The sequence below is a fragment of the Macrosteles quadrilineatus genome, unplaced genomic scaffold (genome assembly GCF_028750875.1).
Source record: "Macrosteles quadrilineatus isolate MER2022 unplaced genomic scaffold, UCM_ALF_1.0 Scaffold_5__1_contigs__length_97177068, whole genome shotgun sequence".
NCBI lineage: Eukaryota > Metazoa > Arthropoda > Insecta > Hemiptera > Cicadellidae > Macrosteles > Macrosteles quadrilineatus.
The window spans coordinates 17943972-18053189 of NW_026542598.1; the positions used below are offsets into that span (position 1 = coordinate 17943972).

The 109218-nt window shown below is 34.0% G+C and overlaps 1 protein-coding gene and 1 non-coding gene across 4 annotated transcripts; one reads left to right on the forward strand and one right to left on the reverse strand.

The window, feature by feature from the left end:
- Positions 1 to 22145: 22145 nt before the first annotated feature.
- Trnai-aau (transfer RNA isoleucine (anticodon AAU)) lies at positions 22146 to 22219 on the reverse strand. Its single transcript has one exon. It is a non-coding gene; the product is annotated as a tRNA-Ile (tRNA).
- Positions 22220 to 27905: 5686 nt separating this feature from the next.
- Positions 27906 to 88676, forward strand: LOC128994258 (proton-coupled amino acid transporter-like protein pathetic). 3 transcript variants are annotated; one of them, XM_054418669.1, is made up of 10 exons: positions 27906 to 28075; positions 71588 to 71673; positions 79594 to 79731; positions 80621 to 80771; positions 81754 to 81875; positions 82247 to 82331; positions 83102 to 83377; positions 84297 to 84472; positions 85397 to 85563; positions 86060 to 88676. In XM_054418669.1, exons 1-10 carry the CDS (start codon positions 27959 to 27961, stop codon positions 86314 to 86316), a joined length of 1575 nt encoding a protein of 524 aa, XP_054274644.1. In that variant the 5' UTR covers positions 27906 to 27958; the 3' UTR covers positions 86317 to 88676. The 3 variants fall into 3 exon arrangements, with proteins under 3 accessions (XP_054274644.1, XP_054274645.1, XP_054274646.1); XM_054418670.1 differs by lacking the exon at positions 27906 to 28075 and adding an exon at positions 34916 to 35022; XM_054418671.1 differs by lacking the exon at positions 27906 to 28075 and adding an exon at positions 69606 to 69642.
- Positions 88677 to 109218: the final 20542 nt, after the last annotated feature.

Consider the following 109218-nt stretch of genomic DNA (forward strand, 5'->3'; position numbering starts at 1 on the left):
AGACCCTTGTATAAATTAAAAGATTTTTTTTCAATTTCCTGAAATTTGATTTATTCATAATAACAATATTATCTGTATAGGGTTTGATATAGTTTTTTTGGTCATAACAATAACTGACACCATTCTGTACACAATCTGCAGTTATATTGATTGATTGACCAACCAAGAGGAGAATTCTCCCTTGAATTCTAAATTCTAAAATACAAAATATTGTATTCTATACATTGATAAATAAATTCTATCACCCTGACACACTAACGGAGTTGTTTGATCAACATTGATTATTCTTATGTAAACAAGAACAACCTGGACAATGAATATAGAATGTGCCAATAAATCACCAACCAAATAAAGTACGTTATCGTTGTAAGTTGCCTCGAATCACGCGATCCGACCAGTCAACCAGTAGTTTGGCCTAGTGCCACCTTCATTGGTATTCCTACAGCATAAATTGATTAACAAAATGGCTAAACTAATGAAATTAAAGTGATCTAGTTGTTCTTTGAATAATGAATGTTATCTATTGTCAATCGCTAAGTACAGTGTTTTTAGCATAACGCGTTGTTTTCAAATTTGTACTACATTGTCTTCATTTATCGATTATAAGACCAAGATGATACAAACTTGAGCCTATCTAGAATAAACTGCATTCGAACATCTCTAAGTAAAAAATTGTAAATCTCGGAAAGAACATTTCCCAAAAGAATATTTCCCAAAGTAACTCAACTATTTTTCGTTCACAAAATTCCCAAATAAAGTTATACATCTAACCTTTTTATCTCACCGCCTTTTTCTTAAAGCGTTTTTTTGTAATGTAATTTTATCAAATTTCTTATGGTATTTGGTATTTTGTATTGTTTATGGTAAGTTACATGCAGTTATTTTACAAGCAATAGGATTAGATGCATGCAATATTTTGATTTTCTTTAGTCTTCCCTTACGCAGACCTGCGAAGGGCCCAGGATCGATGGACTCTTTCAGGACCCTATCTCCGTGTTGATGCATCGGAAACAGTGTATTGCGTTAGCAAAAATATCTAAAAAATAACTCCTCGAGCTGACGCTGTGGAGGACCCGTGGAAAGTTAGGCTGGAGCATGTAGCCATGTAGCTTGTTCAGTGGTCGCTGGTCGGTGTTGGCGTTTGTTGTGTCGTAACTACGACGGTGTCCGAGCAGGTTCTAGTGACGTCACATAGTTGCGTCACCTCAGAGTGCAACCGACTCTGTCTCGCCGTCTGTGGATTATCTGTTTGGATACAGCGACCATTTGACAATGGGCTGTTGAAATTCCAAGAGTTTAGAATGTGTTGACAGTCAAATTTAAAATTATAGCTGCCCTCAAAAGATGAGCGAATCTTCTCGCCTGGACTTTGGAATAAAGAGGGGCATTACTAGAAACGACAGATTTTTTGAAAAAATTTTGTCATTACAGTACAATTTTGTAAGGGAAAAAATATAACTGATCTTGAAATCAAACTTTTGAGTTGTTTTTCATTTTTAAGTTATGAATAATTTTCAAAGCTTTTTGCTTTAACAATGAATGACTTTTTGCTTTAACAAAACTATTGTGGATAATACAAAACACAAAATTACTTACAAGGCCTTATTGCACTTATCTAGTCTTTCAAATATCCTAATGAAAACTGTTCATCATACGATCGTTTCTTATAATATTCTTTTATTTTAACAAATATTACTTTGACGTATTTCATCTATCACTGCTTCCATAATGTTATCAAATTGGCTTTCGCTTTTAAGACCTGATTTAGCGTGTATATAAACAAACGTCTTTTTCTATGGGAAGATATTATGACAAGTTTAGTTTAGACTTCACACTCAGCTGTTGTAATAAATCACTGAAAATCTTCCAGCTAAACACCATCAAGCCTCTCAAGTTTTGCCATGTGACTAATTGATTGATGCTCCCTCATTATTATTATTGAGACACGACAAATCAAAACAAGCAATACTACCCAATCAAATTATCACATTTCAGAACTATCTTTACTTGCACATCAACTATTAAAGAATCATTTGCATTTCCAAGGCACAGCGGCTTTCTTCATGCTACGCCTCCGCAGCAACCTGTAGCGGAGACCAGAAGCATAGATGAACCCTGACATTGGCCCTCGGACACGTGATGACCAGAGGCAGTCCTTGGCCCGGGCCTGGAGGTTGGGCAACTCCACTCCGTCCTCGTGGTTTGTAGGCCACGACCAGGCCCTGTAAACAACCGACGTGTCTATCTCTATGTCGCATTAGAGGCTGGGGGCTGGACCGCGTGTCTACATGGTGTTGTAGCCGCCTGCCTTCTGCTGTCAACACTCGACAACTCGCCAGCTACATGGTGAACTACCACGGCCAGCTGATAACACTTGGTCAAGTAATTAAGGGACATAGTTGCTTATCTTGGACTTTGGACTTGAAGGTTTAAAATTTAAAAGATAGAGGATGCTGGGTTCTAATAGTCAATGGTTCTACCGAGGCCTTTGGCTTGTCCCCTAAAAGTGCATTAAAAAATAGCACTAAAATAGTAATAGTACTAAATAGTAGCACTAAAATGCATCAAAAGTGACATAGTGACGAAACAAATTGGTGAGCCTGGAGGTGATTTTAGTACAGCAAGGAACCTTGTGCAAGTACAAGAAGCAATATGCTGTTAACATAGATGCTCGTAACCTAGTATTTACTGGTCTCTTTCTGTTCTCATCGTACAATCTCACAGATATGGAGGATGCATAAGTAATTATTGTAAACTTAAACATGGACAGACGTCAATGACGAAGAGGAAAGACTTAAACTATGTGGAGCACTTGGTCAATAGACTGGGACGGGTGGCGTCGTACTGTAATCCAGCTACTTGGAGGTCACGGATTGTGGATATTTATAGGTATGCGCTGTGGATGGGATACTCCCTGGTGTGGATTAACGTCCGCACTAGTGAGTACTACGACTATCCGTAGTGCTATCCTGATAATTAGACCAATTCGTATATACCAAGGAAAAAATGTGGTTCGGATTCCACTATAAACTGTAGGTCCCTTAGTTGCCATTAGCTGTTTGGGCTATTAATTAACAGCTGTGTCTAAGGAATGTCGGCCTTAGTCACTAACAAGACTACAAGATCGCGCCACTCATCCTACACTCATCTCCATTCATACTTGGCTTAAAATACCTACATTGTATGGTCGTCATTTCATAAGAAAGTATAAAGTATAAATACATGCAGTCTTTACTGTTTTTACTCCCTAGGGCCTACAGTATAAAATTGGGGATTCTTAAAAACACAAATAGTGTAGAAGGTTTTCAATGGTTGACCACCATGTATTTAACACTAAAGGCTAAAATAAAAACATTTATTTGTTTACATCGATATACCCCTACATACCAGTTTATGTTACTCTTTTCAATCATACAGCTATTCTCAGCTGTCACCCTGAAGTCTACTTTTAGTATTCATCCTTATATAATACGTGAAGGCGATTTCTACGGAACATTACTCCTCCATTATAATGGACGGATTTTTACAAACGTGGTAGCAAAATTAAGTATTTGTTGTGTAGACGCCCCCTTTCACAAATTCCTGTAATATATTTAGTCCTCGGAAAATCCCAATGTATTTCTTATGAAGAAAAGATTTTGTTTACTTAATCAGACGTTAATTTTTATTAATTACAGCTGTTCATAGTAAACATAGATACACACAAGAGCGTTCGTTTTCAGAGTGAGTTCGTATTCAGTTTAGATAACTGGAGTGGAGTGAGTGTTTGTTTTCAGAGTGAGTTCGTTGCCAGTTTCGATAACTGGAGTGGAGTGATTGATTACATTATCTTTGAGTTGACTCTTTTAAGTAATCGGAAATTTTAATTGTTATCCGTTTTGAAATAACGCCTTTAATACTTTGCAATTGCTCGAATTCGAGCAAGAGGTGCACTAGCTTCTGTAAATAAGGGAAATAGGATCCATACAGTACGTAATTTAAGCTTCGATGCTAAACAAACTGTGACTAAAGCCACATCCAATACAAATTTTACCCTCTCTAAACGTAGTTTAATGTATGTAGGTATAGTTACTATTTTTTCGAACTTTTCTAAAATCCATGGTATGGAAAGACACGTAACAAGGATAAGCGATTCTCAGGATATTTTGACGTCGGTGAAGTACTTTCACCTGATCTGCGCTTGTGAACATCCGGATACAGATCCTGAGATGAAGTATCCACTATGAACAGTTCCGCTACCGGGTTGTGAAATAGAACCTGATCTCAATAACAGCTCTTTGTCTCTGATTAGTTCATAATGGTCTTATGATTTAGTTGAAAATGTTTTATGTTAGTTTATGATTTACTATAGTGTAAATTGTGAAGTAGGACCTGATCCTAATCATAGCTTTTTGTCTCTGACTTTATTATAGCAATTGTCAATGCTAACCAAACTTAGCGTTACTCTTGTTTTGATGAAAAAAAAGGACCCAGCTCAATATACACATTTGAAATAGACGGTCCTTATAATAGTCCTTTGTAGTCTCGAAGCTTTAACACATCTGAATGGGAACTAGATCACAAACCCAAAGCTCATGATAACTTTAAATGGGTACTGATAAATGTTGTTAGTCCTACTAATATTATAAATGAGAAAGTTTGGATGTATGGATGTATGTTTGTGACAAGTGAACGCATTAACCACTGGACGGATTTTGCTGAAATTTGGCATGATGATAGCTCACATTCCCGATTAACATATAGGCATATTCTTATCTCAAAAATCCTTTCGGGCTCCGCCCCAGTGGCTCTATAGTTCCCCATGTTAACCTTATGAGAATGCATATTAAAAGGGAATTAAATAATTTAGTCAGCTGTTTCAACTAAAAAGTTGATTCTATGATATGCAAAAGCATTAAAAACTTACAAGGATTACCAACAGGATGCAGCACTATTATTTTTTTTGTATCTATGACAGCTAATTTGCAACCAAAAGGTGAGTGAGCGTAGCGAACGAACTTCATCCTGGAGGCGAGTTAGCGTAGCGAACGAGCTAACCTGAAGGCAAGTGAGCGCAGCGAACGAGCTCCATTCTAAAGGTGAGTGAGCGTAGCGTACGAACTTCAACCAGGACGTGATTGAGCCATGCGAACGAGCTCACTTATGAAGTAAAACGGGGCAAAGCCCGCGGGTACAGCTAGTAAAGAATAAAATCATTCGTCGAAATACGTAAATCTTTCTAGGGTTTTAGAAATTCAATGATTGTAATTTAAAAATTGCACTAATCTATGTCCCATTTTATCTAACATACTTAAAACATCATAATTTTGTTGTGGGATAGATCTCCTAAGCTGAGCCAGTTCTTGCCTTATATGACTGTATTTTTTTTAGATTTACCTAAAGGTTATACAGTAGTAGTATGTGAATCCGGGCTCTAGGATAGAATCTAGATCAAACATGATCCTTTATAGAATGTTTGCAACATAACATTAGTCAAGCATAGTTTCTATCCAATGTCACGTAGACCCTTGTTAAATTACTTTTTTTCATACAAATTGTAAGTTTACGTGATAATTGAAAATGCCATATCATTAACTTTGAAGTATTTTTTTGTAATTCGAGGATGCATCCACTCAAACATATTGTTGTATTGTTTGCACGCTCGGTATTTACATGATGTCTTCTACTTAGTACAGGTAAAATAGGGGTTTATAAACAACAAAATTTGTACATTCATGAAATTTCACCTGTGAGTTACTAATAATATGAGAAATGAAGATCCGATGAGTCCCCAAAATTTTGGGTGTCCTAAGGCCCTTTTTGGGGCCCTTTTTGTTCCAAAGGGCCCTTGTTCCTGAATAATTTTGTTATTGCGTTTAAGGTCGAGTGAGGTGTGGTTTTCGATGGTTTTAGTTATTTTAAATCGATTGGGAGTATTTTTAAGTGTATTAAACCACACCATACAGGGTGTTTCGAAATATTATTACTTTTTACGATATTTAAACATTTATTCATAAAGTAATAAAATGAGTTGCCTCCATGCTCTATATAAAAGGGGATTATTGAAAATAATTGTAATTCTTTACTACGTAAGGGGAAAGGGTCACAAGGAGTAAGAGAAAATATTAAATAACCCCGTTACAGCAAACCTGCAGACCTAGCAAATTTCCGTTTTACTTACTTGATTTTCAATTAAATCTAAATTAGCATTGCGTTTAACGATTACCTAGGTTTGCTGCTGCAAGGAGGCTAATAAAGTGTGTTTATGGTAAAATATTAATAGCCCAGTATAAAACAAATAAATTTGACAAGTTTGATTAAAATATATCTATTAACAAACAAACAAAATCATTTTACACTATTCTACATAAGAATAACATGGGAATTTTAAATTTACAATTTTAGTATTTTTATCCGTAACTAATAACCATAAAAAAACACGTTAATATACTAAATTATTTGTTTTTAAGCTATTTAAATGTTCTAGAGAAAAGTTGGTAAACTTTGTGTTTTGAGGGTAAAGTAAATAAGAAAACACAATTTTTACCCCATAAACCTCGTTCCCATTGTTCAGGACAAAAATGCTTGTACCGACAATGCTGCTCTGATATCTTAGGCTATCCTGGTCGTCATAACCACGAAAGATAACCGTACTTGTATTGATTGAAAATAAGTTTGAGGAACTTAAGATAAAAGTTGCAAACCTCAGTATGTATGAAAGGTGTTTTTGCACCACATTGTTCGTGCTTTAAGATTGGTGTTGCCTGTTCTGCAATATGCAAGGTTTTAGGTTTGTAAAGGGGATTCCTGCTTGAACACCAACTTGGACAAAATCAGTAAAGATGGACAAGTTTCTAAGAATAATAAAATTGTTAATGGGTCGTCTGACTCTGAGAACAATTATTGTGATGATGAAATTGGAAAGAGAGATATTACGGAAATTGTAGAAAAATAGCTTTAGTTTAAGTACTTCATTTTAATATGTAATGTAAGGTTTTATACAAATACAATTGTTTTAATTTTTAATAAATGTAAAAAAATAACTTAAATAACTACTTAAGAAATATACATATCAATTTGAAATTGGTCTTAATAGATTTGCATAAAAACACGTTAAAAGATTATTCATACCACCTTAAAATTTGAAATTTTTGCTTAGTAACCTATGTTATTATGTTATAGTGTAAAACTTAATCCATCCCCTTTTAGCGAACATCCCATATAGGAGATAAGCTATTACCGAAGGTCTTATGGTAAAACATAGACCCGAAACCGATTTACGTTTTCATTTCGATGCCCCCAGAAGCCTAAAGCACCATCCACTCAAAATATTATATATGTATGTATATACATATATATATATATAATATAATATATCCATGTTATATACATGTCCGTAAATATGATAGCTCGAGTAATTTTGGTTCAATTTTAACGAAACCGGCATAATCGGTCCATGGAACAGGGTTTTATGTGGTAAAAATTTGTAATCTTTGACCCTCAAAAGACAAAGTTTCCCAATTTTTCTCTAGAGCATTTTAAAGAGCTTAAATAAAACAAATAATTTAGTATATTAACGTGTTTTTTAAGCGTATTAGTTAAAAATAAAATGCAAAAATTGTAAATTTAAAATTCCATGTAATTTTTAAGGAGAATAGTGTAAAATGATTTTGTTTGTTTGTTTATAGATATGTCTTAATAAAACTTGTCAAATTTATTTGTTTCATACTAGGCTATTAATATTTTACTATAAACACACTTTATTAGTCTCCTTGTAGCAGCAAACCTAAGTATTCATTAAACTCAATGCAATTTTAGATTTAGTTGAAAATCGGGCAAATGAAAATTCGCTTAGTCTGCAGGTTTGCTGTGACAGGGGTATTTAATATTTTCTCTTACTCCTTGTGATCCTTCCCTCTTATATAGTAAAGAATTACAGTTATTTTCAATAATCCCCTTTTGTATAGAGCATGGAGGTAACTAATTTTATCACTTTATGAATAAATATTTAAATATTGTAAAAAGTAATAATATTTCGAAACACCCTGTATCGAGTGGTTTAATACACTTAAAACTAGTCCCAATCGATTTAAAATAACTAAAACCATCGAAAACCACACCTCACTCGACCTTAAACGTAAAAACAAAATTATTCAGGAACAAGGGCCATTTGGAACAAAAAGGGCCCCAAAAAGGGCCTTAGGACACCCAAAATTTTGGGGACTCATCGGATCTTCATTTCTCATATTATTAGTAACTCACAGGTGAAATTTCATGAATGTACAAATTTTGTTGTTTATATGGAGTGTTTTTGTATTATTTTACCTGTACTATACTAAACAATTATATGTTATGATAACAAATTAACGATATCTTTAAAACCGAAACTGAAAGATATTTTCTACAGTATTTAATGTTTAAGTTTAGTTTATCTAATGGGAATGAATATAAAAAATTTGTTGTTTAATTTTCAGGAAGCACTCTATTACATATTCGTAGGGGTATAAAAATTGTTTATTTTTAGTAATGGTATACGATAATATGTGAATTATTCTGCAAAACTTCAAATATTCAGTTAACACTTTCAAATATGGCCTTTATAACCAATCACCCCCAATGCTAACATCCTTAAGGAAAACATTTTAACCAAAACCCCTTCACTATTTAACATATTCAGATACCAGCCTAACAATAAATAAAAACCAAGGTTTTTGAACCTCCTTTCTATCCCTGTATTAATATTCATTTGCACAACATAGTGTTAATCTATGATGGGGAAAGACTCAAACTTTATCTATTCGTCGAATGAAACATGGGTTTAACAGTCATAATATTTAATGTTTATGGCTTCTAGTGGCTTGATGGTTAATTTATTCTTTATTTTAGAAGGATTGATAGAGAACCTATCATCAGTTGAGAGAATGTTCACAGATCCAAGGCTAGCAAGCATCTCGCAACAGTGAATAATGGGAACAACAGAACTGTTTATAGGTTATGTATAAAAAACTTGCAACTCAAATGTCAATGTTACTGCCCTCTTGATAAAGTGTGATTTATATATGCTTTTAGTTTAGGAGGACGAATGGGAAAAATCGCGATAAGTGCAAATTTTGCAATATCATGAGGATGTGTGAAAGTGTTTTATGTTGTTTCGTGTGTGCTGTTAGGCTACTTGAAGTTTTGAAAATATTTCATTGTCAATGGATTGTTTCTGGTACAATAAAAAGGTTAAAGGATATTTTCTTGGTTCAAATGCAATGTTAAGCCAAACACAAGAACGTACACATTTTTAGTACGAGTAAATTGGCAGGGGTGTGGACCGTTCCCTTACAAAATAAAGGATATGCTCTTGGCGTTGATAAAAGCAAATAAAGACCCCCGCGGCAGCAAAGGTAAAGGCTCGGTTGATTTTATTTTTCTGATTACATTTTTACTAACTTACAATATTTTCTTAAACATGTCAGATTCATTCCCTATTCGAACAGCATTAGTTTTATTAAGTACTTAAGTTTGCTGCTACATGGAAGAAAAGGGGCTTTAAGGTAATTAGTATAGTATGAAGTAGATACATTTGCCAAATACCATCAAAATTCAACCAAAAACAAGTTAAGTCTAACATTTATTTTATGTCTCCAAATATAAAAAATATAATAAAATAATAAAATAAAATAAATAATAAAATATAATGAAATTGTTTATATAATATAAAAAAATATTTTTTAAGCTGTATTCAATTAACCCCCGCAACAGCAAACCTTCAGACCATGCGAATTTCAATTTGCATGATTATATTTTCACTCAAATATCTCCTTAAAAATGTCAGGTTTATTCCATATTCAGATAACATTAGTTAAGCAAATACTTAGGTTTGCTGCTGCAGGGAAGGTATAATAGAGTCGAGTAAAATTGATCCAACTGTGTCGAAAGAGTTCGCGAAACATCATGATCGGACTATGGGAACGTTTGAGGGGGCCATCAACCCATTTGTTACAATCAAACCTTCCCTGTAGCAGCAAACATAGTTACTTATCAAACCTAATTTCATTTAAAGAGAATTAATCTGACAATTTCAAGGAAATATGTAAGTGTAAAAATAAATCAGGAAAACAGAAATTGGCGTATACTGCAGGTTTGCTGCGGCGGGGGTTTTTATATAGTTGGGATTTCAGAGGTTTGGAAAGAGGGATTTTAAGCGTTAGTACAATGCTTGATCCTATAAAACTTCAGGAGACTAGGACTAGAGGTACAGAAAAATAACAGTATTGTCTGAACTGGAGAGACACCAGACATACAAAGACAATACAACTAGCTCCTTCAGTTTGGGCTGGGCAACATTGGTACATTATAGTGTTGACAGTGCCTATTACACCTTATGAAGGATAGACGATTGTGAATTAAAAAGAGAAGTAGTAAATCAAAAACGCAGGACTCTTACTCATATTTAAAAAATACATTCCATCAACACCCCGAACAAAAGGCCAACACAATGATATTTAGTCCCACTGAAAATATCCTTTATAAACGGTTGGTGGAGTTGTAAAGTCGAAAGTCGTCAATAAACTACAAAAAACATAACCACAATACATGTGTTATTTTAAAACTTAAATGCCTGAACTTAAGTTAGATTTGTAAAAGGCAATTAAAAACCCCTTGAAGTCTACTATTTTTACATTCGGTGTTGAAGAATTTAAGACTTTTTCCCTTGATCTATCTCAATCATGTGTGTGTGTATTTGTCATGTGTTATTTTTTCTTTCTGTTAACTTTTTTATTACATGTTTTTCTTGTTCATTTCCCAATCCAACAGTCGGTAAACAGCTTACGTTTTAATCCACTTGCTAGGGGGGTTCCCGTGTGCATTTTATGTATAGAAAAACACCCTAAGGGATCATGTAGGTACTATGTGGGTTATCATTTTTCACGTGGGTGCCAGCTTGGCAGAGTGGGCATAACCTCATAATCCGCCATTTTAAAAATGGCGGCGGCATTTATTAAATGAAACTCATTAGGAGCTTATATCTCGAAAACGGTAATATATAGAGAGTTACTTTAAAAACAATAAATGTTGCTTACACAATAAGGAACAACTTTTGTATTTACAAAAATGCCCTAAATATAACTATTTAGGAGTAGTTTAGCAATTTATGTTAATTAAACCTATACATTTTTACTTTGTTTGACAAAAATTCTAATATCTTAAAAAAAAAATAAAAAACTGTTTTTTTTTTAATTTGGCACATAGCACTAATAGCTCTTTACATCTAAGGTCTAAATACCACCGTCGCAGCAAACCTGCAGAATCAGCAAACATTTTCCTGGCTGCACTTCTACTAAAATATTAAAATTGACAGATTGATTTCCTATTTAAATGACATTGATTTGTAATGAGTACTTAAGTTTGCTGCTTCAGGGAAGGTATTGAGGTGTTTTTTATATATTTGTATTGAAATGTTGAAAGCTTAGTATGAATTAAACAAAACTTTTGTAATTTGACTATAATATATACATAAACAAGCAAACTAAAACAGTTGATTTATCTATATATATAAAAGGCAAAGCCCTCACTGACTCACTCACTCACTCACTCATCACTAATTCTCCCACTTACCATTTACCTAGGAGGCTGAAATTCGGTACACCGATTCTTTGGGCATTAAATAGGACAACTAAGTAGTTTTTATTCTGATCGGGTTTTCGGGCTCCGCCCCAGTGGCCATGGAGTTTCCCATGTTTACCTTATGATGTTTCATATTTAAAAGGAATTAATGAATCTTAACAGCTGTTTCAATTAAACAAGTTGGTTCTGTTCAATGATGTTCAATAGCATTAAAGTTACAAGGATTACCAACAGGGTGCAGCATTATTTTTTTTTTTAATTTATGAGAACAGCTAATTTGCAACCAAAAGGTGAGTGAGCGTAGCGAACGAACTTCAACCTGGAGGCGAGTTAGCGTAGCAAACGAGCTAGCCTGAAGGCAAGTGAGCGCAGCGAACGAGCTCCAACCTAAAGGTGAGTGAGCGTAGCGAACGAACTTCAACCAGGACGTGATTGAGCTATGCGAACGAGCTCATCTTGAAAATTAATAAATTAAACGGGGCAAAGCCCGCGGGTACAGCTAGTTCTCCATAAGAATAACATGGGAATTTTAAATTTAAATTTTTTTTTAAATTATCTCCATAACTTTTGGGCATACAACGCTTCAATATACAAAGTTATTTATTTTTTGAGCTCTACAAAATGGTTTTGTTCATTATAAAATTTGGTGTTTTGGGGTCGAAAATCGGAAAAATCCATTTTTACCCCATAAACCCCCGTTCCCATAGTCCGATCGTGCTGGTTTAATAGTCAGAATTCATCTGAAAACGTAGGTTTACACGTTTGTGATAAATTTAATTAAAATTGGATCATTTTTGCTCGAGTTATCAAATTAAGTCGTAGCTCTTTCTTCAGATACAGATGTCGTGTTGGCTTTACACTTTATGAATGGATTCTCTTCGGAAGGTTTGCAGGAATTGTGGATGCGACTTGGTACAGCTAGAACTTCATGATATGTACTAGTTCACATTATAGCAAACTGGCTTGGAAGTAACCTTTGCTCAGTTCTCTCAGCACTCCATATTTTAACGGGCTGTGACTTTGCCAGCAAATTTGGAACAAAGCGTGCTACCCTAAAATGTAATCCAAGTACTTTGCGAATGGACTTTGGAAAAGATGGGGAGGAAGAGATAAAATAAAGTTTAAAAAACACAGTGAAGTATCTAGTTCACATTTTAAAAAAGGATACTCAGTGTGAAACTATGAATGATCTAAGACACTGGATATACGTACACTGTTACTGTACAAAGAATACTCTTAAAGAACTGCATCCTTGACTCGTGAAGAATTTCTGTCTGGTAGAGCTACTATACAGCATATCTTACGTGCTTTTTATTGTACATACATCCAAATCTATTGCATGGAAGAACACGTTTTTCAACTCGATCCTTTGAGTTTTGGTCCCAGTGATGGTGGTTACTCTTTGCCGCAATGCTCACAAGTATATTGTGAACAGTTTCATTTTTCTGATGACTATAAAAGGGAACAGATCTAATTCCTCTAAATCCAAAAGGCTCATAATTTAGATCCAATAACTGCGCTCATATTTTATGATCCACGAAACTAGTTCAATATCAATACAATCCATCCGAAGCAGCCTAGCGCCAAGGTCAATGTCGTACTGATTGTGATAACGCGACGTCAATGCTTGGCCGATACACCAACTTTGCCGCCGGTCCCGTTCCCGCTCCATCGCCGTTTTAATAATAAATGTTATGAATTATAATAATAATTTCTATTACATCCGTAGATTTATTATTATTTGTAATAATAAAAATTCAGTATATAGAAAGGTTTATATTTATTTTTATATTTGTATGCGTCATTTAATAACAAAAAATTAATTTAAAAATATTGTATATTATTTTAACAGCTTATATATCTGCCAGAAGCTCCTCGAATGCTTTTTGCAGGTTTTTTTACCTTAAATGCGAGGATAAATTTGTGCTATGTGCCAAATTACAAAATAACAGCTTTTTTATAATTATTAGATTTTTTGGCAACAGAGATAAAATGTATAGGTTAAATACTATGAATATGACAATTTTAATATTTTAGTAAAAATGCAGCCAGGTAAATGTTTGCTTAGTCTGCAGGTTTGCTTCGGTGGGGGTATTTTGACCTTAAATATAAAGAGCAATAAGTGCTATGTGCAAAATTAAAAAGGAACAGTTTTTTAAAGATATTAGAATTTTTTTTCAAACAAAGTAAAAATGTATAGGTTTAATTAACATAAATTGCTCAACTACTCCTAAATAGTTATATTTAGGGCATTTTTGTAAATACAAAAGTTGTTCCTTATTGTGTAAGCAACATTTATTGTTATTAAAGTAACTCGCTATATATTACAGTTTTCGAGATATAAGCTCCTAATGAGTTTCATGTAATGAATGCCGCCGCCATTTTTAAAATAGCGGATTATGAGGTTATGCCCACTCTGCCAAGCTGGCACCCACGTGAAAAATGATAACCCACATAGTACCTACATGATCCCTTAGGGTGTTTTTCTATACATAAAATGCACACGGGAACCCCCCTAGCAAGTGGATTATTTGCTACGCCTGGTTTGAACAATGTTCCCAGATGGCATCAACGTCGGTAAAGAAGATCACACTTCTCTCGTTCGTTGTGGTTACCGCATTAGCTGCTAGAGCGCAGCACAAGCCAGACTATTGATACAACAATTATTATTTTGCTAGCATTTTTGAAAATGGCAATAATTGGTTTCCCATTTATTATTTTCATCGCTAAATATTAAATGATTTTAGTACTCAGGGTTTTATGTTGTACGCTTAAGTGTTATGTGTGCAAAAGGGTTTATGTTGCATTTAAAAAATAATAAACATAACCGGTATATGCAATTATTTTACTGTTAAAGTGGAAACTCCATGTCATGGCGCGTAGTTCAAGTTAAAAATGTAACACAAATGAGTTCATAATGACGAAACTGCTCCATAACTAAGTAATAGTGAAAAGGTCTGATATTAGTTCTTGCGGTAGGCTACTAAACAAAATTTTATATATTAGCCTAGAATCAAAAGAGAACAAATGCTGCTACTGAGATGTAAGTGTCCACCACAAGTATCAACAAGTTGGTGATCATTGGATGGGTTATTTTTTAATCAAGCAAAGGTAGAGAAGTTAATCTCTTTCGACATCTAGTAGCATCGGTCCTCCAACCTGCTCTTCTCTCGGTCTTGTATATATGCAGTCACGCCTCCACCACTTTCCTGCGAGAACCAAATTCGAACACGTTAGTTTTGTAATATCCTTCTCCAACTAATTTGTAAGTTTTTGTTATTTTTATTTATATTTTTACTTTTTGTATCCCTTTAATGTAGTGTTAATGATTCTGTAATGTTGTAATAAAATACAGGTGAAATTCTTTCCTCGGCGTGGTTCCTCTTATAATATGGGATAAAGTATTTTACTGAGCATCATTATTTTGTTAAAAATCCTAGATTGAACTTAATTTATCATTATATCTATTCAAAATGATTGAATTGCCGTTTTATAGATTTAAGTACTACATATTGTAAGATGTTTACCATCCTTACCTTAAAAAATACCACTAAAACTATCTGGTAATAGATAGGGTGAAAATAATTAATTAATGAAGGTCGGCCAGAATACCACAGCATTTGAATCAGTTGAGCTGGAAACATTTTAACTACTAAAAATACAATAAGTCAGAAACAAGGCGTTTATTTGATCGAGGGATTAGTAAAATTGTTGCGTTTTTGTAGCGGAAATATATTGTCGGTAGGCTACTTTTTTCATACCAGTATTCTTCATAAATCTAAACCAAGTGCAAAAAAAATCAAATTGTAACAGTTTATTACAAAACAAATTTTATTTCAAAACAGAACTGTATACACCTCCTGTAAATGTAATATGGACCTTTTCCTAATCTTACTAATATTATAAATGTGAAAAGTTGTGTGTTTGTTTGTTTGTTTGTTTGAAGTTCAATCACGCATAAACCACTGGACGGTTTGGGCTGAAATTTGGCATCATGATAGCTCACATTCCCGATTAACATATAGGCATATTCTTATCTCAAACATCCTTTCGGGCTCCGCCCCAGTGGCTCTGTAGTTCCCCATGTTAACCTTATGAGTATTCATATTTAAAGGGAATTAAAGAATTTAGTCAGCTGTTTCAACTAACAAAGTTGGTTCTGTGATATTCAAAAGCGTTAAAGCTATAAGATTTACCAACAGGGTGCAGCACTATATTTTTTTGCATTTATATAATGAGAACTGTCAGAGTAGGATTGTTTACAGTTATGTTTATGTTTTTAATGTCATGAATAATTTGTGATTTTTTGAGAATTTTTAATAATTTATTTTTCTTACTTTTTAGGTGAAGTGGTAGAACATTATGGCTATAGTAGATGTGTAATACCATAGTATACCGTCAATTTAAGGAAGCAAATTTTATCAAACTTTCTCCTCCTCCATTACAAACGCATAACTGCAATAAGCATTTTAAACTTATATGCCATCCCCGTACGAAGGACGGGTACTCTGCTAGTACAGTATAAGCAACATTTTGTAGTAAGATAGCAATACAGTAGTAAATTTAGGGAGTCAGGTTATTTCAAACTTCAAAAATTGAAAATAGCAGGCATAGAACATTATAAAATATGATTGAGATAAAGTCCGCCAAAATTATTAAATATAAAATTTTATATTGAGAATGTCTTTTACTGGATGGGAAATTCAAGACAAGCGGTTAAGATTACTTTAATTTGAAAATCCAAGTTAATCAAAAGTCACACAAAAAAATATATTTGTTGGTACGAAAATAGATTAGTTTTCTTATTAGCCTGTTAGATTTTAGAGCCGATAACTGCCGCGAAACGCGTGATATTTTCGTCGTCAGCGTCGCCGTTTCACTGACCCTTAGCTACTCATGTTATTTACAAACAGTACTCGCAGCTGTAAATGCGTCTAGACTACTTGTCAGTAAATAAATCAAACCACGCTAATCGCATTCGTGAGTCAGACCGAGACGTTGACTTTATAGTGCGTGCTTGTGCTTTGCTACGGCGGGGCGATGACGTGGCAAATCAATCAAGATGTGTTTTGATTTCGATTTGATTGGATGGAAATTACGTAAGCGATGCCATGCTTAAAAATTTTCCGTTGGGTAAATCAAGATTTTTAGATACCAGGCATGTAGGCAATTCATTGTTTAAGGATTGCCGGCTTTCCCATGTGTAACTAGTGGTCATTTTAAGACGTTTTGGAAGCTAGTTTAAAGCCCCCCATACACTATCCAACATGTTGGACGGACATGTCGGGATCCAACGTCTTGTCGAACATATTGGACAGTGTGTGGGTTCCGACCCGACATGCTCGACGGATATGTCAGGTCGGATGCTCGGTCCGATAACCACCCGACTCGAGCCGTCCGCCTGACATGTTGGACCGTGTGGTGGGAAACCGTCGAACTGCTCGCCCGCCTAGCCACAGTTTCCAGTAAACTTGTATTTAACGAGTTGTGCGTTTAACCGTCCCATTTTTCCATAATTTCATTTAATAAAATAATAAACAGTTCTGGTCAGAATTTATTTAACTCTCCAGAGACCAGAAGGCGTTGTGGGCTGTTAAAAGTAAACTCTATTGCAACAAACATGCACATAGGGGCACGATATCCTGATGGAAAAGTGCAAGGAACTGTATCCAGAGTGTGATTTAAAGTTCGTTAAAAATAAAATTGAAAATTTAAGAGCCTAGTTCCATAGGCTCAAAAAATCCCTAAAATCATCGCTAAAAAATCCACCTGAAACAGCTAAAATGGTCGTCTCAAAATCCATCTCAGAATTAATATTTCACCTGACTTGTTGGGTAACATGCTCGATAGTGTGTGGGAAACACCCGACATAAGTCAGGTTGGATGATGGGTCCGTCGTCAGGTCAGGTTGTCAGGTCGGGTGGCATGTTCGATAGTGTATGGGGGGCTTAAGTTGGAAGGAATATTGAGCAAGAACATGAGACAGCGCAAAATAAACAGTTGTACAACCAACATTGGCTAATATAAGATTGATTAAATTATCAAAGGTTATGTTTGTGTTTAAAATTGTGCAGAAAAACTTCAAACGGACTGGTTAGTGGACTCGATCAAGTGGGTACATTTATTTACATGTTCGACAGTATTTTATCGAAATCTGAGGGATTTAGGAGAGATGTCATAATTATGGATATTAACAGTAAACATTGCATCCGACCTGAGATCACCGAACGAATAAAGCTCAGTTCTAAACCAGCTTCGGTTAACATTGATAACGTTGAAATTGTAAACGTTTATAATGTGAATTTCCTTTATCAAGGTTTAGAAGCAAGATGCAACAATACCCAAATTGAAATACATTTCCATAGTAACAATTTTCATTTATTTCCTCGATTACTTTCGTTCGGTAAACACATAATTTTACTTGACGGAAGTATGATAAGGAAACTGTTGGGTGTTCGCGTTGTGGAGGGTTGGTTCCTACCTGATGAGGTCGCTGTGGAAGCGCTTGACTGTTGTGAAGTCCTTGACCCCTCTAAGGAGGCGGCTCAAGACACTTCTCCGCAGCCATCACTTCCAGAGCTGGCTGGACCGGGCTCTACCCTCTCATCGCTCCAGACGGTCAAACTGAGCGCTTTCTATACTATGTTTGTGGTTATTTGCTGCTTCTTAGTGTGGATGGTGCAGCAGGTTGATTCTTCTGGACGGTGAAGGTAGAGGGGCTTCCTCCTGCCAAGTGACTTGAGCTCTTGGCCAAACGGCCCTTCTCAGGGCCACCACACCCTCTAACTCCGCTACGCCGGTCCCCAGCCCGGGACCTCTCCAACTAATGTGGTAAAATAATGACAAAAGAATGTTTTCATGATCAGAACGATTAGTTGGAGAGGGAGGAGGAGGGGAGAGTGTGCTTGCAAAAGAAATAATTCTAACTCATATTTTTTACATTTTTATAATCCCTGTAGTAGTGTGTTAAGGAAATAAATCACGCGAACTTAAGTGAAACGTTTATCTTAGTCTTACCATATGAACTGCAACTTTACTTCTGTTATTATTATATACCCTTACGATGTCTAATTATAATAGGGACCTCAGAAAGCTAAAATTACTTTTGTTTCTCAAATATTGTACAGCCACCAGAAATAAGAGATTTTTAAAGAGGAAGGGTATGCGTCGTCGTACCCTTAAAGATATTTGTTTTTTTTTCTATTCAAAAGTATTGAGATTTTATAGTTCAAACAAGAACTAAAGGATTGTCCAATCTCTCGACGGGCCAGTCTTGGAATCAAACAAGAACTAAAGGATTGTCCAATCTCTCAACGGGCCAGTCTTGGAATCAAAGTTCCAACAACTTAATTGAGTCATCTGCCCGAAACAAGAAGGAATCAAGTTATAAGGCTGTTCAACCCGAATTTCCTAAAAATAAAAACTTCAATGTCCTGACACAGCATATTTTATGTACATCTTTTCATTTTATAGCTTATACATATCCATAATAAATTCATAAAGAATAGTATGTTTATTCTATGATACAACAATGTTTGCGTTCATTGGTTTTAACTATCCAATGGCCCTGTTTCACTACTGTAGATCCAACATTTAAATTTGAGATTTTTAGCTACGTATCAAATGTGCAAGTGCTACGAGGCATGCAAGTGTTTACCTCTGTGCTCAAGGCAATATGTACGGTAACTTTCTTGAGTTAAAGTGCACAATCTCGCATAGCATCTCTCAAATTTATTCCTTTTCGAGGAACAAACATCAACGCAGACTTAAGTTTAAAAATCATCTTATAGGTTCGATTCGTTTACTGATCGAGGACAAACGATAACAGTAGTTTTCCATCCAGGTTTTACCAAGAGGACTACTTCCCTGACTTTAAAGCTACCTCCCTATATCTCGATTCGCAAAATACTATAACTATCTTGCAGTCCAAAAAAAAACTGGATCAAGGCAGGAAACGGCAAAAGTTTTCGCGACAGACAGAAAATTGGTTGGCGTCAATTGGCGGTTCTGCATTGTTGATCTTTCAACTGCGATCAATTGATCAATAAAAAGCCAATCCGTCAAGAGCGGAAAGTTCCATGACAACGGTATAAATAAACCTCAACCTCAAATCAGTTCTGAGAACGACGGGTTTTAGCTATGGAGTCCTTGTGAAGCAAAAATGCTACCGACCTATACTGCCTAACCACCCTTAGATTAGGATAGGTTAGGTTATGTTGGGTTAGGTTTTGTTAGTGGGTTGTTGTCAGTATAATACCAAAGTACATAAATGTATTTGTTTTACAAAGATGACATGGGTTATGGAAAATCTGCAGAGTTCCATAACGATTGGTAAAACGTGTTACTATAATATCAAAGGACGCTTCTAGTAAATTGGATACTACAGTAATGCAAATCTACGGTATTACATTCACAAATCAAGCGAAATGACAGTGATAAATCTGTTCGATTATAGCAACCTAATTTGGATATCTGAACTCAAATATCCAAGAGTATAAAATTTATTAAACAGAATTATGTTGGAAGCATACGCAGTAAGCTACTACTGATACACGTGGTAGGTAAGTGAAGTGTTTTGTGCAATGCCCAAGAGAACTTACACAATCCCACCCCTAGCAGATGGTAGGGTTGTAGGGTATACTCGATTGCGACATGGGTACTAGGGTACTGGAACCCTGTTGTGTAGTGTAACCGTCCGCGGTCAAAAGAACTGGTCTGCTATTGTATGTAGCCCTACCAAACCAAACCTCCACTTGCTAAACTTGCATAACATCTGGGGTGTCCTCAAGTTGAATAGCTGAGAAAATATTGTTTTAATACATTTAGGTCATTTTGATTCTTGAACTAGTTTTTAGGTTTGTAAAACGATATGCATTACTGATTATTTACTTTGAAAGAACTTATCATACAGACTGAGTAAGAATAAGAATGTTCGTATACCTGTGAATGTACTTCTAATACAGTAATAAGAAAGACAAATTTAAAGCATTTGACTATACAATATACAATAATTTGTCATATCAATTCAAGGTGTGAACAGAATATTCAAATCTGCTACTGTTCATATTTTTGTAGCAACTCCGAGACGAATTAAACATCTAAATCAACCCTGCCCGCAAGGGATAGTGTTACTTCTATCAACTTGAGAAAACCTGTATTCTTCCAATATTACCATTCAGCCTACTACTAGTAAGTCTATTGATGGCAATGTTTTTAGAAAATTACAAAGAGTAATTAGTTCAGATGCCTTACAATATATAAACATAACCATCCAATCTATAATGGTCAATTGGTACTAATACGAGTAATGATAAAAAAAATTCGTTAAAAATAAGTACAAACATTTAGTTGCAGCCACAGCGTGCATACTTTAAATGTAAACAATAATATTTGTTTCATCACTAAAACACAATTCTTCAATCACAATATAAAACACAGCCAAATATTTATCAGACTTAAGTTGAACACATATCTATTCGTCTGTGCATACATCAATGCTAACAATGGTAAAATATTACCTCATTATAATCATACTTATAGCTTCTCAGATAAGATTTTTGTATTTGTAAACTTAACTATGTCTGGTTTGGTCTCTTTCTCTGTTAAGTCTAGGTGACGTAAACCAAGAGTTTACGTATCGGATTTAAATTGGATTTTGTGTTGCAAAATTGTAATAAGTTGTGATGGTGTGTTCGGAGATTTGCCTACAGACGTTTGAGGATAAGCGGATACCTGTGAGTAATGCAATTTGATGTTAACAAATTGTATTTAGTAAAATAATGAAGATATTAGGTAATCTTACATTAGATATGCTCCGATGTAGTTTAAGTTTATACGTCAAAGCTAATTTCTATGACAGTACCAAATGAATAAGACAACGGTTATTCATTGATAGTACTAAGTATTCTAGCTAAGGTTTTATTTTTACAGTACAGCACCAATAAATACTTTAATTCATCTTAAGACAGGCGTTGGATAGAGCAGAAGGGTAGACTTCCGTATCTGTTGGCACAAACAACCGAATGAAAATATCGATTATTCGATTGTTTCATTCGATATATCGATCGATATTTTCAAGACTCAAGAAGACCGATTTTATTCTCATAATAACTGCACCAAGAGAATGTTATTTATTTTTGTGTGGGTTCCAACGTCATTCGATTTTTACGATAGGAAAGAGATTTGTAGGCCTAAACCCTCGTGTTACCATCTAGGCCTACGTCAACCTTTTCTTACGTCACATAATCATTGATAACCTAATGATTTTATAATTATCAATTGCTATTGAATATTTTGTTGTATTAATAATTTAACCCCCTGATTTCAGCAATATGTAATTGCATAGTAAATTCGACACGTAAAAAATATAACTTAATCTACAGAGTTGAGCTTTACAAAATGTTTAGTGAAAACTTGAATAACTTTGAGCTAGGGTAGGGGCCTAACGTCTTTTCGTTTTCCTATAACCCACTATAAAATGCGATTAAGGAAAAAAGTAAAAAATCGCTATCCCTAATTTAACTTACACTATACAAGTGAGAAAAAGTTAGTGGCCCATGGGGGGATCGAACCCACGACCTTCGCGTTATTAGCACGACGCTCTAACCAACTGAGCTAATGGGCCGTTGGGAGCTCCGCGGAAAATAGAGCTGTAGAGTTAAATTGTCTTTACTTTCACATAAAGGGGTTTTTTTAAGACATTATTGTGGCCCTTTGCATTGCATAAGAGTATTACTGTACTACTGTATATTCAATTTTATTTGACATCTTTGAGGACGATCGGAGTTAACAGAAGTATAGGTCTCTAATCGTTTTGTGACGCTTTCTTTAGGGTTTTATCCACGTAAAATTATGTTGACTAATAATTTGTTTCTCAGAACTGTATTATTTCATTCCTGCAATATATAAAAGGCTTTTACTAAATAGTATTGGCATACATTCGATGCTTTGAATGCATTTTATGTACTGTAAGTAGTATACATTGAAATGATCACTACTCTCATCTCATTATACTGTAATGCCTTGGATACTATCACATCAAGAGTTAACATATGTTTCCTAAAGTCACCCGACAAAGTTGGCATCCTTGCACTGATTATATTACAGAAAGCTGCTAATTGCTGCATTTACTTACTTTGTCAAACCGTTTATATTTTGGCGCACTGTTTATACTTTGGCGCACACCAGTATTTCAACCAAACACAAAACAGTGTGGTTTTATTATGCACGTAATCCGTGTACACTTGGAAATAGGTTGGCAACACTAGATACTACTATGATCAGCTGATTGACTATTGATACTACGATTAACCTGTCATTTCGTGTTTATATTCTATTTTCGTTCAACGCTTGGTTTGAAAATAACCTAAAGTGTAGTACTTTTAGAAGAATAATTGTGGGCCTAACACGTTTGCGAATAATGAACTCAGTGATTGTGAATATATGTGTACACCAGAAATATTTAGCAGAAACTGCAAAACATGTTTCGTTAAACCTGTTTTCTGAAAAATCAAGAAAGAAGTATGAACGAGCATACGAACAGTTTTCTTCTTGGTGCGTAAGTGAGAAAGTTACAAAATTACTTTTTTATTCTGTTTATACTGATTATTACTGTTTATACGTATACTCTTGAAAGTAAGTAACACTAAATGATTTGTGTACTTCATACGACTACAATCACCTGGTGCAGTGTTTCCCATTCCGTTCAACGCTTGGGTTTAACCTAAACTAAAAACGTATTGTATAGTGTTTGAAAGACTATTTATTTTATGATTTATAGTGGCTGTAGGAGAAATATAATGTGTAACACAAGCGCAAATGGCCTTTGCTGCACTCGAAAAAAACATTCCGCATTTATCCCGTGTGCAACAAAGCGTCACTTCGCCCACTAGTTACACAAATAACTATTTACCATACGGTAATAACATTGACTTTTTATCTACACTGTGTAGATATTTATGTCAATTCATTATAGCTCTTGAGCTTATTTCATAATAAAATAGGCTACGCAGGCCTACGTAGTTTAATTTCCAATGGGTTACACCAGGAAAACCCAACCCCACATACTACCACTATATAGCATAAAAGTGCACTTTTTTGTTTGTATCCGAATTTGTCCAAAAACCCAAAATGGGTTATTTTTGGGGCAGTTCAAAAATGTTAAATGTAAAGCCCCATCCAGTGAAACTTCATTTTAAAGTACATTAGTTTAAAAGAATATCGATGAAAACTAGAGGTCTATCTCAACCCATTACATAATCGCAGCCATTTATATTTTTCAGCGTCCTGAGAAACCCCATGTAAAAGTATACATTAATATCCCCTATTAACATTTTTATGTGTTGTACCAGGAAAACTAAAATTAGTATTACCGTAAAAAGAAACTAAAAATAAATTTTTGGTCGGTATAACAATTTTACCCGGGGGGGCCAAAATTGGGTATTTTGGGGGCAGCTACAAATTTTAAATATAAAGCCCAATCAAGGGGAAGGGACAGTAAATTTTGAAGTCCATTGGTTTGAAAGAATATCGGTGAAAGCTAGAGGTGTCAACCCAATACAAAATGGTGGCAGTTTTTATTTCATCAATCTCAGAGATCCCACTTAAATACATACATTAACATCCCTATTAACATTTTATCGAATTGTACCAGGAAAGATTATCACTCCATAAGAAAAACTGTGTAGGTACTTTTTGGGTGGGTATCACAATTTCCCCTGGGAACCCAAAATTAAGCATACTGGGACAGCTCAAAAATGTTAAATGTAATCCCTGATAACTAAAAACTGCCGCCATTTAGTACTGGGTTGAGATAGGGACCTCTGGTTTTCACTGATATTATTTTTAACTAATGGCCTTCAAAATTATGTGTCACTTGATGGGGCTTTGCGTTCAAAATTTTGAGCTGTCCTCAAAATAACCCATTTTGACGAAATTGGGATACTAAAGAAAGTGCACTTTTATGCGATATAGAGGTGTGCAGAGTTTGGTTTCCCATTAAAAGTTAATAGGGGGTCTCCAGTCTTTTTACTAACCCTGTATAGTTTTTATTTTTTTATTTTTTTTATTTGACGTATTGCCAAGTTGCACGCCTTGACAATGTTGCGCTTGCAACGCAACTAGTCAGTGCCTTGTTGATGGAAACTTGTTATATAGATGGAGGTAACTTTGTCAATATAACATTGTCGAATGGTGAACTCTCCCACCCCAAATTGTGAAGTCCCAAATGGTGAACTCTATTCTGTGTTTGTTTTTCATATGATTGTCAATGGGGCGGCGGATTATTATAGTAGAATAAAAAAGGTTGGTTTTTTTAGTTTGACCTTTAGTGTGTTTAGAAAATAGCGGAAATTTGCCAAAGCACTTTGTTAGGGACTAAGTTTTTATTCTAAAATTGGCTAAAAGTTAAAATAAAGGAACTGAATAATCTATCTATTCTCCGGTAGTGTAGGTGTATCTATAGTCAAATGTTTAACCAAGGGAAGTTATAAAAATGTGTGCATAACTACCATTATTGCATACACTTCAAGGTTCTGCTGAAATTCCTCTTCCAGCTGCAAAAAATCTAACCTTCCACATTATTCGTCACCTTAATATTCGGTTAGGCCTATTAGGTTTAATTGGCACGGAAAACTGGTTTGTTGTCCAAATAACTGGCGTTTGTCATAAATATTAAGTACAATACCTGTGTTGGATATTATAACTGGTCTAACAACCGTCTTTACGTACTTCAACTTCTTTGTTGAAAAGTTAATTTTTTCGATGTACTACTAAAATGGCTTAACAAAGCTGTTGAGCTTAGTCACAAATCTTACCAAAATCTAACATAACATAATTGTTCACGTATATCTGGAAGCATATTCAATTATTACAATCGACCTTACAATGTTCATTTGGGTAAGGTATTGTAATTAAATCAAACATGGCTAGTTTGTACAAAACGGCTTAATTTGTAATTAAACATCCTAAAATCGTACATAACACAAATTATGGGTTGGAAGATTATCCATTCCCAAGTACATTTAGACACGTCTTAGTTCATCCAACATCCAAACAATGCTCAAATACATCAAGAAACTCCCTATAAACATATCATCCAAAATCTTACATAACAAAATTTGTCGAGTATCACTGAAAGCCCATTCAACGCCATTTGGCCTTACAACGTGTATATTTAGACATTTCACTTGTAGCGCCGCCATTATCTGTCAGTTAGTCGCTATATTGCTGTTAGGCGCACATCAATTGCGGCCTTTAAACTCTGACCTGGCCACATGCGCTGTGCGTGTACTGGTGCGCAGTATACGTTCACGCTCATGCGCACTGCGCAGGTTCTATGAAGATCGCAAGCTTGAAATTAAAAAATAAAACGGAATTAAATAAATTTGAAATGTCTATTTAAAATAAATCAATGTCAAGGGCCAAAGGTAGTGGTAAATATTGACGCTGTAAGAATAGTGTCTCTTGTAAAATTTAAAAAAAAAACTGTGATTTGTAAAAATTTATTGGGGAAAACCGAGTCAACAGTACGAAATGAAATGTAAAATACTGTAACATTATTATTGAGTGATGCAAATATGTTTGCATTCAACCATATCTCATAATATTATTGTATTAATTCATAAATAAATACAACTAAGACATCTTCACCTTTCACGTATAATTGTGTCATTGAAATAAAACCCTGGTATTCATGGAATTCCATTCTTGTAATTTTAGTGGAAATAGAGAGAGTATTAATTATCACGTCTAAAATTGGAAAAATCACACAATCGATACTTTGTTAGTCTTTTTATTCGATTACTCCGGATTCGCGTTTCACAAGAGTTGCTATGGCCTTTTAATAAAGTTTGATATGAGACATTGCTCATAGATACTTCACTGGATTCGTCCTTCTATCGTTGTGAATTATTTGAAGACAATTATATGCTATGTTTATGTTTCTGCCAGTTGTGGTGTAGCTTTATGTATAGTGCATTTCAATGTTTACTCTTAGTTATATCACTAATCTTGAAACTGTCCTAACTGTTTCAAACAATTTATTTGCTATGTCGAACTATTAATTTTCGTTTGAAAACGTAATCGATTAGTAAAGCACACGTTGTAAAATTTACGCTCAAGTAGATAAGATTAGATTTCACAACGCTGACACACCAGTTGCGTATTTTAACCTAAACATGTGAAGGATGAGTGTAGAATAAAGGTAGAATGAAGTAAAGCTGCCTTTTGTAGCTTTTTTACTGACTAAGATCAGCTGGTTCACCCCAGGATCATTTTAAAAGTCTGATCAAGGAGTGCTGGGTCCAGTTTCAAAGCATAAGATAAAATAATCATTGGCATCCAATTCGAAGTTCCTACATCACGAAAGATTTACAAGAATTCAAAAATATTTTTCAATAGCGTGCAATTACGTACTGTGTCCAAATACAGACAATAAACAAAAAGCTTATTGTTTGTTTGAATTTTGAAAAAATATATCTTTTCTCGTTTTGTTAGTTAATTTTAAATAAAAATTGGAAAATATACCAAATAGGTTTTTATATGATGTTAAGATTTGGTATATTAGTTTTATGTTAATTTATCTCATTCCTGTTACTGAGGGGATGTCTTTGCGTATTATTCACTGTCGATTGATTACTCACTCTGCTTATTGATGTATGATATTGGAATCGCTAAATATATATTCTTTCCCTCATAATAATAGTAAATGAGTGTCGCATAATGCTTATGGTCCTTTATGAAGGAAGTCCCGTTCTTAACCACCAATAGTTAACCACTAATAGTTTTACCCTATTGTCTAAAGTAAAGCATAGCAACTTATTGCAACACACAAATAAGAAACAGACGTGATGAATATGGTTTCCATAAGCTAAACAATTTTCAAAATTTATTTAAAATACGGGATCCCAACATTCGATTACATTTTTGCAAAGTAAACACTTTTGCACCAACAACGCGTTTCTCTTCCTATCAGAAAGCTGTCTTCATTTCCCCATGAATGAGTTTCCAAAAGTTCAAGACCTTTATCAAAATTTTAAAACAAGAATACAGATCCATCCGTACTACTTTTACAGGTAAACACGATAGCATCAACGATGAATCATTTCCTCCTATCACAAATCCACTCTATTTCTCTCAAGATGGATTTAGTTTTTCCAAAACATTTAAAAGGGTCATCCAAAATAAATGCAACAATCCGTCTTTGGCAAGTAAACACGGTAGCACAGCATCAACAATAACTCTCCTCCCGACCCCCCCCCCCACCCCCCCAGCGGGGAGAAACACGCTTCTTCCAAGTTGTGGCAGTCCACGGTTGCGCGCCTAACTGAGCGGATGTACCCCAGCCCTTCCGTACTTCTCGTAGATGATAAGCTACAAGAACATCCCCACGAGGTCAGAGATGCAGAGCGACGATAGTCTGGACCTCATTGACGAGAGTAAGCTGAAGATTGTGTTTACACACACAGAACCCGACCCCACGGTGAGTAAGGAGTGTCTCAGGGGCGTGTGTTGGGACCGCTAATTTTTTCTTTTTTAGTAAATGATTTTTTATTGTTAATTGTATTATTTTGGAATCGAGCAAGGAGGGGGAATAGTTTAGCAAACATGTCACACAACCTTTCGACTGTCTAATTATTAAACTCGTCAGACTAAACTACACGCCCTAACGAAATTTTATGACAAAACAATATTCAGAGGATGAGTTTGTAAATTGTTTATTTACTCGACTCTGTACTATTGTTTGGACATCAGTTTCCCAGGAATGCGGCTATTTCTATCTTAGAATAACGAATGGAATACAATACTTAATACCTTTCGTTTTGTGTTCTTTATATCACATAACATGTGTTGTTCCTGCGCTTAAATATCCACGGTTGGTGTAAGAATGCCAACAACCATACTTAATTTGTTGCAGACGTTTTAATTAAGGATTCACAAACTATTCATACTCCGTGGAGGAAACTTTTTGTGTAGTTAACAATACGTCAAAAAGTACCTTTATCATGCATCAGATGTGTTTATAATAGTGTGAATTTAATCCTAATCAACGATTCGTTTACCAAACATTTTTTTTCCACGTCAAAACCTTACCAATCAACTTTACGCCCCATGTAGGTATCAATCAATCAAGAGCTTCTACCAATCCAAAAACCTCTCATTTAAACATTCAAACAATCAAGTAACAAACAAACCATTTAGTTTACCAATTGCCATAATTTCTGTGATTTAAATTCCAGCTAAATAAATTTATTACATGAGAATATGTACTTTGCACGACTTAAATTTTCTAAAAGGGGTAGAGAGAATTGGTTAGTCAGGTGGTACGACACAACCTACGCCAACATGTCTAGTCGACCACGTGTAGGGGATGTGCAGGGGGTGCGGGGGGTGAGGGGAGATTTGCTAACCCCCCACGTGTTCACAAAGGGATAAATCCTTGGGGAACCTATTATGCCTTCCCTTGCAAAAAGGGGAGGGTCATGGCGAAATGGGTCCAATGGTCTATTGATTGCATTCATTCACTATTCTTTGTTGATTGCGAAATTTCTAAATCGTCCTTTGTGTCACACTTGACTCAGTGTTGCTTTGTTTATATTAATTACGTATTTTACAAATAAAAAATACTGCAAAGAGTTCGTATTTTAAAATTGCATTATAAGTTGGCTGGTTGAAGAGGGATTTTTTAAATTTAGAAACAAAAATAATTAATTGTTTTAACTAAATTTGTTAAAGCATTTATCGGAGTTTTTCCCAGGAAAACAATTGAGATCTTAATTAATTCTGTAAACTAATGTTCCTACTTTTTAGACATGGCATATGCCCATTCTAATACTTCATGAAACCTACAATGCCTACTGAGTTACTCAATTTCCATTTACCAGTTGCCTAGCGGAATACCTTTACCTAAGGCATAGAATAACATGTATGTTTAATCTCTGCCTAAGGTAAACCGTCTATTTGCATATTTTACTTATTAGAGTTGCTTCACTCGTTGTCCAAAATAAAACTACTGTTCCAAAAAAAATATTTGACGTATTTTTGAGAGCCAAAGGAACGAAAACGCCAAAATATTAAAAAGATTTACAAAATCGAAAGATCGTACACTGTGTCATAAACGTCTCTTACTCAACCAGAGTAGTTCTGTAATGGACAAAATAAAATTGATTTACAGTTTTCGGAGTTTTGCCTGTTCGGAATTGCGCTCCTCTGGAGCCATTAACTTCCCAACCCTTCTATTTGCCCAGCAATTAGCACGCTCTCTGTGACGTCACTGTTATCACTAAACTGTTTGATTCTGATAACAGGCCATTAACGCGTACAAGCATCATCTTGTTTTAATTGCGCTCGTTTACACATAGACTATATTGCAGTCTGTCCACAAACTTCAAATTGAAATTAATAATTTTTGTACTTGGTTAAATTGCTTATAAAAAATCCTAGCTTTACGTTAATTTATAATGAGTGTTATTTGCATTTCAGCAATATTATTCTGTACTTCTGTAATATAAGCATATAATAGAAAACACCAAAAGGTGCCCCGTGAGTTTTATTTTTTTTATCGCCATCTAGAGCTATTTGTTGTGTTTCGTCTAAAGCGCGTTCAAAGGAATGCTGAACGTATTGACTTTATACAAAGTTTATTTAAATAAATTCATTTCCCCGAACCCTAAGTTATGAATTTTATGTTAGGTGGGTTATTTATTGTTTCTTACTAGTTCATATTCCTAACAATCGTACACTGCATGTATTCGTTAACCATAGCACACTAACCACAATGTTTCTATATGTATTTTTATAACACTTCATTTTGAACTAGATATTTGGATAAATTATTTAAAACTGATAATTATTATAGCTGATTATTCATATAAATAAGACCAAATGTACCGTGTCCATCTAACACAGTATAAAGAACAGGGATAAAAAATATGAATACAATATTCTAATGTCAATAATATTTTTCTATCCTTTATAATTGCTTAAATATATTTAGCAAAATGTTACACTGTTTTGAACTCACAAATAATTTTGTTAATACAAAGTGATCCAACTTGGTTCAAGAATTTAGGAGCATTCTTTGTCTTCTTATTCCAGTATAGCGCTCTGGCAGTCCTTGCATTTCTTATCCAGATATATAAACGTGTGTACTAGATCAACTTGTTGTATCCATTGATATTTGTATACAGTATATCGATGGTTGTATCCTAAAACACACAGTATGAGCTCATTTATAATCATTTACAATGCTCTGCATGATTATTGATTAATTCATCCAATGTGGTTAACACACGTCTGTGGTAGACAATTCCTAGAACTGCATACCTCTCTGCACCCGCTACCATCAGGTGTTTACTGTTTACAGCCTTGTATAATCGTCTTCCATTGTTTCGCTAGCGATTGTTGTGTATTTTACTACTCGGCTGTTAACGGTATATTTTAGAGCTTACATTGTTGCATTCAGACAGTTTTATACATTGTTGTATTTAGATGCGAAATTTACAAAGGAGAATCTTCATGCTTTCCCTCTCGTGGTTAACTACTTAGTTTTGCCAGCGTTGTATATTATGAAGTTCACCAGTTTCGTTTAGATTAGTTATTAAACCGCTACACTCCCTTACATAAACTCCTTATACTCGTACATCCGATAGTTGAAGTTCATTTTAAAATTGCCACATCAACGAATATTACAGTGGATAAATACACCTAATCGTTGGTTAAAAAGTCAAAGTCTAAAGTCTATATCCTTTATTTATTGGTTAAAGGGAAGGTGGGGTAAAAACTGTACATAACGGTTACTTTTTTGTCCTTGTATACCTCCAAACCAATTAAAATTGATTTTATTCTTGGTAAATTTATGTTAATCGTATTATTTTCATGTAACTGTTCAAGCAAAATGTTAGACGCTCTTCTTTGGCCAAGAAGCCACTATCTGTTTAGTGACAAATTTCCGTGGGTAATATAAAAGATGTTTTAAACGTAGACCGTGAAACAGACAATTTATTTCTTACTTTATATGCTTGGCATGTATATTTTATATATGAAACTAAATTTTAAAAGATTACGTTAAATTTAACCCACATACTCCTCTGTTCAACATTATTTCTCCAATATTTCTGAACTTACAGTGTTGCATCTACCCATGAGCAAAAGTACATAACCCCATTCTCGTTCTCCATACTAACCACTATGTGGAACAGATAGTTTCGCTCAGTTTTCCCGCGTTTTCGCGCGTCTCTGTATCAGTTTCCCTCCACCGTGTGTTTACATTGGTTATCACAGCTGTTATCAGTTGCCTAGATGCGATTGGTCTGGGTGATGCGACTCCTTCACTGGGCATATCGCGTAAGTAGAATTGACTATGAACATTGATTTTCAATACTGAAGTAGACATTCCATCTAAGGGTCAGCTGTAAATGTAGAGACATCGTGATCAAAGAGTACATGGCGAATAGGTTTCTCCTAGAGTGTGTCTTTATAAAAGAAGTTCTAGGTTACCATTTATTTCTGCATGGTTTGAATAGAAGGGATAAAACTGTTAACTGTAATACGATACATTAACATTTGTATAGCACACTCTTTTGGTAGTTCCATGAACTAATTTCCCTCTTGTTTACAAGCTGGATACAACTTGTTTCATGTGTAACATTCGGTAACACTATGAGCGTTGACTTTGGATACATCCCATCAACACGAGTCAGCTGAAGCTAGTTTTGTAATCAGAGAGTATGTAGGGAATATAGTAGGATAAGAAACCACAGAGTTTAAAACCCATTTTCCTCCTCAAGTATAGAATGATAAATGAAGTGGACATTGTACTAAATAACCTACAGTTTGCAATTATTTATCATTTTCAGCTTGGTATGATTCAGAATTTGTGTAGCAGGAAAAACAAAAGTAGTTTAAAGCAACACTATTTTCGGTGTCATTGAATTAGATTGTCTATAAAACCTTGGTGTAAGGATTGAATGTTATCGATGAATTTCTTCGCTTTGAAATTTGTAGGTAATTTCTAACTTAAAGGCTGATGGAGGAATGGTTACATGAAAATCAACCCCGTTTTGGCGTTTTGTGTTTAATCTAAAACGTTCAATTTCAGTTGAACAAATCGTTAAACCGAGGAATAGCGATCAACATAAATTTAGATAAAATGAATATCAAGCTTTCACATGTGAGTGAAATTAAATATCAGTAGTGACCACTTTCATCCTGTACATAAAATGACTAACATTGTATATACGTGCACGAAATATGTTTTACAGTGTACATACTGTACTATGGAAAATATTTCTTTGGAATATACTAATATTAGTATTGACTTGGGGATAGAATAAGATATTGTAGGCTATTTAGGGTATGTTTTGGCGTCACTCCACTACCCTTGAACTGGATCACTTTCGCCCTTTAACCGTGACGTCACAAGTACTGGTCACGTGATTGATCTATTTAAACACCGGCCTCAGCCCCACGTGCTGTCACGGTAGTTGGCAATAATTGTTGATGTTGTATACTATCTAACTACTTTACTGGTTCCGGTTACAAAACTGAATAGCCAATAATATTTTAGCAATCCAATTTTTGACCACGAAGAATAGTTCAATGAATTTAAATAAGTGAGAGTTGATCCATGCTCATTATTCTTTATTCTTTATTCTTTATTTGATCCTTTGTTCCTTGATTTCGAGCAATTGCAAAGTATTACAGGCACTATTTTAAAACGAATAACACTCATAATTTCCGATAAGTTTAAAAGAGTCAACTGAAAGATTATTTAACTTTGCGAAATGAAAATACTAAATATGCCCATATCAGTTCGATATAATCAACATTTCTTGTAGATATTTTATCATTTTTCGAAAGCTGATCTTGTTTTAGTTTTTTCTACGAATCGTTTTCCACTTATTGCCTCATTAGGTTGTCCGCAAAAGTTGTACAGATAATTTAATTTCAGAAACCGAAACAAGCAAATGTAAAGAAGTTAGTTTTTAGCGAATTTCCCTATAGGGAAGTAGCTATTACCGTAGGTCTCATGGTAAGACTTAGGCTCGGGACCGATTTACTTTTTCATTTTAATGTCCCCAGAGGCCAAAAACACCATTCGTTCAAATTTTTATATATGTATATATATATATATATATATATATAGGTATATAATAAATAATATGTAAAATAACATGAGTACCCTTTTTTTATATTCTTTTTTATTTAATAAATCACTGAATTTATTAAAATTATTAAATTAAATTTTATTTAATAAAATCTATATAGGTATATATATAGATTTATATATATATATGTGTCCGTGAACACGATAACTTGAGTAATTTTTATCCGATTTTGATGAAATTTGGTTTGAAGGTGTAAGGCGGGATAAACTTGAATGAGTTCGCGATCCAGCATGATCGGACCATGGGAACAGGGTTTTATAGGGGGTTTTATGGGGTAAAAATGGGTTTTTCTCACTTTTTACCCTCAAAACACAAAATTTCCCAATTTTTCTCTAAATCTTCTTAAAGAGCTTAAAAAAACAAACAATTCAGTATATCAATGTGTTTTTGTACGGTTATTGGTTACGGAGAAAACTAAAAAAATGGTAAATTTAAAATTCCCATGTTATTCTTATGGAGAATATTGTAAAATGTTGAAGTTTGCTTGTTTATGGATATATTTTGATCAAAGTTGGCAAATTTATTTATTTTATAGTAAGCTATAAATATTTTACTAAAAACACACTACTTTATTAGTTTCCTTGTAGCAGCAAACCTAGGTACTCGTTACACCTAATAATGTTATTTAAATAGATCAATTGAAAATCAATTCGGACAAATGGAAATTCGCTTAGACGGCAGGTTTGCTGCGGCGGGGGTATTTATTTTGCTACCATTAACCAATTAATCACTCACTCTTAATTTAGTTCATTTCCAAAAAAACTCACCTCAAAACATTGAAAGCTAGGTAACTTCAAAAGCTAATCTACTATGGTTTCGCGTAATGGAAACGTCGACTGAGATATACCTTAGTACTTTATTGTTATAATATTAGATAGACCCTAAACCAAACCTCCCACTCAATACTATATCGTTTATCAATTTATTCTAACAAAAAAATAGTTAAATTTAAACACCTCTTTATCTACAAGAACAAAACAAACGAAAACCTTGGAATCCCTAAGTTCCAATTGAGTTGCAAAAGTCGACCAATTTGATTATCCGTCACAACAAGCTGTGATGGAATGATGAGATGATGAGCTACAGCCAGTGTCTAGCAATTGTATGTCCCCCCTCCCCCTCCCCTTGTAGACAACTGTCAACAGTGTCGGTGAGGTCGGGAACTGTAGTAGTAGCGAGCGATCCACCTGTTGTACACTGTTGGCTGAAGAGGATGGCAGATCCGGGCGAAGAGGCTAAACAACCCCTACAGCCAGACACAGTAAGTCTGTGTATTTATTTGTATATTTATTGCTTTGTAGCGTAAACCATTTTTAAATTTTCGGATTATTTTGAGTCTGGAAAAGATTTGACATATTTCAGTTTTATTGATTTTTAGTTACCCATCTCACAAATACTATTTCTTACCTATCTTCACAAATGACGTGTTTATAGGTTGGTGTTTATAGTTCTTAATTTTATAAAATTATTTAAATATAAAACCAAATTGAATTTTGCGAAAAATAATTCATTGGTGCTGATGTATCTTCTAGCTGTTCGTGGATATTTAGCAAAGATAACTGCAAAAGACACTTGTATAATACGCAAATCATTTGTACCTTATTTATCGGGTTTTTAAATATTTGTATTGGTTATTCCTTAATTTAGTGGGTTGAATGGTGTGGATACTTAACTATGGTAACTGTTGAACTACCATAACCATAACCATTCACGATATTTTAAATTTTTATTGTTGATTTGGAAGCATTATCATTATGATCACATTCAGGTAATAATTGCTAGTGTCTCCACTTGCCTATTAAGTAACCACGTGGTTAGTTTGGACTATATAAAAGATAAATTGGTGATGATAATAGCTTGCCAAACGTATATTTATAAATAAAACTTTACAATGTGGTTTTTTAATAACCATATTTCTTTGAAAATCGTTTAGTATTTGTAGAAAATGTTTCAAAATCAAACTTTATTTTATTGTCAAGTAGAGTAAAAGATAACTATAATAACAAAATATTGCCTGAGGAAAATTATTTAAATACAGATTACTTATTTTAATAAATCCAAATTTATTTTTAAAAATATAATATTAAGAAAAGTTATAAACGTGTCTGGGCCTTACTCTCATATTTGACTAATTGTGTTTACTAATTAAAATGTTACAAGTATCTATACGATTAGTTGACTGCTGTTTCATTACACAAAATGTTTGAGCAATTATTAATTTTTAACAAATATATTAGTGTAATTAAACTGAATGCATACTCTTTCCTATGTAACAATTCAGATTTTTTCATCCACCATTACATAGTCAGAAACATCTGTTTAACTCATAATAATCAATAAATGATCTATTATACTCGTCGCAAGGAAATGTAGTAATAAATAATAAACTTTTCAACGTGTTATAAAAAATTGGTTAAAACGATATATAATCGACTGACATGGTGAGCTGTATATCTCTGATATTTTATTTCATCAGAATACAACGAAAATATATTCTTTTTTATAGAAAAACAATAATTGTTATGTGTGCTAATTATTAGTTAGGATAATTTATCATCTCCAAAAATAATTTATGAAATATTTATAACTGTTATCTCAGCTACATCATCGGCCGAATTTGTCAACAAAGTATCTTGTGAATCATTATCTATTAGCTATGATATATCTTTTAATAGAATATCCTATGACTAGTTTTTAACTCTTTACTGTTAGCACATGACCTAAGCACCTCAATAATGTTTAGCTTGTATAAATGAAAATTGTCCCTCTTTTATACAACAAACCTTCTATAAAGAAAACAAAACTTAAATAATTTGTTTAAACTTAATTCTTCAAATTGTGTTTTATAGTTTTTGGGAAATAATTATTTTAAAATCACTATTTACAAAGTTAATTTTTTACACTTTTTTATGAAATATACTTATTCGTAAGTACAGTATAAGCGTTTTGTAAATATGTTTTTATACATTCATAAAACTTTATTTTAAGGGTATTCAATTCAATTCAACTATTCTTTATTTATACATTTGTACAATGTTACAACAAATAGTGTTAATGTTTACAAAAAGAAATACTAATGACAATAATCATATATATAAAAACAATTATACTAATTTTGTCTAAGTAAATTAATTAATGTGTATGGAACGTAAATTCATCTTCTTATCAATTTATTTTATTTGTTACTCATCAATAATTACTCTAAACTCTGTGGTTTTCGAAAAAAATTGGTTAGAGAGTATGGGGCTACAATTTTCTATATGCTGTCAAATCATCTCCTAAGTGAACTCGTCTGCGTTCCTCGCGACTGCAGTTCGAGAGGTTGACTCGCGACTGCAGTTCGAGAGGTTGACTCGCGATTGCCAAGAAGTCATTGGCGGAACCAATTAGGTATATTTAGATGCAATTATTGCACTGACGAAACATTTGGCTCTTGCATCCATTCTCGCGTGTCAATTATATAAAACATGTGTCAACTAGCATATAACTACTCAAGCATGACTATTTATATGTGTTATCCTGTTTTAGCCTACAAGTTCCATTCCCATGATGCTGTAGACGAATTTAGAATAAAAATAAATGTATCTGAATATACTTACCAACAGAGTTTCCTGCTATCAAATAATTGCCCTAGCAAAAGATACAAAATCATCGCTCTCATACAATCCAAACTTATCGCACCAACGAAGTTTAGAGGTTATTGTAAGAAAGGACAGTCAGGTCATAAGTTCTCCTCAATAAAGAAGATTTTTTCATTTAATTTCAATGAAGAAAAAAGTTTCATTCAGATTGAACATTTTAATTCACAATGTAAGTTACTTTGTCTTTGGACCTATCTTCATAATTGCTTTATGTTGGAATGAATATCGCAGTTGTTTTATATTATTTACCTACGACCGTTTATTAAAGTAGCCGTTTCAGTACAGTTCTTAGAATTGAAAAGTATCTCATAACAGCATTGTTTACTTTCATAAAAGCATAGTTTTACTCATAAAACATGGGTAACAGACCAATGAGGTTCAAGGATTGAGAGAGGAGAAGTAAAATTGTAATGATTCGAAATTCAACTAATCAGCTGTTCAGGCCAATTTAATTGTTGATTGGTGCAAATAGTATTTGATACAATGTTTCGTTGCATCACTGTCACTGGCAATACGAGGTTATGGTTATAAATTAAAACATAACCTCTTTTAGAAGTTATGAGTAGTGATTTTTAGTAATTAAAACAATGTCGTAGGTAAAGTAGTGTACGCAACTCGCGTAAATAATGTGAACGACACTCGCAGAAGTTTTTAAAGCACTCGCCAAGGCTCGTACCTTAAATTTTCTACTCGTGTCGTTAACACTATCTTTACGCAATCGTTGCGTAAACTACTATTGCCTTTCATGCGATTTTGAACAGCCTTTCGTGAAAATTAGTCAACACATGATATCAATACTAGCTTTTTAACTAGTTTTATCAAATTAATCGAATAAACCCTAATGATAAAACCAACGAATAGTTATAAATTGGATACATAACAAGTTTAAAAACAAGGTAGGGTTTAACAAGACGCAATTCGTCGTATCATTTCACCGTCAATTAGTGTTGGACGAGAAACGCAAATTTGAACACCTGTTATGGCACTCTCATCACGTTTTGGGCGAGTGAATTCGCAGATGAAGCTGGTTCAATGGGTGTTAACAAGCTATATTGTGTGTAGTGGTACACCTGGAGACGACTTTAAACAGCTGTTTTACCTTTTATGGACACTTTACGTGCTTGGCTAAGCTGTGCGTCAAAATTCAATAGGGGTGTTTATGCAAGTTGTATGCCGGTGTACAGAAAAGAGAATGAAATTATCGAACTCAATGAATTAAATGTTTGTTGTATTTTGCAAAATTACGTTTGATTTTTTATAGTTTATTTTTTATTTTAACTTATGAAACCCGACTCTTGGTTACCGAGACAGATTCGTGTTGATCCCCATGTCATCCATAAGGATAATTGATTGATTGGTGTAGATTGTTTATTTATGGATATTAGGCAGTTGTATAGAATGAAGCAAATTGTTTAATATTATTGTAGGATTTCAATTTTCACTCGTAAATCTGTTTAAATAAAACTCAGTGCAGCAACAATAATTAGATTTTTTGGATGTTTACTGAAACAAGGAAATTTTATTTATTATGGCTTAAAATTAAAATACTTTATCATATAGCAATTTGTTAAAAAAAATGGAGCAATGGGTACGTTTGCAGATTTGCTGCGACGGCTGTGGTACACTTGCGTGGGTCCCATAATCAAATTAACAATTTGTAGGCTGCATACATTGAAATCAGCTGTTATACTAACGCATGTGTCGTTGTACATCTGACATAAGCGTCATCAACACATCATCACGTGATCAACTGTGTATGTATACATTCCTGGTGTTAACAGCTGTTTTCACCACACGTGTGTTACATGCTATTGTTGATAAACTTGTGGTTGCGAAAGATTGTGTTAGGCTTTAGAGTGCGTAGTATGTTAATGTCTCAACCTGAACACAATCGGAATTTAACATCTTCATATATGAATTTTGCTGTAAAATAATTGTATTAATTTTTTTCTTGATGTGGATTAAAAATAATTGTAAACATAAAAACTCACTTTAGGTATACCGGACATAAAGAAACTTTTGATTCTCCTTCATCTGATCAACGGGTCAACAAATATATAAACTTTGACTATGTCTTCTTCTGTATCCAATAGTCAATGATATAAGGGAGCAGGAATCGGTTGCGATACACAATCGATTGTGTTGTTGGAACTATTTTCGTGACCTCAGTACAGCGGAAGTGGAACAACCCGAACCCGCCTACGCAGTTCAGCGCAAGACCAAACATGCCGCTGTCTTGCATATTGTTGCTGAGTCTTACATTCTTCGTCAGTGGTGTGCGTAGTACGTACCTCTTCGCCTCTTTGAACGAACCGAATTAGACTCAAATAAGAAACATATCCACGATACCATCACTTCTCTAAATACTGGTAGAGCGTCGCGAATTCTGCATAGCTACCGTTAAAATAATTAACGTTTAGCTATGCCAGTTAATGAATACAGCTCAGTTCTAATGAATATACTTGTTTTAAGGCCAGCTAACCAGAATTAAACACGAAATGATTTAATGTTCGAAAACAACCAATGTATACAACCCCACTAGGTTATGTCACATAAGCTTGGTGACGAAGGTTAGGTTGTATAAATATTTTGTTTCCATTATTTCGAAAAATTGCATGTTTAATTTCACTTTGATTAAACTGTGTTTCTACCACTTATATTTAATGTGATAAATGTTATACTTAGGAAACATGTTTATTTAATAAAACTAAATAACTATTCTAATACAACGCAGCTAAAATTTACGTTTATTTGCCGTAACAAAGGTTTAGGTGGTTGATTTATAAATAAAAACGAATTCCAAGGGATCAATGCGTTATAATTTTTACAAAGGTTTGGCCATTTTTGTCGTGGCTTTACGATCTAGAAGCAATTTTTGTTTTCAAAGTGTTTTGTTTATTGCCATTTAACCAGGTTCTCTACTCCAGCCAATGATTTGATTACAAACATAGCTAATGGCTGGACTTGGTAACCTTACAACTTCAACAATGTAAGAGATCAGCTGATTCTACTACATCTCACAAAGATCAGCTGTTGTTGACAGTGAAATGCATGAAAAGTTGCTTTGAACTGCTTTAGTTTCTACACATTATTGGTTGTAAGCTGGATATTTGCTGAGGAATCATTCAACATTTTTTTTTTAATATGGACACAAAAATTTTAAACGGATAAAAACTATTATTACCCTTAAGAGCCGAATTCTGGTCTAATTATATAGGACTACTGTAGAAAACCCTTGAATGTTCAAGCCATTATAGAACCATCATATAATTTGTACATATTTTCTCATTCTTTGGTTTCTTATCAGTCTGGAACAATACCAAATTGCTTTAGCAAAATTTTAAATAATTGAGCTGGCAAAAATGATTATACAAAATAACATATTGCAATCATCATACAGTTTCTGATTAACCATTTACGTAAAATTATTTTTAAGCTTAATATGGTAAATTCTATCTAGACTCCTATATACACAGAAATGAGATTATAAAACTTCTCAAGTAAACATTTTCGTGCTTTTTGAAAGCGACCTGACACGACAAACAAATTTAATACAAATTAAATGAAAAAAATCAAACCATTTCCATCTGTATTGTGGAAAGAAAAGGGCCCTGGCAACAACATGGGGATTTTCACTTAGAAAATAAACGCTTTCGGCGGGTTTGTTTATAGATTCAATATCATTCTCAGGCAGCGAGACACACGTTAAATATTACGGAAGGTTATGTGGCGATCTTGCTCTGATTTCATCACAAGTTTCACGAATAGTCTAGTATCTCTGTGCGGCCTCTGAGTGGAATCTTCCCTTTGAAAACCACTTCCAAACGTATCTAACGTCTTTGATAATCCACCAAGGGCAGCCTTATAATAGACAGTCAAATTGAGAATTATTCTACTATCTAATGCATCTTTCTTTATTATTGTTACTTATTTTAATTTGAATTTGGAAGCGAGTTTGTCCTAGCCAGATGATAACACGTATTCTTCAAAATCCACAAGGTAGCTGTTCTTCGATTTAAATTTTATCATGCAATCTGTAAGATTGATTTAACTTGAATTTTCCAGTGATATTGGGGTGTCGGCTTCTTATTTCCCTTAAGAAATCGCTTAGGAACCCAAAACACCTCGATTTTATGCCAAACATTTATGTGTTTTTTACAAGGTCAGAAAAATCGTTTGGTTTTATGAAAATATAAAAAGCTGATATTCATTCAAACGTCTGTCAGTGCCTTTATGGGCAAATTGTAACTTTAAAAGGGACATTTAATTACCTCACACCACTTGAAGGTAGTAATCAAATACATTAAAACCTCACGATTCTCACATCTGTGGCACTATGTATACACAAAAGACTTTGAAGAGTCTGTGTAACTTTTATGGTTATCCAAAAACTTATAAATTATGCCATTTTAAAGCTATTTATCTGTTAGTGTTACAGCTAGCTTACTTCATTAAGACAATCTGCCCCTCCAGACATTAAAATGCTGACTTTGAAACTTCTAGATCGAAACTTCCCTAAATATTGTGTTTCAATAACATACATTTTCAATAGCGATTTATTGTATACTTAGGTCGTGGTTTGAACATAAAATTTTAAGCTTTAAATCAAAACGTAAGTGGTGGTTGGAGAGTGGAAATTTTGTCCTGGAGGATTTCAAAACGTGTTAAGTACCAAATTTTCTATGAGATAAGTTCCTTTGGAGGCCACTTTAAGCTGTAAAGTCCACTAATTAAAAGTCTCTAAAAAATTTCTCTCTAGAAACATCCCTCAGCTAAAGGTCGTTCGTGTCAATGCATTCAATGGCTATTTAGAAATACACTAAACGAGTCCCCACAGCTATAAATTCAAAACATAAAACACTCCTGTTGTCAATCAACCTAAATAGATAGCACATGTACACGGACCGATCATGTGTGATTTCCGTGATTGCAAAACCGTCAATCATACGATAAGATTCGCGAGTTGCCAACAATCAGTCGCTCCGGTGCCTCTGGACAAGTGATCTGTTCTTCCACCTCCCGCTGTACTCCGGTAACTCTCATGACCAGGTTCAACGAACTGTAGTGTCGTGGTCATGGAAGGGGGGGGGGGGGTTGGCGAAAGTAATCAGCTGTCCTGGCCAAGGTAGACACTGTTGTTGATGCGGGATAGCAAGGTTGTTGAGCATTGTTGTTGCTAATCAAAATCTACAATGACTTATTGACACCATAAAGCGTTATTGCAGTATGCAGAATATAACAATGCGAAATTGATCAATTAGTTTCTATATATATCGTCGAATAATTTTTGGTGTCTTACATTAAAGATTTTATACATAATTTTCGCTATAAATAATGTTTATATGCTGTAAAAATTTGGAAGAAAATTTTTAACGAGGTAAAAAATCACCCGGAATTTGGGTATTTATTAGGTTAAAGTTCGTAATTTATTTACTCTCACTGATTGCTAATTTTTGTTATGACATTTCAATATTTTATTCTAATTTTTATATTATGACGATTAAGTACCGAATTTGGGACAAATTTAAATTAGAATTTTATCAAGCTAAGACTTATTTGTTACATTTATAATAACTGAGTAGTTTTGGCTAAACAATGACATTTATAAGTTGTCCTAGTAACTTATGACTGTTTACAAAGTAATTTTCTGTTTTAAATTATGTAAATGTATCACTATGCCTGTACATAGTATTTTATCTGAGTGGCCTCTATGTAATATTACTGTTGAAAGGCAAATCAATCCCCAACCCCTAACTGTTAAAGCAAACTTTTAAAAAAGTTAACAGTATAATATTAAGGTACTGTGTGATAAACTATATCAGAATATTCATATTGCTTACACAATCTAAATAACTACAACTATCACGAATAAGACTCGCGGAAATTTTGCAAATGACGTAATTATTTTCAACTAAAGATGAGTTGATAAACATGTTCATCCATCATAAATAATATTTCCTTTACGTCAGAAGTTATCAAATCAATTGGTTCGTTTACTAACTTATCTTCTCAAACAATATGGTATTGAACCTGATGCAATTTGTTAAGTATAGACTTACATAAAAATTATAAACTAAATAATTGGCGTCAGTGAGATAAGATAAAAAAAACTATTACTACTGTATTTTGTAAACTGTACCCACTAATATTAATTAAAAACAAACATGTCCAATAGTAAATTGTACGCTCAACCAAGGCCCCACTAGGTTTTTCTAGTGGGGCCTTGGCTCAACTCTAGAAAACGTAAAAACTAGTGATAGACCACAATTAAAAAAAAAAACAGTATCAACTATTTTTCGTATTGACGTTTCTATGGAATTTTATTATCAACATCTACGATTATAGGTGCAATATGCAGCACGTATTCTTCATGTATTGGAAGAATACGTGCTGCATATTGCACTAGCTTGATAAAGAAACGTTCGATGGCATTTAATAATCTTTATTTTTTAATATGATATTTCTTACCTGGTGTATGCGTTGTGTTTTAAAATTTAATTTTATAAAACATGTACATTTAAATACCAATTTAGATAATACTTTTGGTCGCTCAGATTTGGTTAGGATAATTATTTTATTTCATCATTTCCAAAACTGAATTACTAATTCCTAAACGTATACTCTTCATTATTCATTGTTTTGAAGTGGACGTTGAAATAGCTTTTTAAAAAGCTCAGACTTTTTATTTTGCTTAGAATTCGTGGTTGTTAAAAACTTAATTGGACATTACTTTCTACTACTGAACTTCGGCAAGACTCAATTTTACCAAAATATTGCTTCACAAATTTAAAAGCATAATTATTAATCATGGTTAAGGCAGACTCCAGAGGAATATGTACTTTAAATTTATAAAACAACAACTTGAGATACGAATTAATCATTGGTTTGGCAGCTGCTTCAATCAAGGCGCTGAGTAGGCAATCATGAGACTGTATGTGGATGGCCGATCCAGGCGCTGCTACACTCCTTGTAGGGATTTTATGAATTATTTAACTGACTTTACAATCATTTCTCTAACTGTCTATTTAAATAAAAGGTTATATTTTATTAGCTTCAGTTTACAAATATCTACTACCTGTGCATATATTTCGTTATTAACGGTTTTTGAGTTTTCTGATGTAAACGAAATCTATTTGAATTGTACACTGTGCCGTATTCTATTTGAACTCGTAATACGGTACAAGGGATTCCTCTATTAAAAGTATATATACATTGAAATAAAATGTTGTCCGAAACTTTAGCTATACAGTACTATCAATTCTTGTATGAAACCCCAATTATTCCAGTTTAACCAAATCAAATGCATTGGATGTTTTTTTCTTGGTTTGGGTGTAGTTTTTTAAATACGTTTATATTCGTCTCTTTTCCCCTAATATCTACAATATTAAAACCAAACCTCTATTTGCAAAATCCATATTTTTATGTTTATTTTTAATTTTTTACTTGAAATACAAAAAAAAACTCTTTTGTACTGGGTAACATTTTTTATAACTACTAACCACCATAAAAAGTTTGCATGAATCATCTCAAACCCATTGTTTACATTTGTTCTACAATCGGTTTTAAGTTGGTGTATAGCTTTTAGTTTATGTCATACACTCACGTATTCAAACAAAGGCGTCATAAATGGTAAGCACTTAACTCTTTTTCCACTGTCTCGTATACAACAATCAGTTTGACAACAATGCTCTAGTAACGTGAACGTATTTGACAGCTGCAGTAACCAGCTGATTCACCACTCCAGTCGTCTGCTGGATCAGCTGTCCCATGCTCCAGGGGGCCAGTGGAAATTTCCACTCACTCCCCTCTCTTCCCTACGTCTCTCTCGCTCTCTCCCCCACCCTCTTTCTCTCTTCCCTCCAGACATTCACACCTGCCTCTTATCAACAACCTTGGTTGTATCTCAATCTGTTATCACTTCCGACGAGATTTTCTTATCAGTGTTAATTATATCTTGTAATTGGTTTCCGGTCCTTAACACATAGAGTTAATTTGATGTTTAAAAAATGTATGGCATTATCTGGTCGATAAATAAAGAGGGTATTTTGACTAGCACTTACCACTTGTTCCCCTATTATTGTTTAATCATGGAAACGTTTAAAAGTACTGTAGGGCCTACTTTTAATTAATTATAACTAGGTACCTATATGAAAATAAATTTATCATTTATTGTCATCTTCTGTCAGTTACGCATCATCTGAAATCCATACTCATTTTCCGAAGACTATTTATTCATTTTTGTTTAATTAAAAGTTGTTACTCGTACTTTGATAATATTGGGGTGGAAAGCAGTTCAGCAGTTCAAGTTATCTGTTGTAAATCAAACGCAAAATGAAACACTTAGATTGTGTTGTAACACTGAATGGATCATTGAGAAAAGTTAAATTGTCATTTTCCTTAAAAAATGTGCACAACCGTTATGATGCTTTCAATTCACCATTTCTATCTTCATAAAATGTGTGTATCATAGACACATTTTTTTCCACCAGTTACAAGGGTAAAAAAAATTCATCCTGCATTACAATAAATGTGAATTACGGGCTCAGGTAGTTCAAAGTAAATATGTGCAACTTTTGTCAATGTTTCTCGAGATTTCATAACATTTAAAGCAGCGTCCATGACAAGTTCAATTTCCACGCATGATCCAGCATGCCACGTCTTAAGTTATAACCAGCTGTACCTCCTCATATTGCTCGTGGTGTTGGTAGTCCAGGAGCTGAGGGGGGTTGAGCATGCATGAAAGTAGTACGCAATGTTATTGCTGATTATTGTAATATGGACTGTGGTGATCAAAATTACGTATGTCGCCTATTTCAAAAGTGGTCGATAAGGTGGGGGGGAGGGGGCAAACATGGCGGTTTGCGCTATGCGTTAAAACGCTGATAGTTCGAAAACGGTAAAAGATAGAACATCTGTTAGAACGTCGTTGTAATCCTAACAATATGGACAACAATAATGGTCATTGGGTCCGAGGTCGTATCTCTATAAATAAACAAGTTATTGTATAAAATATGTAAAAATGGACTTTTCGTGTAGATTTTTTACCGAAAGTAGAATTAATTTGTGAATGTCGCAAAGAAGTAATATCAAATATCTTTGCTGATAGTTGTAATATGGACTGTGGTGATACAAAATACGCATGTCGCCTACTTTTCAGGTGGTCGAGAACTTGGGGGGAGGGGGGCAAAGATGGCGGAACGCGCTATACATCGAAATGACTGTAGCTCGAGAACGGTACGAGATAGGACATCGGTTAAAACGTAGTTTTAATCCAAAAAATATTACCAATAGAAAAGGTCATTGGGTAAAAAGTCGTATCTTAACTAATAAAAAAGTTATAACAATAATAAGTTTAACAAAATCTACATCGTACAGCTATTTTTTTCGAAAATCGTATGGATTGTTGATAAATAATAGTGTAATTACTTAATTACTCGGCTATGTATTAACTAGATGCATTTTCTTATAAGAAAAAAATATATTATTACGAATACATTTGGTTTAAAATGTAAAACACGGCCTCCAAACTACTGTACATATAATACTTGGGGTTTCGCCGCAATCAAATGCATAATACAGACTACCACTACAAATCCAATTTTAATTATTATAATGTTGTAGGTTATTACAATATAATTATGTAACAGATTCTTATTTAATACAGTTATATGAAATAAAAAACATTACTACAAAAGTAAATACCTTATAATAAAAAATACGGCAAATCTCTTCATTCTATCCATAACAATTACACTGGTTGTTCATATTATTTGTTGAATTTAAATAGGTACCTTTTTAATTTCTCTTAGCACCTGTAATACAAATAAAAAATTGTAAATATTTTCTTTTATACAAATGTATATACATCTATATATAATTAATGCATGAGAGCGGTCAAGAAATTTAAAGTTTATGGTGTTTATATTTACAATGGAATTAAACTACTATATATTATATTTCATATTTAATTATTATCTTATTTGTTTGATTATTTATTTATCATTATTTCATTTATATACTCAGTGTATAATGAAATACAAAATACAAGCAATCATTATTTTAAAAACAGCAGCAATTATAACGCAACCTAACGGACGAACCCCAAGGCGTTTGGAGGCCGTGTTTTACATTTTAAACCATATGTATTCGTAATAATATATTTTTTTCTCATAAGAAAATGCATCTAGTTAATACATAGCCGAGTAATTAAGTAATTACACTATTATTTATCAACAATCCATACGATTTTCGAAAAAGATAGCTGTACGATGTAGATTTTGTTAAACTTATTATTGTTATAACTTTTTTATTAGTTAAGATACGACTTTTTACCCAGTACCTTTTCTATTTGTAATACTTTTTGGATTAAAACTACGTTTTAACCGATGTCCTATCTCGTACCGTTCTCGAGCTACAGTCATTTCGATGTATAGCGCGTTCCGCCATCTTTGCCCCCCTCCCCCCAAGTTCTCGACCACCTGAAAAGTAGGCGACATGCGTATTTTGTATCACCACAGTCCATATTACAACTATCAGCAAAGATATTTGATATTACTTCTTTGCGACATTCACAAATTAATTCTACTTTCGGTAAAAAATCTACACGAAAAGTCCATTTTTACATATTTTATACAATAACTTGTTTATTTATAGAGATACGACCTCGGACCCAATGACCATTATTGTTGTCCATATTGTTAGGATTACAACGACGTTCTAACAGATGTTCTATCTTTTACCGTTTTCGAACTATCAGCGTTTTAACGCATAGCGCAAACCGCCATGTTTGCCCCCTCCCCCCCACCTTATCGACCACTTTTGAAATAGGCGACATACGTAATTTTGATCACCACAGTCCATATTACAATAATCAGCAATAACATTGCGTACTACTTTCATGCATGCTCAACCCCCCTCAGCTCCTGGACTATGGTGTGACATCAGTTTTCATTTGGATTGTGTTATTCATTGATATCAGAGATGTTTAGGGGTATTTTCATATGTCAACATACTAGGGAGCGTATTTTAAGGTGAAAATGAGTTAACATTCAGCATTCATCAGGTGGCAGCCTTGTTAAGGACTAAAATCAGATTTTTCAAAGCAAAGAGTAATTTCGCTGGCTATTCATAATATTTTGTTTTAACCTAACCTGATCTTTCTCTAATACTTTTTGTTCATCCGTGATTTGCAGCAGTACTTCGCATACAAGAGAATGACGTGGTCCTTTTAATTTACTTAAACAGTTACACACCCACCGACCCATCCACCATCATTGACTATAGAAGCAAAACTCAAACAAACTACATGCTGTATTGCATAAAAATAATACCTTTAAATACCTAAAATCATGGTAAAATTACACATGTTCAACTGGTTTTACTTTTTATTGCCATTGAAATTACTCAATATATAAAGAAAAGCTACACCTCAAATGAGTCAAATCGCTGTACGTCTACGGTGCAATTTAAGAACAAGAGTATATACATTACTATATTACATATAAATTACTATGTAGATATGGCAGTCGGTTTCAACATTAGTCAATATTTTTTTAAAATATTAATCCATATGTTAAATATCATTTTTGAATTACCACATAACATCACCCGGCACCCGAGTCAATGTCAAATTCTGTTTTGCGTACTAAATAACCTGGTTGGCCACTAGAACACTGACCACTAAATGGCTTTAGGTTATGGTGCCAACAATGCTAAATGGCAACTAAGTACAAACAAAGAGGCCATTAAATTAGTTTACTTTTAGACTGAAGTACTATTCATGTTTTACAGCAAATGAATCAGCAAGTTATTTACAAACAGGCTCATCATTGTAAGAGTTAAAATATGAAACATTGTATTATTTTGTGTGTTTTTACTAACTTTTCTATTGATGTTTATGTTACATGTTATTTACGTATTTGTTTTGTTTTCAGGTAAGTGATGACTCACGAAACTTCCAAGTTTATTTTGTTTTTTAGTGGATTTTGTGCCGTAAGTACTGAAGTTGCATTATTCGTCTTAGTTTTTAAACTGTGTTAAATAGTCTGATTATAAACTGTCTAGTGTGGTCTTTAAAATGTGCCATACAGTAGTTAACTGATGTATTTTTGTCAAATCACAGCATTAAAATAACGGAATCAGTTTTGAAAATTTCCGTACAAAACCATTGACTTGACAGGTAATTTATTTAAAGGATCTTTTAACTGGTGCAGGATTTCAAAGTTTGAACATAGCTATCACAATAAAAAAATACATAATCAAAACAAAACAAAGCTTGTTATTTTTGCACACTGTTGGCACGACTGACGCGTAGCAAGGACAACTAAGGACTCTTGTCTTAATCAAATCAGAAGATAACAAGGATGTAGCCCGGGTCGCATCGTGACCTTTGCCAACTATATTGATAAACAATCGCACGGCTAAAGCTGTCTGTAGCAGAGGGAATTATCAATTAGAGGAATAGTTTATGCAATCACTAGATTTTTTTTCTTAATGTAAAATTAAAAAAAGAGTATTTGAACACTTATTTATTAACATTAATTGCTCTATCACACGACGGGTTAAGGACGCAAAAGAGAATGATAACGTTTTAAAATACACACATACAATCGATTTTAGAAATAGAACTAAATACTTCACGCCTTCGTAATTTTCGCTTTGAGTTGAAAACCAATTTTGTGGTTGAGTAAACTTCAACTTTTTGGAAAAATAATCAAAGAAAAATTACAACACTGTAGTGTAAATGTAAACTGTTTCTGCATGGAGACAATCTTTGTTTACTTCCGTAACCTTCACCCTTTGGACGTCTACGAGATGTAGCCCTAAGATACCTATCGTCGCTTTAATAACACAAACCCTTTGCAAATATGGATCTATAGGTATATTTTTTTCAATTGAGTAAAGTTAAATCAAAGCTTAGAACGTAGTATTTCACTACACTTTTTGCGAACATTTTTATGTATTTTCTCTAACCCCTTAAGTTGACAGCTATGCATTGCTAACTACTTGTTATAAATTCCCCCGCAGTCTACGCCACCCTTCCCCATGCTAATCGACCAAATGGATGTTGCTATGGTAAATAATCCTATGTAAAGTTGGGACATTGCTTGTTTACTGCAAACAATTTATGTCTTTTTTCACTTTAAAAATGGGTATACAAGCGTAACAAGTCTATTGTTGTTATATTATATCTTTTATGTCTAGTCCGAAAATTTTACATGTCGCGCTGTTACCCAACACTGTTAATAATGGCGTGGTCAAATAGTTCGTCATGATTACGTCAAATTTACGACGTAAAAAATACATACAATAGTATTCGAAAAGTATTGGTCCGGAAAATATGTTGACTTCCACATTTGGAGTTGTGCAGTGTACAGGTGGGGCGCTTCCCTGACCCACAAGGGGCTATTTCAGCCCTGGACTATAGCCAAGGGTCCACGACGGGACTCTATAGTGGAGTTGATGTTAGTTATGGGTTCAGTTGTGCTCAGCGCAGTAGACTTACTACGCTGGAATAATGGAGATCTGTGCACCAGGGAGTTTTTAAAAGTTGATGTACTCTGGAATATATCATAAAGTATTATATCATTGCCATAAGTCCTCTGACGTCCATATTATTTATATGTAATATCATATATTACACATTTATCGTAGTGTGAGAGTTTTCATTTCAACAAAGGTTCTATTAAAATAGACTTCAGCTGATCCAAATAGATGAGATGTTTATATTTTATTTCAGTGTCTAAAAGTCTATTGGCAATACTGTTGTAAGCCTCGCAACTTGATTATTTAATAGTTTTTAAACAGTATATATATAGGTAACATAGTTATCTAATCTAATCAAATAATTAATTAGATTTTAAACGTTAGATAGCAACAATACCCTTTGGACTGTTTCCTAACAAATAAACTTCTAAAAAGCCTCTGGAGACAGTCACATGAAATAAAAAATTACAGATTTGATTTTCCATTAGTTTTTACCGCCTAAACTAGACATATTTCAATTAAAATATGTATAAACAATATAAGGTTGCAACAAGCTAAATTTAATCACACCTTTTCCGTTATATAGCTCTAGCCCTGTATAATTTGAATATAAAAATAGGGCAATTGAAGGTTTTAAGTTATGCCACGGTCACCTAAACATACCTAATTGTAAAATATTGTTTCGATGACTTTACAATTTTAACATGTAAATCGTACAGGTCGTCGTATAACCGAAAAGGTCCAATTAAATGTGTTGTACTGCAATAATTTATATTTTAAATGCCGTTTAGCCCTCTAATCTCGAGAGCTTTAAATGTTGCACTGTTAAGTAAAGCGCTCGCCTCTATTTCTGTCCATATTCAGTTGAACAGCATTGTAAATAATTAGCTGCATCCAAAACAAAGACTTGGTTGGACTAGTGAATTGGGTCAATGGGTTGAAAGTGGACCAGGTTAAAGATATCCGGGTTACTGTACTACAATACCATAAACTCAAAACATTGCCAAAGGACGCTCACAACTATTGTGATGCATGAAATGCATTGCTTCAGCGGTTGTAAAGTTTACCCTTTTATTCTTTCTACCTTTCTGGACAGTAAAAACAGACGTATCTAATTGATAAACGTTTAATGGGAATGGAAATTGTGGTTGCAACCTCTAATGATATTCCATTTTGCCAAACGGTTGTATTGATTCTCAAACGACTTACAATTGTTATTTTATTTTCGACAAAAACGTCAGAATAAAATAATAAATTAATTTTAGACACCAAAGACAAATTATTAGTCATAATTTAGCAATAAGGCTAAGACTATGTTTTATAATTTAATGACTCTCAATATTTTCTGCATTTCAAGAATCATTATACATTAATACCACTAAACTGCGCAATAGTATCTGTCTAAAAGAGATGTTTGCTTGTTTTACTTTTTTGGTAGTGTTATTTGAGTTTCCCTAGCTAATTAAATAATTAAATAAAATATAAATATAAAATGTAATTTTTTTCATGGTAAGACCTAGGCCCGGGACCGATTTACTTTTTCATTTTGATGTCCCCAGAGGCCAAAAACACCATTCGTTGGAATTTTTATATATGTATATATATAGATTTATATATATATGTGTCCGTGAACACGATAACATGAGTAATTTTTGTCCGATTTTGATCAAATTTGGTTTAAAGGTGTAAAGCGGAATAAACTTGAATGAGTTCGCGAACCAGCATGATCGGACTATGGGAACGGGGGTTTATGGGGGGTTTATTGGGGTAAAAATAGGGTTTTCCCATTTTTGACACTAAAAACACAAAATTTCACAATTTCTTTCTAAACCATTTTGTAGAGCTTTAAAAAAACAAATAATTTAGTATATTGAAGCGTTATCATGCGCCTAATGGTTAAAGAGAAAATTCGAAAAAAAAATTATTTTAAAATTTCCATGTTATTCTTATGGAGAATAAGTAAACTGTTGTAGTTTGCTTGTTTATGAACATATTTTGATTAAATTTGGAAAATGAAAATACATTAATTTCTTACTAAAATACAGTACCTTTTAACATTTTACATTAAACAAAAACACTTTTACCCTCCCTGTTGCAGCAAACCTAAGTACTCGTTAAACTAATTCTATTTCAATAGTGAATAAATGTGATATTTTTAATGAGACATCTTAGTGTAAATCCAATCAGGCAAATGGAAATTCACTAAGTCGACAAGTTTGCTGCGGCGGGGGTATTTTGTAATGAAATGATCAAACCCCTGGTTAGTTCATGTGTATTATTCCTCCCAAGTTGTACTCTGTGGACTGGACCGAACCTTCAGTCTCTGGGTCAAGATATTTCGTCGCCCAACCCTCAGTTTCGGCAACAGCTACAGCTCGCAGAGGCTGCATGTTTATAAGCAGTATTTGCAAGTCTATGCCTCATTGTTTGATAATCTATTCAACATGTAACTACGCCCTCCGCCTTACTCTTTCTCGAGTTGAGACTTGATACTTATCAGTGTCTGAACACTGCTTTTGGCCCAGATTTTAACCTAATTTGGAGTGTTTTCGGGTTCATCTGTCCTTGTACGTTTAAAATATCCAGCATGAGTTTTTTTAGTCATATACATTAATGGATTTCATAAATTGTAAACCAAGCTAACCTTGTCAAAATATTTTTTGCAAGGTCACTAAAAAAGTTTAAATATTTTTTTAAGTGTATAATATTAACCGAAGGTCGTTATTCAGTTTTGTCTGGTTTAAATCTAAATTTCTAGTAGGCTTGGAACAATAATAATTTTGGTTTGAGTTAAAACAAACAAAAACATTGAAAAACAGTTTGACCTTATAGGAATTGAATTCGGGATTAATAGTTAGTAATAATTTTAATAGTTTCGGTGGAGTATTATTAAGCTTAGTTAATTTCGTAAAAGAAAAGAAAAATTGTGTACATCTGTTCCCACTTAAAAGTTGGCAAGTTTTGAATGAAAAACATAAAAATATTTACGTACAAAACCGCGACGCCAGCCGAGCCCCTCATTGTGTGTGTGTGTGTGTGTGTGTGGGGGGGGGGGGAGTATGAATGGACAGACTTGGCGGACTTCGAATCAACTCTCCCCATCGATTCTCAAATTTGGAAATGACGTCACCAGTCGACTGTCGCGTCTCCCTTCTTGTGATTAAATTTCTTTCCCCGCTCTCTGGATTTTAAACATAAATTTGCACAATTTCAGTACCTCGCACTAAAATTGATATTTTTTAAACTTCCCAACTCTGTTAGATTTAAATTGAATTATATTCAAACAAAAATCCTTACATGGGTTAACAGTTCGTTTATGAGCTAAGTGAACACAAAACATTTTCACTTTAATTTTTTTCACAAGAAGGTAATACCTAACTTTTTTGGAGGTACATTAGTCATTAATGGGGTTTAAAATATTTTAAGCAGTTTTAGATTTTAACCGGACTGAATTAACTATTGGGGTATCGTATAAACTATTGATTACTAACCAATAATCCGCCACCAATACATTAAGAGAGAGTACAAAATATCCGCGCTCAATTTAATATTCACTAAATGCACTAGTTTAGATATCACTAATTTTTCATTTCTTAATTTACTACAGACTTTGAAAATGATCTACTAAATTCTTTCCTAAAAACATGACATATTATATATTATGACATATTATGACATAATAACGTGCTTTTGTAGAATTTCGTAAAAGTTGTTCGTAAAGTTTGTTAATTGCAGATTTTAGAATTCGTCATTACGCAAATTTATGCACTTGAACGGTACATCAGATCTACATTGCAGGTGTTTACGGTGTCGAATTGAATTATTATCAAACTATTTGCAGCGCTAGTTGAAGCAAAATACGTAGTGAATGCAGTTAGTGATAACGTTATTACGCAATTATCAATTCCGTAGTAATGTAGTGACGTCACGGATATTTCGTCACTTCTCCACTTCTCCCACAGGAATCTGCCCAAGTTATTCCCGTCTACTACGTGATTCCTGTCCAGAAACAAAATAAGGTGGGACGGAGAGTAATTCCAACGGGAACATCGAACTCATCATTTTCTGTAAAACTTGACCGAAACATTTATTTGACTTATGATCTTCGCTATTTGAATGTGAAATTTTGATGTTTTAAAGATGTGAATTTATGATTGAATATGACTAGATCGGAATGGAACACCGGTCATTTAAATACATTAGTGCGTCAACCTTCAAAAATCGGACAGTACCTACGGGCATTGACTATATAACACTACTATACAGGGTTAGTAAAAAGTCTGGAGACCCCCTGTTAATTTTTTAACGGCTCACACTAGATAAATTAAACTCTGCACACATTTATGGTATGTTATTAAGTACTTTTTGGGCATACCCACCACTTCGTGTATATCCCCAAAATAGGGGATTTTGAGGGAAACTCAAAATTTTACAATGTTAAGCCCCATCGAGTGACCCCTCATTTTGAAGGTCGTGATAAAATAAAACTAACAACGCAAACTAGAGGTCTCTATCTTAACCCAGTAAAATATGGCAGTCAATTGAATTCTTTAGATTTTTAATTGTAAGTCAATTCTGAATTCTAAAGAATTTAATTGTCTGCTATATTTTACTGGGTTAGGATAGAGACCTCTAGTTTGCGTTGTTAGTTTTATTTTATCACGACCTTCAAAATGAGGGGTCACTCGATGGGTCTTGCCATTTTAAATTTTTGAGTTTCCCCCAAAATCCCCCATTTTGGGGATATACACCAAGTGGCGGTTATGCCCAAAAAGTACTTCATAACATGCCATAAAGTTGTGTCGAGTTTAGTTTTTCTAGTATGGGCCGTTAAAAAATTAACAGGGGGTCTCCAGACTTTTTACTAACCCTGTATAACAGTAGTGTTATATAGTCAATGTTATAGGTTTACTCGGTTTTATGACAAATTAATTCCTACTTCAGCAACTAAAGAGACCTAAGTATTTTTTACTGAGTACAACCTTTTATGAGTGAATGATGAAAGCATAATGGAATGAGATTACCTGTAAAGTTTTGGAACTAATTAGCAGTTTTTTGTCAGGGCTATCTTTTACAGGTCCAATGATAAAAGACGCGTGGGTCCAGTTTCACACCATCGAAAAATCACAAAATTTTCACTGGACCAAACTGGTGGCCTCCCAAGTACTTGGCGACCATTATAAATAGCTGGTATAGTTTTTCATATTTTTTAGACAATCACTTCGTGAACAAAATTTGAAATACTTTTACGTACAACCTTTGACTATTCATACAGTCAATGGTATCACGAAATAGTTTAGTCTAAGAGGATGTTTTCACTTATCAATCATGGAATCGAATGAAAGCAAAAAGTTAACTTGACATGAGTTTAAATATGAGCTGATACAGCAGAGGTGAAAGTGTTTGTTCGATGGTTACAAACGTTGGGGAACGGATGTAAGGTGATGTACTGCAAAAATAGCCATCCTCTACACAGTCTGCCTACAGTGACCGACCAGAATAGCCGCCAAAACAACACATCCACGGCGCAGTGAGAGACGATGTAGGCGGAGATGACGGTGGTACCGACAATATATCAACAACAACAACAACAATAGTAAAAAAAAGCTGAGTAGAGAATTTTAATGTTGTGACATAACAACACATCTCTTTCTGATATAATGTAGAGTTGCCAACAATACAACAACGACAACGACGACGACGACGACGACGACGACGACGACGACGACGACGACGACGACAACGACGACAACGACGACGACGACAACGACAACGACAACGACAACGACAACAACGACACGATGAAGAACCTGAGAATGGTAGACGATTGTTGTGACAACATAAAACAACTTAGTCTGATATTATAGTATAGCTTAAGCGGGAGTACGGTGGCAACAACAACGACAGAACGGTGAAAATCTATTGTGCATTGGTTTGATTCGAGTCTATCACTAAATAGAAAGTTGTACGCAAAGCGAAGGGCTAATTTCTTCCACATGCTGTGATCTTCGACGGCTTCATCTGCATTCAGTTGTTTACTTGTTGTTTGACTGACGGAGACCAACTGTTTGGACCTGTGACGTTTGGCATCCCTTTATGATTATAAATACTTTCCCGCCAAACAATCTTTTCCTCAAGAACTATTTTAGGTTCACAATGCCAGGTCTGTACGATAAATGTATATTTTAGTCAAGTTGTTGATAGAAATTCTTTGTAAGACGTTAATAGGATGAAATATTAATCTTCGTGAAATTGTAACATTTGTTACAATTTCAATATGAAACATTGAGGTTAAGAGTATAAAATTAAACCCCATTTTATTGATAGACTGATGAACAAATTATAACATTCGTTTTCCAAAGTTTAATTTATTTAATATTTAATTTTTTTATAGAAGTGACGTTTTAGAATTGTGGAAATATTATTTGAGAAGTGATTGTAATTTTTATCTAAAGGCAGATAAAACACAAACAATCTTAAGAAAGTACTACTCTTTGATTAACATTAGTTTGAAGTTACCGAAAGTAGTTTAATATTTGAAGGTCGATGCGCTAATTCATTTCATTGACAGGTATTCTATTTTGATTTACAAACATTCAATAATAAATTCACATCTTTAAAACATCTTTATTTCACATTCATATCAATCAAATCAAATCAAGAGACTAGTCCATAAGACATGGATCAGTCAAGTTTTACGGACCATTCTATAGTGGTTTTTGTTCGTTTTAAAAATACTATCACACCTAACAGCCTAACCACATTTGTAAAGATGACACACATTTAGTCCTTCTCGCATGTTGTTTAGGTTAATATACTTTAAACTACTAATCTGTTCTATGCTATACACGGTTAAAATAATGCAAACATATTGTTACTTGATTTTATTCCCACTGTTATAGTTCCAATAATACATAAAAATAAATTTCGTTTAGAAAATCAAAACTTTTTTAATGATTAACTTTTTGCTAATGTATCCGAACAGAAGAGTACTGCTTCTTATCAACTGACGTCAATACGATAAACGAAAAGAATATTTGCAAAATTGTGGCCAGATTATAAATTGCATCATTACTCATATATCACTATGTTGTTTTTAGAAACCAGCATTTTTCCGAACACCAATGGGGGTAATTTTACTTCAAAACTTAAATAATTAAAAGCAAAAAACTTATGACCCAAGTCACCCTTTAACATGAAACCCGGATGTCTACTTGCCATATAAGGTTTACAATCCGACTCAAAATTAGTAAAGAAAAAACCCTGAACTGGTCCGCCTTTGAAACCATCGCACACTTAACATGTGACTAGGAAATCTACTCTCAGTACAAATTAACAATTTTTTTTCAATTTAGGAAAATATTAGTATTTGTTAATGAAAAAAATATATATAATGCGGCATAATTTGCCACCCTGGTATGCCCGTAGCACGGCACAATCTCACGCATATTGTGCCGCAGGAAGGCTCAATTGAGCCCAATGTGGTCAAGATTGCAACCGACCTAGCCTCGGCGAGCTGCGAGGACGTCGCAATCAGCTGATAACTAAATCACAGCTGACGAGTAAAAACTCGTGTCAACAATGTGTAGAGGCCAACAATAGGAAATCGCAGACAGCTGACGAGTATTCATTTGGCGATCTTAGGAACGGGATTGTTGTCATTTGAGGTTAGTTTTTGGTTAGTTCATGATAAGGAAATATTGGAATTTTATGGTTATCGTTAATTAAATAGCTTCTCGCCTAAAAATGTAATGTATGTTGCATTTGTTGGTTTAATTTCAGGGATTGTTTGACAGTTGTTAGACAGCGCTTGTCAACATTGAATAGCTTAAAAGATTAAGGAGTGTTAAATTTAATATCTATATAGACTGTTGTCCAACGTTTTTGCAAAACCTGTTGGCAATACCAAAGCTATTAACTTTCTCACCGGAAACTACGTAGTTAAGATTTTCAAACCCAGTCTTGTCCTCCTAAAATAATGTGTAATTAAAGAAAGGATGAATATATTTTTTGATAAATTTCCTTTGGAAAGGGGGATTTAAAAACGCATGCCATATTCATTGAAGGGTGAAGTGGCAATTAAAAACACATTTAGCTAATCAAATTAAGGTTAGAACAGGGTAACAATATTATTCGAATAAATTGAGGAAGGGAAGAGATGCAAAAGTGGCCAACTGAAGATGGGAAATTCAAATCACAATTTAGGATTGCAATAAATGGTTTCACATTGTAGGTTGGAAGAAGTCAACAATGGTTTCCAAATTATTTCAAGTAGAGAAGAGGCACAACAATGCATTCCTGACCAGCTGATAAGGGGGAGGGGGTAACAATGTACTCTCACCAAGTTGTTGTGGAGGGGGAGGCAACAATGTATGACGATGTTTTGCAGAGTTGGCGGCGGCGTTCCTATTGTCGTTCAAGGACGAATTATTCGAGCGTGTCATTGGAACCGAGTCAAATTACCTCATGCAGCGGCCTGCATCAGCCAAATACAACGAGTTAGATTGATATGGAACCGAGAATAATTAGGACTAAGTGTTGATCTTCGTAGGTGTTTTAGGAGACGCCATGAATCTTTTGTAAAGTAGGTTGTTTACAATAGTTCAGGCAGTAGGAACTGTACAGGAAAATTTTAATCATTTTTAGGATATTCGTCGGTGTATTGGCCCTCAATTCTACTATTAGTTTACATGTGCAAAATATTTAAATTTTTGAAATTAATTATTTCTTGGTTTTATCCATCATAATATTTGAGTTAATTAGTACTATACTGTAAACTGTATCTAAAAAGTGAAAGTAAGTACAGTACTGTATATATATTGACGAATTATGTTCTAATTTTAGTTTAATTGTGAATGTTCTGAAATCAATTTTCACGAAGTATTCTTATATAGATTGATATAAAAATTCATCTCAATTTATACCTCAATTGTAGCGAATCCACCTCACTAACTATGTTGAATCACAAGTACTTTATCAATAACAAATATTTTACGAGTACAGAAATTACACTGTATAGCACACCGGCACACATAATTATAAAAGTAGCACAGATGTAAGAAATTACGTAACTTGATCCCCCGGAAGACAAACAGGCGTTATAAAGTGTGATGTTGATTTGACGGTAACGAGAGAAGAGTGGAAGAAAACAGAATGTAATGATTACGTGAAATTAGACACCTTTGAGTCCTGGCGCCGGGTAGATCTGCTTTATCGACGTGTCACGTGACGTAGTCGATACAATCTGCTACATCGACACTGATGATATTCTATGTAGTTCTCGGCGTTGCGGATAGGTTGCGTTGACGTTAATTTCATTGTTGAAATCGAAACGAATCATAGTTCACTACCGTATGTTGTTTAAATTTTAGTTAATTTCTCTCATAATGAGCACATTTTCTACGGCTAAAGAGATTTAATTGTTACATATATTTATATGGACAGTTTCTTCGTTTAATTTATGTTTTTAGATTTAGGTTGTACTTTGATTTGTCAGGTGGAAATTTTTGCCCGAATAAAATGATACATTGATTTCAGTGTTAAGCTTAGTATACATTTCGACTTCACGTAATTGGATACTTTGTTTAATAGTAGTACAGTAACTTAACTTTCCTAATTTGATACTTAACTTGTATCAAATTAAGCGTTGTACTCAACTTTGTTTTGAAAGAGTTTATATTTTATCCGACAACCCACTCACTCCAATGTCTGGTTTATTTCTGAACGATTCCCTTGTCACTTATCTTAAAGACTATTATAACTTTTCGTCATGAGTGCTGTTACGAATCAATGTTTGGGGAATAGTTAGAACAAGGAAGCGTTCATAAGCTGATTTACGCAAATTGTATTAAGAGTACGTATCCTTCCTGTTTCAAATCTATTCGGTTTAAAATTGAAATCTTCATGTTATACTATAAAGCAAAGATAAATGTATTGTTGCACAGTTTATCCCGTGCAATGCTTCTAAATTCTATCCATGGCATAAGGTATTTGATTGTTATCATATTACCACGATTGAAACAACGAGTTAATAACGAGTGAAACAATTCACTCTTTTTTCTGTGATTAGTAATTAAAACTATTGAACAAATTTGTAAGTACAATATACTTATGTGTAATTCTTTTGGTCCCCAGAATAGATTAGAATGTTTTATACCTGAGTAAAATTTTAAGATAGAATACTATGTAGTGATCGTAATGGGTGGTTGGTATTACTGTAGGACCATAACTTTTCAATTTGTTCTTGAACTATTCCAATAAATGTTTCTTGATTTAGCTTCATTTGAACTAATTTCATTGTTTTCAACAAATTTAAATAATCGCAATATCCGATATTTATATCGGTCCCGACTCAGCAATCAGCTCAGCAGCGCCTCCTGGAGTCGTAGACCAACCAGGTGGTGACCCAGACATCACGTGATCACCTAGTGAAAGTCACGTGATCAGCTCAGTACCCCCCTCCCTCCCCCCAACCAACTGTTACCTGTAATTATCGCTTGTTTTGGCGAACTTGGCTTTGCTCGACCACAGCACGTGTTTGCGGGCTACCCTTCTGTCCAATTGATGTGTTTACCATGTAATGATGTTTTAATACATTGATTGTTTACTGCTTTCAGTAAGCGGTGTTTTTAAAAGTGGGCCTTAGGGGGTTTTTGACTTATGAGGGTTTAAAAGAGCGTTTATGATAGTGACAAACAAGGCCAATTATACAAAAAGTTGTGCTCTAGTATAATTTGTTAAATCGAATTTACAAACTCGTTAATGTTTAGGGTAATCTTAAAAAATAAATTTTGTAATGTTAAATTGTTAGTCATTTTCAAAAAACTATCGAAGCTAACATAATCTAACCGCTGCACTGTAAAATAGTAGCGACCCTTATTTAAAAGATCTACAATAAGCTTTCGATCCAATATTTATGACGATGCAAATAACCCGTACTCTAGAAATGTAACTCGTATCAAGGTGTAGTAAGCCATGGCTCGGTAGTTAATTTCCATTGTACCCTTGTATCGATGTATCGAGTAATCTTCAGTGTAATCTTTGCTCAATAACAACTGATTTTTTCACTTTGTACTGTATTTTGTAATTTGTCTAGTGTACTGTGGTGGCTTGTTATAAACACATTTTACAACACAAGACTTTTGTTTTACTTAGTCTTTTAATTCATCTCACTTCTACTACCAGCTTAAATTAGATTCTTCCTAAATTAAAGTATACTACCTAATTGGCTACATGGTAGGGGTATATAAGTTGTGTAGTGAAATACATATTTTCTTGTGGTAGTGCCTGTCGCCAATCTCGTTTTTAGGGCTGGAAGCCCCTAATGAAAAAATTTAGTCAAAATCCTTCCGCTGGATTACGAGATATATTTTACAGTTACAGACAGAAAAACAGACAGACAGACAGATAGACAGACAAACAAACAGAAATAGCTTGTATATGATGACCTTTTTTTCATATTCATTACAAAGAAAACATTTAATAACAAAAACCATTTAATTATCTACAAGAAATAATTTATTTGTGAAATTGTTAGTTTTTTAGGTTACCTTGTTTATGGGATTTTTAGTTAAAAAAAACACAACTAATCTCTTTAGCTGTAAGTAACAATACAATTTTCACAAAAGCGTGAGTTTTCACCAGCGTTTTCAGACACCTTTTTGTGACTTTTATATCGGTGAGTCAATTTGATTAAATACCTATGAACTATTATAAGCCATATACTTTAATGTCATATTGTATGGTCGCCATTTCATCGAAAAGTATTAAAAGTATTAAAGTATGTCAAAATAGCGCGCAAGCACAATGAGTTGGTTGTATGCTATCATTTTATAACGAAACTAAATTAAATTGCGGTTAAATGTTCATTGTTCAACAAGTCAATTGTTCAACGATTCAATCAGCAGCTCGCGTTTTATTTCACTGTGCCTGTAGACTGCAAAACGCTAAAACTACTACATTGACGTTATGATATTGTCGACGAATATTGACGGCGCTTTCTAATCCTGCACTTCTGCGTCGTAAAGGAATAACTTCTTTTAATTCTTTTGCCTTTCTTCTCTTCTATCTTACATCTTCTTGTTACACTTCTTCGTCGTTCTTCATAAAATTATACTCGATGTCAAGCACTATAAAACCTATTTTAACACTTTTGAAAGTAGTGATACATTTGTATTACCCTCGAGGGACGAATTTTTAAAATATTACACCTCAACTTTTACATTTCTATCACATCTACATGAATAAATACGCATACGTGTAATTTAATCACGCTTTAAATGTAGTATAATAATGGACTAAATGTTGAGAGATCACAGCAATTCAAGTTATTGTCAGCTGATCAGCTGATTGAAGAAGCATTGTTGTCACTGAATGTTCAGTAGTTACCGGTCAGATACTCAGATTGTTGGCAAACCCTACATCTTACCTGACCGGCTCAACTCGATATTTCTTGGAAATCCCATCCAGGAAAACTCTCCAACAACCCGAGTACCTTTATGTCTGATGCTGCTTTACCTTGACCAAGTGTTCAATGTACACTTTCTATTTTAAGACCATTCTGAAAAGCTGAAGTTTAGTTCTCTGGTTTTTTTCTAATCCAAAAGTTGTTACGTTCATCCCTACCAGGGGAAATTCTGGACCCACGTGCAATATGTTGTCTTTGAAACATTAACTATCAAAGGTTTACGTTCGATCGCTACAAGACCGGAATATATGTTGTTCCCTTGCACAAATGTCATTAATGCCAAAGTAGTTAAAACACACAAGAAAAAGAGTATTTGAACATTTCACACGAAATGTCTTTTGTTGGCAGAAAAATTAGGAGGCTGAGTTTTTCTATTTCTTTAAATAGGATAAAAATGGAATTTTGTTTACTTTTTCCATCTTTTTTATCTTTTTACCATCTATGTTCTGTGGGTAAAAAACACACAAAACTAAGAGTATGTGAAAATATCACATGAAAGATTTTTTGTTTACAGAAAAATTAGGAGGCTGAGTTTTTGTATTTATTTAAATAAAATATAATTAAATGGATTTTTTTTTACTTTTGGAAGTATAATCCACTTTCCGCTAGAACTATGATATGGAAAGAGAGACCAAATATTATTACGTCCATAAAACTGTGTATTTAAGATATTCCCAAGGTGTTTAACAATGCTCACTCAATTTATAAAATTGGCCAAAACTAAAATTTAAGTATACAACAATAGTAGTTTACGCAACGATTGCGTAAAGATAGTGTAAACGACACGAGTAGAAAATTTATGGTACGAGCCTTGGCGAGTGCCTTAAAAACTTCTACGAGGGTCGTTAACACTATTTACGCGAGTTGCGTACAATACTTTACCTACGACGGTGTTTTAATTACTAAAAATCACTACTCATAACTTCTAAGGGAGGTTGTGTTTTTGTTTATATCCTCTAATTGCCATTGACAGTGATGCAAACGAAACATTGTATCAAATACTAATTGCACCAATCAACAATTAAATTGGCCTGAACAGCTGATTAGTTGAATTTCGAATCATTACAATTTTGCTTCTCCTCTCTCAATCCTTGAACCTCATTGGTCCGTTACCCGAACCGTTACCCGTGTTGTTCTGAGTAAAACTATGCTGTTATGAGATACTTTTCAATTCTAAAGAACTGTAATGAAACGGCTACTTTAAAAAACTGTCGTAGGTAAAAAGCATTTTGACTATTCCAGATAGATGTTTTGGAAACCATACAAAAGAATTAACTGTTGTCATTAACCCGAAATGTGTGTTTCTAACGATGAATCGTTGACCTTACGTAGGATTACATTTTAACAGCCATACTGCTTGCTATATAGATGGATTACACTAATCCTGTGGCTTACAGTGTTATGACTGTTGTTACATATAATGATATGAAATCTGTGTTAATATGTCATTGTTACTGCTATACCAAGTAGTAATTGTACATGGTGTATGATAGCCAAATAAGAATTAACTATTATATTACAAAATAATATTTTGCGACTGTAACATAAAATATACTCAACGCTTGGCTCGATATATATTGTAAAATAAACTAACCCCTCCCCCACCGATAAACCAATGCAGTAAATTAGATTCCAGGCATGTTTTCCACTGAACGTCCTCGGTAAAATCGGAAAGGAAACAGTAAGGAAACAATAAACGTAAGGAAGTAAAAAGGATGTCCAGTATGGACAACCGACTAATGATCTTGACCTGCCAGCTGATCTTGTAATTATTAGTTAAAAAGTCGACAAAGTGGGCTTCCTTGCACTGAATATAGAACGCAAAGTAGCTAATTGCAGCATTTACTTACTTTTGCCGCACTCATTTTACTTTTGCTGCACTCATTTTTTTCCACACTCCAGTATTCCAACCAAACTACAAAAAACAGTATGCTTTTGTTAGGCACGTAATACGTATATGCTTGAAAATAAGTTGGCAACACTTGTTAGGTACTACAACTATATACGATCAGCTGTTGCAGTGTTTCCCATTTCATTCAACGCTTTGATTTAACCTAACCTAAAACTTGTTATTTAGTGTTTGAAAGACTAATTATTTGTATGCTCTATAATAACTGTAGGAAAAGTATAATGTTTAATACGAGTGCAAATTGCCTTTGCTGCACTCGAGAAACTTTCCACACTCCCCTGCGGCTTGTGCGTAAGCATTTCTCTCGTGTGCAGCAAAGTGCTCCTTCGCACACTAGACACTAGTTACAAAAATAACTATATAATAAGTGTTTCATACTAACTTCATACTACTTGAGTTGATTTGATAGTGTACTAGTATCATTTACAAAAAGTTGCCTGTCAGTTTAGCTTTAATAATGATAATTAGTGTATGAGAATGAAAGTGGCATTTTACACTAACATATACAGTAGGCCTACTTTGACGGTTCGAGAGGGACGTGTTCTATTCTGGGATTTTCCAATACAATTTAGACTTTTAGACCGCTTTCCCTAAAACCTGTTGATGATTCTTCACAAAATACCACTGGTACAGACAATGCAACAAAACAATCATCTATCTTCATTAACTCAAAGACCAAGCCTGACTTTAACTTGTACTGTACTAAACGAGATATGATTTTATCCATGCTATACACTAATGTAATGTACAAATATTTACCATACACATATCAAGGTCATGCTTGGAATGCTAGTTATCACACGACGAATGTGTCAATCATAACAGAGGTAATTGATCTCAGATTCCCTCACGTATTATTCCAAGGCTTAGTTTATTTAATTCGTTTACTTGTGTGTCAGCTTTTAGTTACTTCTATGCATAACATGGTTTTTTAAGTGACAACAAATTATTTTAATGTACCTAGACATGAAAGTTACATAGCCTAAAGTAATATCGTGTAAAAAATATGTTGAATTAATGTTTGCACTGAAGTTTTGTGTGAAGTCGCGAAACTCAAACAATGATACTGAAGCCTATTACATTGCTAAGTTTTAGCAGTTCATTATTGAGTTTTCTCATGAATTAGTAAATTGGACTAATTTTTATTTTAAGACACTAGGATAATTTTTACGCGACAAAGTGTTCTCACACGATTTGAAAAGGTTTCAGATGACAGAGCTTGCTGTAAAAAATTGTAAAAACCATTATAGTTCAAACTATTTGTTACCGGTAACTATCGTTTAGTAATTTAGTGAAACAAAAGTGAGAATAACAAACGTACTTTTATCACGATCTTGTTTCATACCACTTGTCATTCAAGGTTTCAAGCCGTCTAAATGTCAAAGAGGTGTCAAATCATTGGCAAGTTTTACTGTGCAAAGTATGGATTTGTAAGTGGTTTATGTTCAAATGGGATTAATCATCAATCACTGTTGCCTTGTGATGATTTCGGCATTAGAATAACCTACAACTTTACGCAGAGTTTGATCTTGTATAGATATACTCTCACTTTATTCACTCATAACTAACATAGAAAATGATAATTCCAATTAAACCATGTATACAGTATACATTAATGTATTCCTGTATGCTAATCACTGCCTTATCGACATCGCAATAAGTTTCGGACTCAACTGCTGTCCAGCTCAAATTGGCTAGTATACCTTGAGATTTCCCTCCTGCCGGTTCATTTACATCTGGTAAGTACAGCTACCTGGTGCATTCAATTCTACAATTAATTAATGTTATTTTAAAAGAGCTTACAACTCGTTCAGCTCAGCGTTTCCCGCGTTATGTTACTGTAATGCTCTAAACAAAAGTTCCATTCACAAAATCATAGTAACTGAAAAAAAGCTCTGGAGGAAGCTAAACAGAGTGTTAACTTCTAATAATAAAGAATAAACTGTTGTAAATATTACTTTCGAAAAGTTTTTGAATAAAGTTAAGTTGTTAAAATTAAGTGTGCCGCGGCTGCTCTGTGGCCGCGGATTACTAGCCTACCACCAAAGATACTACACTAAAGATGATAAGTTCAGCAAGCACATTGGTTCAAACGAACATAGTAAGCTACCACTTTACTTAACTATGTTGATTGAATACATAATTTGAACAATCACTTGCGATTTCCTTATGGTTCAATTCTAAACTAACTCACCAAATCATCACGAAACTCAAATTAAAACCGTATGACAAAACATCACATACTTGTACTAACATAACCTAAACACTGAAGACATAACCTATGACTGAGGAAGTTGTTCATCAGCAAATACCAATTAACAATCTACAGGTTTATCACTTCCAGCAATTATAGATCCGCAGTCTAGTCTCGGACACTCGGACTCCACGGTACGCCTGGACGGCCACCCTAGCCTTGGGATGTCCTCCCTCTAGGCCAGTCGCCCGTGAACTCCGCGCTTCCTAGCCGCTCCGGGAGCCGCATACCAACGACCGGCGGCGGCGAGGTCCACGATGTGCGATAGCTCCGAGGGAACTAACCCTGAAGGATTGTCTAGAAGAATATTTCTTTCAAGTTACCCGACAAGGTTTTGTCATTCATTCACGTTTATGTGTAGACGAGTTTTGAAAATCTAAACAATCAATCACTCTTTATATCTAAACAATGTATTACATTTGATAGGCTATTTTATTTGAAAACATATAAAGAAGTCTCGAGTTTTTTTGTGTTTACAACACACATGGAAGATGTATAAACCTTATAAATCATTTGTATACAATTTCAATTTTTTATACATTTTTTTTATTTAGTATTTCTGTCAGATACATGTAGAGTGGTGGACATTCACGAATGTATTACTCAATGTTATTATAGCTGTTTCAAAAGTAATATGACTGGAACGATTTATATGTAAACTTGTCAATTTTTCTCTAGTATTACATCAATGGAGGAAAAGACACACTGTTAAATGTAGACTCAAATATCGCAAAAATGGCTTGAGAACTTACAATAGAATGAAAAGGCCACTTGCAGTATCCAAAGCAAATGGTTACTTGTAATGAAATCCTTAAAACAAGTATCGTAAAGATTTTACCAGTTTTTATCCACTTACTCGACTAACTTTGTAAAATAAAGATTTTTCTATAAATATTGTATTTTTCACGACCTTAAAAATGTAATATCGGCCCACCGTAAAGTGCCTCTACAACATAATCATCGTGGAAATTTCCTTTGAATCGCTAAAGATGTCACAACTAGAATGAACATTAAAAATTCAAATTTCGCAGATATTCAAGGTTTAAATGTCATAATCAAGGATGGTATTTGCATACTATATTTTGCGAGAACTCAATGGCCTTATAAGATAATGTCGTTTAGCGTATGTTTTTTTATACCTTTAAAAAATAGGTCTTATGTTTTCCCATACGATTTCGTACATTCGTCTCTTTGTCTTGTCTCTAACTTACAAGAAGCAATATTACTATGGGAGATAATTCTTTTCTCAATCTTGAAGTAAAACATTTAAAAAGTAGTGCATATTTCATTCACATTATTGTATTTGTTTCGCAATGAAGTCAATAATTATATTGTGAAAATAAAGCTTTTAATATTAGCTACCTTAACCGTGCAAAATTTGAAGTTCCAAACAAGGTCAACAAGTTTATTAAACGAATAATTTAGCTTGAGTTAGATAAATCAGAAAGTGTCAATGTTCGATTAAAACAAATTAAAACCAGCAAACTAATTTAGATTTAACAGATTAGGTTGACAAATAACGAAATTGACCTACAATGTCAAACAATATTCTTACACAACTTGTAAAACCAGTGTTAAACTAATAACCTTAACTATTATTTTAATACGTAGTATAGTAATACCATGCAATTTAAACATGTACTGTAGGCCTACCGGTAATGTACGATTAGTTTCTCAATTTTTGTACTATTGAGGTTTTCATTTATTTTTTAACGGAAAAACATAGTTACGTTGTACAGTAATTAACTTATAAATATTTCTTTCTGTATTATACCAAATGTAATCCCTACTTTATATTTCTGTGTCCCATATCGTTCTATCCCGACACTTATTATTCATAACATAAACAACGACATTTCAGTATTCATTTTGTCCCAGTTCGAGTTTATAATTTTTCCAAACTATCTTGTTCTTTTCCGTCGCCCATTTAGTATGATTGCCTGGTTTAATAGACCGGTATAGCGGCCGATGAGTGAGTTAGTGAGTGAGAGAATGAGTTAAGTTTCGCCAACAGGTGATGCTAAGTGAACGGTAAGGTGGAGGGGAGTTACCTCCACAACACAAACACAAACTCTTTAACTCAGTCTTTCCCGAGCAACGCCGTCGATATGAGGCATTTTTGGCTTGTAAGTTTGTAAAACTATATACGACAAGTATAAGGTAGAAATTCAGTAGCTGCCACTAAATTTAAGCGCAAATTGGGTCATGTTAGGTTAGGGTATTTTTTAAATTGATATCTTGGAAAAATTATAAAATATATATTTTTTGAAATCATGGAAATAAATAATTATTCTAACCTTGCCTAGGGCAACTAACTAGTTTTACAAAACTACAATTGATTACATAGTATAATTAATTACATGTAGGGCATTGGTTTTATTGTGTTGTTTGTTTAGTTGTCTTTGTGAAAAACTGTGTACAGTCCATGTTATCACCTTGCTTTATACAATATAGCTGGTCATATTATCCATGTTGTCACATTTATCAATATGACTAATAAATTGAGATTACATTAAATACCTAAAGGACGGACTTTAAATTATTGTTGAATTAAGCATACAAGTATACTATGAACCTAAGATTGGAAGTTCACGTTTTCTTAAACATGTTAAATATATTTAAAACGTCAATGATACTATGATAAAATTTAATTGAAGCATGGTATTAACAAGGATATTTTCAGAAGGTCTACTTTATGACGAACTCGATCGTCAAAACGATCATACGCTGTGCTCCAATCAAAATGTTTTTGTTTTTTTTTTTTTTTAGAATATAGTGTAACAGCTTTAGTTGAATTTAAGTGTAATAAATTTAAATGATTTGCAGTTTAAGTTGTTTTTGATGTAAATCGTATTGAGATAAGTTCCAGTTTTAGCGAGTAATACAATAATTCTGTGTTAAGCAACAATGAACAACGCCTCCTTGATTGTTAATTACCGTGACAATTAATTATTGTTTACAACTGACAGTCAAAGTACTCCGACACGAGTTTTTGCTGCAAACTATTTATGTTGTATAAAATCAATTGAAATTTGAAGTACATGCCAACACGCTAAACGATACGAATTCTAATTTTGTAAATTTTGTTAACTCAGTATTTAATTCCTTTGATTTTAGTTGTATCATAGTTCTACAATCTAACAAATAATAGTTAATAGATTCATTATAAAATGTATTTAACAATCGTTTGCATTAGTCCAGGTTGATCCTTTTCCCCCCTTTTCTTGACTTACCAATATAGTATAGTTTGGAAATTTTCCCATATACATACTGGATAAAGATAGGGGCCTTTCTTGTTTTTCTATAGTTTATGCCATTGGTGTATTGTTTTGCTAAGAGGTTTATCAGATATATTTTCAGCTACTACACATTATTGGGTTACAATAATTAACCAACAATGCAGGTCCTGCATTATTCTAGGTTGTTAAAATTGATAGTACATTTTACATAAGTGAGAAATTCCTTTGGAACAATAAGATTGTTGTAATTGTAGCGTACAGTTATCAGAACCTCTGGTCATAGTCGATGTTGAGAAGATTAATCGACGAAATGTGGACGTCTTAGAGTGGTTAAGTCAAATCAAATCAATCAAACACGTTAAAATTAGTTTAAATAAAAGATCTACTTACAATAATTTGTGCTTAAACCATTTTAAGGGGAGTCTGTGCAAATAGTTGACAATTAATGGAATCAAGGTCACAACACGTATCGAACTTTTTTGCTGTTGTGATAAAACTAAAACAGTACAACCATTTTTTTTAATTTTACCTCACGCAAATAGCTGTTTTTACTATAACAAACTAACCCCGCTTTCTTATTCAATATTAGTTGCTATTCTGTGCAATTGAAGTAAATGAATGCGCAAAATTTTGGACGTCCACGGGGTGTAGCCCGTGGTTATTTTAAGGACATGAATAAACCTACGTTTGCCGGGTTCATGACCTATCTTTGTGCAAACTTTCGGTGCAGTCGGTTTTGTGGTTTCTATATTTACCCTGAACAAACTTACAGATAGACACACACACAGACGCAAACTATCTCTCATAATATTGATTGTTGTTGTTGTTTCAGGGGAAGACGATACGCCCCACAATCACAGAGTATGACCCCAAGAAGAGAACAGTTCGCACAGAGCTGGGGGACCTGGTGCTGGTCAAGTAAGTTTCATCGTTAACATCTCGTCTTTAACTACAATATTATTACCAGGAGCCAACCAGTTTATCGATAAAAAAGTTGTTTTTCGATCTCCTGGTTTTTTATCAGCAGGTTGTAATTGTTTTGATTAGTTTGATTTTTAACGACTGTTCTGGTGGCAACGGCTTTTTTTATACCAATACTAGCTTTTGTACCCGTGCTTTGCAACGGGAAGAGGACCTGAAATAGAAACATTTTGATCTTAAAATCTGTTGAATAAAATATACACATCCGCCAACGCTTTTACAAACAAAATTCAACCCTAATGGCCTTTGTGCTCAATGTGGAAAGGGACCAGGTTTCTGCACTGTATGTAACAACAGACCTAATTAGAGTTTTGAATACCTTCATCTTTGTCTTGGGGGTCATCAGATTGGATTTGAGGTTAGCGTAATGGGAGGGCTGGAACTGCACTCACGGTCAGTCCCTGGTCCTAATCCAACTACGGAACTGCACTCACGGTCACTTTGAGCCTTTCTGGAGGTACTGGAACTGCACTCACGGTCAGTTTTTAATTAGCCTATATCACATTTTGCAACACCATGATTGAATTGATTAAAACTTATTAAATTAGTTGAAATATATTGAAAAGTTTTGATTAAATTAATCTAAACGTCAAAAAATAAACTTACTACTGACATTGAAAAAAATATACATATATATGTGCACAGAAAATTATAGCATAGTATTACCAAAGATTACATAGCATATGTAATCTTTGGTATTACCGATAACATGATAGGCTATATTCTTATTATAACGAAACTTCTTTTGTAAAGGTTAGGTTAGGTTAGGTTAGGTTAGGTTATTTATTGTTGTATTTATTGGGACAGACACTAAAACGTGTATTAAATAAAGTATTGGATAAAGTAAGACAGAGGACGGAATAAACAGATGACTAAGGGGCTAGCGAAGCGTTCAGCCGTGAAAGACCGATTTTTGACCGTGAGTGCAGTTCCATATGGCTTAAGGTGCATTGTCCCTGAAGCGACTCTTGCGATAGTAGCTGAGCGATAGTAGCTCAGCGATAGTAGCTGAGCACTGGTTAGCGTTGTTTCAAATGGGACCATTGTCCTTGACGCGACTGCGACTGGAGCGGCTAGCGGCTGAACACAGCGACTGTAGCGGGTCTGCTCTGAGGGCAGTCAGAGTCGCAGTCGCTGAGCGATTCGTGTTGTGTGTAGACTTGTTTTGCTCGTAATGTCTTCAAAGAAAACAAACAAAACTGTTTTTTACCCCTAAGAAGATATCAGATATGTACGTAATATTAAATCGCTACTATTATAAATCATAAATGAAAATACTTTTTAAAAATGCAACGTTTTTAAGCGCACTATAAAGTAAAAAATAATTTATAAATATGTGGGGAGAATAAATACTTGTAAGATTAAAAAAAAACGTGGGCACATGCTGATTTACAATTATCTTTACCTATTGAACTATTATTATCTATTGCATGCACCCCACGTTTTTAGTTTTAAATATTTTAAGTATTTCCTTCCACATATTTATAAATTATTTTTTACTTTTTAGTGCGTTTAAAAACGTGGCATTTAAAAAAAAGATTTTTATTTATAATTTATTTTCTACTTTTTAGCCTTTAATGTGTAAATATGTTAAATCTATTTTATATGGCCTGTTAATACATACCAAACCCTTATTATCTGAAGTGATATGTTTTATATTTCCTTTGAACTGCTTATTTTATATTTAGAATCTCTCGGGAGCAGAACCTGTACCTCTACCCAAGCTTTTCGAACTGTCGAATTTAAGTATTTACGGCTGACTTCAAAATGTAAACATGGAAAATTTGGAAGCCCATGGGGCTTAGCCCAAGGAAAATATGAAAATTAAATGTTATAGTATTACATTGTCATCCATTTGTGAGCTGTGTTCTCTAGTTTCATTTCTCTAGCTCGTCGGGAAGTTAGTTTAAAATTTATTGCAAAGTTTGTAGCGGACAAAAAAGCGAGCTAGTAAAAACGTTTTAAAATTAGGAGGTGTCATGGCACTCATAGCACCAATTAACTCGAAAGTCAGCAAACTAATATACAGAATCGCTCTAGAACAATCGCTTCAGGGACAATGACATGGTTAGCTACTATCGCTGAGCTACTATCGCTGAGCTACTATCGCTCAGCTACTATCGCAAGAGTCGCTTCAGGGACAATGCACCTTTAGGCGGGCTACCCTTCCAACCCTTGTAAATTCCTTTGACCGTGAGTGCAGTTCGTTGTCAGCCAGCGTAATATGCTCTGTTACCAGCCATGATTCAGTTTGTGATTTTTTGTGCAACAGTGTTTTTGCTATTCAGCTCTGCCCCAAAGTAAACAAACCTATCCACACTCTTATCACATTTGTTTTATATCTTTAGTACATATTATTTAATTTACAAATGAAATTGAGTGTTTAAGATGGCAGACAAAACTAATTATTATCAAAACATCGGAGGACAAAAAAATTAATAGTAATAGGCATTAGGTATATGTTTCATTGCATCTATTATTTTTCTCAAAAAAAATTCAACGAACAACATAATATAGAAACCAGTTCTTTTATTTAGTTCCATAGTCTACTGCCTTTACATTTTCACACTTACCATTAAGTAAACATAATAACAAATATTTCATTGATTTTAGAAACAAAAGAACACCGTGTACAGCTAAGTTTTATGATATTTTCCTTAGTTTGATTTAATCAGTGGTGTAGAAAAACACAACTACTAAATTTACCTAAATATAAAAAAATCTATGTGAAGTGCAAGTTGTTTATCCAACACATTTTAAGCAGTTCGAATTTATAAAAAAAATCCTCCAAATTCATACAAACCATCTATACACTGTAATTTGCATACTGTTTCCATGAAAACATACCAATAACATTATTTTCATAACTTAAGACGCTTTAAAAAATCCAAAGCAGAGCCGGAGTTGATACAGCAACGGTTATAGAATCTTTTTTTTATAATCATTGACATAGTTTTAGAATAAATAATCCATGATAAAACTTAATATTAAAATATACCTCATACATAGTTATGGAAAATATTATATTTAATTTCTTTGTATCAGCTGTCTGAAATTGTGAAATATGCAATTTAGCAGTTCTTCTTGTTTAAATTGAAATGTCAAAGCAAATGTAAACAAACATTATAGTGTTCTCATCGCATCCATGGAGACAAATCAATATTTACTTTTAAAATCCTCACCTCAGAAGTTTTAAAGCCAAAGGGGCAAAGCCCATGGTCAGTATCAAAGTGTGAATAGTCCTATAATGGTCCTTGGTATGGTAGCTATATTATTGTAAAATTTAAGCCCAGTCGGTTCAGTAGTTTTTGAGCCTATTAGTAATACACATACAGACAGACACCATTAGATTTTTATATAATAGTATAGAAGTATAGATATCACGAATGTATTCGTGCAATATATTATTTGAATATGTTTAAAATTCTGTTTTTAGAATTTGACATATTATAAATCAAAATGTTACGGGAACGGGATCTCAATCCACAATGCTGTACTCTCAGAGCACAGAAAATGCTCAGAGCTACGAATTAATTTAGGCTACCCGCGATTTCACAGCGAGTTCATCCTTGACTCCTATAGTTTCGGTCCCCCGCCGTGACAACTAACAGCTGATTGTTATCAACAATTACATCATCAACAGCTGATTCTGTACAGTATGTGGGACAGCTAGCAGGGCTGTAGTGCTGTAGTGTTTTGCTATACAGGTTCGAGCTATGTATATCTCGGACTGGTCGTCCTTCGCTTTCGCACTTCCCAGGTTCTTGCTGATGATAAAACGCCGTTATAGGCTCCCTGCCAATGTATTACGTTTACGATGTTTTCATGCCTTGTTGCCTTCTGTTGGATGAAGCTGTAAGAATTACGTCAAAGTTATTGTGAATAATTGTTATGCAAAGTTGCGTAATGGAGTTAGACCAACAATGGTAAGATTACCTTGGAATACCAACACCAAGGCTAGTCAAAATAAAATCCCACACTATTTATACATTTTAAGAGAATCTCAGCCTTGTCTACGGAAGTAAAAAACTCTCATTCTAAAAGAAGAAAAGGGGTTTAGGTTTCCGATATCTAAAAAATGTGACGAAAGAAACAAAAAGAAGATTATTGAAATTTCAAAGTTTTGTATTGTATCTTCTTCTTCTCACTAGATTTTCTTTCTTCGCAAATACTTTGTAGGGGGTTGATAATGAATACCATTAAACCAATATTTTATATAGCCTAGAATGATTTGCCATAAGAATTAACAGGATTTGAGACTTTGTGCTAGATGAAATTATTGAAAACATCAAAATACATAAAATAAGCAACGTCAAAAGCTATGTGCAGTAGGTACTACCATATTTTGTATTTTGTTGTTAGACGTAAAAGGAGCAATACATTACATTACATTTCCAGTGTGAGTAAAAATCATTAGATTTTGTAAGATTATCATGTAATGCAAATATAAGATACAATTCATGATCAGCTACCGGTACGCAGTAGAACCTATAGTATGACAACCACAACTCAAATCCGACCTACATTTCAATATTTCAACTGACAAGGTTTCCTTTTAAGGCGCTACTTCACCACTTTCTTGACACCCAATATTCGCACATAGAGTTCAACTCTTTTGACAACGTTTCATTATAAATATTAAGAATCATTTGCCAATATGCAGCTTTCTCTACATAATTTCGCACCATGACTAGCAGAGCATCTAGCGGCGATCAGATGAAACAGCCGCCGGCACTGGACATGTGATTGAGAAGGTCATGGCATCAGAAGGCGGGAACAGCTGACATTGTTGTCGAGATTGGAAATGCCATAATGCTATTGTTGAGTTGCAACACTGTATCCGTTTCTACTTTAACCAGATGGTTTATTGATTGGGAGTGAATTAACTGGTGTTGATTTTTTTGGGACTTAAAATTAGTGGGCGTTATAGATTATTTGTCATTTGGGGGTGCACAGTGCCTGATTGAATGGGTGATGAAGATCATTTTAATCTGGGAATGAGGGAACTTAAGCTTTTTCAAATAAAAAAATTAATAAAAATAAAATACCAGTATAGCAGGCATCAGTTATATTGTAGAAAACTAATGGAAACAGGAATATGGATGCCTCAGAGATTACTGAGGTGGTATACACAAGACAACAAGACACAAGTGTTCAAGAACATGCTCAAAATTTATGTATACCTAATTTTTTTACTTTTCCTAATTTTTAATGTTAGTTTTATTTTTTATTTTAATTCAATGCTTTTTTTCATTTTGAGGTCCCTAGAGGCCAAAAACACCATCCATTCAAATTCACATATATGTGTGTCCGTTAGTGCGATAACTCAAGCAAAAATGATCCGATTTTGATGAAATTTGGTACAAACGTGTAAACCTACGTTTATTCGAACGAGTTAGCGATCCAGCATAATCGGACCATGGGAACGGAGGTTTATGGAGGGTTTTATGGGGTAAAAATGAGGTTTTCCCATTTTTGACCCTAAAAACAAAATTTTATCAATTTCTTTCCAAACCATTTTGTAGAGCTTAAAAACAAATAATTTAGTATATTGAAGCGTTGTTATGCGCCTAATGGTTACGGAGAAAATTCTAAAAAATTGTAAATTTTAAATTCTCATGTTATTCTTATGGAGAATAAGTAAACTGTTGTAGTTTGCTTGTTTATGAACATATTTTGATCAAATTTGGAAAATGTTTTTATTTCTTACTAACTATTAACATTTTACAAAAAAAACTGTTTTACCCTCCCTGATGCAGCAAACCTAAGTACTTGTTAAACTAATTCTATTTAAATCGGGAATAAATGTTATATTTTTAAGTAGACATTTCAGTGTAAATCCAATCAGTCAAATGGAAATTCGCTTAGTCTGCAGGTTTGCTGTGGCGGGGGTATTTATTTAGAGTTAGTTTTATTTTTTATTTTAATTCAATGCTTTCTACGTATAGCTTTTTTCATATTATCAGAGTGAAATGTCATAATACTAGCAGGTACCCACTATATTAGGTAATGTATACTGTAATTTGTGGTGAACTAACTTACCCATTATCCTACCAACATTATAAATATACAGCAATTTTTTGGGTTTTAGCGAATTTCCCATATAGGGAATAAGCTATTACCGTAGTACTCATGGTAAGACCTGGACCCGGGACCGATTTAATTTTTCATGTTGAGGTCCCTAGAGGCCAAAAACACCTTCCGTTCAAATTCATATACATATGTGTGTCCATTAGTGCGATAACTCAAGCAAAAATGATCCGATTTTGATGAAATTTGGTACAAACGTGTAAACCTACGTTTATTCGAACGAGTTAGCGATCCAGCATAATCGGACCATGGGAACGGGGGTTTATGGAGGGTTTCATGGGGTAAAAATGAGGTTTTCCCATTTTTGACTTAAAAAACAAAAGATTTTGCAATTTCTTTTTCAACAGTTTTGTAGAGCTTAAAAAAGAAATAATTTGGTATATTGAAGCGCTGTTGTATGCCTAACGGTCACGGAGAAAATTCAAAAATAGTGTTAGTTAAAATTCCCATGTTATTTTTATGGAGAAAATGAAAATTGTTGTAGTTTACTTGTTTATGGATATATATTGATAAAATTTGGCAAATTTATTTATTTCATCCTATACTATTGACGTATGGTCAAAAAACACTTTTAATCTTCCCCGTAGCAGCAAACCTAAGCACTTGTTAAATATCTAATGTTATTTAAATAGGGAATAAATACGTCTTATTTATGGAAATATTTTAGTAAAAATGTAATCAGACAAGTTGAAGTTTGCTTAGTCTGCAGGTTTGCTGCGGCGGGGGTATTGGAATATAGCGAATATAACACAAACAATTATATTCAAGTGTCTAATTAATAAAAGACTGTATCAAACTGTATACTAATGTATGCATGCTGCTCATGGTGTAAACATAGTACATGAAATTAGTACCGGTATAAAGAGGTCTTTGTAACTTAGATTTTCAATTTTAATGGGATATGTACAAGTGCCAACTGTCTTTGACATAACAAAAATGACTCAAGAATCAGATAACATAAAAAAATAATATTTTAATCTTCAGTCAACATCTACATATTTTTTTAAACAAACTGGAGTAGACAGCTTGAGGAAAAGATGTGGACCCAGATTTGACCTTGGCAATGATGTTTGACCTTCACCTTGCCAATACATCATTGTTGTACAACTTTGTTCTGCTTCTTCTCCTTTCCTCTCCTTTCAATCCCTGAAATTGCTCCCTCGACACTTCTTACAGCTTCTTCATAGTTTATTGGCAAATAGAAAAACCATTGGTGGACCTTGTGTATTGGCATACACCTTGACCTTGTGTATGCTAAGATACATTGTACATACTAAATATGTATCTCTTCATTATGTGAAGTATGTAGTTAAAATATTTACTTTGTGACTGTTAAAAGAAGGATTGATTTTTCACATAGATGACTCAAGCCTTATATATCCTGTGTTTTAAAAATGTACCAAAAGAAAATACAAAGAGTAAAATTACGTTAAGACTCATTAAATTACTGCATATGGAAATCGAGCACTGGACAGAATTATTCTTCATAGTAATCAAATATTTTCTATTGTCGTCTTTCCTTTGACAAAAGTTTTAAAATGTAGATAGACATATTCCATTCTAGCATAGAGGCATATGTAAATCATGAGATGATACAGTAAAAGAATAAACTGATATTATTAAATATCCGTACCAGGACCCAAACCCAACAATTGCTGCCATGGTTTCACAGTCCGCACCAGTGCATTATATGAGTGGAGAAAGAATAGTTTTTTTATTAAAATATTTACAATGCAAGATACGGTATTTAAGTTATTTGTTTTTCAGGTACAAATGTGCCTCCAACCATGTGCCGGTGACTATGACCAACGGCTCTACCCTGCCCTTGGTGGACACCACTAGCAAGGATGCTGAGGCGGGGGGATACAACCCCTTCGAACACCGACGCGTCACTCACCCCACCACGTATGTATCATCTACATTGTCGGGATGGTAGACAATAATAGATTATGGGTATTTTAAGATAATATCTATATGATAAACATGAGTATGGAGCATAGACTACTTCAGTATCACAATAATGTCCATACACCACAAGTTTGATTGTAAATGTATTTGGTAATGGTTATGACTAATCTCTTGAACACAACAGCTTGGTTAATTACCTTATCACTTATACATTGATGTTTATTGAATATGTTTAAGCTAAAAAATAATGCAGCGTGAGGGTAGAATGGAATGAGATGATCTGTTTAGCTTTATTACTGACTAATACCAGCTGTTTCTTTAGCAAAGGCCATTTATTAATGGTCCAAAAATCAAGCACGGCTGGGCTCAGTTTCAAACTACAATATTTCAACCTACTGCGTTTTTTCTTTTTTTTTCAAGAATCGGTGATCTGATAATACGTTACCACTGCCCTATAACCTGGAACACCAAGCTTTTGGTTGTGATATTTTTATTGTAATCAAGTTCAAGTTCACCTAGAAATCTCATGAAGTTTGGTGTTACAGGTGTTACACTCATTCTTGATTTTTTTGACAACACCTGTTTATAGCAAGTTTCCTTCTATTTTTTTAAATGCAATAAGGGTTCTAAGGATTTATATTTTTAGTTATTGCTACTTTACAAAATCTCCGATACAGCATAGTGTTGTGGCTTTATTAATTTTGTCTAGTCTTTGTATCTTAATGTGGTAATTTTATCTGTTTCATAATAACTCTCAGCCTGATAGAACAAATAAAACTGTTTTGAGAATACATAGTGAGTGTGAGAGGGAAGCGAATATTCTTTGATAATTAGTACCTAAGTTGTGAAATTACTTCAAATAATTTGTTGATTTGTCACCTTACAGAGACACAGAAACCCTGATCCACTTGTTGAAGGGCAGTTTAGGCACAGGGATCCTGGCAATGCCTGCTGCCTTCAGGAACGCTGGGCTCTTCTTCGGACTCTTCGCTACCTTCATCATCGGCATTGTTTGTACATACTGCATACATATTCTGGTAAGCTGGATTCATGTTATTTTGTCATGTGTAAAAATCTATATTTCTCCCACAAAATCATCTGGTCATTCTATAAACCTAATGTTATTTAAATAGATTTAACTAGTGACTTGTAGGGGCAATAGCCCCTATATTCTAGTATTATAATTTTTTTCAATTTATATAATCACAGCTGTGTTTACACTAAATAAAAAGACATAAAATTAGATTCCCATGCTATTTAAATGTGAATTTTTTTATTCCGTAACAACCTTTTGGTGCATAATTAAGAAAAATGAATAATTTTCCCCAAAATTTCATGCACAGACCTTTAAAATGAGACCTCTTCCAGCTTTCTACGGCCTCCCGTTCGCTCACAATTTCATTGTAAAATTTTGGGCTTACGGAATTAGATATATAGATTTAAAATCAATTCAGACAAATGGATATTCGCTTAGTCGGCAGGTTTGCTGCGTTGGGGGTGTTATCAAAGTCCAACTTATGCTATACAACATAATGGACTAAACTTCAGCTGAGACGTTATAAATATTGGTAGTACAGGTGGTTTTAAAGAAAAAATAGTCACAATTTGAAGAGTGGGCGTAGGGAGGGGGGGGAAGGTTCAGAAAAATGTGTAAAATATTCAGCTACCCATCTGAGCTATTCTCACTACTCCATCTGTGTTAACTCTTACTATAGTTAATACAGTCTGTGCAAACACAAAATGAAGGTAGTCATTTGAAAAAAAACAACTCTAGTTTCAGTATATCAATAGCATAATAAGAAACTTTTTACATATTTTAAATAATTTGTACTGTGTTTTGTCATATCAATAGTGTGCCTTCATATAATATTTGGCCATCTTTAAATAGGTATAGGTGGACCCCAATAATTATCCCTAGTGTAAAAAGAAACATTTGGTTTTAACCAGTAATTATTTAATCTTGTGTTTTTTTCTGCATCCGTTGAACCAAACAAACTAAAATGTGTTTAATGTCCTCAGGTGAAATGCGCTCACAAGTTGTGCAGAAGAATGAAAGTTCCTTCCCTTGGCTTTGCGGATGTCGCTGAAGTAGCTTTCCTTGCTGGTCCTCCCAGTATACAGAAGTTTGCCACATTGTCAAGGTAAATGGGCTTCAATACAGGTTGCTGACATTCACATACATTATCAGAATAGTAATTTATGCAATGAATGCGTAAAGATAGTGTTGACACGAGTAGAAAATTTAAGGTACTTGGCGAGAGCCTTAAAAACTTCTACGAGTGACTTCACCCTAGACACCAGCACTATATTGCTAGACACAAACTTAAGTGTACCATGGAGTGTATCCTCTGTTCCCTACTTCTCTGTGTTTATATTTAGTTTGATCATTTCAATTCAATACGACGATTCTTTGATGCTGCGACACACTCTGGGGTATGTATTTTGAGTTTATTGTAGAATAGAGTGATATTACTAAGACAGGCTGTTTCTTTAATTTGGTTATGTTTTACAGGTTTCTTGTCAACTTATTCCTGGTAGTCGATCTTCTTGGATGTTGCTGTGTCTACATTGTTTTTGTGGCAAAGAATGCTAAACAGGTAATTTCGGCCTGTTGGCTTTTTTTATGAATGGCATATCTTACTATATTGATATTATGAATGTGAACGTTGGAGTGTGTCAAATTGTGATTCACGGTAAAACTACTGGACGAATTGAGCTGGATTTTGCAGGAGCAGAGCCAATATACCACAGATGGACAAGGGCATATTTTTTTATTGAGGGCTCTGCCCACTAGCTTACAAATATTCCATTTTATTCTCATAAATACACTTACCATTATAATTAGTCTATTAACCGGCTGTTTGATAAAGTTTTTGTTTGCGTTTCATTCACATTAAGGAAATTTGTGTGTTATTTTGTAATAGGGCTATACTATGTTTAATAAAAGAAAAAGAATTACAAGTTTCATAAAATTTTGCTTATAGTTTACTAAGAAATGTATATAATAAGCTACAAGAAAAGAAACATGACTAAATTTGAATTAAATGAAACCAACTTGATGTAATGTAACATCAATATCAAGTACCTGAAAGGTGCCCTTTTTAATCTGGTTATATTGTTCTTATGTCCCTGATGCACAATTCGCATCAATTGCACCATCTTCAGAGTATTAATTTAAAACTAAATGTCACTATGTACAAATGTTTGAAAAGTACTATTGTTTATTTCCATCAATGAGCAATTATACCGGCTGGTATATGGAATTATGACGGGTGGTCGATTGCAGGTCACTCTTCCATCACTGACAACCAACAAAGTACTGATTGGGAGATCTAGACATTTTATAGACACAGTTGTGTTGTTCCAGGTCATAGACGTCAATCTAGAAACAGACATAGATCTGAGGTTGTACATGTTGGCGCTGCTGCCGCTGTTGATCTGTATGAACCTGATCCGCAACCTCAAGTATCTCGCCCCGTTCTCCATGGTCGCCAACATCCTGATTGGGACAGGGATGGGAATCACCTTCTACTACATCTTCCAGGACCTTCCCCCTGTCACGTCACAACCAAAGTTCTCATCCATGGCTCAGCTGCCGATCTTCTTTGGAACGGCCATCTTTGCCCTTGAAGGAATTGGGGTGGTGAGTATTATCACATGTTATAAGAAAAATACTTCAGCTGCAGCAACATGGTACATCTACTGAAATGCGCCGACTGCCGGGGGAACTTTGTTTGATACAGTAGAATAGAATGGGAATAAATTTTGACTTTTGATCAAGTGTTTTTTTTGTTATTTTTTTTTTTTTTTATAAAGAGAACCTCTCATTAAAAAAATTGACATAATGATGGAAATAACCGTATGCATTTTTCTTTGCAATTGCCAATTGAAACATATGCTCGAATTATGAGTCTTACCAACTTTGGAGTATGGAACTATATAATTATTACTTGCACCTCTGGGCATTGCGTGTCCAATAAAAATCACGGTTTACCACGGATTGGATATTGTACCTGGAAAAACTTGATTTGTCTGTTTGAATTCTGTGTAAAAATAGGTAGTTCATCCTAGTTGAAAATATTTTTATTGGCCACCATTAAAAAAATCAGCGGGTGGTTTTAAATTTTTAATTCATTAAGTTTTAAAAACAAATGAAAATGTATATGAGTTTCTATTTTGACATGTGAATTGATGTTACTTTTCTAACTAATGAGTTAAAGTGGTTCTAGTTGCACAACTCGTAGATCTATCACTCTAAGTCCACTGTCATTTTGTATTGTGGTACAAATTTTATTTAATTTATCTTGTCAAATATTTGATTTTTTTTATGTTTTAATGGTTCAAAAATCTGTAAATTGCAGTGTCGCAAGGTAATCCCAAAGTAACATGAGCTGAATCCTTCTCTAAAAAGACTCATCATTCTCCATGAGTTTAAAATTAATAAACCCGTTCTTCACTTCCCGTGAACTTTGTAGTTTCTAGTTGTTGTGATGAAATGATTAACACAATGACAATAGCAGAGGCAATGGATTCATTTGAGCGTTGTAGTCTGGGTGTTTCAGGTGATGCCTTTGGAGAACAACATGAAGACTCCGACTCACTTCATCGGCTGTCCTGGTGTTCTCAACACGGGAATGTTCTTTGTGGTTTTGCTGTATTCCAGTGTCGGGTTCTTTGGTTACCTCAAGTATGGAGATGCCACGGAACCAAGCATAACACTAAACTTGCCTGACAATATGTGAGTATTTTAGAAACCGTTTAACATTTGTAGAGCTTGTAGGAAAGTAATCTAAAAAATTACAAACTTTATACTATATGTAATGTTTACCTTTGACAGTATTTGATCAGTTTGAAGTGAACTATAAACATGAAGTGTGCCAGTGTGGTATATGCTCTGTATTATAATGCTGTTTCCAAAATAATGAAAATCTATGACAGTATTTAAAGAAAAACATGAATTGAAATTTTGAACCTTTTGAAGAGTTTGTTGAAAACCAGTGTTCTAGTGTATTTTCTCATGACAGTTACAATTGATTTCCAATTTTAATTACTTCTATGAGGACAGAGTAAGGTGTTCATATGAAGATTATTCTGTTTTGTTTTGTAAAAAAAAAATACACTTAAAAAAAGTAAGAGCGATTCTTTTTCTAATCAGGATTCAAAGTGAAAAAAACGAAGTGTGTGAAGCTGTTAAACTTTTATTTTTACATTTTTTTATTTCACAGTTAATGTTACAGAAAAGTGCTATAGTTTAAGGTTAATGGTGAAAATATAAGCCTACATTCTCTTCCCCTCTGGTTATTTCAAGGCGCTGACTATAAGCTTCTCCATATTCTCCAATCTTCCACATTTTCCTTCCTCCATGAACTATTATTTCTCTCCTTCCTTCTCCTCATCCATCCCTATACCCCTCCCATATCCACCTTTTTCTATGTCTTCCACTTGGTCTCCTTCCTCTTTATCACTTAATTTCTCTAGAAATCCTTTCTTCTCTAAACATTCTCTCACATTTTCTCACATTTCCAAACAAAACGATCTCTAATCCTATTATTTCAATCTCCCTCTGTAAATTTCCACATATTTTAATGATAACTAGATTGTATAATCATATAAGGTTACCTGATTGTGGTACACCCATCAACCTAAACTCTCCTTGTTACAGTTTGGCACAGTCAGTAAAAGTGATGATAGCAGTAGCCATATTTCTGACGTATTCTCTGCAGTTCTACGTTCCTATGGAAATCATCTGGAAAGCAGTAAAGCACAGGTTCACCAAACACCCTGCATTGGTGGAGTACAGCATCAGGATTGTCCTTGTCATCATGACAGGTGGGTTTAAGCAGGCATGAGTTTATTTTGCTGTGGTTTTAGCACATCACGAGTCAGCTGTTCAATAAACCTAACCTTAAACTTAATTTTTACGTTGTAATGTAGGTTTGCTATAATACATTTGTTTTAAGCTTTAAAATTTGAAATAATGATTCTTCTCACTGCAGTGTTAGTTTTTAAAAATTCTTTCTGTAAGTGATTTGGATAATCGGAGATTCGAATAGTTGAAGTTCCGATAGTTAGAATTATACTGTACTCAACTACAATGTGTTTATTTAACATAAAAGTAAACTTGAAGACTCATATTCTTCTTCACGATCCTATGGCATGAATTGATTATAAAAATTTCCATTATATAAGTTTTTATTTTTTCTGATGGTTAAGGATGGTACTGTAAATAAGGTGAAGAGTGAAAATTTTAGCTCAGAAGTTTTATAATTTCTTTAAGAACACACTTTTATCACATTAAAGTACAATTTAATTTTATCTGTTTCAGTACTGATTGCTATCATGGTGCCTAACCTGGGGCCGTTCATCTCCCTGGTAGGAGCCGTGTGTTTGTCTTTCCTCGGACTCATGTTCCCGTCCATCGTGGAGATCATTGTCTACTGGGGATCTGAGGAAGGACTCGGCAAAGGCAACTGGATACTCTGGAAGAACTTAGCTGTCATCATGTTTGGGGTTGTTGGATTCTTCACCGGATCTTACACAAGTATCCTGGAAATCATAGAGGAACACTACAAGTCCTCTTAGGACTTTTTTGTAAAGTAACTGTAGAAATGTCCTTTAGGCCTTCTGCAACAGTAACATATTGCTGAAGTCATTTTCCATCAGCTTGCTTCAAGATCAAGAAAGTGCATCCTAAAAGGTGTGCGTAAATGATCCCAAAATATGTTTATTTGTTTTTGAACGTGTAAGTAGAATTTTACTCATCTAGTCAGAATATTGTGTAGTTTCAAGAAAAAAGCCAAAGTTGAAAACTTTGTTAAAGTTTTTGGCAAAGCTGTGTAATTTGTTATAAGATTTTAATTTGTGAAATTTATTAGCTGTTAAGTTATAAGTTCCTTTTATTAACTAATCGGTGGTAACTAAACTGTATAAAAAAAGGCTTTAAAGTTTTTAGTATTATTTTATTACCTTCAGTAAACATTGAAATCCACACTGTGGTATTGTGTAAAATAGTTTGTAGCCATACCTGTATTGAAAATATCTCTTTGTTGTTACTGTTGTAAACTGCTCTAAAGGAACAAGATAAAACATTTGTGATATTGACTAAGTTAAGAGGTATCACTCTTAGAGAGTGTAAAACAAATATTTTATATGTTGACCAATGTAATGGTGTAGTTCCAAACAGCTTTTAGGGTACAAAACTCGTGTAAACTGTAGATAGCAAGACTATGTAGACTAGTTTTATGTTAAGTTAAAATATTTATGAAGCCAGTGTTTTTTTCGGTGCTTCGTGTAGTTCAAAGTTCTCTAATTTTATTTATATTGTATAACAATAAGAATATGCAATAAATTTATTTAAATATAATTATGTGTATTCTCTTTTGATTTGTATATGTTAGATTTAGATATCCAAAATGTTGTTGCTAAACATTTTTTTTTATAGTGTGGGATTCAGTTTTAGTATATCAGGAATGGCCAATGCTGGGATATGTTTTGATAGTGTTATTTATTCAGAATTTTATTTGAATGTTTATTGTACCCTATTTAGCCTAAACAGAGTCATTGTAGTATATTCAGGACTTTCCCTTGTAGGTCAGTAAAACTTACTAGAAATATTTACAGATTTACCAACTGTTATGTCTACACACAGTCAGTCTCAGCTAAAAATGATGTCATAAAATTATAAACTGATTTTAAAATTGCAAAAATTGTAATAATTTTTGTTAAACAATACAGAATCTAACATAAATACTGTGGTAGGTACTGTAGTCCAGTATTTAAAATTTAAGTCATACTTTTTAAAGTTACCTAAGAACAAATAATTAATTGTATGATTATTTACTAAACTATGTGTTAAAAAACTCATCAAAGAATTCTTGTTGTTTTTTTTACTAGAACTGAAACAAATACACTGGTATTGTGCCTTGCAAAAGTTCAATGGCAGTTCATTCAAATATTTTTTTTAAGTAGGCTACATAGGATGTATGTTCAGAAACTTCGTCCTTTATTATGTTACCAATGTAGAGAAGGAGAATTTTGTTTGAATACGGTATGCCATATATTTACTGTTTGTTACAATGCAGATACATTAGTATTAAACAATTTTCCAATTTCACTCTAAAAATATCACTCCCAATGCCATTAGTAGAACGCACAGCTATTGAATTCTTTAGAACTAATTTACAACATTGTATAAAAGTATCATTAGAACATGTCATGGCCCTATACTCTAGTAAAGTACAAATAAATTTATATTCAAATATTTTTTTACAACAAGATATTTGTGCCAATCAAGTCAATTACGATAATGTTAACGGGTAAACAATTTTTACTATATTTAAATGAAACTAAATAAAAATATCTTTGCGCCAACTTTCACAAAAGTAAAAAATGTATTTTTTTATTCATGAGCTTTTTGTGATATTAAAAAGTGATATGATACACTTTTCTGTCCAGTTTAACTGTATAATGTAAATAAATTTAAAATGAACTGCACGATTTTTTCTGGTAAATACAAACATTTTACCTAGTTTTTTGCTGTCAATAATATTTACCATTCAATTACATTCACACTATGCCAAATCCTATTAATAACTGAACTTTCATTTATAGATTTTCAGGACTAGTTTTATAATTGAAACAAATCTGTGATAAGATTTTTTGTGTTAATGTTTTTTAGTCTAAGTTTAGAACAAACCCCTTTTTAAGTAACTTATGGCAGTACTGTTGAGTAGCTCTATATCACAGCTCATTCATTACAAAAGATATATGAGAAACTTTTTTTACTGAGAATATCACAAAACTTGTAACAGTGCCACTAAACTTTTTTAGACAACTTTAATGGTGATTACACTAGTGGAGATGAGTTTGGCATATAAAATTGTCAATTGGAGATGGATGTACGAGCATTGTTGATGTTGATAGATTAAAAATGTTTCATGTTGTAGGGTTTCTCATTTTTCGAGAGACCTTTTTCCCCATTCCTTTCTCTAGTTTTCCAAGTGCAAGGTTTTTTTTATCTCTTAGTTGTTTGATATTTTTTGATAAAAATAATCTTATTTTTGCCACTTTTACTTTCTTTTAGTAACTTGTACAAATGTCCACTGCACGTAGTAATTCGAGAATATACAGCATGACTCTTTTGCTAAATCAATTTAAATCCTATTACAATTACTTTTGTAAATTTCCCAAAAGCAATACAAACATCAAAGAGTACTTTAGTTAACTCACCAACGATGGAGCATTAAAATTAAATTTAATGTGGCAAAATCAATTATTTTGAAATTTAACTACTCAGGCAATACATTCCCAAAGAAGCATTACTATCATTGGATAATAACTGGGTAGCTGAGTTGGTATAGTTCTCGCCTATACGCCTAACAATCTTAAGGTCACCGGTTTGATCCTGAGAAAATTCAGTAGCTTTTTGATGGTTCAAAACTGGACCCAGCTGTTCCTGATAATAGGACTTTAAATAATGAAACAGCTGACCTTAGTCAGTAACAAAGCTACACAGATCATATAACTTCATTCTAAATGTGTTCTAATTTCAAGTTGCAATCATACTCAGCTTGAAATACACACCTAAATGTACATGGTTGTCTCAAAGAATTAGTAATTATTGATGATAAATTAAATACTTTTATAATTTTACCCTTTTTCAACACCATTAAACATGGCTAGGGAATACATCTGACATGTGCAGCTACCTGAGCGATAAACTTGGGACTAATATGTGACACTAAAGTGTCTTGATTTTACTGGTTTTACTGGTTCTATTCGTGCAGCTGGCCACTAATTGATCAGGTTTGTTCAATAGCTGAACAGTCAAAGCAATGCTTGATTTGCAGCCAAGAGACCACATCACAGATAGGGCTTGGTTGTCGGTTATGGATCAAGTGGGGGTGTTTAAAAGCTGCACCAACTTTTAAACATGCTGCTAGTAAATTACCCCAACGAAGTCGCCATACTCGCTTCATTGCTGTTATTTCAAATGTCTTGAAAAAGTTGGCTCTGCTGACGACTCTACACTCCACTCACCACTACTATAGTTTAGCTTTTGAGGCGACTACCTACAACATGTAAACTTACTTATGCAATTGTAACTTACAGTTGCAATTGTTGCTTGTACACAAGCAGCCAATAGTCTTGATGATTTCGGAGGGATTGGGTCTTGCGGAAGTTTTAGAATCAAAAGTGAATAAGCAGTGATAAAAAAATCAACTTAATTAGACAACAAAATGCTGATCTATAAAAATAGAAGATTTTGTAAACATGACACATGAAATATATGGAAGAGCAGGCCTACAGTTTGCATGAGACACGTTAAGGGCTTAGAGATCATTGCCCACCGTCACCCTTCATTGTAGGGGGGAATTTTTATCTTCATTACTTTACTTTAATACTTTTTAATACTTTTCGATGAAATGGCAACCATACAAAGAAGGTATTTTAAGCCAAGTATGAATGGAGATGAGTGTAGGATGAGTGGCGCGATCTTGTAGTCTTGTTAGTGACTAAGTCAAAGTCAAAATTCAAAGTCAAAATTATTTATTCCATAAAATAAAAACAATATTACAATACATTGTAGTAAGTAAGAGGAATTATTCCCCCGAATAGACTATTGATCCGTGATCGGGGGAAGAGTTAACAATATCATCAGTCTATGGGTATTGTAAAATTGTTCGAGTCACTGCACTTTTTTATTTTAAACACATAAACTAAATAAATCTAAGCTCTAAACTAAATAACTGTATTCTAAATGCTAACAAAATTTTAATTCTAAAATGAGGTGAATTACTTTTTAACATTAAACACAACGTCGCACTACCCTGAACAAGATTCAGCCCATTGTATTTATTCCAACACAATGGGCTGAATCCCATACAGAAACAATATGGATTACAATGTTTTACAAGTAAAATATAAAAAAATATATATATAAATATAAAAAATGTGATCGATGACTGAATCATGACAATATCAGACGTTTGGAATATAGACCGACTGGATCAAAGCCTCTGCAGCAGCCCGCCCGATGTGCGCGAGCCACTCGCCGATCATCCGCTTATAAACAGCAACACTGCAACTCTCAGCGTCAATAATGTTTGTTGGAAGATTACGGTACAGGACGTGAGCAATATAAAATGAATTTTTGTTAGTGGTCGTAAGAATAGATTTTGGGCAACTGAAGCCAAAGTTTAAACGATTTCTTGTAGGGTACCTATGGTGAATCTCAGAAAATATTTGTTCTTTATTGGATTTAATGAATGATAATAATGTTCTTATGAAAAGCTGTCTGACGTTTAGTACTGGAAAGTCAAGGAAAAGCTGGTCTGTTGAGTAACGGAAAGGTTTTTTAAGAATTTTTTTAATCAATGATTTTTGTGAGATGAATAAGGGCTCTAACACAGCTGACGAGACGCCACCCCATGCCAGGACACTTTCCTTCCCAGGCCGACATATTCCTTAGACACAGCTGTTAATTAATTAACAGCCCATAAAGCTAATGGCAACTAAGGGACCTACTGTTTATAGTGGAATCCGAACCACATTTTTGCCTTGGTAAATATGAATTGGTCTAATTATCAGGATAGTACTGCGGATAGTCGTAGTACTCACTCGTGCGGACGTTAATCCACACCAGAGAGTATCACATCCACAGTGCATGCCTATAAATATCCACAAATCGTGACCTCCTAGTAGCTGGATTACAGGACGACGCCACCCGTCCCAGTCTTTGCGCCTACAACAAACCTAAATCCTCTTGCGACCCTGGGCCAATTTACTAAAGCGGCTCTGGCTAAAAAAGCTGAAGAACAAAGACTTTTACATAACATTTAGGGAATTACAGCTCAACTGGAAATAGTAGATATACACACCTCAAGAGCATACAGCATATTTTCTTCAAGCCATAGCTACTCTAGGCTTCTGGGTAAGTAGTGCTGAGTTTTGTATGTATGAGCTCAACAACTAGCACACTCTAGTTGATGACAATTACGTTCCAATATTCACAGGAGGCAATCACCTTGTTTTGGCGGCTGCTGGAGATGTTCAAATCACCAGTGTGGCCAAGAAACGTAATGTAACTGCCAGATTGTCTTGGACAGGTAAGGCTTTCCTGTAGTTTGTATCACGTGTCATGTTTTTTAATTTTATGTCGGATCATAAGTCACTACTGGTCATTCTCAGAAAGTTTTTCACACTCCCTTTCAGATCACCAATCAACAGATTTACGTAATCTTCTGGGAGATTATCATGTCACTGCCACTACACCTCCCTAGCCATGAGGGGTCTCACCCAATATCTTCGGGGACCTCTTGAACAGTGGCGGTCCAGGAAGGATCGCGGATGCCAGTCATATACTTTTGTATATCTGTGCATAAAGTGTATTTGAATTTATAATTAAATTGATTGTTTCAGCCGTTCAAGAGGAGTATTTGTAAAACAAAAGCAGGATAGCCAGAGGAGTGTAGTAAGAGCTCCGCTCGCTGAGCTCAATCAATGATTCTAATGACTCCCCTGGCAACCCGGTCGATATAGTTTTTGACACTCTCAGGATATTGTTATGACTCATCTATAAGTATAAAAGAGGATGTTTGTATATATATATATATATATATATATATATATATATATATATGTTTGTTTGGCAGTGATAAACTCAGACACCGCTGAACCGATTGCCACGAAACTTGGTACATACGTGTAGAATTTCATGGAATAGGTTTATACACCATCAATTTCGTGATCCGTCCAATAGGCTCCGCCCCAGTGGCTCTGGAGTTTCCCATGTTAACCTTATGAGAAATGGAATTAATGAATCTTAACAGCTGTTTCAATTAAACAAGTTGGTTCTGTTCTATGATGTTCAATAGCATTAAAGTTACAAGGATTACCAACAGGGTGCAGCACTATTATTTCTTTTACATTTATGACAACAGCTAATTTGCAACCAAAAGGTGAGTGAGCGTAGCGAACGAGCTAACCTGAAGGCAAGTGAGCGTAGCGAACGAGCTAACCTGAAGGCAAGTGAGCGCAGCGAACGAGCTCCAACCTAAAGGTGAGTGAGCGTAGCGAACGAGCTCCAACCTAAAGGTGAGTGAGCGTAGCGAACGAACTTCAACCAGGACGTGATTAAGCCATGCGAACGAGATCATCTTGAAAATTAAGAAGTTAAACGGGGCAAAGCCTGCGGGTTACAGCTAGTTTATTATAGAAACAAAAAACAAATCTGTCAGTACTGATGGTAGCCTAAGAAAATAATTACACTTTTATGAGTTTATCAATACTGTACCTGTGTACCTGCATCCATGTGGATGGATGTGTAAAACTTTTGAACAAGTTATGCCATGCCATTATACTCTTTGGAAAAGAAAAGTGTCATATTTAGATTATTTATATATTACATATTTGTCTTATTTCAGATCGAGACGTCATCCTTTGATGGACCCAAGAAAACCCACATTTATGTAGCCTTAAAATACCTCCCGAGGTGGTGTCTGTCTGTCTGTCTATCAGGGCCGCTGTCGGCGCTGTCACGGCTAATATACTAAACCCATACAGCCAAATCAAAATTAAGCACAAAAGATGGTCCACACATCTAAGAACGTCATTCACTTCCTAGGCCTATTCACTTCCTTGAGTTCCTCTCGGGCTAAGCGGCCCTTGGGCCTTGGGATGTCCAAAGTTTTGATGTGAGGTTTTCAAAAGTAAATATTTTACTAAGGGAGTATGTTTTATCTATGATATTTATTAGTCTCCATGGAAGCATTAGAAAATCCACAATGTTTACCTTTGCGTTGGCATTTCAATATAAAAAATCAGCACTCCTAAACTCTTATTTCACAATTTCAGACAGCTTTTCCAAACAATCTATCTATCTATATATTAATAGGCAAGCATGTTTCTTTAAAACCTTTTTTCTCAGCTCGTGTGCATCGTAGGGAAAATCTACGCATACTGTTAGAAAGCTATTTTCCTGTAGGTGTGCAGAATCCCTTTATAAATTAAAATAGGCTCAAAAATAAGCACAAAAAATGAATTTAAAATTTTGAAAAATTTAACATGGATATTATGAGTTGCCATGCTGGTGACGAAATAACAACGAAATATAAACAGAAAATCAAAACAAATGGAAGAAACTCCAATCACATGTTCTATTCAAAGTGTGGAATGAAAATAAAGAAGTCTGTACATTAAATATTTTTGGTCGAGTTTCGACCACTGGACGACCTCTAGTTAAAATAAAATAAAATATTTTACTCAACTATGTGGTAGGTTGATTAATTCTATTACTATTTCAATGATTATGGAAATAAAAAAATGCCATAACTGTTTCAAAATTCCACCCAGCATTGTGAAGATACTTATCAGCTTTATCCCTTCTAATTCACTGTAACAGACATTTCTACATTTCTATATACATCAAATCAAATCAAATCATTTTATTGGGCCAAATTAACAATTATACAGTTTGCATTAGCCAGGTCAATACAAAAATACTATACTATGCATCAATTACTGTACTAATATTTTCTAATATTTACAATAATAATTACAAATTAGAGCTTTAAAAACATTTCAGGAATTCTTGGACGCTATAACAGGTTATACTTAGCAATTTATGTTTTAATTGTTTTTTGAATTTTGAAAGGCTTGGTTCCAACTTAAGGGATAATGGAAGTGAGTTGAGAAGCGTTATGCCAATGTACAATGTGTGTTTTTTTGAAAAAAAGAAGTTTTGTGTTTAGGAATTGGCCAGTTAAATGAATTGCGCAATGTGTATTGATTTTTAGTAGAGAAGTCAAATTCAGAAAAGTTTTGTTTCAAAAAGGTCAAAGTTTCTAGAATGTATATGAAGGGAAAAGTCAAGATTTTTGAATTGAAAAAGTACTCTCTGCAGGATTGACGCTTACGCAAGGAGAAAATAGTTCTCACAGCCATCTTTTGGATTTTGAAAATAAATTTGGTTTGTTTGCTCTCAAATCCCCAAATTGCAACAGCATATGCCAGATGAGGATAAATGAGACCATAATAAGCCGTCAGCAGCACATTGAGATTTTCATTGTTTCTGAGATTGCGTAAAACAAAAATTCCAGAACTGAGTTTACTTGAAATGTGTTTGGCATGGCTGCAAAAACTAAGTCTCTCGTCCAAGATCAACCCTAAACAACATTTGCAGTTGGGTGGGCCTCAGTCTCGTCCAGGAGGAGACTAAGCCCAACATCTTGTCTCTTATTTAAATTAAAATTTATAAGGGGAATTACATTTAAAATCTTTGAGTGTCCCCCAAAAGGGGTGATTCGGGGGACAACTAAAAATGTTTCAATAGAAACCCCTATCAAGTGACACCTCATTTTGAAGTGCTTAAACAAACTTAAAGAATGGTGAAAACTAGAGCTCGCTATCTCTTCTCTATCCAAAATGGCAGTCAATATTAACAATTTTACCGTAGATTTTCCACAACATTTGACGGGCTACCATTTTGGATAGAGAAGAGATAGCGACCTCTAGTTTTCACCATTCTTTAAGTTTTTGTTAACACTTCATAATGAGGTGTCACTTGAAGGGGGTTTATATTTAAAATATTTGAGTTGCCCCCCAAATCCCCCCTTTTGGGGGGACACTCAAAAATTTCAAAATGATAAAATGAAACTTCCTACTAAGATTGCTCGACCACCAAAAGGATATCTCTGTATATTTACTTGGAAAAATATTAGAGGGGGGGGTCTTGACTTTTTATTCACCCTGTATAGTTGTGTGAAATGAGAATTTAATTCTAACTTTAAATTAATAAAACAACCAAAAACTAATTTTAATCATATAACAATCAACTATAACAGTGCTAATCTAATGGTAATTAAATAATCTATATTCAAATACCAGTATCCTCTCCAACTACCAGAAAAACAATTCAACTACTAAAAGATTAACAGAATCATATTATAGCCTATACTGGGGTAGTATCAAAAATATTTTAAGTATTGCGACCATTGCAACTGTCGGCTACTCTTTCACCACTTGAAAACATCCATAATCATCAAACGCAGATAGCTCAAGAGGTAAGGTAAGAGGCTCATAAGGCTAAGGTACCGAGTTCGAGACCCGTCAGGGCCAAAACTTTTTTCTCGTTTTTTTTCTTTAAAATTTGTGTTTATTAACTATTTAATCAATTTACTAAACTTATAATTAAGCTTTTCATACTAAATCTATATTATTTTGTGTTTTTTATGTTCAGGCCCAGACCACACTTTATCCCAGGGACACCCCATAGTAGTCCCATATGTCCTGAGGACTACCCTGGGATGACCTCGGATCCCCGGGCGGGGACATTACGCATTCCAGTGGATATCCTGGGATATCCCAAGTTGACCATAGGACCACTATGGGATATCTTGCATATCCTGTCGCAATATCCGTGGGATGTCCTGAGGAGAAAGTGTGCTGTCTGGGATCTATTGCCCTTATTTCAGCAAATTGGCTCCTGCCGCAAAGATACGCTTCAACCCAGTCTAGAGCCAGTCCTCTCACCCCCACTTCATACATTCTATTAAGCAGCAAACCATGATTAACCATATCAAAGGCTTTACTTAAATCGAAGAAGATACCAGCCGAATAATTATCTTTGTCTAGTTCTCGTATCACCTCAGTTATAAAGTTATACATTGGTGATGTGGTGGATTTACCTTTTAAGAATCTTTGTTGGTTTTTGAAAATTATTTTGTTTTTCTAGAAAATTCCACATCTTGTTCAGCATGATCTTTTCAAATACCTTAGAAAAGGCAGATACCTACAACGGTTATTGGCCTGTAACTACTGCAAAGTTTAGGGTCCCCTTTTTTGAATATTGGTTTTATTACACAGACACCTTAAGTGCTTCGGGAAATGAACCATTTAAAAATGAAACGTTAACTAAGTGGCATAATGGCTTTGCTATGCAAGCTGCAACCTTTTTTAATAAGAAGGGTGATATATCATCAACACAAGCCGATTTCTTGTTTTTTAAGCTTTTGATCGTATCTAAGATCTCCTCCTCAGTTGTTGGATATAGAAACATGGAGCTGGGGTTAATCATTTATGAATTTGGAGAGTTATTGGCGGGGGAGGTTAAAATTTTTCCCTATGTCTGCAAAGTATGTATTTAGCTTGTTGGACACTTCTTTGGGGTCACTGATCGGCTCATGGTCTTCATTCTCAAAGAATTATTTCGGAGGGTTTCATATTAGATGACTGTCTACTCTGGTTTATTATATCCCATATTGCTTTAGCTTTGTTATCGGACTTCTCTATTCTTTGAAGTGTTGCCTCAGACTTTTTCTCTCTTATTAATCGTCTATACTGGGTTTTCATTTTTCTGTAAGCCCTGTACACACCGGAGCGATACTTTATCGCTGGAGTGGCGCGATACTATTCCTAGAATTTTATCTGCGATACTTAATCGATAATATCGCAGCGAAAAGTGGTGCTTCCACACCAGAGCGGGAAAGGGACGCGCGGGAAAGCCAGTACACCTCAGAGCGTAGGGTGCGGTGATTGTGAGACTCTCTAGTTGTTATAAAAGTGTTGTTTTATTGTTAGTGTTTGCATACTGTACTCTGTGTAGTGTGTAAACTTAAACCTATGACATCGTCTGACGAAGAAGATTTGCTGTTACTAGCCGTGCTAGAAGATGAAAGAGCAAGGAAAATGTGGGTACACGACATCAATAAAGAACGGTTGCAATTTAGCGAGTACCATACATTCATGTCCCAGTTGAGAAAAGATGAAAACAGATTCTACATATATTTTAGAATGAATTAGGAATGTTTTACGAGTTACTGAGTTTATTGCTGGCATTATCGAAAAGGAAAGTACCCACTACCATGAAGCGAGTGCTGAAGAACGGCTAGCAATCACTTAGGACTGGTAGATATATTGTTTACTTAATTGACGGATCAACTCAGTACCTAACATCTCTCTAGTCCGTCTAGTCTGACTAGCAAAACCTCTACAATGCTGTGCTGTAGCTAATACAATATTGTATGAACTATTAACACAGTAATTTGAATCATCATCAAACCAGTATTAAATACTTTATTCTGTCAGCAATCACCCAACTTAGGATTGACAGCGGCACTGGAAAAACTATTGTTAATTCAAAACAAATGTTTAAGTGTTAAAATAATTAATAAATCCAAGATGTGTGAATGCTTGGGAATTCTATTGTAAATTCTTCAGAAAAACTTAGCTTGATAACAAATAATAAAGACGAACCCTATTCTAAATTTCTAGTTGCTAAAACGTGATTTAATGAAAAGTTAACATGATTTGCTATAATACAGTTTGTTTTTTTCTGTAAATGTATATAGATACATTTTTGGTCAAATCTCATACCTTTATAAATTCTATATAAAGTATCTTTAATTTTCATTTGATACATCATGTAGTTTTGTAATACTGTAGTTAGTTACTTTTTTGTTATTAATGTTACTTGACCTAAAGGTACCAGCATCGTTGGTTTAAGATCTTGTAAAATTAAATCATAAGTCAAGAAGCACATAAATAAAGTAGTGTTTTCTTACTTGAAAATTGCAGAGAACAGAAGAAACTGAGTAGTTCATAGTTTGGCCACATTGGTATCGCCGCGATACAGCGCTGCAAACAGTGCATGCAGCGTTACCGCGATACTATCGCTACGGTATCGCATTCGCCTCGGTATCGCGTATCGCGGTTCGCTCTGGTGTGTGCGGCTCCATAAGCCGCCATGGTATCGCACGGACCACTGGTATCGCAAGAGAATTTCCAAGAAAAAGTATCGCGCCCGCTCCAGTATCGCACGGAGTATCGCTCTGGTGTGTGCAGGGCTGTAATTTTGACTCAAATAATGGGAGGATTCAAGATGTTTTGTCATGTTATATAAAACGAGTAGCTGTTCCTTGACTTTTGTTATTTCATTTGAATGTACTTTTTTTCGAGGTTTATTCTTATTTGTGTTCTTATTTTTAATTGGGAAAGAGTTTTTGAACAAGTGGGTAATTTTTTATAACAAATCTCCAAACTTTGTTTGCAAATCAGCTGCATTATATATTTCATCCCAAGTTTCCTTAGATAGATGATACGAGAACGATTCTATATTTGAGTTTGAAAAAAGTCTCTCATATTTATATAGGGCTTTTGGGGTTTGAATGATGTTATTAAAATGAAAAGTTGCAGTTTGGGCACTGTGGTCAGAGAGTCCTGATATGATAACTGAGCTATCAACACTCTTATTATCAGTAAACACATGATCAATGAGACTGCGAGATCCATGTGCTTCTCTAGTATATGACGTTATAATATTTTGAAAGTCAAAGGATGCCAGGTAGGTAATGAGTTTTTGCGCCGGAACTGTATCACAAGCTAAATTAATATTGAGGTCTCCCATGACAACAACTACTGTACTGTGTCGGTTAGCATATTTATTCAGACATTCTGTTATTCTGTATAAGAAATCGTAATACAGTGTAATACATGATATTACATAAGAACATTTAGAACTCAGCTTAAGGCTTGGTTAAAGGCTTGGTTCCAACTTAAGGGATAATGGAAGTGAGTTGAGAAGCGTTATGCCAATGTACAATGTGTGTTTTTTGAAAAAAAGAAGTTTTGTGTTTAGGAATTGGCCAGTTAAATGAATTGCGCAATGTGTATTGATTTTTAGTAGAGAAGTCAAATTCAGAAAAGTTTTGTTTCAAAAAGGTCAAAGTTTCTAGAATGTATATGAAGGGAAAAGTCAAGATTTTTTAATTGAAAAAGTACTCTCTGCAGGATTGACGCTTACGCAAGGATAAAATAGTTCTCACATCCATCTTTTGGTTATTTAAAAAAAAAATAAGCTTTGGAAGGTTATTTAAAAAAAAAAATAGCAAAACGGCCGTTGGTGACCTGCATGTTCATAGGATACACTACTAACCACTTAGCTAAAAGATTCGCCCAATCCGATGATTTCGAGGTGTATGTCTAAACCAAGGATTATGAACACCTCACTATGCCCCAGTGGTTGTAGTATATCGCTACAAAAACACAGGTCACCAATTATTTGCCACACAGGACGGGATTCGAACCCGAGCAGACGAATGCCACTGGCCAAGTGACACACGCCCTAGCCTTCTCGGCTATCAGTGCTTGAAGACTGGGGAGTCAAAACCCGGTATTTAAGCTGTCGCCACCGATTGCGAACAGATGGCGCTGCAGATGGTTGTTCAATGCGTTACTAGGTAGCAGCACCAGCTAGTCACGGACTATTTAGATGCAATCTTTTAGTTTTAGTAGTAGTAAATGTGTTCCTGAGACGTTGCTGCAAAACATTAGTTTCTCTAAAATTTCTATATTACAATAACCTCGTCCAACTAAATCAGGGTTAAATTCAATATTACATTGTAAACTATATGTCTTTTGATTTTGTGAAATTTCGGTTTCAAATAATGCTATCAGAACATAAAAATGTATAGGAAAACCAGGAAAATTACAACAAAAACTAAGTTTTATTTGATGTTTACTACAAATACCGGGATTTATCTTTCTTATATATTTTCTTATTGTGTTATTATTCAAAATTAGCCTAATTAATAAAATAGTGACAACATGACAAGTAGTGGTAAACCCAGAATATGACCCCACTTTCGGCGTTTTCGGACTCAGGACTTTTAAATTTTTTGGCGAAAAAACACCCCAAATAGGTATAATATGATGGTTTTACCCCATTTTTGGCGTTTTAGAGGCTATATGAGGGCACTTTTTTGGTAAAAAAATTTTATTAATACTGAAAAACATGTCTGGAAATGAAGAGCTTTTTTTGACCACTTTTTTTAAAGACCCGGCTCTCGGCACGCGAACTCGGGCGCACTCCCGACCTATAGGCATACTTCTGATCCCCAGCGATGACAAACTAAAAGTCTTATGAAAAAATGTTTGAAACAAAAATTGAGGAATATCTAGTCATCTATACTTTTCCCACTGGCAGTTTTTCTCTGACCGAAAAATAAAAAAAATCCTCGCTTACTCACTTTTTCATGTTTACTCAAAGTAACCTTTTTATATTTTCCATAATTAATAATTATACACTAGCACAAATTAAATTATATTTATATTGTATTAAACAGTAGTTCATGTAGAATTTTAATATATAAATTTCATGTTATAAATATTTTTATTAGAAGCTAGACAAACATGTAAGTGATAGGAGGCGCATCACTTTGAACATCGTCATGCCTCCGACAGTGCCGTGCTGGCAACACCTGGAGTTTGAAACCATTGCTATTGCTGAAATTATATTATAACACATTTACATACAAAAGAAACTGGTAAATGGTTTTAAATGTTTAAACTTTTTATGCTGTATTATTATGTAGAAGGTCATGTAGTATGTAGGCTGGAATTTTAGCCGTTTTGTTGTATATCAAGCCTTTTTGAGATATAAATAAACAATAAAGCAGACCTTTATTTACTAATGCTGATATTATATTACAATGCATTGGCATACAAATGAAAACGGTTTGATTTATTTGTACTCATATAAAATAATATAATTCTTTTGAGTTATAGGGACGTCTGGTGATAAAATCACAAATTTAGAACATTTATAATGGACTTTTAAAATAATGGAATTAAGTATAGACTTATAACATTTTCATGATAACTGTTTGATTTATTTGTACTCATTTAAAATAATGTTAAAATAGTATTTGATTTTTATTGTTTTATATCAAAAGTTGAAATCAATGTAGTGTGCCTAAATATGTTTATTTACTGTATCTCAAGCAAATTGATAGAATAGGATAAAGAGGTGTTTTTGGTGTTTTACCTATGAGAATAACATGGGGAAATTTTAAGCCACTTTTTAAAAATCGTGCTTACTCTCTATACATTTCTATGCAAATGTCCATCTCCAAAAATATTTCCAATCCCCATTAATGTCTGTATCATGTGAGATTTGCACCAGTTGGTTTGAAATATTTATAAATATAACGTGTTGCTGGAATCGCCTTAAATGGCAAGAAACATGTAGTCTTGGGACCTCTGGTAAAATATTGGAGTTTTCCTAGTATGGACTAAATATTTTTGAAAATTGGAAAAAATATGTTTTTTACTCAACTATTTTAGTGTCTTGAAACATGTATTACCGAGGAATCAGGCAAATATTTCGTGCCGAAATTATATTTTACCTTACGTGAGAACTTGGAATCATTATTTAAACTCAGTCCTACTCCACAGTATTATTGCAGGCTTGCTTCTCGTCCCAAGTGGTGAATTGTGTACAGTTTATGTGTGGTGCAAAGACTAGTTTCTCTTTTTAGTTGTGACCAGCTCATTTCTAAGATGCTTAATGGTATCCACTTTGCCTTTGAACATAAGTAAATTGTAATCTTCAGTTTAGGACTTAAAGTTAATGTCGGATGCGATGCCTCTTTAATCGGAAGTTTGGGTTGTGATGAGCTCAACCCCTATCACCAATATCAGCATAGATCCATTGAACTATTATGTGTTATTGTACTTTGTGCTGATTAATATGTGTTTGGTAAATTAGCATGGCACAACACACAATCCCACATCTTGCTAATCGTAGTTGGTAGTTTAACTTAGCAACGATAATAACAAATTATTATGTCATTGCATTATTATGTCATGTCGGGGGTCTATTTGGTGGTCAAAGTAGAAGTAGGGAGCATTGACTTTCTACAATCATGATGAGATATCCAGCCAGAGCCTCAGACTGTAATAAAAAAATAGATGAAAATGCAAACTCTAAAGGCCCTGACCATGTTGTATACTTCCAGGCTGGAACAACCTTTACTTGGAATATTGTATATAAATTGTTTGTATACATAAGACACTTGTAGTGAATGTACTCTTTGATGAAAATACAAAATAAAGATGAAAACTACTTTATGCAAAGAAGAGAAAGTAATTGTGAAGGGTAGCTACAAACAATTGCATTTTAGTGAGCAATGAAAGTTGCTATAATTATTGGGATTGTTTTGGGTAAGTTTATAGATATGCATTGTGTTTACAGGAATTAATCATAGTGGGGATGCCATTTACATCGAGACATATCGATTTAGTTAAAGTGATAAAACGAAGACCATGATAGTGGTGGATAAAGATTTTATTTGTTGAGCAATCGATATGAGAAGGAGTTTCTTGTTAAACAATAACCTGGAAAACCAATACAACATAATGCACTGTCATCCCTCATTGGTATTGTAACTTACAAGCTCTGTTGTTCTTTACTCATTTTCAAAAACTTATAAATTATAAAATAAGCCATTTTGTTGTTTATTTTACTGTTATGTATTGTAAGTGTATATATTGAAATAAATGGTTAAATAAATGTAAGTTGAAAAATGAGCCTTATTTTGTCACTAGTTTATTTACATTGATTTGAATCACATTTTTGAACTAACAGATGATTAAATTATTAATTGCATAACATTTGAAACATAGAGATACAACATTTACATTATTAACTGGAAACTATAGATCTATATTATTGTATGAACATAATTTCTGTATTTCATATATGTAAAAGCAATGAGACCATGCTAAATTACAGGATTCAATAACAAAGGAAGCTGATATTGTGCTATATACCTGAGGGTGTAAATATAGAGGTGGGCATTTCCATAGAGACTTAATGACGAATTAGAATGTGAAAGTTCTATGGTAGAAATATCAAGTATGCAAGAGTGATCATCAGAGGTAACATGGTCATCAGGCAATTCATAGAGAGGGGTCAGTCAGGTTGAACTAGTATATTGCAGTGATTCATCCAATATAGAAACAATAGTTACAAATAACCAGAACCAATTACTGAATATTGTAGTTACCAGTTTTCCTATCCTACTGTTAAAATATGAACCTCATTTTAATATGAGTTGGTGAGTTCATGCCCGGTAACATGAATGTAATAATGTTTCTAAATGTATTTATCTTATTTTATGGTAGATTTCACTATGTGTGCTTACTCTATGGTAAAATTCTTTGAGATCATTTAATATTTAACACACTTATATTAGTGAATAAATCATCAAAGTGCGATATAAATATGCTGGGTGAAACGTATTAAAACTTGCTTCCAGTTTATCTATTAAAGGATTGTCAAACGTCTCGGTTTTGCTAACTATGACCTGGTGTCCCGAAAAGGGCTCTTAAGACCATAAGATGACAATACATAAAGTTTGGACTATTGACTGTGATGTGAATTTATGCATACTTTGTCATACAAATTTTACACTATAGTATTTTTACGAGTTCTGACTGTGACTGTGATGTGAATTTGTGTGTATTTCATTACATAAATTTCACACTTTTTTCACTCATTTCACACCACTATTATGATGTGTTGTGCCTGCATGAGTGTGTTGAGCCATGAATATCATAGACTACCAAGCTATAAGGACGTATGCTAGAACTGATCTAACCTCTGCCAAACCCTGAATACGAGCCTGGATGCACAGACTTTGGACCAAGGATCAATAATTGTAAATAGACAAACCTGTGTGATAGGATATAGAACACTGAAAAATACAAATGTTAGAAACTTTAGTCTTTTACTTATTTACCCTTACCACCCTCTGTTTTGGAGGAAACTGCCTTACAACCAACATTATGAAGATTGCATTAATACTCATGATCTTGGTCATTATAAAATTTATCAAACATAAATCCGTATTTGCCATTATTCATAAACCTTTCCTTGTCTATTATGAAAAAGCTATCCAACACTGGTGGTAAAGACTTTTATATTGATGAAATGAAAAGTCATTATTAATATGATTGTTAAATATAAGGTTTAAAATTTATATTGCCTTGTTTGGATAATATTAGAAAATGTACGTTATCGCATAAATGTTTGCGTACTTTCTAAGTAAAAGCAGTTAATATTTTTATGTTGACCCATTGAGAGAAATTGTATACTATTTGTACTATAAAAAGTCTATTCATGCATATCAGTACAGTAAAAGTTCTGTTACAATCCAGTCATAGGTCAGTCTCAATTGCATCCATAGTTTCTCAGTCAACCTGTCAGTCATTTGGTTACAGTCTGTTTTCTAACTCTTCATTAACCAATATTACATAACATTTTTTATTTAAAACACAATATTCTATAAAATTTTCATTGGCCAGTTGTTGTTGATTGTTATAAACAGTACTTGATATACAAACACATACGTTGTCATCAGTCAGGCGTCCAAACAATTAAAAAATATCGTTGAGAAGAAATCGGTTGTTGTATTTAACAACATAAAGGTCGATTCACAAACGGTATGTAATAGTTTAATCACGTCACAGTGTATACAACAACTGACTGTGACTGTGATGTGAATTTGATTAGTTGTGTGAAATGTGTGAAAATAGTGTGAAATTTTTGAAATTGCTTCCAGTTTATATGTTGTCATTAAGCAAGCGTTTAAAAATCCAACAATATCGTTGAGAAGAAACCAGCTGTTGTATTTGACGACATAAAAATCAATTCACACATAACACGTCACAGTTCAATCATATCAGTTACGACACAGTGTATACACCAACTGACTGTGACTGTGATGTGAATTTGTGTGTACTTCGTCACACAAATTTTACACAAATTTCACACATTTTTCACACATTTCACACAAATATCATGATAGTTGTGTGAAATGTGTGAAAAATGTGTGAAATTTGTGTAAAATTTGTGTGACGAAGTACACACAAATTCACATCACAGTCACAGTCAGTTGGTGTATACACTGTGTCGTAACTGATATGATTGAACTGTGACGTGTTATGTGTGAATTGATTTTTATGTCGTCAAATACAACAGCTGGTTTCTTCTCAACGATATTGTTGGATTTTTAAACGCTTGCTTAATGACAACATATAAACTGGAAGCAATTTCAAAAATTTCACACTATTTTCACACATTTCACACAACTAATCAAATTCACATCACAGTCACAGTCAGTTGTTGTATACACTGTGACGTGATTAAACTATTACATACCGTTTGTGAATCGACCTTTATGTTGTTAAATACAACAACCGATTTCTTCTCAACGATATTTTTTAATTGTTTGGACGCCTGACTGATGACAACGTATGTGTTTGTATATCAAGTACTGTTTATAACAATCAACAACAACTGGCCAATGAAAATTTTATAGAATATTGTGTTTTAAATAAAAAATGTTATGTAATATTGGTTAATGAAGAGTTAGAAAACAGACTGTAACCAAATGACTGACAGGTTGACTGAGAAACTATGGATGCAATTGAGACTGACCTATGACTGGATTGTAACAGAACTTTTACTGTACTGATATGCATGAATAGACTTTTTATAGTACAAATAGTATACAATTTCTCTCAATGGGTCAACATAAAAATATTAACTGCTTTTACTTAGAAAGTACGCAAACATTTATGCGATAACGTACATTTTCTAATATTATCCAAACAAGGCAATATAAATTTTAAACCTTATATTTAACAATCATATTAATAATGACTTTTCATTTCATCAATATAAAAGTCTTTACCACCAGTGTTGGATAGCTTTTTCATAATAGACAAGGAAAGGTTTATGAATAATGGCAAATACGGATTTATGTTTGATAAATTTTATAATGACCAAGATCATGAGTATTAATGCAATCTTCATAATGTTGGTTGTAAGGCAGTTTCCTCCAAAACAGAGGGTGGTAAGGGTAAATAAGTAAAAGACTAAAAGTTTCTAACATTTGTATTTTTCAGTGTTCTATATCCTATTCACACAGTTTGTCTATTACAATTATTGATCCTTGGTCCAAAGTCTGTGCATCCAGGCTCGTATTCAGGGTTTGGCAGAGGTTAGATCAGTTCTAGCATACGTCCTTATAGCTTGGTAGTCTATGATATTCATGGCTCAACACACTCATGCAGGCACAACACATCATAATAGTGGTGTGAAATGAGTGAAAAAGTGTGAAATTTATGTAATGAAATACACACAAATTCACATCACAGTCACAGTCAGAACTCGTAAAAATACTATAGTGTAAAATTTGTATGACAAAGTATGCATAAATTCACATCACAGTCAATAGTCCAAACTTTATGTATTGTCATCTTATGGTCTTAAGAGCCCTTTTCGGGACACCAGGTCATAGTTAGCAAAACCGAGACGTTTGACAATCCTTTAATAGATAACTGGAAGCAAGTTTTAATACGTTTCACCCAGCATATTTATATCGCACTTTGATGATTTATTCACTAATATAAGTGTGTTAAATATTAAATGATCTCAAAGAATTTTACCATAGAGTAAGCACACATAGTGAAATCTACCTAAAATAAGATAAATACATTTAGAACATTATTACATTCATGTTACCGGGCATGAACTCACCAACTCATATTTAAATGAGGTTCATATTTTAACAGTAGGATAGGAAAACTGGTAACTACAATATTCAGTAATTGGTTCTGGTTATTTGTAACTATTGTTTCTATATTGGATGAATCACTGCAATATACTAGTTCAACCTGACTGACCCCTCTCTATGAATTGCCTGATGACCATGTTACCTCTGATGATCACTCTTGCATACTTGATATTTTCTACCATAGAACTTTCACATTCTAATTCGTCATTAAGTCTCTATGGAAATGCCCACCTCTATATTTACACCCTCAGGTATATAGCACAATATCAGCTTCCTTTGTTATTGAATCCTGTAATTTAGCATGGTCTCATTGCTTTTACATATATGAAATACAGAAATTATGTTCATACAATAATATAGATTCTATAGTTTCCAGTTAATAATGTAAATGTTGTATCTCTATGTTTCAATGTTATGCAATTAATAATTTAATCATCTGTTAGTTCAAAATGTGATTCAAATCAATGTAAATAAACTAGTGACAAAATAAGGCTCATTTTTCAACTTACATTTATTTAACCATTATTTCAATATAAACACTTACAATACATAACAGTAAAATAAACAACAAAATGGCTTATTTTATAATTTATAAGTTTTTGAAAATGAGTAAAGAACAACAGAGCTTGTAAGTTACAATACCAATGAGGGATGACAGTGCATTATGTTGTATTGGTTTTCCAGGTTATTGTTTTAACAAGAAACTCCTTCTCATATCGATTGCTCAACAAATAAAATCTTTATCCACCACTATCATGGTCTTCGTTTTATCACTTTAACTAAATCGATATGTCTCGATGTAAATGGCATCCCCACTATGATTAATTCCTGTAAACACAATGCATATCTATAACTTACCCAAAACAATCCCAATAATTATAGCAACTTTCATTGCTCACTAAAATGCAATTGTTTGTAGCTACCTTCACAATTACTTCTCTTCTTTGCATAAAGTAGTTTTCATCTTTATTTTGTATTTTCATCAAAGAGTACATTCACTACAAGTGTCTTATGTATACAAACAATTTATATACAATATTCCAAGTAAAGGTTGTTCCAGCCTGGAAGTATACAACATGGTCAGGGCCTTTAGAGTTTGCATTTTCATCTATTTTTTTATTACAGTCTGAGGCTCTGGCTGGATATCTCATCATGATTGTAGAAAGTCAATGCTCCCTACTTCTACTTTGACCACCAAATAGACCCCCGACATGACATAATAATGCAATGACATAATAATTTGTTATTATCGTTGCTAAGTTAAACTACCAACTACGATTAGCAAGATGTGGATTGTGCTGTTGTGCCATGCTAATTTACCAAACACATATTAATCAGCACAAAGTACAATAAACACATAATAGTTCAATGGATCTATGCTGATATTGGTGATAGGGGGTTGAGCTCATCACAACCCAAACTTCCGATTAAAGAGGCATCGGCATCCGACATTAACTTTAAGTCCTAAACTTGAAGATTACAATTTACTTATGTTCAAAGGCAAAGTGGATACCATTAAGCATCTTAGAAATGAGCTGGTCACAACTAAAAAGAGAAACTAGTCTTTGCACCACACATAAACTGTACACAATTCACCACTTGGGACGAGAAGCAAGCTGCAATCATACTGTGGAGTAGGACTGAGTTTAAATAATGATTCCAAGTTCTCACGTAAGGTAAAATATAATTTCGGCACGAAATATTTGCCTGATTCCTCGGTAATACATGTTTCAAGACACTAAAATAGTTGAGTAAAAAACATATTTTTCCAATTTTCAAAAATATTTAGTCCATACTAGGAAAACTCCAATATTTTACCAGAAGGTCCCAAGACTACATGTTTCTTGCCATTTAAGGCGATTCCAGCAACACGTTATATTTATAAATATTTCAAACCAACTGGTGCAAATCTCACATGATACAGACATTAATGGGATTGGAAATATTTTTGGAGATGGACATTGCATAGAAATGTATAGAGAGTAAGCACGATTTTAAAAAGTGGCTTAAAATTTCCCCATGTTATTCTCATAGGTAAAACACCAAAACACCTCTTTATCTCTAT

Coding starts and splice junctions, on each gene's coding strand:
- LOC128994258 (XM_054418669.1), top strand. CDS start 27,959: ATGATAAGCTACAAGAACATCCCCACGAGGTCAGAGATGCAGAGCGAC. Junction 71,674..79,593: donor GGGGACCTGGTGCTGGTCAA/GTAAGTTTCATC, acceptor TTTGTTTTTCAG/GTACAAATGTGCCTCCAACC. Junction 79,732..80,620: donor CGCGTCACTCACCCCACCAC/GTATGTATCATC, acceptor GTCACCTTACAG/AGACACAGAAACCCTGATCC.